This window comes from Ruditapes philippinarum, unplaced genomic scaffold (genome assembly GCF_026571515.1).
Source record: "Ruditapes philippinarum isolate M1 unplaced genomic scaffold, ASM2657151v2 ctg1920_1_1_1_1, whole genome shotgun sequence".
NCBI lineage: Eukaryota > Metazoa > Mollusca > Bivalvia > Venerida > Veneridae > Ruditapes > Ruditapes philippinarum.
The window spans coordinates 95,250-220,550 of NW_026853468.1; the positions used below are offsets into that span (position 1 = coordinate 95,250).

Sequence of the window (125,301 nt, forward strand, 5' to 3'; positions counted from 1 at the left end):
TGCGCTTTCGGTACTAATTTTGATATTAATTTTAAAATTGTTTGATTTTCAATATCTAAGAGCCAATTTTTAATGATGTTGGAAATGTCTTATTTTTTCTCGTATATATTCAGAACCTGTGGCACATCACATAACACTATCTCTAAAACGTTTGTGCAGATAACTGTTGTAACATTCTTATATTTATGTCTGAAATGCAAGCAACTACGTTAAAACGCATCCTGTTTAAACATTGTTGTCTAAAATTCCTCTGAAGCATGTTTTGAAAGTTAAAAATTACAAGAGCAACGGTTGTTCTTGCATGTTTTATTTTGAAAAACACGTTAAGATAATTTTATTTATTTTATTGAAACGATTTTAGGAATAATATACCTCATCATTTGCAAAAACTAGCGTATATGATTTAAGATATGGAATATTCGATTGAATGTGTGTTATCAGCATAAAGGGTTAAAATGTTACTAAATTAAAAGCCGATGAAAGACCAAACGACGTAATGCAGTTTCCCAAAGAAACAAGTTGCACCAAAAAGGTCAAAATAGTTCAACGATAATACATTCCAAGAACATCTAAATAGAGAGAACGTTTGTCTCGCTAATTTTTTACAGTGTATGTATTAGATATATAAGAAAATCTGGAGAAACACTTATCCCTAGGAAGCATTAATCAAAACAAAATTTCATCATGAAAATTGTAGACTCGGTTTGAATGAGTTTGTGAGGGATAATGAAAAAGTGCAACATCCCTTACGCCCCCACACTGTTTCGCAGCTGAAAAAATGTTTGCCTGTATTTCATCTTGTTTTTTCGTTGTTGTAGTTTTATTTTACCTTATATGATGATCGATACACATACGGTTAGTATTGAAGATTGCCTTCATTTTGTGATTTTAAGGATTTTGCTCTACGTTACCTGTTACGGACAGACCCGTCCAAACCGTTCTATATGCGTTCTGAGATATCGTATTTTTCAGACTTATTGAATCCAAAAAGTTGGATTACCACTACATGATTGTCATTGTCGACGCATGTAGAGACTGTTATAATATTTGCTATAAAGCGATTTCAATATTTTCTTTTTATACTACACCCTGTGTCTTTATCACAATTATTTATTTTGTAATTTATCAAAGAGTTTTGGGGTAAAACTAACCATAATTATCCATTATTAATCCTTAAGACGGTTTGCCCAATTGTTTGAATTGCCAAATTCACTTTGGCTATGTAAAATGGTTGATGGATTGCTAAAGATAAACATGTATATAATATAACTGATTGAATTCAGTGGGCGGTTATAATGACTTTTTCTTTCAGACAAAAAACACACTTACGCTATTTTGCTTTATTACTGTTATATCATAAATCTAAATAAATTGAAATTGCTGGAAAGCATGATATTAACCTGTTTACACTGGCGAATGATTTATTCATCACTAATCTGTTAATTAAAAGTAACATATAATGCAAATGTTACATCACTATAAATAAGTAAATACGTTGCAACTTAAAATTTCATTTTAAAATATCGTTTCTGTTGCCATACTCTAGTTGATAATAATACTCTCAAAATCTGGGTTTGTTTTAGTAACATGTATACATATTTTTAACTCTTACCCGATTTATCAGTTACTAATTATTTATTCTTTTGTATGATTTTAGTAGTTAGCCTGCCCGTGCTCTGCCTTGTGCCGTGTCCTGTTTTTGTTTGGGGTCCTCCCCTGGGCTCCTTGCCACTGGCTCTTGTTACTGGGTCGGGTGGGGGCAGCGTTCATTGAACGCCGCCTTTCCTTGTTGATCTTGTTTATCATATTTTTACTTGGAATGGCAATGAATGTTGCGTTTGAAACTCTCGGTAGTTCAAACAATTTTAAAGTTTCATGAACAGCTTTTCACTTCATGATTAGTTCGAAAAAGTTAGATAACACATAAAACAAGTTTAAACACTTTTGTACGGAATGACATCTTTGTCGGAAATCCAGAGCAAAATTGTTATAGATTTAAAAGCTTTATTTCAAAACTGAATTTAAATTCTGGGAAGTTTCAGTAATTAAAGAACCCATTAACCACAATTAACCACATTTGCAAACTTATAAATATATTCGTTTCCGTCATCACTTAGGAATATACGTGCACTTTTAGCATTCAATTATATAAAAGCAACTCAAGAATTTAACAATTGCTTTAAACTCTGTCTAACTTTAGAATAAAACGAAACGTCATCGCTAAGTCGACAAGATGATTTCGTCAGTATCACATATTAAAAGGAAACAAAGGTTAAACCACTTCTTCAGGTTTCAGGCATTGCTGTTGCTAACTTGAATCAAAATAACATTCCAAATAAGCTGCTGTGCATAGAAACATTTGCATATAAAGTTATGAAATGTTCTTTTTTATAACAGCGGCCAAACTTTTACAGGATCAACCTTTTGTTTATTGACAGCTGCTTTTAATATTAAGTAAGAACATAACTACGAAGGTAGTCAAACCTTTAAGTGGAATAAGGGATCAGCGAATCCAAGGTTACTTGTTTATACGTCCTTTAGGTTTTGATACATTGTCTTTCATATTTGTTAGGGACATACTTTAGGCTATCATCTAATTTTGGGTTCAAAGTCAAGGGCTTGCATTTACATATGATTGATTTTCTTTTATTGATAGGATGAATAGTTTTTACTTCATATCCTAGAAATTTTGTTGCACCTGCCTTAAATTCCCCCTTTTTAGGCTAAGAGCGAAGAAGTTCACTGTCTGTTTTGGCACTGAATTTATGATGGAAACAAAAACATGCAAACAATACAAAATGAATCACTTGAAATGAAGGCATACATTACAATTACTTAAATTATCATTGTCGAATTCAAATTAACATTAAAGAGAGCAACACCTGCTTTTCGAAGCGAAAAGTAGACAGTGTTGAAAGAAATGTAGATATTTGAAACAATCGTAAAATATTTAAGGAGCAGATTGTGGTAATGCTTCACTTAGACAATGTACTGGAAATACAGTATCGGTGAGATGATATCTTAAAGAAATGTCTGCGTTCATGTGAAATTATTTAAGTTTTTCATCAAGATATTTTTTTAATAAAATAGTAAAAAAACATTCAATGTAAGTATCTGTAATATACTGCGAAATAGCATTATATTTATATAACAAGCTAGACCAACTTTATTCAAGTAAGTTACATCAGCATTTTGAGTCTAAATTACTTTAAATCTACACGCATGCACGTTTATCATGTACACATTTTAGGGGAATCAAACTTATGGTTTTAATTATTTTCTTTTATGTAATATGAAAGTAATCACCCCGTCCGAGCTGTGCCTTGTACCCCGTCCTGATTTTGTTTGGTGTCATGCTGGCCTCATTGCCGGTGGTCCTGTGTTTGCCGCCCTTCCTTGTTGATCTTGTTTTTCATATTTCCCGAACATTACATCGATAAGCATGGACCTGACTTTTAATCCTACTAATACATTGTGAAAATTTTCTTATTCATACAATATGTTTTACTCATTTCATGACGTCAAGCGCGTTTTATATGCTTAATTCTGACACTTTTTGATCATAAACAAGATAACATTTCTGTAATAAATTAACTTTACGATTGGGATGTTAAAGTGTCAAAAACCATCGATTTCTCTAATGTACAAACCATATTCTAAAATTAAAAAGTTTTTTATTTAAGCATTGATGTAGTTATTGCTTCATAAAACTTTCTATACAAATAAAAAGTATGGAAAAGTATGCTTAATTATTCAAAAGCAAGTTACCCTGAAAATCCTAGTTACTAAATAAAAAAATAAATAAAGTGTGATTCAGACTTCAAAAGTAAAAATTAACAAATTGTTAGGAAAGTAATGAATTAGATATATCTTTATCGGATTTATAAGGACAAAAATTTAGCAGATGGTTCTGCTTTCATTCTGATTACGAAATTTTCTGTTACATAATCGTATTGAAAAAGGTGAATAACGAATACTTGCTTGTCTTTTATGCGTCAATTATCTGTTTCAGTTTATTTAGATACTTTTCAATCTATTCGGACATTTTCTAATTGTGTAATATGGTTTATCAATTCATCTTCATTCTTTATAACTTGCATAACAGGAATCATGTAGTGATGAAGAAATAATAATATTTATTTTAATGTCAAGGTCCTGTTTTTCTGAAAACAAACGACACACGTCTTTTCCAAAAAAACTACTGGAATAAACCTCTTTCCAATATTCTTCTTTGGCCTCGACCTAAAACAAAACCATTGTCTCACTACATACCTATCAAAATAGATTGAAGCGTTAATTATTATGCCACTGTCATTAATGGGATGAACCAAAACAAAATAATGAGATTGAAAGGTGTATTCCAGTAATCATTAACCTGTGCCTTGTTTTCAGATATTTACAAGTGACGACTAATGCCTCCAAATTTTATTTGTTTCTCGTGAAAGGATATACTTTGGCAATATCGATACATGTAAGAAAGTGAAGCGCTCAAATTGTTGGCCATGTCATTGCTCCACAGTAAGAGTCTCTACCACCTTATCAGCAAACCTTGTATTATCTTTGAATATAAACCAAAAGTGGCGCTTATCTATTTTCATGTAAACCACCACTTCTTATTCGTTTATTGAATTTCTATACTTACAAAAGTGCTCAGAAAAGCACAGTTAAGTGAAATCGTTTGCAAACAATTAACAGTAAAAAAAGATATACTCAGACATATTTTACATCATTCCGGAAAAATTTGAGAATTATATCTAATGCATTATATCAAATTTATCATAGAATAATTTTGGGTTCTTTATGTAGAACCCCTTCTAGTTTGTCTTTTCTGTCTGGACTAAAAATATAACATTTCTTGAATTTTAAGAGCTTTTTAACATTTTCTTGGATATCTAAATTAACGGATTCAACATTCTTTTTATCACAAGACTAAACTCATTGAAATTAATGAAAAGAAATTTGTTTTAAGTTTAATGCGTGCTTTTATATGCAGTTGGTATAATTACGAATATGTAATATAAACATAGGAAACTAAAAGTTTATGTGATAAATCATTCCAATGCATTGAATTTGTGGGGGCTAAGCATTTAGATATTATAAATACTCATTGTCTCTCAATGTGGAACTCAGTGTACGTGTTGGATAAAATACGGCAGAGTAAATATATGTTTGTTTATTTATTGAAGACATGAAGTTATATTTCATGAAGAAAAAGAAATCCAATTGGACCATATAAAATCGTAACAAAGAGAGGATGCGTCTTTTTCTTTAAAAAAAAAAATAGAACTATCAGGAAGACACATATCTTTCATTCTATATATTGCAAATTTATGTTGGCACAGTATCTGGACTAATAACTAGATTTACACCTGGGGAAATTGCTGAATAATTGATGTTTCAAATTGAGCGTTAAGATGTTTACTTTGTGCTGATGAGAAGGTATGGAAGGTATTTCGGAAGTCCTTCCAAGTTATCATAATATTTATGATAAACTTTTAAGCTCTTTAAATTTATTTGTTACTATGAATCAATCAGATGCTGCCTTTGAGAGATCTATCTATGTAAGTTAATAGTTCAGATGCATCTCTAGGTGTCTTCGAGGCCGAGTGGTTGACGTTTCCGATTCAAATCACTTACGTCTCACCGCTTTGGGTTTAATCCCTTAAGGTATTTAGGATTAATCCAAAGGGGAAGCTATCTGGCTTTTTATCAGAAGGTCTGTTGATCTATTCAGGTGTCTGCTATTGCCTGAAGCAATACACGAAGAAGCTCCACCAGTGAAGCTTGAAAGTGTCCTTTAGTGTCGATGTTACTTAAAACACACAAACAGACAAAGAACCATGTGATATTCAGTAGAACAAGTCGTTTGGATATCTAAAAGCAATATTAAAGAGGTTTATTCAGTAAGAAAAATCAAATGTCTTATGCAACTTCTGCTAAATGTATCCTGGTATAATCGTTTGTTTTGCATGCATGCCTGCAATAGAAATAACTAGGTTAAAGGTGTACGTGGCGTAACTCTTTTTGGAACAAATGATGAAGTCTAATTTTGTTATCTTGAATATTTCTAAAAATAATGGAAAATGTCTTTGATCCATTTTTTATGTTTGCCGTATTTTTCCATTTCACTTTGGCAAACGATCTGGATCAAATTTGTTTGTTTTACGTTTTATGTAAAGAATTTCAAATATTCACCACATGCACATTGTAATAACCATTTTAATTTTAGGTAAAGGTTACTTCAATTGTCTATGTACATTAACTTTGCATACGAAAAATCTATCGTAATATATAAGTACAAATATCTTCTTTGATCCTGCATGATAATTCCAATTTCATCGTTAATTTTTTTTATAGTAGAACAAAAAGACATAAATGATGACCAGTTATCTTTGTAATTGTATGCAATATAATTTAAATGAGTTTAAGTTATATATAACATTTTACACGTTTACCAGTGGCGCTGTTTCGTTACTTTTGTTATAAAACTTTCAATACATCGTTATTTTCATACAAATTTAATCTTAGTTCTCCTTTCAATGTATGATTATAATAGCAAAATTTCATTGGTAGTAATTCAGTTTCTTAAGCGATAATTGTTCCGATCCTCAAGGTGCAAATGCCAAAGTAATGCACGGTGCCAAACGTCACCTTACATTAATTGTAATGTTTTTTAATTTTCCAAAAAATATATATTTTGGTGACTCTATACATTGATAATCTTAATATACTTGTTGTTTTGTTCCTAGAAACAAAAACAAATTTTCCATATTTTTTTTTTCACAACTAACCTTAAATATAATATTTGATGATATTCGCAAAAAATTTAGATCACCTGATAAAATTTATCTCTACATTCTGGAACTTTAATTTACCCCGCTAATGATATTAATAATGAACTCATTTGGTTGTACACTTCCACGATTATGTAGCTAGTTAGTCTACTCAGAGTAACGTTCTAAATTAATACATAGTAAACATAAAAACGTTTCGTAGTTTGAACATTTTCTAATGAGATTTTTAAAGGAAAAGGTATTTATTTTCAGTGGTATTCAAAAACGTTTTCAGGTTTCTGTTTTAAGTAATATATTAAACACATTTTTTAACTCTTACAAAATTAAAGTGTTGTGAGGTAAAACAATAAACTAGCCATAATTGTTCGTCATTAATCTTAAAGGTGTTTTGCTCATTTGTTCAGAACATTAGAAATGTCTAAAGGTAAAAGCATGGCATTGAAATATTTCCAAATTGGAATGATTTATAGATACTTAATAGTTATGTTATATAGGATTATTTACAGTCAGTCAGTTAACGTATTGCAACCAAATTTTCGTAGAACTAATGTCTTCAAATGCCATGATGTTTTCCAACATTTAGAAACATACATTTGTATTTTTGACTGCCTGACTGGGCAATTCCCATATTTCCTAAGAATCATTTAGCCATGTTTAGGAACAATTGTCAAAAAGTGACATTATGCCTTGGTATTAGTTTTCGTATCTAATTTAAATCAGAAATATTCTTCTATGTGCCACACTACCTACATTTCTAAGGGGATTTCAACTAAATTTCCTGCGCCCCGTTGCGGATAATGTCCGGATTTGTGAATTTAACATTCTGGGGGAAATTATGGTTTTTGGATTTTGCTTTTTCTGTAAGTAATATAGGGAAAGATGCTGTGGCATTTTTGACAATATTTCAATCTTGTATTATTGGCGGAGAATTTGGTTTTGATACAATTGATGTCGCTTGTGCTGAATAAAAAGCGAAATCAAAATGTAAATTATGTAAATGAATGTAAAGAATGGCTTTTAAGTATTAAAATTCTTTATTTCTTATTCATCTGGCTGACGTTTCCGTTTTCATTAGCAATTGGGAATGCCAAGAAGTTTATTTCGCAGTTTTGGCTTAGATTTTGTGTTTTGCTGAAAACTTAAATATACTTGAAAATAAATTGAGCTACAGATAATGGAATGGGGTCATTAAATTACAACAATTAACTACTTTCAATTAAAATTGGAATTAAAGAGAGCAACACCTGGTTTTCAATAAGAAATCTAGACACATATTGAAGCAACGTGTGATTATTTTGAACAATCGCATTTACTTGTTGTGCAAGTATGATGCGCAGACAAAAACATAAAAATATCCTCGTCCGTTAGCAAAGAAAAAAAGCGAATTTTGTAAGTATGCAACACTTAAATTGATTGAAAATGACAATGACTTCTTTAATGTTCATAGATTAAATCTCCTTTTTATCTTGTTTAATAAGCCAAAACATTTTATGCCGAGCAAGCATCCATATTACAGATTTTAACAAATGCCGAATGTTTAAGTCTCATTGCCGATTTGTGTCAAAAATACTGACATCACGTGTTAAATGTCATTTTGAAAGTTAAAATGAAAGCTCCCTGGCCTTTTATTTAGTTAAGCACAGTTTTATTTCTTTATTTATTTCTATATGTTCTAACATACATGTATATGTTTTTCTGTCTTTCATAAGCACTTTATTATAGACTGACTGAACAAATCAAAGTAGTCCGATTGAACATTTATCTGAAATTGAAAAATGTCGGGTTTATTATTCTAACAATAGAAATTGAGAACATGCCGGATATTTTTCTTAGAATGAAATGCTTTTTTTAAAGTTTTTTTTCTGACAATAAAAATTAAACACCTGTAGGGGTTTTTACCTAACAATACTGGTCTTAAAAATTATTATATTTTATTTGATCTACAGAGAAGATCTGCTGCTGCAGTCTGACTTTCAAATTTGTAGTGTTTTTTTTTCAATAAAGATATTGAAATTGTATTTTGACAGCTTTCTTTCACTTAACAATTTGGCACATGACATAGATTAATCATTTGTCTTAAAGAAATATTTAAAATATTTACTACGATTTGATAATACTTTTGCTGGATACATGTACCTATCACCTTCCGACTCCCTGCTAATTAGGCATTCCTGAATTTGTCTGCAAGTGAGATTATCAAACTTATAAACTACAACAAACTAGAATCAGATATACCTCTAAATTCCTAAATTCGTAAAGTAATGATTCACTGTTATTATTTAACGGAAAGTAGGTTGACGTGATTTTCAGCAAACGCATACCTTTGCAGTGTTGGTAAGAAGTAAAACCCAACAAAAATCTTATTTTGTCAATAATAGGTACAATGTATGTGTATCTAGAATTTATCAAGCATGAATTATTTCAACATATTTTTGAATTCTACATCTAAGTCGAATATGTTAAAGTCATTTTAATTTACCAAATTTTATATTAAATCTGTTTTTAATATGAGAAATATTTTTTGTTGTATATTAAAACAAATTATGTATTTCATATAATAGAATAAAAGGAATCTAAGGATTGCTGGCCGCATGGGTTCAAACCCAGTCAGGGGCAAGCCGTTGTTTCCTTGAGCAAGAAACTTTACATTCATTGCTTAGTACTAGTTGGTTCAAGGAACGGATTCGATGGTGTTTCATAAGATTAAAGCTTCGAACACAATCGGACTAAAATAAATTCGAATAAACTATAAAATAATTTCAAGCGCAATTTACATGTTTATCTCGTTAGATTTGAGTTGGTAAAGTTATAGTTATGATAAATACAATTACATTTATCTTGTTGATATTGGTCAATCAAACGGGATGAGCAATATATTTAACTTTTATTGAACTTTTCAGTCGGATTACAAAAGACACGTACTGCAAAGAATGATACACAGCAATGTTTTATTCATATTATACACAGAATAATATTTCAATTGTGATTGTAATACTTTTCAGTTGGCAAAAGCCGAAAACAACTTTGCACCATTTTGGCATTGGTTTCGTGTTGTGTTTAAATGAATGTTTTAACATGTTTGAAATCGTAATTGAGTTTCAAGTAATAGGGCCATTATATCAAAACAAACTGTGAATTTTAATTAATATCTTAATTTAAGAGAATAACATCTGATGTAAAGAGATATCAATATACAAAGTATCGAGAATTGTAGAAATTTAAAACAATATAAAATGCTAAAATGCGGCTATTAAACTAAACGTTTTTTCTCCCCAAATATTTATGAACTTATTGACCTTGTATGTAAACGTCATTCTTGGGATGTTTTTTTAAGATGAAAACTGATAAATAAATAAATAAATAAATAAATGAATAAATATTTACGGATAAACAAGTTATTTATTTTATATATGTTATACATGGCCAACATTCCCAACAAATATATGTTTAAACATTCATTGTGGAAAAATATACCTTTTCAATAAAAACAGGTATACAAATTATTGCCCCAACAGCAAGGAAGTTGCTGCTGGGGAGAGGGGGGGGGGGGAGAGATGTTGTACTTCTAACATTTCCTCTCATGAACCAACTCAACAAACCACCGAGTCTGCAAATTTCACAAAATATTGTTGTTGTCATTGCTTCCAATGCATCACCCCTTTTAAACACGCTATGTATTTGAATTGCAAAATAACACAAAAAGCCAGATTTTGAACTTATACTAATATAACATTTTATCTATTTCTATTATGACAAGCATGTTTTATATCATTAACATCAACGCTATATGATCATACACTGATAACACCACGGTAATAAATCACTCATCTCGGGATTGGGATATTCCAGTGCCAATATTCATTGACATATGTAATGCTCCTCATAAACGAGCAAAACATATTTTAAGATTAATAAAGTTTTATTTAAGGTTGCTGTGCGAAAGTTGTTTTTCTCATTTATCACCCAGCAATCAGTAGTTTTGACTTTCTAAAGAATTGCACACAGAAAACCTATGTACAAAAAATTATGTTGCTATGTAACTTTAAAACTGTCGATTTTTTTAAATAATATTATTAAACTTTGAGTGATATACATTGTCGTTGAACTAAGGAATCTGGGAGATAGTTGATCCCACGGAAGCATTAATCACAACAAAATAACATGAAAATTGCAGACTCGGTTTGATCGAGTCTGCACATGACGGGTAATGAATGATGAAAAAGTGCAACATTGCTCACCCCCCTAGCACCGGATTGAGAGGTTTTTATTATTCAAAAATTATAAGTGCTAGAATCATTGATCCCAAAGGACTAGAAAAACATAATAACACTGATCATGTTATTTACTTAAAACTAGATTACAGGGATATTTCTTACACAACCGTTAACATAATTTCTATTAAAACATCTTACAACTTCTTATAACATTGTTTTGAAGCCCGATTTAATAAAACGACGAGGAATAAAAAGAAGAAACGTTCTAAGCATATTATAAACAAAAAGACAATATTTTTAATCAGCTTATTAAACTGAATGCAATTCCCTTCGCAGTTTCGTTTGGAAGGAACTATATTAACGGACAAGTAAAGAGAATCGTCTGTCTAGAAAAGTATTTACATTCAATGATAAATTTGTAACAAATCTGGTTAACTCGTCAAAGCTTGTAACTGGTTATGCCTTCCGTTCTTTTTTGATGAAATTACTTGATAAATGTATTTGATGTATAAGTTATATATATATTTCGACAGCGAAGAAGATGCGTTTACGTACTTATTGAGTTACTGAGTCATTTAAGTGTTAATTTGTAACTTGTAGGACCTATCCCACAAAACTTAACTTAAACAATTTAACATTCTATATCAAATCTTATATTTCGATAAGCTTTAAAACAGGGAAAATGGCCTTAAAATTTCCATGTGGCATGGTCGTTTTGTTGATCGGTGATTTGTTCTTTCTGTATTTCAGTGTAAATATCTTTTTTAAAGGTTTTCTCGTGCCAACCGTCCAAACACCATTTGTCTGATTCCTTTGCGGATTAGCAATTGAATTTGTTTTGAGATATTCTTCTGTACAGGAATTTAAGGCGAGAAATAAAAACTCGAACCCAAAAGGAATATAACCGAGATGGCCCGCATGGCATTGTCGTTTTTTTTACTGGTAATGTGTTTTTCTGTTTATAAAGTGTATGAATATTCCGTAAAAACATACCACTATATAAAGGGGCCAATCGTTTAAACAACATCTGTCTGATACCGTGGCAGATTACCCCTTGCATTAGTTTTGAGGTTCTGCTTAACCTCAATACAAGGTACTAAGCCCTCACCTTATGGCTTATATCACACAACTATATGTATGCCTATAGTTTTATTCAAATAATATGTCTTACTTTCTTATCTTAGACTATGGTTTCGAATTGCTTGAATTCTTTGGGAAAAAATCCAACAATATTTGGCTAAAATGATAAATGCACCCGGACAGTCTGCCAACTTTGGTGTGAAGAATATTGTATTTAAGCTGTCGTGAAAAGGTCATTATTTAAATACATTTAAAAAAAACGAGACTATAACATCATTTTATAGTAGACGTGCTTGAAACTATTATTAAGTTATGCTTATGTTTAAGTGAATTAGTAAAGTCAGCAATACCCAAATATTCAAATTATTATCTTCCTAAATAGAAATTTATTATAATTATAACTATACATTATGGCATTTGTGCAATAGACTATTTGCTTAAGTTTAAAATTATTGCACGGAGTTAAATATTTGTAAAATTTTTCAAGCATATTAACGACGCATTGAATAAATCACCATATGACATTTACATTTACATAGTGTTTAATATTTTAATGACATTATATCCCAAAAGAATGTAATTTACTTTGAGAGCTAGTTGAAAATGTTCCTTTTAAAAAGCTATGCAATTACGAAATTCATTTTCCTTTCCAATTATCTTATACTTATATGGCGTGTGAAATCAATGCAATTACCCTGCTTGTTAACTATGCCTCAAAGTATTTAAATAAATTGTACAAGGTGTAATCGAGTATGAAATCAATCTCATTTTATAAGAGCTTAATAGGTATGCAGTAACATTTTTCAACAGTTCGGCTTTAACCTTATCTCTTACATTAACTTTATCTTTAACAGTGTATGAGCTAGGCAAAGAGACTATTTTTTTCCACCATAGCAATTACAATTTGTCATAACATCGAGAAAGCTTATTGCTTTAACATCTTAACAGAAAACAAATTATTACTATCATTTTCATTTAAAGATATACTATACTTAAATTTAATATTAAAAAACATTGATAATTGATACACAATCGCTTTGTAAGTATAAAATAAATATGTTTTGACTTGCTATGTTTGAATTCCTACACACACTGGATATGTAAGGGTAACCTTTACTGGACCCGTAATTAGGAACGCAGAATCCCATACATAGCTTGTACGTTCCTTTATTAAAATAAGACATATTTAGTGAGAATTTTATAGATTTCAATAAATTTCTGCAATAAAAATATTTTACTCAAAGATAGTATTCTTATTTAATTTCACAATACGGATCAGCGTCCTCGACAGACACACCTGGTAAAGAATTTAATAATGCATCCCACAGTTGGCACATACTCTTAATCTCATAACAATCTCGTAAAAGTGTGCCAAATGTCGTAGAATAATTCATTCGTATCTCAACAGACTGCCGAACAATATGTTTTCTAACTTATTAACCAGGTACTCTGTAAAACTGAATATTGTATATATAAATTGATTTCGGTATATGACACATTGCAGGTAGAATGGCCCCTTTTACTTTTTTTTCAGACAAAGTGTACTACAAAATAAAGTAACTTTTAATTTGTTTCCTATATAACATGTTGAAGAAGCGATTGCACATTTACTCTAAATTACACATAGCCATAAAGAATAAAGCCAGTGATTAACATCTTGATCTATTTGCTATGTTTATAGATTACGCTACGTAAATAAACATTTGTTCGGATCACCATAGTGTCCTCGGGGTGTAGTAGCAGCAGCAGCTACTGTAAAAACATCTAATAGACTAAAAAAAGTATTTTCAAAAGTGATATTTTTTATTTCATGACATTGGATCTCTTACAGAAAGCCTAGTGGTCATTTATCTCTCATGTTGATTCACACATCATGTGGTTTAGTAGTCGGTCACTTGCGGAGAATTAATTGAATACTGGTCAGTTGTCAATGAAAACAGTTTAGGTGGATTAACCGCATAGATGTTCCCATCTATGTATTTAATTGGCGTAAATAACAAAACAAACTTCAGAAAAATGTAATTCAATAACGAAATATTGTAAACCACGATTATTTATTTATTTATTTATTTACATAATTCTTTTGAAAAGCTTTATCAGTTATGAAAACTGACGGGTTGTATGATGTTAATATAATAAACGTTCCGATAGACCCCCTTGCTGGGAGATTTTGATTATGTATTTTTCATACCGGGATATACTTATATTAACGGATAGAACATATGGTATAAACTACAATCAAATAAAGATATCAAAGAAAACTTTAAATGTTGACAAAACAGTCAGCTTAATTGTCAGGTAAATCATTTGTTTGCTTTAAAGCTTATTGGTTGTTGGAATGGATGAAACAATTATCAGGTCAAATTACTTGAATTATTTCGTACTTTGTATATTTTTAAAGTAAGTGTTATGATTAGATAAATCTTGATGAGGGTCGGATGATCTTGATGTTTGTTCATTTCTTAATGAAACTATCATAAGTTAGGCTGAAATTGATTGTTACATAAACAAAATGAAAAATATTGTTTTTCTTTGCTTATAAACAACATTGGGGAAAAATAAATACAAAAAAGTTAAATAAATTAAAAAGTAAAATAAGGATCAAATTTAAGATCATGATTGATATTTGGATCAGCTGTAAAATGTCTATATCTTGTCAAGTAATTTAGAAGTTATTTTAAAACTTCAGAAACATGGTATTTCTAATTCTTTGAAATTAATATTGGTAATTAAATCTAGAGAATAAACAATTGACAATTTTTGAGTTTAAAATTTTGATCCTAATCTTGATCCTTAAATTCATGTTACACAAGATTCAAATGTTGTCGACGAAGGTGTACGAGTATATAGTTGGCACATCCTACATTTAAAAAAACCCCAAAACATGCCAGTGGTTCAAACGAATTTATTTGATATTTAATTTTCTTTTCATCGCATTTTTTTCTTGAGTAGAAACGAATCCTTAAAGTTTAACCCTGATAACGTTTGCAAAAAAAGTTTCTTCTGATCTGAGAAAATGTACGCGCAACGTGTGTAAATTATAAGGTTAATGTGGGACTAATTGGTTAATGTGGGTCTAATTAAAGATTTCTATTTTATGAAAATTATAAGAAATTGCGACTGATGATGATGGTGATTTTTGAACGCACAAAATAATTATTTACATTAGAAAGTCGAAAGGTATTAACATTTTGGGAATACCTCTTACTTTGGTGGCCCCATTAACACATTTCCCTACATTTTAGTACACAATTATCTTATTAACAGCACATATGAAAAAATAAAACAAGAACCTGAAAAATTATATAATTTATACTGGAAGCTATACTTAGAAATCTTAGTCGGCTGCGTTTCACAGAAAGTCCTAGGTGTATCCTTAAGATTTTTTCAATAAACTTTTTTATCTTTAGTTAAATACTGTATATTATAAATAAAAACATTTTCCTGAGAAAAATGAAGAAATACATTGACAGACCCTTTTATTCGCACTGTGTATAAAATAAGGCCAAGATCCAATACCAAGTCACAAATATCGTCTATTTTTTGTCATTTACAGCAAAAAAAATTCCTCACATGCAAATGCTCTGGTGACATTGTGCATATTTAAGTATCTCGAGCATAACTGCCTAATTGCATTATGAAAATTGCAATGGCAGCATCAACGAAGAAAAGTAAAAAACTAGCGTTCGTAAGCAGCTTCAACAATTAAACATCTGTAGTTCAGTGGATTACTGATTTATCCGTGAAAATTATGTTTGATAATTTCACAGTGAAAATTATCAAAATATAATTTCACACTTTTCAATGACGAAACTACTTTTTAAAGATTTTTCCCATGTGGTACCTCAATTTTGTTTTTGCTGATAATTCTGACATTGTCAGGGCTGTTCAGAGAAACGAGAAACGCAAAGCTAAACTTGATAAATAACTTGAATTTGAAAAGAAGAAAACTTATTTCAATTCATTCAAATTACCAATCAACAAATATCGTCTCTAATTTTTTTGTTTCATTTTTACAGTCTGAAAAATACAATTCCTTCCACATGCAAAACTGCTCTTGGTGACATTTGTGCATATTTAAGTATCCTACGAGCAATAACTGCCTAATGCAATATGAAAACTTGCAATGGCAGCCATCAGCCCGAAGAAAAAGTAAACAACCTAGCGTTCGTAATGCAGCCTTTCAACAATTACACATCTGTCAACACTACTCATTTATTGTCTGTAACAATTCTCAAATAATTTTTTCTTTCTTCTAAAAAGATGTGTGACTAACAGATCCAAATGATATCTCTCTGAATCAAACACAATTATTTTCCTCTCGTAAAATACACAACTTTTAAAAATAGCGACCGCTTACATTTCACAAAGCGAGATCTAATATAAATTCGCAGTAAGTTACGGAAATAAGGTCGTATGGTTTTATTATTAAAATAAGCGATCATTCATTTTTTATGAATATAATGAATAATATCACCTCCATTTAACGTTGAGTGTCTAACTTATTTTTTCAGCCCAAGATTAATTGTCGAACTTATTTTTCAGCCCAAGACTTCTGTATTTTATGAGAAATTCGACTGATAGAGGCCACCAGTGGGGGAAACATATTTTAATATTAAAGTTAATATTAAGGAAATTTCGTTTTAACTTGTTTTTACGCATAAAATAAAAAAAATGGTTTGTTGTGTAAGATGTAATTTTATATCATCTCGTGAACTTTAAAAACAGTATTCTCACTCGTGGCTTCGCCATTCGTTAGAATACTGTTTTTAAGGCTCACCCGAAGAAATAAAATTTCATCTTACACACAAACAAACAAATATGCTCTAAATAAAAACGTTTCTCTTATTATGGTCTGAACAATACAATATTTATTACAAGTGAAACAAATGACGTTTACAGCTGAAACTGATCGAATAAATACATCTAACAAATTTAGATGTCCAGTAAACTTTGGTGAAAATGTTTCCTAAAAGCTTCAGTCATGCTTAAATAAATAAACATTAATCAACTGTACAAAAACTTTCCATACCAATCAAAATTATTAAAAAAAAAGAAACTTGCGCAAAGTATATCCCTGTTAATTGAACGCACATAAATACGATTACAAAGCACATGTTTCGTAATTCCCTAGCAAATTATTCTAAAGTTCATTTAGTATGTTTAGCAACTATGTCACGTATAAACCACTCATTACACATAACCTTTATCATAAAATCCAAAATTACTTCTCAATAGACAACTAATAAGAGTATTGAACATGCAGCAAAAAATAATAATAATAGTTAAATCGTTTTTCTACCTGATAATTATAGTTGTATTATATAATTCGGAAAAGTAAGGGTACGGAACTCTTGACATGCCTCTTTGTACTGAGCTGTAATAGTTGTGTCCCTTAGTCGATTATAATGAAGACTGACAAGTTTATCATGCTGTAATGTATTGGGAAAAAAATCAAATAGTTGATGAATAAAACTTTCTTTTCCAACGTTTTGTATTTTCACATCATGTATACATATATTATTTTATAGTTAAGCAAAATATGTAGCAGTTAACCATTTGATCGATATATTTTAGTAACATAAGATACAAATTAAAAATAAATTTAAAAAAGAAAGTCTTACCACGGCGATGTCCTCCGGTGTTCTGATATCTGTGGTATTGACTTGATGCTCTTGAGCTTCATTTTGATGTGTTTTCTTCCTTACGTAATTTTTATTTTCATTATTTAAAATGTTTCACTATCAACATATTTAATCAAACAGAGGTTTTGATTTTCACCATAGTTAATTTGTTTTTCTTTAGTCTTTACTCACATTGAAGACTTTTAATATCAAATAATAAGACATGTTCCAAAAATGTTTTTTTTTTCCAGATGACCTAAGACTGATCATAAAAACAAAAGAAGAAAAGAATGTTCTCCTTGAAGAAGAAGTTGAGGAACTAGAAAATTATGTGAAGAAAGTTCAGGACGACTCCCGTCGCCGAGAGATGGAACTACTTTCTGAGATGGACTTAATACACGGCAAAAACGAGGTAAGCTAATTGCATTATAATTTTGCCGCTGAACTGTATCACTGTTAGTCTTGTTTAGTCTAATTTTCTATGAATGTATCCTCAAGGAATTTCAATTATCTCCTTTGAATAAAAATATTTCAGTAATTCAATAATACTTATTGATCAATAAATATAAAAAAAAATGTTTACGAGTTAGAAAATGAAAGTGAAGTGTTTTATTGCCTTACACTATTTATGAACCAAAAGTACAACGTTATGTTAGAATAAAAAACTAAATAAATACACAAATACACAGAAACCAAAAAACAACTTTACTTGACACGTAAAAGGCAATGTAGCTTCATATGGATACATTATTAATTATTTTATTCAAATTAGACACATTCAGTAAAAATTTTATAAATTTCAATAAATTTCTGTGATTAAAATAATTTACTCAAGGTTGAGCATAGCACATCTTTAAATTTAATATAGTATGTATCAATATAGGTATGCTAAAGAAATCACGAACAGTTCAATGTTATAAAGTGAGCGCTTGTGCAGAAATGTATTTTGTCTGTATTATATAATTATTAACGACTTTCTTGAATATCTCAATTCTAAACGTTTCAAGATGTAAAGATTCTATATCAGCATGTTTTGGCTTTTGAGCTATTATCTCGTAAAATTCTCATTAATTGTAGAGAATTCAACAAAAACCAAAAGCCCTTTAGGCAACGGAACAATCGCATAAAACTGTTTATAATTGATTTTGTCTGATACAAAGTCCTATAAAGCCGTAATATTTGTTATAAGTACGTATAAATAACTTATAAAACAACAACAACAACAGCAACGAAAGCAACAGCAGCATCATCAACAACACATCAAAACAGGTCGAGTAAATTTAAAAAAAAACTGCCAGTTTTTTATGACACTATATATTCATATTGTGACGACCTAGTCAAAACATGTTTATTTTATATTTTAAAGAGACTTTGTAGCAATGTTTAATATTTTCTAATATAAAATTTGAGCATAATATATCTTTAATATAAGTATAAAGGAACATTGTCTTTGTTACGAAATAACAGTAAATGCATGTATAAACAAGGTAGTAGCATAGAGAATGCATGACAAGAATTTTCTGCCAATAAGAATATAACTTCAATGCTGAGAGTGAAAAAAAAAGTAAAAAACAAATTCTTCAATTTTCACACGCATAAATAATTTGTTACAAATCTCGGCACATAGTTTATGATGAATCTTAAAACTTGAATATTAGAGCATTGCAAACAAAAACATTAATTTATTCAAGGCTACCCTTGATACCATTGTTCTGAGATATATCAAAAAGATGTATTCTTGTTCCATTGGCAATTCAAAACGGTTAATTTTAAGCTCAGACAAACCTTACCCATATGTGTTGTTTTATTACAATTCTTAATTTGTTTACCTCGTAATGTGTGCATGCTAATTGCATCATATTGTGTGATAGAAACATCATGATGTATCTATATGTAATTAAGTATCGTAAACAATGGTAAGAATGCAGGCGTGAAATGATAAGGAAGGATAAACAAGTACCGTTTTGTATGTTTTGTTATGTAATTTTCGATTTTGACATCGTTCGTTCAGATGTCATTCAAAAACTTTCAGTTTTGAAAAATTCTTAATCACAAAACAACTTTACTGATCACTACCTTCTATAAATGACCGTGGTATTGCATCATAAAATATTTTTAAAAAAAGTATATTGTTGGACAAGTTTAGTCTTGTATTGACCGGTTATAACACAAATGCTTACAATGATGAAACTTAGTATGGTGAAAATGCTTCAGGTAACTTCATGTGCTAGGTTAAGGTCAAAGGTAATTGATTATTAATTGATCACAAAAATACCCAATAAGATTGATTTTTATTTTAATTCTAATGGATTTTTTTTTTAATTTTGTATTTGGTTTTTCATTTAAAAACGTGTTTAGTAAATATACTCCCAGTTATGATATATCCTGTCTCATTATGTTAACATATTTGATTATACTTAACCAATTTTCCGGCAGAAGATTGCAAGAAAACAACAACAACAACAACAACAACAACAACAAAAAACAACAACAAAAACAAACAAACAAAAAACAAAAAACTTCATGACATAAAAAACACACAACAAGCAATTGGTATCATTTAAAAGATACACTATGCTTAAATTTGATGTTACAAAATATTGACAATTGCTTCACGGTCTCTTTTTTTTTTTGTTAAAAAATTAACATGATTTTAATTAATACAAAGTAAATCTGTTATGTTTAAAATTCTACACTATAGGTAGTCACATTATCAATATATAACGTTATTAAAATGGCTGATTTTTTTTAAAGAATATACCAAATTTCCATACTTTTTTTTATTAAATCTGTTTTCAAATTAGAAATTTTCAGTTAGAATGTCAAAGATTTTTGTGTTTAAAATAATTTACTGCGTGACAAGCATAGTATATCTTTAATAGGTACACCGGAAATATTTAGGTTATAATTAATCAATACGTTCATACTAATATATTTCAATGTTGCCTTTCCTTTGTATAAAGCGTTTTGCATTTATATCATAGTTGTTTCATCATGAATGAAAATGTGTAGGCCATTGTTATAAATGTCTCTTGGAAGTTCGTATACTTAGGTTATGGTCTGGCTTACATTATATACATTCAGGAATATTAAAAAAAATATTAATGTTGTTGTAGTAACTATCGCTGCTTCCGAAGCAGAGCAATGACAAATTACTCAAAAAAGGTATGAAAAATTGCATTTTAAGATTTTCCGCTGCTTCCGAAGCAGAGCAATGACAAATTACTCAAAAAAGGTATGAAAAATTGCATTTTAAGATTTTCTGAAGACCAACTGCAAATTCTGTTTTTTGCATTATACTACAAATATGTATTTTGTGTTTCCTTATTAAAAAAGTTTATACCACACTATGACATCTCAAGGAGACTTACGATAAAGCTTTTTTTTACATTTTACTTCAAGCTCGTGTTCGTGTGCCTTGTTTGTTTATAACAAGACATAAAACTTTTCTTTTTGATCAGAAACAGTGTGTGCAATTTCGTTTTTCAAATTATCCGACTTGATAACGATTACAAGAGCTTTGTTTGAAAATGCCATTTTTTATCAACTACACTTATGTATGCTCTTTTGATAAAACAGAGTTTCAAGTTTTCTTTTGTTGGCATACTAAAAAGACATGTTCATTGTGACATGCTAATTATTGCAGATGGTTGATAACTTAGTTGTAAACATGACGTGAATGAATTGCTTTCTAAATATTTGGTTGTGCAGATGTAAACAGACTTTATGCGTTTTATATGTGAAAATAACTGACTTGGTTTTTCTTTTCATGTGTAATTTTGTGAAATAAAGATGTAGGATGTTAGAACAATTTCTTTTAAAAAATACGTGCTCAATTCTATATATTCAGTTTATTTAAAAACTTTTTAATCTCAATGTACATGCAACAAAAGCCATTCACCTATAAGTCATATTAATTTCATTCGACATTGAGCTTTAAGCCTACATTGCAATTGCTTTTTCCCCCAAAGAAAAATATTTGTTACAGTGTGCTCAAAGTTTCTGTAGGTAAAGAAGTCATTATAATAAGTGAGTGCCTATTTCTGTTTCCTTTATATCATGGCCTAGAGCGGTATTTCTTGGTTTGTTCTTTTTCCACTTTTAACAAGGAAGCGATGATTACTTTTGAAGTAAATACAGACACAAATTATCGTTGTATGGTTTATATTTGGCCCCTAGGCTTATTATAATAGTTGTATTTTCATATTTCCGTTTGCATTTTAATAAATATTGATTCGCAAAATAATCAATGGCATCAGTTTATTCCAATGGTGTACGTTTTTTATCCCTATTTTAGCAAGTAATTAACAATGTGCTTTATTTTATACTTTACAAGACAGAAACTTCAAAGAAACACCTATTTTCCTAAGTAGCGTCTTAATCGATTTATTTCGCAAACAATCGAAAACCCACAACATCACAACTTACTGAGGTGTACTAATAATAGCTCTCTTGATGCATGTAAGCAATAGAAAATGATCATCTATCCCGTAATAAGCTATAAAATAATTATATAAAAATGGATTTTAAATTTATAAAGGATGCATTAAACCGCATCGTTCTTTGTAAAAGAAATGTGTCTTTGCATGGAACTGACTATAATTATGTCCACTATCCTTTAGCGAAAGGCAATTACATGAACTCAGTCATTGTAAATGTTTATAAATTTATATATATAATGTACTGTATTCATTTGACAGTCTGGGCTTTTAAAAAGATAACTGAAAGATTTATTTGATATAATTAGAATATATTATTCGTATTGAATTTAAAATTTTAACAGAACAGAGCAACACTTTATGAACTCTAGTTACATATAGCAACACAAGAGTATACAATGTATAATATATTAATATATGATAAGTGACATGGCAGCCAACACCAAGTCACATGATCTACAAATGGTTTACTGCCTGTTTCATTTTTCATACCATTCTGTACGTCAATTAAAATAAATGAAAATGGCTATATATCAAAGATGGTGATGCAAAGTATGTACAAGTTTATAAATACATTCCAAAGATATGTCAGATAGTGACAAATGTTTTGATCTTAACTCTTTGAATTATTTGATGTTGCACGTGTTTGACACGATTCTGGCTTTTCTAGACATTTAATTTAAATGGCAGACTTACTACTTTGTAGTTGACAACGTCCTTAAATACAACTGATTTCGTAATAAGTTACGTTGCTATCTGTTCATAGCAGTAACACATCCAGATAGATGAATGGTAGAATTATATATTTGCTTCATTTTATATAAAAACATCATCGTTGCTTCTAACATAAAAAAAATCAAAATCAAAATGTGTCAATAAGGTACAAAAGATTTTCCACCGTTGTAAGTTGCCAATTGAAATAAATAAAAAAACAAAGTTTTTATAACATGTCTCTGTTACCAATTCATCAATCAGACAGCAATGATCATGTTAAGATTTAGCTTTAGTTTATGTTTGATTTTATTATACGTACATTATGAATATAAGTGTTTGCAAATTAATTGGTAATCGGTTAATAATTCTATTGTTTCGTATAAAATTTCTTAGTTAATAATCGTTGTGGTTGTTAGTAACTTCATGTGTGTGACAACAGGAACATGAATATGTCTATCCACAGTTTTACGATAACATTGACATGTATTTTCATAGTTTCATCATTTATGCTTGATGTATATTTTCTTTGTCTGAGTATGCACACATTTTGTTATCATTTTACTGTAGTATTTGCAGCTTCATCTTTATATTAGTAGCATGTGCCATTTCAGATTATTACCGTGCTTTGATTCCAATTAAGGGTATAATGATAGATGTTTTATTTGATGTCATGCTCATAATATCATCTATATGATATCTTCTTAACTTGAAGTGATTCTCAAACTTACATCTTCTTTCAGATTGCATCATTGTATAAGAAGCGATTTTGTAGTCATAAATTTTCAGAAAAGTTTGAAAAAGCTAGAAAATTATTTGTAATAAATGATCTTAATTCACAATAACAAAAAAAAACACATTTTTTACATAAAATCGATTTATTGAATAAGTAAACATAGGTAACCTACCTCCCCAATCTTTTCAGCACACATGTATGATTGAAACGGAAATATATCCCGAAGAACCTATTATTTTATTAGATATCATTGGCTAATTTTAGAAAACTTCATGGGGAGTGTTTGATGTTTTTATTGGAAAATTTCTTGAATGTTAAGTGTTATAACCCTATTCCGAAGAACATTATATGATAACAGTTTTATGCGTGCCTTTATGATGAGCGTTTTTTGTGTTCTCTTTTCTGAGCTTACATACATATATACTTTAATTTTAGAGCAGCTAAAATGTTTCAAACCTTTTCATAGAGACCCCCATTTCCGAGTATTGTCTGTCATTCAAAATAAGGGTGTTTCAACTTGTGGCAGAGGGGTTGCCTTTAGGGATTTAAGCGTTAGGATTACAGCCACCGATTTTCTCTGCGAGAACGTAAGAGGCGACTAAATGGGTTCGAATTACTGGAGTCTAAGCATACTAAGCTCGTCCTTGAGTAAAATATTTTAATCGCAGGAATTTATGGAAATCTATAAAATTCTTACTGAATGTGTCGTATTTGAATAAAAAATGAGTAAACTCTGTATGGGAAGCTGCGATTCCTATAACAGGTCAAGGAAAGTTGGATTTTTAAAAAAAGCAAAAAAAAAACCCAAACAACTGCTAGTTTTTTTATGACACTATGTATTCATATTGAGACGACCTATAGTGTGAAGAATTGCGTGAAGTCAAGATATGTTTATTTTATACTTAACAAAGAGACTGTGTAGAAATTATCAATACTTTCTTACATCAGATTTGAGCATAGAATACCTTTACGAAAAGGAACATTGCCGTTGTACATAATAAAGGAAATTGTATGTTATGAAGTAACACAATGTTATAACATAAACATATGCATGACAGGAATTTTCTGTCATTAAATATAGAACTTCAATGCTGGGAATAAAAACAGTATTAATAATTCCTCAATTTTCACACGAATATATTTATGTAACATGTAAGAAACCTTAACGATTTAAACAAAGTAATCTTGATTCATTAGATATGAATCTCGGGGCATAGTTTTTGGTGGATCTCAAAACTTGAATATTAAGAGCAATGCAAACAAAATTAATTTATTTATTTAAGGCTACCCTTGATACCATTGTTTTGAGATATTACATAAAGATGTTTTCTTGTTCCAATGGCAATTAAAACGGTTAATTTGAAACCCAGACAAATTTAACCATAGTTGTTGTTTTTTTGCAATTCTTAATTTGTTTACCTCGTAATGTGTGCATGCTTGTTGTATCATGGTGTGTGTTAGATACATCATAGTGTATCTATATGTAATTAAGTATCGTAAACAATGGTTAGAATGCAGAAGGGAAATGATAACCGAATAAACATGTAATATTATGTACTTAACGATTTTGACATTGTTCCTCCAGATGACATTCAAAAACTTTTAATTGTTTGTCTTTTAAAATTGAAATATTCTTTTTTATGAGGGTTGAGGGGATCACCCTCCAAACCTAACAAAAATCCATTTATTAGGAATATGCATGTTCAAATATTTGTTAATTAGATTGATTAATTGAGCATGGCGTAATTCACACAAAAATTCACATTCAACAAATTGATTACATTTTAATAAACACAAATGTTCACAGTGATGAAACTTAGTATGGTAAAAATAGTTTCAGGTTACTACTTATGTTAGACCAAGTGATGAGAAAATGTAACGATTTTGTCCGGAGTATATTTTCAACATGTATGTAGAAACCTTAGTATTACTTGACACAGTTATTCAACATTATAAAACGAAGTGAAGAATGTCTTATGAAAGTTGGGACACTTAGGTTATGGTCTGGCTTATATTGTATTCATTAGATACATTCAGGAAGATAAGAAGAAAAAAATCTTGCTTTGGTTGCGTTTGCACTAATAGTCAATGTATCTGCTTTTAAAGCAGAGCAATAACAAAATTAATCAAATAAAGTATAATAAACGGCATTTCACGAAGACCAACTGCAATTTATATTTCTGCATTTTATTACATGTTCGTTTTTGTGTGACTTGTTTGTTCATAGTATACGTTTATACCACACTGTGACATCTTAAAAAGATTTAAGGTAAAAAGTGTGTTGTTTTGTTTCATTTTAATCCAAGTTCGTGTAAATGTTGCTTGTTTGTTTATTATAGGACATTACTTTCCTTATTGATCTGATAAGATGTGTGCAATTTTATTTTTCAAATCACCCGACTTGATAACGATAACAAGGGCTTTGTTTAAAGATGCCATTTTTTATCAACCACACTTTTGTCTGCTCTTTGAGAGTTTTAAGTTATTTGTTGGCATACAAAAAAGACATGTTCATTGTGCCATGCTAATTATTGCAGATGGTTGATAACTAAGTTGTAAACATGACGTGAATGAATTGCTTTCTAAATATTTGGTTGTGCAGATGTAAACAGACTTTATGCGTTCCTGATGTGAAAATAACTGACTTGGCTTTTCTTTTCAGTTTCAATTTTGTAAAATAAGATGCAGAAGAACAATTTCTTTAAAAAATGTTTACATGCTTATTAATTTTACATTCAGTTCCAAACTTTTTAAATCCAAATGTACATGCATCAAAAGCCATTCTCTTATAGGTCATATTAATTTCATTCAATAGTGAGCTTTTGGCTTTCATTGCAATTGCTTATCTCCTAAGAAATTTATATGTTACCAATATTCTCAATATTTTGTATAGGAAAATCGCTAGGTTAAGAAGTCATTATGGTAAGCGAGTGCCTATTTCTGTTTCCCTTATATCATGGCCTAGGGCGGCATTTCTTTGTATTGTTCTTTTCCAAAGAAGCGATGATTACTTTTGAAGTAATCACAGACACAATTTATCGTTGTGCGGTTTATATTTGGCCCCCTAGGCTTATCATAATAGTTGTATTTTCATATTTCCGTTTGCATTTTAATAAATATTGATTCCCAAAATAACCGATAGCATCAGTTTATTCCAATGATGTACGTTTTTTTTATCCCTGTGTTAGCAACTAATTAACAATGTGCTTTATTTTGCTCATTACAAGACAGAAACTTCAAAGAAACACCTATTATACTAAAGTAGTGTCTTAATCGATTTATTTCGCAAACAATCTAAAAACCACAACATCACAACTTATTGAGGTCTACTTATAATGGCTCTCTTGATGCATGTAAGTAATAGAAAGTGATCACCTATATTAATATGTTTTCTTTTCAAATTATCCCGAAATAAACTAAAAAATAATTGTCATTAATTAACCGTTCATTGTTTGTAAAAGAAATGTCCAGTGTCCTTTAGCAAAAAAAAAAATATGAATTTTGTTATTGTGAATGGTTATAAATTTATATAAATAATGTACTGCATTTATTTGACAATCTGGGCATTTAAATAGATAATTGAAAAAAAGTATAATTTATAATCCGTAATTAAAAATTTGCTGCTTTTTTGGTTTTTCGTAACATATGAATGTGTTCAATTAAAATCAATGAATTAGACTATAAATCAAAGATTGTGATTCACAATATGTACTAGTTTTAAATATATTCCAAAGATATGTCAGATAGTCACATCCGTTTTGATTTCTTTGAATTATTTGATGTTGCACGTGTTTGACACGTTTCTGGCTTTTCTAGACATTTAATTGAAATGGCAGACTTACTAATTTGTAGTTGACAACATCCTTAATAACAACTGTTTTCGTAATTTGTTTACCTTGCAGAATCGTTATCTGTTCATAGCAGTAACACATCCAGATAGATGTATGGTAGAATTACATATTTGTTTCATTTAATTTAAAACAAACAAAAAACATCGTCTGTGCTTTTAATATTTCGCTTTCAGCTTTATTAAATCAAAAAATGTCAATAAGACTTCCCTCCCGTTGTAAGATAACATTTGAAAAATAACAAACAAAATATTTTATCTGTTGCTTTCAAAATGTTTATCTGATATCAGTTGGACAGCAATGATAATGAAAAGCTTTAGTTTTATTATTTTATTACCTAAATGACGAATATAAGTGCAAGCAAATCATTTAGTTATAGATTTATTTTATTTTCGTCTTAAATGATTTTTTTCTTCCTTGCAAGACTGTTTTTCTTAGTTTACAAACGTTCATGTGTGTGACAGGTAGATGTCAACAATTTTACGATAACGAAGCCATGTAGAGTACAATGTAATAATTTTCAGCGGCATGTGCCATTTTAGATAACGAGGGATGTTTGGAAAATACGTAGACTTTTGTTATACTTTTTTGTTTTTTAAGTTAGTTTTACAAAAACAACACTGTTAGATTTTCTAGTTTTTCTACATAAGATATGTGTGTTTTCGTAGAAAACAAATAAAAAGAAATATATGTAAATAAAGAATCATAACAGCCGGCGCACGGTGAATGTCAATTTAATGCGACGCCACAATTAAGTCCACGCTTTTCAATATACTTTTTTTACACTTGGTGCTACATTGGTGGCGATAGATCCACTGGTATTTGCGCGCGTTAATCATTTGAACAATATATTAGTTTTGTTTCATGTCATGCTCATAATTTCATTGGACAAATATCTTCTTGAAAGGATATCTTCTTTACTTGTATTTGAAGTGATTATTACTTTTCAAACTTTCGTCTTCTTTCAGATTGTACTTTTGCATAAAAAGCGACTTAACAGTCATAATTAAAAGCGAGCCATTATTTAACAAGAACATTAAAACCAAACAATATTTGAAATAAATGATCCCAATTCACAATAACATAAAATCGACTTATTGAATATGTAAACATAGGTAACCTACCTCCCCAATCTTATCAGCACACATCACATGTATGATTGAAACGGAAATATATCCCGAAGAACTTATTATTTTATTAGATATCATTGGCTAATTTTAGAAAACTTCATGGGGAGTGTTTGATGTTTTTATTGGAAAATTTGTTGAATGTTAAGTGTTATGACCCTATTCCGAAAAACATTATATGATAACAGTTTTATACGTGCTTTTTTGTTCTCTTTTCTTTTCTGAGCTTGTATAACATATCCTTAGAGCAGTTAACAATTTTTATAGTGGCCGCAACCTCCGAGTGTTGTCGACAGTATAAATGAGGGTATTTCTACTTTTGAATAAGGAGTTGCCTCTTTTGGTTGAGACATTAGAATTGCAAGTACCGTTTATCTCTGAGTGGTCGTAAGAGGCGACTAAATGGGTTAGATTAACAAGTCTATGCATCACTAAGTTCCAACAGATGAGGTGGTTGCTTGAAATTTATAGCACCTAGGGTTTACCAAAACCATCTGTCTTGTTTCGGCGCCATATGACCTAAACTGTGTTGGTAAAAACAAACCAAACAAAACAGAAACTACATGAAAATGTGATTTAGTGGTGTGCAAAGGAAGAAGTAGACCAGTGAACCTTTACAGGTGTCTCCTGCATGCAAATTTGTGTCCCTTTTTCCATACCTTGAATACAGTTGTTTAGAAATATAAACAGTTTTGCACGTAATATGCACCGGCTAATAAAGATGTGTTCGCGGTAGAACCAAATGTTTTTTTAATTTATCGCATTCACACGGTGACACGTAGTGTGATATCTAAAAGGCGCGTGGTTAAATAATATTACTGCAGTCTTCAGCTGGTTTTGGCGTTAATGTGCGCCGTTTTGATAGCAGATATGATGCACCTCATACATGTAGCAGATTTCAATCTTTGTCTATTTAGATGTCATGGCTTTTTTAACGTTAATATAAACTTATTTTAGTACTTTCTCGAATGGTAATAATTACAAATATATTTCATAAGCAGTTGTATGATTAATTTCAGTATTATTTAAATCATGTTTTTTTTCCATTTCATAAGCTCATTATCTGATGCAATTTATACAAATTGAAACTTGTTTTGATAATTCTGTTTTACATGTAACATTGAGATTGTACCACGCGATTGTGTTGTACGAGACACGCCATTTTTTCTGTCGGTTTTAGCACAAAACTTCAATTGCTTCAGCACAAACTTCGATTAATGGGTTAATACTTATATTGATGAAAAGCTTTCTCCGCATTTAAATTTTGTGAAAATGAAAATCTGCATTGCAAAAAGCATAAATAATAAGATTGATTCTGCAAGAGCCTTTTCACATATCCTCATTTTCGAATATAATTGAAGCATTGCAAATGCTATGTAGGCATTCTAAAATTAAGAATAAATTGCCTTTGTGTAAACATTATTGTTTGATTCATGATTTGCTTGCTTGTGTTCACATGTTTGGTTGCTAAGTTGAAATATAAAGGTGCACTTTTGTTCTATCACGACAACAGATGTTTGATAACATGCAATTTGTTACAAATGACTTGCTTTATAAATATTCGGCAGATATTTCAATAATATTTACAATGCAAGTATAAACAAGCATTTTCAAACACACGTCTGTACACAGTGATGCATTAATTGCTGTTTCTTCCTGAGAATGTATCGTGTAATGCAAACTTTGTTTTAATGTAAAGTATTTATTTGTAGGCAATGTATATCGGGCGTCATTGGCAGAGTTGTTGACTGTAACTGTTAGTATATAATTTCTTCTGCATTTTTAGGGGAAATCATCCTTTAAAATGTCGTTCAAGCATTTGATTACTACTGGCATTCGTTGTAATTTTCAAAGAATAAAACGTTATAGGTACATGCAATTGGTTTTCGATAAGAATAATAAACATACGATTTTTTTTTCATTACGCATGCTTTAAATTTCCATATATTTCTTGAATTTCCATATATTTCTTGATTATAAATTGCCATTAAAACAATATGATTATCTTCAATATTTTGTTCACACATGTCTACAAATAGTGGAGAAAAATGTTTATTTTTATTTGAAAAGTGTGAACAATTTAATAGGAAATCATTTTAGGTGTACTTTATGTTTAAAACAATGTGCCGAAGATTTGAGAACGTAATGATAATGTACCATCTTTATATATTTCACTTTTCAAAAGCAACCCCCTATCCATACATCAAATGGTATATTAGCAACACCGTTATCATGATATTTAAAGCATTCCTCATTGCTTTTTAAGCTGCAACGATATTAAATTGTTTCTTGTATCTACGGTAACGAATCTTTATTTCTTCACGTAACATTGATAAAAAGTTATATCATGTTTTATATCTTGTAACTGTTAAAAGCAGTTGTGAAGGTTTCGCCCTAGAAAATGTAGCTTTATTACCAGAGTGAGTTGTTCAGTAAAGTTACTTGTTTCGAATGTTTGGAATAATGTTGCTCGATCTGTTTCGGTATGTAGAAAAGCTTTTTTATTTAATTACATACAATACAGTTTACAGTTTGACAATAAAGTTTTACAGTTGCCGTTTAAAATAAAGAATTTGTATAATGATAGATGCATCAAACATCTGTGGACATCAAGTTCCATTTCATAATTTGCAACATATTACTATCATATACATATTTAGAACTTACCGCAAACATTTGGTGCATTCTTTTTAATGATGCATATTTGCATTTTAGAGGAAAGAAGGAAAATGATAGACCCTAATATTTATTGTTTTCATAAATAACTTATACTTGAATACATCTCGAATTGTGAACTGTAAGGTGTAACGTGGTAATCATATTCTTCAAACTTGACTTATAATACATCAACAAGGTGTTATGTTGCCGTGTCCGCTGGAGGACATGGTCACCATTGAAGGTCAAATGTCAAACAGTTTTGTGTGGCACTATAAATTCTATATTACCCGAGCGACTGTCGCTATATTTTGCTCGAATGTTCATCTTTAAAAATAATTATAAAAGGATCTACATGAAAGAGTATAAAGCTTTATTTTACGAAATATATCTATTAAATTTATCAACAGTACAGTAATATTGTATCCACTGTCTTAGGGACGATTCTTTTTAGATTTGTAGTATAGTATGCGTCTTTTATTTATGAATATTTTAAGTATTTAGACTAAGGATAGGACTTAAATACTATATCCTTTTTTATGAGTGTATTAATAATATTCTTTTGTATATCTTTGTTTTAAGTACCTAAGTTGATAAATATATAGAACTAACATTCATGTTTAAACCTCATTGAAGTTTATTTAACAATTAACGTTATGTGTTATTTAAAAGAAGCTAGTATTTCCTGAGATGATAATTGATTTTGATCTTAAAGCCATTTTAATGTAACATAAATTATCTTTTGGAAAGTTTGATATACAAAATGTATTTATAACTTACTGACTATATGCCATGATCTGCGTAAGTATACGCCTAAATTAAACCGCCTATTGTTTCACATAATCCAAAGCAAACATGCTATCTATCGCATGCATATCAATTTCAATCTCATGATGTGGCAGGTATACGATATTTCTATCAATTATATTATGACAAAACACTTCACTGCCTGCATTATCGCAGAGAAAACTTGGAAAAAATCGTCTTCAATAGTTTACTTTGTTAATTTTGCTATTGATAAGCCAAGCGGAAAGAAAGCATGCTGCTCTTTTATTAGCTGAAAACATATATGTAACAATTTTAACAATTTGAAAGGAGTATGTCCAAATATAATGCAAATCGACCAAAATATTTCGTGTGATAATACTTAAGTATGTCCAAGTAGTTGTTTGTGTTGATTTCTGTATCATATATGTTTCCAATTTATAAATGCATTTTTGTTTAGACATTCCTTTCTATTATCAATCAGAAATTCGATTTCAACTCATAATTGTGTGCCAGGTTTGTCATACTAAAACCTAACGATTATGATATTACATTTATTATACTGAATCAAAGCACGCCTGAAACATCTAATGATCAAATGGCATAATTTTAAACAAACTCTTTATTTCCTATCTGAAATAGCTATCACATTAAATAGATATACATAGGAAACATACCTGTTGGAAGTAATCATAAAATCTCTTATTTAAGTGGATCTATCTCTCAAAAAATGAAGAACGTATTTCTTTTATTAGATACCTCTGGCCAATTTATTAAAATATTTCATTCATGTTTTATTGGCAAATATAATGATAAACAAGGGTTTTACCTACTTCTCTGACTAACAGCAAAATAAATGAACAAGTTTTGTATGTGATAGTTCTTGAACTGTTTTCCTGTGTTTTCCGTGGCTGTCATTCTACTTGCCAGAATTTGACAAAATATACTCGATTGTATCATTGATATGCTATGTTAAAGTATATGAAAACTATACTGTCTGATAACTTTTAACATTTTTATTTTGTGATTTTTGTTGACACACAGAAAATGTTTAATCATATTGCAATGGAAATGTCACGAATAAATATAAAAGTAAAGAATTGTAGTCTACAAAATAAATAATATATTTTGGTACTCATGCCACCGGGATTAATTGAACCAAGCATATACACCCATGAAGTTTTATTTTATATTTTCCAATTGTTCTCTACCTTATCAATTGCCATGAAAGAAAAATCTTTAAAAGAAAGCCTTTTAGAATCAAAAGTTTAAATACATTGGTAATAGTATCAGAAAAGTTTTTAATAGGTAAACACCTTTACAGCTAAATACACGAATGCCAATTGTTCATGTACAAATTGATATCCCTTTATGAAATGATTTATTTAGTATTCGCTTCGTATGTAATAAAACTGCTTTTAAAGCAAAAACATTGATCGGTATATTTACGTTTGTCTTAGTTATATTTACTTTCACGCCCGTTTAACTCACAACGAGTGAAAAATGTCCATCGGTAAAAATGTTGTGAGCAACTTCCGTTCCTCGTTGTGAGCACCCATCTTTGACGTGTGACACGATAAACAAGGTGAGTTTTTCATAATTTTTGAAGATTACGGACATTTATGTAAAAATATCGAAATGCAGTTAGCTTGCGATGTGTTTTCCGAGTATGCACATGTAAAGATATTGCCTGTTGGTAGACTATTTGATAGAAATACCGTGCGACGCAGTCACTCGGAGTAGCTGGAAAACTGGAGACAACTTCTCTTTGGACCTAATTTAACATTGAAAACGTTGATTCTGGTGACGTTTTGTGCATTCTAACCTAAAACAGATGCCCACAAGTCTTCAGCGTAAATTATTATCTGAAAGTCTTCATAGAAACGAAGATATACCCTTTTTTGCTTTAATCCTCGTTGTGAGCACCATAACTTCGTTGTGAGCAAGACAAGCGCAGTGCGTGTATGGTTTTAATATGTAATTCAGATGGTGAAAATATCATTTTCAATCTACCACAGCAATTAAAACGTTTTTGCACAGCAGCATTCCTTTGCAAGACGTTGTGCATACCCCAAAGGGAGGCATATTAGTTTTGAACTGTCCGTCTGTCAGTCCGTCAATCTGTCCGAACACTTTATCATTGGCCATAACTTCCTTATTAGTAAACGGATTTGATTCGTATTTGAACACAACATCCCTTAGCACCTTCCTACGGACCTGTATTTTTTTACCTTGACCCCTGAATGGCCTTTACCTTGAAGGTCAAATTGTCCAAAAACATTTAATGTTTAAGCACAACACATCTTTGGACAAGGCCTTTCAACTATCCTATATTCTTTTGACCTTGACCCCTGAATGACCTTCACCTTGAAGGTCAAATTGTCCAAAAAGTTAAAAATTGGTCATAACTTCCTTATTAGTATACGGATTCTACTCATATTTTGAAACATCACCCCTTTAGGCAAGACCTTCAAACTGATCTGTACTTTTTTTACCCTGTACCGTGAATGACCTTCTAGAACATCCAAAAACTTTAACATTGGTCATAACTTCTTTATAAGTAAGTGGAATTAATTCATATTTGGACACAATGCCCCTTTGGACAAGACCTTCCAGCTGACCTATATTTATTTCACCTTGACCTTGAATTACCTTCACCTTGAAGATCTAATTGTCCAAAAACAAATAATCTATCTGGTCCATAAATCAAAGGACAAAGCACCACTTCAGGGGCATTGTCAACTTACCGTGATAGTTCTTGTTTTACATAACTTGGTCAGTCTTCAGCTCAGGATAAACACATGTATGTGTGTATCACACAGATTGTGAAATTGTTGAAATATTCATAAACACCCCGTGATGTTCACTCGTGCCACACTAGAGTATACGAAATAAAATACCTGATTTACCTCAAATGATTAGTTCTTCTGTTAATCTGATGACTTGTGAATATGGAGAATAATTTTCAAAAAAAGAAAAAGAAGAACTATTGCAAAGAAAAACTATTGTACAAAAACGTTTTTGATTGCTTTTGGTAGATTGAAAATTGTATTCTTGCCATTTGAATTGCATATTAAAACCAGACAAGCACTGCGCTTGTCTTGCTCACAACGAGGTTATGGTGCTCACAACGAGGATTAAAGCAAAAAAGAGTATATCTTCGTTTCTACGAAGAGTTTCAGATAATAATTTACGCGGAAGACTTGTGGTCATCTGTTTTAGGTTAGAATGCACAAAACGTCACCAGAATCGACGTTTTCAATGTTAAATTAGGTCCAAAGAGAAGTTGTCTCCAGTTTCCAGCTACCCCGAGTGACTGCGTCGCACGGTATTTCCATCAAATTGTCCACCAACAGGCAATATCTTTACATGTGCATACTCGGAAAACACATCGCTAGCTAACTGCATTCCGATATTTTTACATAAATGTCTGTAATCTTCAAAAATTATGAAAAACTCACCTTGTTTATCGTGTCACTCGTCATAGATGGGTGCTCACAACGAGGAACGGAAGTTGCTCACAACATTTTTACCGATGGACATTTTTCACTCGTTGTGAGTTAAACGGGCGTGACTTTGCTGCATCAAACGTGTACTTATGTCGCCGGATATTCCATTAAAAAAAAAAAATATATACAAAGTCATGTCATATCATTTTCACCTTTTTTCAGATTTATCACTCTTGTTCTTTGTTATCTCAATTTAATAAAAAAATAATCTTTTTTAAAAAAAGAAATGGAAATTAGAATACAATTGAAATTAATTTGACTGTTCCCACATTTTATCAATCTCCTTCATGCGTGCGAAAGCTACAAGTAATTGATTAAACAATAGTTTTATTATGTTATGTTTACCTTGCTAAAAAGCAGCAGCCAAAAAGGCAGATTTTTAAGTTTCAAGCAAATCCTTTTTGTATACTACTTTAAATATAAGAGGCAGTCTATCTTATATTGATGCCACAGGCAAAATGAATTAATTTATCATTATCTACTCAAAGTGTTCACATAGCCTGTTTATTGTTCTGTTTTCTGCTTTTTCTTTTGAAGTCCTTGATATATTTTATACACTTTTATCCCATAACTTATAATGTATTATGTTTAATGCCATCTAATTAAAACTTATTTTTACATTTCATTTCCGTTTCTTTGCTAAGCCAACGTTGTGTATGACGGCTGTTTTGCTAATAATATTACAACTGTTTACATTTTATTCCAACTTTTAAGCTAAAGGCATGACTCACACAGCGGCGTCAGCATTGACGTTGGTGACGTCGGTTAACCTTTCAGGTAATGGTGCCGCTTATAGTCATCATTTTCATTATTAACAACGCTTTTGCAATGAAATTCAACATTTAGTTGCATCTTAAGAAGGGAAAACTATCACATCAGTTTTCAAGTCAAACCAATCAATACAACGCTCAAAACCACTCACAAAACATTTTTAACACGATGAACTTCTTTTATTATAATTCAATTAGTTATGCACCTATATATAACACTTTGTGTGCGTTTTAAAGTGAAAGCATAATGTAAATCATATGCAAACATTCGTTATTTTACTTTTAAGCATAAACTTTTAACATAAAACAAATGGCAGAGAAATAGCCGCAATATAAATCAAAGTTTCTATTGTGCAATAAGAAACCCAACAGCCGTTAATGCATTTTGAATTATACTCTATGCTGATTTATTGATTAGAAACCAAATATTTTATCTAAGAACTTATCTGGATTCACAGTTTTCAGGGCAAAAAGTATGGAAAATGGCAATTATGATCAGTTAAATGTTTTCCTATATTGTACATGTTGTAACGGGATTTTACTGTAGGGCAATGAAACATAAAACAGAGCACAAACCATCATATGTTTTTTTACGTCTGTATATTCATATATACTCCTACAAGCCTTCCCAAGAAATGCTTATCATGTACTTGATAAGATATGGCAATACTAGAATTAAAAAAGTTTTATAACGAATACTTCCGTATCATTAAAATGATACAATTATGTTAACCGGAGCAAAGCAAGATATCTAAGTAAAAATGGGATATATAATGTTGCAAAATACAATTTGACGATTGTCCTTCAACGTGATATAGTGGCCGGTTTTAAGGTGAGTATTGTTCACATTTTCTGAGAAAAAAGACCTATTATATTTTTTCTTAATATTCTTTTTGTTTTAAGTATCTCAGTTGATAAATGGACAGAATTCAACTTTCATGTTGGTACGCTTTTAAACCTCATTGTAGTTCCTTAACCAATTGAAGTTTTGTGAAAAAAACTAAAATTTTCGGAGATGATAATTGATTTTGATCTTAAAACCATTTCAATGTAACATAAATTATCTTTTGGCAAGTTTGATATATTTATAACTTACTGACTATTTGACATGTTCTGCGTAAGTATACGCCTAAAATAAGCCGCCTATTGTTTCACATATATCCAAAGCAAAAATTCTATCCATCGCATGCATGTCAATTTTTATTTCATGCTGCTGCAGGTTAACGATATTTCTATCAATTATATTATGACAAACTACTTCAATGCCTGCACTATCGCAGAGAAAACTTGGAAAAATCGTCTTCAATAGTTGACTTAAATTCATAAGTTTTGATTAGACAAACAGAAACAAAGGATGCGGCTCTTTATATTAAGCTGATCGAAAACATATATGTAAATAGTATGCCCAAATATGGTGCAAATCAGCCCAAATTTTGCTTGTGATAGAAATTATAGTGCAAATCGGCCATAATTTTGCTTCTGATAAAACTTAAGTATGTAAAACAATTATATTTCCCAAGTAGTTTTTTGTTAATTTCTGTATCATTTTTTTTCTAATTTATTGATGCATTTTTTAGACATTCCTTTGTTTTATCGATCAGAAATTTAATTTCAATTGATGATTGTGTGCCAAGTTTATATTAAATGAATTGTCATATTAATACCTAACGATCGTTATATTACATTTATTATGCTGAATCAAAACACGCCTGAAACATCTAATGATCACGTGGTATAAAATAAAATGTTGTTTTTTTTTAAACAAATTCTTTATTTCCTATCTGAAATAGCTATCACATTAAAGAGGTATACTTAAAAAACATACCTGTTGGAAGTAATCATAACATCTCTTATTAAAAATGGATCTATCTGTCGAAAAGAGGAAGTACGTATTTCTTTTATTTGATACCTCTGGCCAATTTATCGAAATATTTCATTCATGTTTTATTGGCAAATGTAATGAAAAAGTTTTACCTACTTCTCTGATAAGCAACAAAATAAATGAACAAGTTTTGTATGTGATAGTTCTGGAAGTGTTTTCCTCTGTTTTCCGTGACTGTCATTCCACGTGCCAAAGTTTGACAAAATATACCTGATTCATATGCTATGTTTAAGTATAGTCTGATAATTTTTAACAATTTTATTGTGATTTTTGTTGACAAACACAAAATATGAAATTATATGGCAAAGGAAGAGTTACGAATAAAAATAAAGATAAATGATTGTAGTCAAAAAATTAAAATAATATCTTTGTATTTATGCCATCGGGATTTATTGTTCCAAGCTTAATCATCCATGAAGTTGTTTTTATAAGCCTTTCCATTTGTTCTCCACCTTATCATTTGCTACGAAAAAAAGGCCTTTAATATAATGCCCTTCAGAATCCAAAGGTTTGGAAAATGTTTAATATGTCAACACCTTTACAAGTAAACATACAAATAACTTGATACCTATGTTTTTTACATGTAAAAATTTATATATTGTAACTGATTAGGAATTCAAAGAAACAAATAAATGATTGAATAATAGGCCCACAAAGTCAAAGGGCACAGGGTAAAGGACTGGAGACCGGGGGAAGGGGGGGGGGGGGGTTAATCAAAGAAATAAAAACTAGGGGTAAAGGGGGAAGATACTTACCGTAGACGAGAAAACAACAAGGGACACAAACAAAAGTGCCACCAAAACAGTATGAAACAACATAGACATACATCTGAGGAAGGGGCGCCGCCTTGGAACGGTCAGCAGCATAATAATGACTGATGGGGAGTTTAAACCGGTTATAATTAATTGTGCACCAAACCTCGCTCTTAGCCCCACCATGATACTATAAACGAGACAGTGTAAATAAAATGAATCCCCGCCAAGTGAAATTCTAACAGTTGTTATGGTTACAAAAGGTTAAATAAGTTAAACACCAAAATGATCATGTAGAAACATATAAAAGTAAACCCAATGACCATAACCCACATTTTATCAATCTCTTTCAAGTTTCTTTCTGTATACTACTTAAAATACAAGAAGAAGATATTTTAAATTGATGCCACCGGCTTAATGACTTAGTTCATCATTATCTTCTCAAAGTGTTCATATAGCCTGTTTATTGTTCTGCTTTCTGCTTTTTCTTTTGAAGTCCTCGATATATTTTATACATTTTTATCCCACAACTTATAATGTATTATGTTTTATGCCATCCAATAAAAACTTATTTTCACTTTATTACTCGTTTGGCTATTCGTAGCTGTCTTGCTGATAATATTATTACTGTCGACATTTATCCCCACTTTTCGAAAAAATAAGCGAAGCTAAAGGCATGACTCACACAGCGGCGTCAGCATTGGCGTTGGTGACGTCGGTTAACCTTTCAGGTTATGGTTCCGCTTATAGTCATCATTTTCATTATTTACAACGCTTTTGCAATGAAATTCAACATTTAGTTTCATCTTAAAAAGGGAAACCTATCACATCAGTTTTCAAGTCAAACAAATCAATACAACGCTCAATACCACTCATCAAAGTAATTGTTTTCAACATGATGAACTTCTTCTATTGTTTTTTCACAAAGTTATGCACCCATATATAACAATTTTGTGCATTTTTGATGATAAACATAATGCAAATCATATGCAAACATTCGTTACTGTTAGAATAAACTGTTGACGTAGAACGAATGGTAGAGTAGCAGCCGGACTATAAATTAAAGAATATATGATAGAAAAAGAAACCCAACTGCCGTTAATGCATTTAGAATTATACTCTATGCTGATTTATTGATTAGAAACCAAACAGCTTATCTTAGAACTTATCTGGATTCACAGTTTTCAGGGCAAATGGTATGGGAAAATGGCAGTTATGATCAGCTTAATGTTTTCTAACATTGTAAAGGGAATTTTACTGTAGGCCAATGAAACATAAAACAGAACACAAACCATCAGATGTTTTTACGTCTATATATTCATATATACTCCTACAGTGCCTGCCCAAGAAATGCTTATCGTGTACTTGATAAGATATGGCAATACTAGAATTAAAATTTTTTTTATAACAATGAACAAGAGCAATGCAAAATATCTGGCTATTACATGTACTAGTGACTTTGACATGTGATAAGTCCGTTTTCATTGCGTAGACAAAGGCGAAAAGCATCAGAAGTAGCTTAAATACAAAACGTTAGATATAGACATAAAACGCCATGAGCCGAAGATAAGCATGAGTTAATAGCAATAGATAAAGTTGAAGAAAAAAAACAACACAAAAAACAAACAAATAAAAAAACAAACAAAGACAAAAACAAAAAAGGACGAATTTTATGAAGGAAATTTGTTGCAGGCATACATAAAGCGAAATAAGTCAAAAGTATGCATGAAGCAAAATGGGTCGGACTCAAGATATACACAATGCAAAACCAATCAAAGATAATCAAAATCAAATAATTCGGAGATTGTCATGAAGATAAATGTCAATAAAAGATAGGCATACAGAGAAGTTCGCCAAAGATATACATAAACAGAATGAGACGCAAATAGAAAGCAAATTGAATTGTTTAAAATATGTCTCAATTTTCCAGGCCAACTTTAGGCTATTTTTAATTTTTTGACGAAAGAAAATGCAAAGCATTAATCTTAATCTATAGTTTTTCCTACAACAGGTGTTTCATTGTTTTGTAACCTCCTCCCATGGAATCCAGACAAAAGGCAACATCTTTGTACAGCAGGAAGCACGTCTGTCAAATAGTTTCTTTTTCATTTTAAAAATGAATGTAAATAAACTCATTACATTAGACAGCATGCCTTTCCTGTCGTATGAAAATTCATTGTTGAAGATTAAACTATTATATTCTAACTTATGTTTGCTTATCTTTCTATCTAACCGTGAAGTTTCACCCTTAGATTTGTACAAGTTGTGCATTTGTTAAATCTAAGGTAGGTGCCACATATCAATAGCTCCTCAGCCATGCATTTTAATATATCAAATGTAATCTTTCTGTCGCTACTTCTCTCACTAAATTGTCATTGGGACACCTAAGTTCTTTATCCAACAACTATCCTTGAAATATGATAAAACAAGATCAACAAGGAAAGGCCACGTTCACTGAAGGCAACCCCCACACGACCCAGCAAGAACCTAGCACGACCAGTGACAAGGAGCCCAGGAGAAATCCAAACAAAAGCAGGACAGGGCGCAAGGCAGAGCACGGACAGGCTTATCTCTAAAATGATACATAAGAAATAATTGTAACCGTCAAGTAAATAAAAGGAAACAAATAAATGTTTGAATAATAGGCACACTAAGTAAAAGGGCACATGGGAAGGTGATAGGAGATTCGGGGAAGAGAGATGGGGGGATCAAAGAAATAAAAATAGGGGCTAAAGGAAAGAAAAGTACTGTAGACGCGAAAACAACAAGGGACACAAACATAAGTGTCACCAAAACAGTATGAAACAACCGGGATATATCTGAAAGTCACCATATCATTTTCAGAGGGCTGATGAGACTTAAAATCAAACAACGTCATTTTTTTTTGTTTAGCAAAAGAACATTTTATCTTCAAAATAAAAAAAGATAATAATACTACTGTGTTTAAATCTGACTAGCCTGATAAATTTGTTCATTTGTTTAACGTTTCAACTAGTGTTTGGAAATTCAGACGAAGAATCTGTTGAAATTATCAGTTTTTCTTAACACATTATTGAAAGACGTAGATAATACAAATTGGTTTGTCATTTCATCATATATAATATTTACAGTCTCTCGTTGATAAGACATCAAGTGTTTAAAATGATTTGTTTTCTCTATTAGATAAGAGATATTTTTTACATGTCATATGTGGATTTAATCATACAATCTATGATGGTTATTTGGAATGATGTGAGCTTACCTTTACGCATTCACTGTTTGCTGTGCCCCATGTGGCTGAGGGTTTTCTGTTTTTCTCTATTCTACTGCCTTTAATTGTTTAGGCATAAGAATTGGTGTTACCGTTTATCCCTGCGTGATCGTACGAGGCGACTAAATGGCATTCGAATTACTGGAGTCAATACATCTCTTAGCTGAAGCACGCGAGGTGGTTTTGACCCCTGTTGCCTTGAAGTTTGTTACACCAGAGGTTAGCCAAAATTAGTTTTCATTTTTCGGCACCATGTGGCATATACTGTGTTGGTGAAACCAAACAAAAAACATCTATATATATTTGATGAATATAACGGTTTTTTCAATAATTTCCTTGCAATAATTATGTAATTAATAATAAATAAACATGCTTTGTTTGTTAATATCTATATATTAGCTAAAACACTTTCATTTCACATTCACAATAAAATAAAATTGTCAATGTTATCAAACGTTGCTTTGTTATTAAAATTGATTTTTTTTTTAAAAATATTTTGTACCTTTTGCTAATTACAAATTTATGTAACGGTGCGAAGCTCTAGCAACCTTAATCAAAGTTATTTTGGATGAAAGTAATTGTGTGTTTTTTTTCTTTATATTATTTGCATAAAATGCCTTTGTGTAAAAGTAAAAGAAAATTTGAAAGAAATAATCTCTATCCATTCAAAAATATAAAGCTTTAAATACAACTTTTTGGCAACCTCTGTAGATTCACCGATAGTTGTTTTACGCCTACTAGATACACCTACCTATTATTTTACTCCTGTGAAATTCTAAAATGTCATGTTTAACAATCATGTCAGGTTTTATCTCGTATTGTGGCAGGCAAATGATTTTTATATCAGTAACACAATGATAAGACATGAGCAGCTAACTGCACGTGCTATCGTGTCAAGTTTGGTTAATTAACTGATTGTTGTTAACATCTTGTAAACGAACACGACTCATATACAACCCACTATTCAGTATTTGTTTTATTTCTATCCAGAACGGAACGTTATTTCCTTATAGTCCAGTCAATTTGTGAAAAAATACTTCAGAAAATGGGAAAAGCACCAAACTTGGTACAAATGAACTTTGATATATATTAGAAAAATTGAGCATGGGACCCATTTTTTAAAATCCAATATGGCGGGAAAAATCCAAAATGGCCGCCATATGTGTTAAAAATTTCAAAAACGCTTGTGTTTACTAAGAGAACTTGAAATATAGCTGCATATTAGGGTATTGTAATCAGAAAAATAGTTGTTATTTGTATTTAAAAATTGCTTTGTCTTTTTAAAGCTATTACACTTAACATATTTTATTATTTCTGTTTGTCATTAGTTTTCACGACCCTGGAAATCAGATGAAATAAAATATTGAAGAGGTCTGTCATTGCTGTCTCCTAAAGATGTTAAGACATCATTTTTTACAACATTCCTTTTTGTTTACAATGTTAATTTATCACAAGGAAATACTTATCAAACAGATTAAACAGAACTATTTAAAAATTCTAGCATAACTCAAGCAAATGAAAATTAAATATCTGCCAGTCAAGTCAGGTGTACGCCTTGCAATTTTATCTTGATGATTGCTGTGAAAGGAATTAAGCAAAGAATGTGTGAATAACAGAATTATAAGCTAACATGTGTTAAATTTTAACAGTCATTTGGTATTTGAATTGTCATATCATAAAAATATGAAACTTTATAAAAGTGCATTTTTTAGAATATGTGAAAGAAAAAAACGAAAAGCTGGCAGACATAATTATATAATGACAATGTACATTTTGTCAAAGCAGAGATGTAGATGTTATCTATGTCTCTTGTCAAAGTATGCGTTACAGAAAAAAAACTCATTCTAAACTATCCCTTTTCTTTATATGAAAAAACATGACTGTCCATTTGTTGTATAAAAATGGAATGATAATTTTGTAGAACTTTACAGTTTACGGGCTCAGATTTTGACACACCTTTGATGAAATAACTGCTTTTAAACACTACACATTGGTTTTCGATTTATTAACAGCTAACTTGACACCAACTTTCAAGACTAATCTAGTTAGAAGTTAAACTAACTCGTTATTGTAAATAACATCAACCTTTCTTTACCTTCGAGATGTATTAAAATTTATATAATATCCCTCTTCCTTCTTTAATGCCACCACCACCCTTAATTATATGTCAAATTCCATTTTGGTGTCCCTAAGGGTGCCCTGTGCCACAAAATTTTATATTTAGTTGATGGGCTTCATGACTTTTGGCCTCCGTTTGCAATCATGTTTCCACATATTTTTAAACAAAATTCCATAAGGCATGTTCTTACAAGTTTTTATTTTTAGACATTACAAATTCAACAGCCCTTTATATGAAGACTCGGCATTTCCGCGCTATTATCAGATCAAGGAAAGCAATAGAATAACATGCTAGATAATTTGCCATATCTTGGCACTGTTTTTCTTCTGAGGGCCTTAAATGTTTGTAAGATTCACGATACATCACCACGTCTAAGGTTTAGAACGAATGGGACATTGAAAATAATATAAGTACGCCTTGCTGCCCATAAAACATCAGATACCTAGGGTATTTCTCTCTTAATTCTGACAGCTCTTGTTCATGCTAATGAGAACAGACTTTGTGATGAATGTGTTGTTTGTTATTATTGAGAGTCTCTGTCAGTATTTTGTGCTGGGTTTTGTTGTTAGAGCTCAGCAGTTTCCAGACTTGACAAAAATAGTACCATTGACATTGCTCCCAGATATCTAAATAGCAATCCAAAGCTGCATCTTAATATAAGCTACCCACACAGCAAGTTTAGAGTCAATAGGTGAAAGCAAACTCAAATTATTATGTGAAAACTGAGTTTATTTTTTAAGCAACAGTGATCTTTACCTTGTGCACACATACCTTGGTAGCAATACAAAGTTGCATCTTGATATAAGCTACCCACATACTAAATTTGATGTCAATAGGCCGAAGCAAACTCAAGTGATTGAGCCGAACCTGAATTTCTATTTTTGTGCAAGAGTGACCTTGACCTTAATCACAGACACCAAGGTAGCAACCCCAAGATGCCTCTTGATAAAGTTACCCATACACCAAGTTTGTTGTCAATAGACCAAAGCAAACTCGAACTATTGAGCGAAAACTGAATTTCTATTTTTAGCAGCAGTGACCTTGATCACAAACGCCTGGGCAGCAATCCCAAGCTGCCTCTTGATATAAGCTACCCAAACATACAAAGTTTGATGTCTTAAGGCAAATGCAAACTCAAATTAAGCGGAAACCAAAAGATGACGTCCGCACACCTGCCCGCCTGCCGACTTCGTTGAAACCTGATTAACAAATTTATATGACTTAACATTTTCAGGACTGTATTCCATGAACATTGGTCTCTGTTGTATTCATATTTTGAGATTCCTGTGATTGCTTAAGCATGTTAAGTCACGGTTGATATTGTTATCAAGTCTAAGGCTGTCAATCCTTTCAGGACTATGTTTAACATAAATTTCAGATAAAGTCTTACCTCAGATAGACTTCCGTCAACTAGAGAGATACTTGATATCATTATAATACATGAAATAGGACACTCAGCATCACCAATAGACGTTTAATATGCATAGAGCTTGCAAAGCGCAAAAACTAAGATTTAATATTGAATGTAAGTGAAGAAATTTTTAAAAAAACCTTTAAGGAATACGCAGGCAAATTAATGACAATACCAAAATTATCTTATGTACTCAAAACCACGCTAAAACGACATTTGTAAAAGTCCAATCATAAATTTTGGTATCAATTCTATTTATTTTGAGTTTGAAGCGTAAATATAAACAAAATTTAACCGTCTGCAAAATCCTCGGTGACTGTCAAGTGTATATATTTTGAGGATTAAGAAAAATTCAAAACGAAGAAATGAAAATGTTGCCTGTGTCTCCCTTTAAAAACATGAAAATAAATATTTGGGTTATATCTTTAAGGTTGTAATCACTGTCAAATTGAATTATGAATAATCCAACATGAAAGTGGTTTTACACTTAATAGATCTGAGAGCTCAATGCCTACAGGACCATGTGTGTATTCTATGCCTAATGAGGGTCAATCCAGCCTTTCAGGCACTATATAGTAACTTGGATACATACATGTACGCTTTTGTTCTTTCATTTTCATAGTATCATAAGATTTGTTTAACATGGAATTTAGGTAATATTTGGTGCTAGCAAAATATTGTTGATTAAACTGAAGGAAATATAAAATAATAATGGAATATGTTAAACCATCCTATTCTGTTTGTAAATTATGTAACTTCAGACATTACAATTTGAATGCTTTTTATATGGTAAATTGCTCACAATCTACACAAAGCATTTTAAGGCATTATATCTCATAGTTATTTGACACGATCGTCTACTTAGGATTACAACAAATAAATTGAATATGAGAAAATAATCAAAAAATATTTCAAAGTACTGAAATAGACTGTTTTGTAATTTCAGTAACTTGTTACCATAGAAACAGAAACAATTAATAGCATTATTATTGTAAACTAGTATCTTTGATTATTAGTAATGCAAATATCTCATGTTAAGTGTAAACTTTGGTAATTTCCAGTATAATTGTAACTATAAATAGCCTCTATTGGAATAGAAAGGTGATAATTCCATGTAATGGTGGCCATTTTGAAAAATGGCTGCCATGGCAACCATCTTGGCATATATAAAATGGGTCCAATGCCCAAAATGTTTCTTTTGCCTTTATTAACATCTGTACCAAGTTTCATGCTTTTCCCATTTTCTGAAGTATTTTAGCATATTTTGTTACAAATTGACTGGACTACTATAGTAAAATGTCATTTTTTACAAGAACGTCAATTTTTATCTTCCGTTTTGGCAGATTAAATATATTTTTATCACTGAGTATGATAAAATGGATCGCTGTCTGTATTATCATTTAGAAAATCTGCTAAACATCTTTACTTACATTGCTTTGTAGTAAACAATGCATCAGCTTCTGTGTTTTGTTTACCATGATGAAAGTATTTCAAAGTTAGGCTATTTTATAACAAATCACATATATTGTTCGTTGGTAGTTTCTCCAATAATAGTTTTTATCATAATAATTTCTCTGTATAAATCAAAGAATTGCCGTAGAGGTATGAAGCAAATACGAACACCTAAAGATAAAATTATTTCGAAAGAAACCATTTGTAAACGTTAACGCCATGCTTATAGACCAATTATGCCATAGAAATGTTTTTGATTTTATTTCTTAAAATCTGTTTCATTTTGGTTTCATGTTATATATTTTACCCATTTGCAATTTAACTGAAAACATCGATTGCTTCTGCTGCTTTTCGGCAAATAGAATATTAATAGTGATTAAGTATTTTGTATAGGAATGAAAATACTTTTTTGTTTTCAATTTGCTACTTAAATGACAATAATGTTCACATTAAACGCTACTGTCTTCAGAAGATTGGCATAAAACATGATATAAAACTATTATTTACATGTAATAAAATTCATTTTAGAGAAACACTTTTCTTTATTGAGGCATGATATGTCCTTACATAATCAGAACATCACTGAATTAATGGAAACATATAAAAAGCAGCGTATCATTCAGTAAGATTGTTTCACTTAATTTAGAAAATTTACTTGCTAATGCTTTTGATGTTTATTAGAAAATAATTGAATAGTAAGTGTTATGCTCTTACCCTGGGCAATGCCACTTTGGCTGGTATTGAAATTCCTCCTTGACTGAAACCTAAGTACTGCTCAATCCAGAAGAAGCTCGAATTAGAAAATTACTGAATAGCAAACTTAACCCGGAACTTGTTATTTACTAGATCCTAAATACATAATATATTCATATTGTACATTATGTGTAAGTATGCCAGTTCGTGCACGGATGGGTACCTAAGGTCTTCTCAACCAGTTAAGCTGGACAGTCGTCGCCATATGACCTACACTGTGTTGGTGCTACATAAAAACAAATCAAAAACAAATCAAAAACAAAACAAATATGTATAAGTGTACATTTAATCTCTAGTTATAATATGTCTGTATTTCTAGATGTCAGTATTGATAACGTACCCATCTTATTATAATCATATCGTATCTGTAATAGCATATATATGATATATAGATGTAATACTATGAAATAAGCGTGCAACAACACTCAAAATGTCTGAGGTAATTAACACGAACAATTCAAGTTATTTATAAAGGGGGAGGTAATCAAAAAAAATTGTTTTTTCATGACGAAAAGTTTTTAACATTTTTATAAACAGTTCTTTATTATTTTCAAAATATTGAGTTATCTTTAACTACAATTATTTACAAATATTTCTATAATCAATACTTGTTAAATGTGTGGGGAAAATGGCACAGCATGGTGGAATTATGGGAACGTTAGGTCCCAATTTCTATAGGATTTAGCTCAATACAGGATTGGAGCAGTACCTCTAGACGCTTGCAGAAATCATGATCACAAAATAGACAAATATCGTTTTTTTCGCCGAATTTTACATTTTTCCTTGATTATCGTACTTGATTCGGTGTGAAAAGATGAATTAGACCTGTTAAAGTTCATTCCGTTGGGTAAAAAGACAAGATTTTAGCATTTTATCATTCAAGCGCCTTGTCCGGTATATACCGGAATACGGTATTTAGTGTGGTGCTCCAATCCTTTTTTTAGTCACAGCCATTTCTATATCTTATCTATCGATGGTTATAAAAAGTTGTTTTTTTTTAAATTTAAAAATAGTTTAGCTTATCTCAGTTTATTGTAAAGAACAACCAACACTTTATATAATGTCTTAGACTAAATATCACAGCGTAAGACACATTTGGCGGTGATAGATAAATATACCAGAGTTTGCTTTTTACCATTTGATCTAAGAAAGTTTTCGATGGTGAAGCAGATCAATGACTCATAGAAAATAGTTCGCCCTTGTAATAAATGTGTGAAAATCATCGCATAAGTTTTACTCATCATTTTGGCAACACTTTTCTCTCTCAAACTTTATGCTAAAAATCTCTACATCTAGCGAATAATGCATTTATTCTGGCAAAAAGGAACAGTTATACCTTTTGCAGCGAAATAAGATAATCTAGAATACTGAAACTTAATTATCGATAACTGTGGACTTGTTTCGGTAACAATCGTAAAAATCCCGAAGTCGCCCTAACCTTCCTCAAGTTTTATATTACCGATTTTTAGGATCGTTTGTGTTTGAAAAAGTAAATATATTATCGGCAGATACAGTTAAAAGTATATCATCCATTTTATAAACCTCTATTTTAAAAAAATCAGACAAGGAGTCATAATAATTTATCTTAAGTTCGATTTTTGAAAATAAAATAAAAATAAGTACGTACACAACTATATTAAAAAAAGTCAGGAATGCAAACAATAGCTTTTACGCATTCATTGTCATGTTTTCAGGCACGAAAAATATGCATTTCATATTTGATCATTGTTAATGATTTAACATCTGGAGTGATTAAGTCTAGGTACGGAATGGCGGAATGTAAGGGTAGCTAACCTCACGTGGAGCAGCCAGCTGTGGCAGAAAAGTATCTGCAGTAAATTAAACGATGCGTCAAGGTTTATAATTTACTTCCTGCATTCTCGAACGTCATCAAGGTGTTCCGAATATAACATACAGTAGGTATGAAATAGGAAGGATAAATTGTTTATATATATAAAAGTGCAATCGTTGTTCAAACTCGGCATGAAATATCTGACGAAACAAATGATTACAATAAACAGTTTGTTATCAAAGTTTGAAGACTGAAAAAAATATTTTTCATCAAAGATGCATCGCTGCAGAACAAATAATGATATGTCTCTCTATAAGAATGGAAATTAAAAAATAAATTATGTAAAATGGTGTGTGGCGCCGCTTCAGCTCTGAGTAGTGATTTTTCGTTTGACCCTTCGGCATCAATGATTTTGATACATCTAGTGTTGCAATACGACTGACCGACTCGATAAACTGAATCAGCAATTTCCTTATTTTGACTATTGTTCTCATTTCCTTTTCCAAGATTTGTAATAGAAACCTTAAAATAAAAGAATCTTATCATCAGTATAAACATTACAAATAATTTGAAGGACTATGGAAGAAAACGTTGATCTCTATAATGGCCTTGTAAATATTTTTAGTAAAAAATAAGTTATTTATTCTGCGCGGGTAAGTATAAAACCATCTGCCGGTAATATTTTCTTCAAGTGTAATGATATGATAAATCGATTACAAACCAATCATACTATCTTTGAAACCCAAATTTAATGTGTTGCTCCGGGGTGAATGGTAAATGGATTTTCAAATTTGTAAATGAACTTTGTAAAAAACGATCACTGTACTGTAAATTATTGTTTAGAAAACTTGTTTGACTATTCAGGAAACAAAGATTTACAATGCTAGTATGTTAACATTTGCATATCAGAATTATAATAATAATAAGTGAATTAAAACACTAAAATATATTACTTAACAAGCCTTATTTTCATTTATTTTCGTTTGTTCTTTATTGGAAGAACAGAAATGTTATTATTAATCTGACGTTCTGTCGTCGATGATTGACGTTGTAAGTAGACGTCAAGTTGGGCTATGTGCGATTAATAAAGAGCAAACAGATTTGATAATCGTGAACTTAGTACAAGGGAAACGTGCCATATTTTACCTACTATTGGTACTTGACCGTTTTATGTGCTTGGTTTCTTGTTATGTATTTGTGGGTCATTGAATAGGATAAATGAAAAATGTATTTGTAACTTCAATATTGGTTTGATTTATAATATTTTAACTGTGCTAAGACTTTACATATTGACAGATAATATAATATTTATTCGTAACGTTTCCTGAAAGTGGTTTATATCACTCTACGTATGATACCAGACACACTGAGTCTATTTGGACATTTTTGTCATGTTTTCTTACCTCATTGCATGTTTTCTTCATATTTACAGAAACAGCGTGGTAGTAATTTACAGGGAATATTCATGCTCATTGGAAAAAGTATAGAACCGGAAAAATACGAATGATATTTTGGGAAATATATGAAACCATATGTTTTCTATTCCAACCGTAGTAGTTATGGAATTGTCAAGAAATTTGGTTTGGTCTGTTTGCATTCATATTGGATCCTTTATTGCACAATCTCATTGACAGCTTAAAATTTACAAAAAATAGAAAGTTAATACGGAAAAAATAATTCAACATTTTACCGTTTTTTTGTTTTTATATGGAATTGATTGGAATGTTTTAAAAAGTGTTTTCAAGAAAACACGTCAAGATCGAAATATATGAACTTGTCAGACCACCCTTCCTCTGAACTATTGATATTTATAGAAAATTTCAAAATACAATTGGCTCTTTCGCTGATACTTAAAATTCTTTCTAATAGAGTAATTATGGGACTTAAGGAGTTGAATAGAGATTTATGTTAAGACTAAATTTTCTACATTTATTACGTGTAAGAACTAAATTACATTACTGTATTTTACCTGTCAGTGATTGATATACAGTTTGCAGTGTTCCTTCATGACCAGTAATGGTACACATCACTGGAATATTTATACATGCCATAAGAGAATGCGAACATTAACTTTTGCCGTCTCTACACATTTGTTAAAAAATCAAAGTAAAATAAACTGGGTTTCCGTTTAAGGGTCTAAAAAAGTGATTGAAAACAAAGCATATGTCTTTCCCATGTCATCATTTAATCGTTTCGTAATTGAAATTTAAAGCATGATATCGCTATATCTAATAACACTATGACTATAAATATTTAAACAAAGCTTGGTTATATCTGAGATGAAATATTTTAAAGAATATATATGAGTTTATGTGCACTAAAGTAATGACATTGTAGTACTGGACATTTTTAATAAAAAAGAAATGGAATACAGTCATACGGTTAAGAATGGTTCTGACAGGTACTTTTGTAAAAAAAATTGCATTTTTGAAAAAAATATTTTTAGACAAATGACAATGAATTGACCCCTGTCCTGTACAATATACAATACCATCTTTTCTACGTTTTATATGTTAAAACGCGATCACGAGTTTCATATTTTACGGTTTGATCATTATATTAATTCAAGTTTGCTTATTGTATCTGACACCAGGCACCACATGCTTCTTGACCAAGTCCATACATTTACATTCTTTATCAGAAACCGTATCTATTTTACATTTGCATTCTTCAATACAAACCGTATCTATTTTACCTATTCTAAATTCTATTGTCTCGATACGCGCCAATGAGCCCAGGATGTTTCATGAATTCAAATTTATCATTTAATTTGTTTTAGTTCTTCATATGTGATTAATTATCAAAATATATCTATGTTGATATTTGTATTATACATAAAAAACATGTGTATGTTGTTTTATATATTGGGTAATGTGTATACTACCAATCAGTCATTCGGGTATCGTCATACGGATCATTGCTTAAAGATGAAAAGAAACTTGTCAAGCATCATTTATCTTAGTAATAAGAATCTTTTTTATCATTTTCACAAAAAAAGAAACATCATTTTACCATAAGCTGTGAGATATTAATGTGTATTGGTAATTGTTTGTTTTTATCCCTTTGGAATTCATGCTTTAAGTAATAGTCGTTGATTTCAAACCACTTCCCACCTCGAATTTCACCAGGAACTTTGGATTCTTTCGTGTGATGAAGCTATTCAGGTCGCTTATGGAACGTGTGAGTTACTCAGCTAACCGTTAATGCATAAACTAAGATAAGTCGCTGGTGTCTTTCTCCACCAGTATAGCCTGAAAGACTCCATATGACTTTTACAGTATCGGCGTACCTTAAAACACAACTCAAAAAAGCTGATTCCCCATGTTTTTATGATTTATGAATAGAACACAGACAATATACATTTCATGCCTTCTTTTTTCTTGATACATGTCTTTAATCATTCGTCTAAGATATTTTTATTGGCTAAGATGTCTGATGTAAACTACAAACCAGTTAATTTACCTGTCGGCAGGTCTGTGGCTTTGCTTATCATCTCCTACCTAATCGTTACAATCACTGGCTAATATATCTATCACACTGATCGAATCTTCTAACGCTCCTACATTTTTACTGTTTAAACGACCCAAGTATGAACTCTACGAGGATGTTTTGTTGCATAGACGGAACTATCCGCCAAAAAATACAAAAAAGCAACAACAAAAACAACTAAATATATTTTTTTGTGTTGTACATAAGTGATGTTTGTATGCCGTTGACACAAAGGTATTTCTTCCGTGTGTTCTCTTTTATTGCTAGTTAGTTTTGTTAGCAGATATTTTTTTATCTCAGTAAATCAAAGAAAAGTTATCAAACCATTGCTTTTCAAATCATATGAGGTCATGCGTATTCTGAGTAGACAAAAGCTTTGTACGGGAAGGTTCTGCCAAGACACCGACACAAATGTCGCATTTTTTCAGTTCAGTACTTACTTGCACTTTGATTTGACATGTTTTAATTTGACACCTCAACTATAGATTAATGGATTTTGATACATTCACAGTCTTAGTGTCATTTTACGGTGTTGCGGATATACATAATTTGCTCTTACCTATGTTTGTGATAAACAGTTTGACAGGTCTGAAAATTGCATCATTATTTTATTAATTGCACTGTTATGTAACTTTTTACCTTTGCCCTGGATAATTTACGAAGCCATTTTTGCCATGAGGAAAATTATAAAACATATCTGATATTACCCGATAAATCTCATAGAAAATGGTTACATCATAAACATTCAGTTCTGTTTAACGTTGTATTTCACTTAGATGTTTCCATTTAATATATTGGGGATACATAAGCAGACAGCGTCTGTCGATAGATAATCTTGGATTGCCGTTATTCCATGTTTTTAGAGGGAAATCCCGTTATAATGTATTTAAAAGAGAAATAAAGCAAGGCATTATGATGAATTCCACAGTGTCCCGTTAATTCAGCATCTGTAAATACGATCACTTGAAGCATTATTCATATTGTTAATGTAAAGGATTTGACAACGATTACAACATGAACGATAAATCATTTGAAATGAAGTATTACAACGTACAATGTTTTATATTCAAAGAGATGAAGGGATACGCATACGGAAAATGAGATCATATTCTTGACGTCTGTGTTTGTAAATAAAACAAATGGCTCATGATCAAAATAAATTTTAATTCAACGTATCATATTAGCAAATCATTGATATATTTCTCCAAACTGAAAATTATAAGAAAAATAAAACTTTTCACGATTTGAAAGTCTTAATTATAAAAATTGAACAATGTTACATGCCAGACTTGTTATCACTTTTGAAACTGTTCATGAATATTGGTACCCTGCTTTATGTATCTTTCTTTGTATAAAAGTAAAAAGAGACTTTTAACCGATATTATTGTGATTTGAATGCTATATCATTTGTATGATAATACTGAAAACAATTCTTTGTCCAAACAGATTTGCTCCACATTTAAAGAGATGTTCAATTATTTAGTCGTATGCTTTTGTAATTTTTATGCTTTCTTTTCATATGATTTTAAAATGTCTTATGGAGCTCTATTTTCTGATTAACAGTTGACTTAGTACTGCTTTATACCATTTGTCATACACAAATTTTCGTAAGATTTTAATATGTTTTAACAAATAAGAAAGCTGCCTATCTTTTTACAGTGTATTGGCATATATATCACCTTTTCCTGTGCATTGTCCCGCTTGGTTTTGTTCTTGTATGTGTCGGTATTTTATTGTCTATATGTGTTTGAATAGTCACACCATACATTTTGCGTTTCTGGCTCATCGTATTAATCTTTATTGAAGCATTTTGCTCAACTGCATTTAGCCTCAATTGCGACCATTCACTCAAAAGCAATGCAACATAATTTCTTAACGAATATTCTGTATACGTTTATGTTGTATTTACGTATTCTCCTATCGTTTACCTGCTAAATTTTCCAGAAGCATCTGGCTATCAACATTTTGGCAATCTCTGAAAATGAAAATGTACCAAATGCTAAAATGCTTGTTTGTTACGTCTGGAACTCGCATTTCTTTATATAGTGTATACTAAGCATACAAAGTTAACGGTTATGATGTGCCAATGAAAAAATATGATAAGAGTGAAAAGCCCTTTAATGGCACTTCGCTTACACTGTCCGTGTGTTGTCACTGTTTGTGAAAGTCTTACAATCTTAATCGCCAAGTGTGTTTTATGAAGTAAATTTACAAATGAAAATATTTTAGTTTTGCGATCTACCAGACTTGATTAATTATCAACCCGTTCAATTTGTAAAACGTTTATAAGAAACGACTAGTGGAATCGATGTTACAGTAACTAAAACAATCAGAATGCCAAATATATCATAAATCATGCAAATTTTCTTTCATTCTACGTTCGAAGGCACATATGAATTATTTTGAAACGGATCGTTGCATGAAGATGAAAACAAAATCTTCAAGCTTCATTAACTACAATTATAGCGTAGAAGGCGTTTAATCACTTTTGCAAAAACTTGTGAAAGAATATTATAATACTATCTAAAATGGCGGATAATTTCCTGATGAGAAGTGTCTCTATTTGTTTCTTTCATGTCATGAGGCAATTAAAGACAGCTTTTCAGTGATGATTCGTATATTGCTAAAAATAAACCTGATTTTGTATACAATGTTTTCTTAATTTGAAAAAAAACTTAACTTAAGATTATCTGTTGAAATTTTGTTTCTTAATTAAGTTTGGTTACCATTATTGATAATGGGAAATGTTATGACAACAAGTTTCGCGTGTCTTAATGTAATCGCTTAATGTTTGCTTCTTGTTAACAAGCGTTTAATACTTAATGATCTGGTTATAAGATAGAAATATATTGGTCATTAAAATTAATGTTTTTGACAATAATAAAATGCTCATTCCTATTTTCACTTTTCTATTGTATCTTTGAAATATTCTATATATTTCTATCCTTTATATACCCACACAAAAAATTCTAATAGGAATATTTTATTTCGCTATAACCCTTCACTTGTTTTATTACCTTCCATTTTGTGAATTTTTTGGCTCAGGTGAGTAGCATATAAACAAACCAGCTCTTATTTCATTTAAGGTATTTCGTACGTTTTACTTATCATATCTCCAATCAAGTATATGTATTATCAGTTTGGCGGATCTCTTTATCAGATTGTTAAGTTGTACTAAATAAACTTACATATCCTGAAACTGGCCCGTATATGAACTCTCTGAGAGAGGGTGTGTTCCGTAGTACAGGTAGAGTACTAAAAAATTACCGCATGTAATTAGTTTTAATTTCTACATGAATGGATGCCCACATACCGCTGACCTTCTTACTTCTCTTTAACAGTTTTATTATAATTACAGAACAGTTTTCCAAAACAACTGACTATAATTAGTTTTTATTTTCTAAATGAATGAATGCTTACATACCGTCGACCTTCTTTATGTCTCATTTACATTCGCATATTCATTTCAGTTTTATTCTTATTATTTTTGTTTGCCTTTATTCCAACTTACTGACTGTTTATTTTCTTTCTTCACTGTTTTGAAGTATAGTTTGATTTAAGAGTTTGACTCTATCGTAAAAGGTTAGCTCTGCCAAAGTTATTTATCTTACACGATCTGAGGGAATATCAAATTGAATACTTTTAAACATTTGTTTGACGGCATTTCTGTTTTGTTGTATTTTATGAAAAGCTTGTTGATATTATCATCCGTAACAACAGATGACTTTTTATGACATTGACAGAGCGTTAAGTGTAATATTACAGGCCTGTAACGGCTAAATATTATCGTGACCAAGCAAATTAAAATGAGATTGATATCGCCCATGATATAAACTATTATTATATATTACTTTTGTCAATCATTCATTTTTAATATACTAAATCAAGACTTTATGAGTCTTTGATTGTTAATTAAATGATATCATATATGAATCAGATCTGGATATTACTTATGAAAACAAGACACCATTCAAGATTATGTAAACGTAATTGAAATTGATTGTCCTGAAAGAAAATAACAGCAAATAAAAAAACAACACAAAAAGACAAAAACAACACCACTACATTTAAATGATAATAAATGAATTGTCAAGTGTCAGTTTCTTTTCTTTCTTTATCTTAATCTAAACACCCCCATACATTATGTTATCGATATCCTGTTAAATCTCGTACTCTATTTGTTATAACAAGCTATGACATGACTAATGTGATATCAGTATTGATATAAAACTGTTCATTTGTATTTTAAGTATAGGATATATATCAAAAGCAATTTAAAAAAAATGTTATGTATACACTTTTGAAGATATCTTAATCTGTGATAGCTTGCAATAAATTTTATCTTTAACTGGTGATTATCTTTTTTCTGAGATTATTTTCTACATTTTGAACACCTTTTACGCTTACTGTCGGTTAAGTGCATTGAACACACAATCAATTGGCTTGTTGTTAACTTAATTTTGTGCCATTTCTAAATCTATTGTTTATATATTTTGTAAATTCAATCCTTATATTATATGAAAATGTTATATATAGTATGTTACACCGGCAATGATAAAAGATAGTTTACCGCTGCCAAACTTGTCAAGCATCATTTATCTTTGTAATAAGAATAGTTTTTATCATTTTCACAAATAAAAGAAAAACCTATCAGTTTACCATTAGCTATGAGGTTATTTTGTGTATTGATAATTGTTTGTTCTTATCGAATTTGGAATTCATGCTTTAAGTATAGTCGTCGACTTCAAACCACTTCCCACATCGAATTTCACCAGGGACTTTGAATTCTTTCGTGTGATGAATCTATCCAGGTAGCTTATGGAACATGTGTGTTACTCAGATAACCGTTAATGCATAAACCTATGGACAGATAAGTACCTGGTGTCATCCACCACCAGTATAGCCTGGAAGACTCCATATGACTTTTACAGTGTCGGCGTACCTTAAAACCCAACTCAAAAAAGCTGATTCCCCATGTTTTCATGATTTATGAATAGAACACAGACAATTTACATTCCATGTCTTCTTTTTCTTGATTAATGTCTATAATCATTCGTGTAAGATATTTTTATTGGCTAAGATGCCTGATGTAAACTACAAACCAGCTAACTTACTTGTCGGTAGGTCTGTGGCTTTTCTTAATATCATCTCCTACCTAATCGTTACAATTACATATTTCGAATTGATCGAATCTTCTAACGTTCCTACATTTTTACTGTTTAACCAACCCGAGTATGAACTCAACGAGGATGTTCTGTTGCATAGATGGAACTATCTGCCAAAAAAAGCAACAACAAAAAAAAAACAAAAAAAAACTAAATATAATTCTCTTTTTGTTTTACATGAGTGATATTTGTATGCAGTTGAACCACAGGCACCGCTTCTGTTATTGCTTTCCAACTCATATGAGGTCAAACATATTCCGAGTAAACAACGAGATGGTTCTACCAAGACACCACCACAATGTGGTATTGTATCAGTACTGCCTTGTACTTTGAATTGACTTGTATTAATTGGACACCTGCAACAATGAAGTAAATAATGCATTTTATGAATTTGGATACATTAAAAGTCTTAGTGTCATTTTACGGTGCTGCGGATATACATGATTTGCTATTACCTATGTTTGTTATTAACAGATTAACATATCTGAAATTGTACTGTTACATAACTTTTTCCTCTGTCCTGGATAATCTACCAAGCTATTTTTGCCATGAGGACAATTTTTAAACACATACGATTTCCTGATAAATCTCATAGAACATGGTTACATCATAAACATTCAGTTCTGTTTAACGTTGTATTTCACTTAGATGTTTCCATTTGATATATTTGGGATACATAATCAGACAACGTCTGTCGATAGATAATCTTGGATTGCCGTTATTTCATGTTTTTAGAGGGAAATCCCGTTATAATGCATTTAAGAAGAGAAATAAAGCAAAGCATTATAATGGATTCCACAGTGTCCCGTTTATTCGGCATCTTTAAAAACGATCACTTGAAGCATTATTCATATTGTTAATGTAAAGGATTTGACAAAGATTTCAACATGAACGATAAATCATTTGAAATGAAGTATTACAACGTACAATGTTTTACATTCAATGAGATGAAGGCATACAGAAAATGAGATCATATTCTTGTCGTCTCTGTTAATAAATAAAACAAATGGCTCATGATCAAGATAAATATTATTTAATTCATCGTATCATTTTTGAAAAATCATTGATATATTTCTCGAAACTAAAAATGATTGAAAAATAAAACTTTTCACCAACCAACATGTCTAAATAATAAATGAACAATTTTACATGCCAGATTGGTTATCACTTTTGAAATTGTTCAAGAATATAAGCTACTGGTATCATGTTTACTTAATCTTTCTCCCACGATAGTAAAAGACGGCTTGACAGATATTATTGATTGGAATGCTATATCATTTGTATGATAAAACTGAAAACACTTCTTTGTCCAAACAGATTTGCTCTACATTTAAAGAGATGTTCAATTATTTATTCGTATGTTTTTGCTTTTATTTGTTTGATGCTTTCTTTGTCATATGACCTTAAAATGTCTGGAATGGAATTTTATTTTCTGATAAACAGTTGACTTAGTACTGTCATATACCATTTGACATACACAAATTTTCTTAAGATTTTAATAATTTTTCCAAATAAAAAAGTTGCCTATTTATTTTTATAGTGTATTGGTATATATATCACCCTTTCCTGACAATTGTCCCGCTTGGTTTTGTTCATGTATGTGTCGGTATTTTGATGTGTGTATGTGTTGGATAGTCGGACCGTACATTTGGAGAATCGTTTTTTCTGTGTCTCATTTTGCTTAACAACATTTAGCTTCAGTTGTTGCCATCCACTCAAAAGCAATGTAACATTATTTCTTTACGAATAAACTGTATACGTGTATATTGTGTTTACGCATTCTACTATCGTGTACCTGCTTAATTTTTTCAGAAACATCTGGCATATCAACATTTTGGTAATCTTTGAAAATGTACCAGTTGCTAAAATGCTAGTTTGTTTCGTCTGGAACTCGCATTTCGTTATATAGTTTATACTAAACGTACACAGTTAACGGTTATGATGTGTCAATGAAAGAATATGATTATATTGAAAAGCTCTTAAATGACAATTGAGTTACACTGTCCGTGTGTTGTCACTGTCTGTGGAAGTCTTAATCGCCAAGTGTATTTTATCATGTCAATTTACAAATAATCGAATTTCCGCTTTATGATCTACCAGATTTGATTTATTAGTTACCCGTTCACGTTGTAAAAACTGATTATACTGTAAAATATTAGAAATGCCTTGTAACTGGAATCAATATATCAGTAACTAACACAATCAGAATTCAATACATATCATAAAAACTACAAATACCATAGATATTGTAACATTCTACGTTCCAAGTAATATATGAATCATTTTGAAACGGATCGTTGCATGAAGGTGAAAACAAAATCTTCAAGCTTCATTAACTACAATGATAACGTAGAAAGCGTTTGATCACATTTGCAAAAACTTGTGAAAGAATATTATAATACTATCTAAAATGGTGGATAATTTCCTGATGAGAAGTGTCTCTATTTGTTTCTTTCATGTCATGAGGCAATTAAAGACAGCTTTTAGGTGATGATTCGGATATTGCTTAGAAAACGCTGTTTCAACTGAATTTTTCTTCAAGGCCTTTCTAAATTTGTAAAAAAAACTAAAGATTATCTGTTGAAGTTCTGTTCCCTACTCACGTTTATATCTGTTATTGATAATGGCAGAACGTTTCGTGTGTCTCAAAATAATCGCTTAATGTTTGCTCCTTAATTGTTGATAAGCGTTTAATACGTAGTAAATTGTGTTTTAATAAGATAGAAATATATGTTTTTCATCAATATAAATGTTTTATCATAGTATCAAAATGCTCATTCCTATTTCAGCTATTCTTTAACATGAATAAGTCTAACAATTTTGTCATGCTTAATACACACAATAGTTTCTAATAGGACTATTTCATTTCGCTATAACTCTTTACGTGTTTTATTACCTTCCATTTTTTGGATTGTTTGGCTCAGGTGAGTGGCGTAATGTACAATCCAGCTCTTATTATTATGTCTCCCCCACCTCGGGGGGAGACATATTGTTTTTGCCCTGTCCGTCCGTCAGTCCGTCCGTCCGTCCGTCCGTCCGTCAGTCCGTCCGTCCATTCTTCGTTTCCGGACGATAACTAGAGTTCCTTTTGACCTACAGCTCTCAAACTTCATAGGATGAATGGTCTTATTGAGCAGATGATCCCTATTGTTTTTGGGGTCAGTAGGTCAAAGGTCAAGGTCACAGCGACCGTTGGTTAATTTCTCCTTTCCGGATGATAACTAGAGTTCCTTTAGACCTACAACCCTCAAACTTCATAGGATGATTGGTCTTATTGAGCAGATGATCCCTCTTGTTTATGGGGTCAGTAGGTCAAAGGTCAAGGTCACACTGACCGTTGGTCAATTTCTCGTTTCCGGATGATAACTAGAGTTCCTTTAGACCTACAGACCTCAAACTTCATAGGTGATTGGTCTTATTGAGCAGATGATCCCTATTGTTTTTGGGGTCAGTAGTTCAAAGGTCAAGGTCACAGTGACCGTTGGTCAATTTCTCGTTTCCGGATGATAACTAGAGTTCCTTTTGACCTACAGCCTCAACTTCATAGGATGATTGTCTTATAGAGCAGATGATCCCTATTGTTTTTGGGGTCAGTAGGTCAAAGGTCAAGGTCACAGTGACCGTTGGTCAATTTCTCATTTCCGGATGATAACTAGAGTTCCTTTTGACCTACAACCCTCAAACTTCATAGGATGATTGGTCTTATTAATCAAATGATCCCTATTGTTTTAATGGTCAGTAGGTCAAGGTCAAGGTCACAGCGACCGTTGGTTAATTTCTCCTTTCCGGATGATAACTAGAGTTCCTTTAGACCTACAACCCTCAAACTTCATAGGATGATTGGTCTTATTGAGCAGATGATCCCTCTTGTTTATGGGGTCAGTAGGTCAAAGGTTAAGGTCACAGTGACCATTGGTCATTTTCTCATTTCCGGATGATAACTAGAGTTCTTATCAGTGAGGACATTTAACTATTATTGATATATCAGTTGTCTGGTTTTATATACTCTGTTCTTTTATCTCCATTTCCATTCCTGTTTCCATTCACAGTTATTCTCAGCAGTTGGGGAGACATGCGCTTTTTTACAAAAGCATCCTCTAGTTTATAAGGTATTTCGAACGTTTTACTTATCATCTTTCCAATTTAGTATACATAATCAGTTTGTTGAATCTCTTTATCGGATTGTTCAGCTGTACTAAAAAAACTTACATATCCTGAAACTGGCCCGTGTATGAACTCTCTGAGAGAGGGTGTGTTCCGTAGTACAGGTAGAGTACTAAAAAAAACGTATGAAATTAGTGTTATTTTCTACATGAATGGATGCCCACATAGAGCTGACCTTCTTACTTCTCTTTAACAATTTTATTATAATTGCAGAACTGTTTTCCAAAACAACTGTGTATAATTAGTTTTTATTTTCTAAATGAATGAATGCTTACATACCGTCGACCTTCTTTATGTATCATTTACATTCTCATAATCATTTCAAATTTAATCTTATTATTTTCGTTTATATATGACTTTTTCCTCAGTTCGCGTTCATCCCCGAAGCCATTTTATGCCATGAGGGAAATTTTAATACATATCTGATATTACCTGATAAATATCATAGAAAATGTTTACATCATAAACATTCAGTTCTGTTTAACGTTGTATTTCACTTAGATGTTTCCATTTGATATATTTGGGATACATAAGCAGACAGCGTCTGTCGATAGATAATCTTGGATTGCCTTTACACCATGTTTTTAGAGGGAATCCCGTTATAATGTATTCAAGAAGAGAAATAAAAGAAGGCTTTTTGATGGATTCTACAGTTTCCCGTTTATTCAGCATCTGTAAATACAATGACTCGAAGCATTATTCATATTGTTAATGTAAAGGATTTGACAACAATTGCAACATGAACGATAAATCATTTTAAATGAATTGTTACAACGTACAATGTTGAACATTCAATGAGATAAAGACATACAGAAAATGTGGTCATATTCTTGACATCACTATAAATAAATCAAATGGCACATGATCAAAATAAATATTGATTCATCGTATCTTATTTATAAAATCATTGATATATTTATTTAAACTGAAAATGATTGAAAATAAAAACTTGTCAAGAATCGACACGTCTAAATGATAATAAATGAACTATGTCACATGCCAAGTTTGTTATCACTTTTAAAAATGTCCATGAATATCGCCTACTGGTACCCTGCTTTTTATATCTTTCTTCGTATGATAGTAATAAACGACTTGACACAGATATTATTGTTATTGGAATGATATTATATCATTTGTATGCAAAAACTGAAAACACTTCTTTGTCCAAACATAACATATCTGTTCTGCATTTACAGAGATTTTCAATTATTTTGTCGTATGATGAATATATTATTTGATGCATGTGCCTTTAAAATGTCTGATGGAATTTCAGTTCTAATGAACAGTTGGCTTAGTACTGTCTTATACCATTTGGTATACACTCGTTTTCTTATTTTGATTTTGATATTTTGTAACAAATAATTATTTTTACATTGTATTTGCATATCTAACATCATTTCCTTCAAACCGCCTCCGTGGTCGAGGGGTTAGAGTCGATGACTTCTAATCCAGTTACCTCTCTGGCGTGGGTTCGATCCCCGGGAGATGCTTTGGTAGTTTAGCGCGGAGGAAGGTAGTCTAGTACTGGTGTAACTCTGCAGGAACGATGGTTAGAAAACTACCCGCCTATATGACTGAAATACTGTTGGAAAAAGGCGTAAAATGAAACAAACAAATCATTTCCTGCGCAGTGTCCCGTTTGGTTTTGTTCTTGTTTGTGTCTATATTTTGATGTGTATATGTGGTTGGATAGCCGGACCGTACATTTTGCGAATCTGCTCTCGGTGTTGATTTTTATTGATACATTTTGTTCAATATTATTTAGCTTCAATTGTTGCCATTCACTCAAATGCAATGTAACAGAATTTCTGTATACGTTTATGTTATAGTCTCTTATCGTGTACCTGCTCAATTTGCCAGAAGCATCTGGCTATCAACATTTTGGCAATCTCTGAAAATGTACCAGTTGCTAAAATGCTAGTTTGTTTCGTCTGGAACTCGCATTTCTTTATATAGATTATTCTTTAGGTACAAAGCTAACGGTTATGATGTGCCAATGAAAAAATATGATTAGATTGAAAAGATTTTTAATGGCAATTCGGTTACACTGTTCGTGTGTTGTCACTGTCTGTGGAAGTCTTAATCGCAAGTGTATTTTATGTAGTCAATATACAAATAATAGCATTTCTGCTTTAAGATCTACCATAGTTGATTAATTTTTAACCCGTTCTCTTGGTAAAACGTTTATAAGAAACGACAAGTGGAATCGATATAAAAGTAACTAACACATTCAGAATGCAATACATATCATAATCAAAGCACAGAAGGCGCTGAATTTGTTTGGGTCTCAGAATGTAAGAAAGGTGCAGGTTGTGAGATTATATGTTTAGTGCCACCAATGCTTTCCAGCGTTTTAATTGTAGTAAATTGGCTATAAGACTAATTGCAACACTGATATTCAATACAATGTTTATTTGACTTTAACAATTTAAAAAAAATGAGTTACCTTTACTGGGATTTGAACTCCAGACCTCTCGCTTCCTAAGCGAGCCCGAAAGCCCTTAAGCCACGGTGAATTTATATGTGAACGGCCTGAAGAAAACCATATTATTCTAAATTAGGGCTTGTAACGACTTTAACTGTTGTTTAACACAGATGTAAATAATCCTGGAGCTTACTATAAGCATGTATATTTATAAAGAATCAAAGGGCTGCAAGTTCTGTGGTATTTTCTGATCTTTGCAATCTAAATCGTACTGTATATCTGTATGCATTTTCTTGTATAAGTTTATTTTTATGTATTATAATTCCTTTTGTAAGGCACCAGAGTTTGATACATACAGAATTCTGCATAACTAGAGTTGCATCAAAAAATCATTTATGTTATTTTTTTACGACAGCCACACTTTATCCTTGTATATCATGGCTACTTCCTTAACAAAAACACTTAAAAAAAAGAATTTAACAAAAAAAAAGATACCTCGACTGGGATTCGAACTCGAGACCTCTCACTCACGAGGCGAGGGCGTTACCACTGTACCACGGAGAAATTATACACTAATCGTCTGAATAATATCTAGTCATTCTAAATTTAGAACTTCCATTGCAGTTCGGGTTTGTAATCCTTATTAATTTCGAGGTATTTTGTTCAGGGTAAACCTGTTGTTTAAAATTGAAGTAAATATCTTAGCGAAAATCCTCTCGCCCAAACAGTCCGACATGTAAAATCTATATATTCCACTACTCGGTTTGTGTAGTATTCGGTAATCGATCGACATGGCTAAAAATAGTATTTTCATTGATAAAATCATATTCATCCGCGTAATTTGTGATTGTGCATTTATTAACAATTCTATAAGACAACGCTATTGTTTAACTTTAAATGCGTTGTAATTTGTTGGATACTTGTAACAAAATAAAATATTTCTTTCTTTTAAATCGCTAGTTTTAAGCTGTTTTGAGAACTACTTGTTGTAAGGTTTGTCGTAAACTTATGTGTCAGAGATTGAATGTCCGCTTTGTATTTAGTTATTTTCGATCAGAAAATACAATAAAACAGTATTAGAAATCTTCGACCATTCGGGAATTACTTTGCTTGAAAATTGATGCGCCTGTCTTTGACCATCTTTACGCAGTGATCTCCCCTGAATTTTTCGGCTTTAGTGTACATACAAAAGGGAAGTAACCGCTTCAAAAAAGTGGACTACTTTCGGCATTTGCAATTAACAACATTAGACTCTGAAATTTCGCTACCATTATTTGTTTGGTCTGACGACCCAAACAAATAAAAACTGCAAATACCATAGATATTGTAACATTCTACGTTCCAAGTAATATATGAATCATTTTGAAACGGATCTTTGCATGAAGATGAAAACAAAATCTTCAAGCTTCATTAACTACAATGATAACGTAGAAAGTGTTTTATCACATTTGCAAAAACTTGTGAAAGAATATTATAATACCGTTTAAAATGGCGGATAATTTCCTGATGAGAAGTCTCTCTATTTTTTTCTTTCATGTCATGAGGCAATTAAAGATAGCTTTTCGGTTATGATTCGGATATTCTTAGAAAACCCTGATTTTGTCTTCAATGCTTTTCTTAATTTGTAAACAAATTTAACTTAAGATTATCAGTTGAAATTTGGTTTCCTACATAAGTTTGGTTACCATTATTGATAATGGAAAATGTCACGACAGCAAGTTTCACGTGTCTTAATATAATCGCTTAATGTTTGCTTCTTGTTGACAAGTATTTAATACGTAGTAAATGATCTGGTTATAAGATGAAATATATTGGTCATGAAAATTAATGTTTTTGACAATAATAATTTGCTCATTCCTATTTTCACTTTTCTATCGTATTTTTGAAAGATTCTATATATTTCTATGATTTATATACTGTACCCGCACATAAAATTATAATAGGAATATTTTATTTCGCTAAAACTCTTCACTTGTTTTATTACCTTCCATTTTGTGAATTGTTTGGCTCAGATGAGTGGTATAAAATACAAACAAGCTCTTATAATTTAAGGTATTTCGTACGTTTTACTTATCATCTTTCCAATCTAGTATATATTATCAGTTTGGCGGATCTCTTTATCAGATTGTTAAGCTGTACTAAAAAAACTTACAAATCCTGAAACTGGCCCGTGTATGAACTCTCTGAGGGTGGGTGTGTTTCGTAGTACAGGTAGAGTACTAAAAAACTACCGTATGTAATTAGTGTTATTTTCTAAATGAATGGATGCCCACATACCGCTGACCTTCTTACTTCTCTTTAACAGTTTCATATTCATCGCAGTACAGTTTCCAAAACAACTGTGCATAATTAGTTCTATTTTCTAAGTGAATGAATGCTCACATACCATCGACCTTCTTTATGTCTTATTTACTCTCAGCTTTATTCTTATAATTTTTGTTTGCTTTTATTCCTTCTTACTTACTGTTTTAATTATGTAAATATAATTTGATTTAAGAGTTTGACTCTCTCGTAAAAGAATAGCTCTTCCAAAGAAGTGTATCTTACACACTAAATCCGAAGGACTATGAATACTTTCAACTCAAATGCTTTCAACGTCGGTTTGACGGCATTTCTGTTTGGTTGTATTTTATGAAAGGTTTGTTGATATTTTCAACCGTCTGGTAACAAAAGATGATTTTTTTATGACATTGACAAAGCGTTAAGTGTAATATTACAGGCCTGTCACGGCTAAAAATTATCGTGACCAAGCAAATTAAAAATGAGATTGATATCGCCCATGATATAAACTATTATTATATATTACTTTTCTCATTCATTTATACTTAATATCCTGAAATATCAAGACTATATGAGTCTATTATTTTTCATTAAATGGTATCATATTTTGATATTATATATTTATCATATATGACATTGATATGAATCATATCTTGATATTACATATAAAAACATGACATCACTTTAAGATTATGTAAACGTAATAGAAATTGATTGTTCTGAAAGAAAACAACACAAAAAACAACACCAAAAAAGTTAAAAAAAAAACAAATAAAAACATTACATTTAAATGATAATAAATCAGGTGTCAGTTTCTTTTCTGCCTTTATCTTAATCTAAACTTCACATAAATTAAATTATCGATATCCTATTATATCTCGTTCTCTATTTGTTATAACAAGCTATGACATGACTGATGTGATATCATTATTGATATAAACATCAAAATAAATTTTACACAGAAAATGACGAAATGCTCTTTATTTTGTAAATCAATATCAAATTAGATTTTTTCTTTAAATAAAGCTTTTTTATATATAAAAAACTTTCTCAATCCGTGCAATTATTTATTTGTTATTAATCATGCAAATATATTTTTTATAAAAACATTGTTGAATTAAGTAAAGATAGTTACTTGTTTGTGTACCTAAGCGTTTGGTATATACCTATCAATATCCCGAGAAATTATAAAATATACAGTTTAATGATGTCAAAAAATTAAGTTTGTTTTTATTTACTCTTTGGTTTGGAGCTGACTTGAGTCATGACATGTTTCCTTGTATGACACCAGTTCTGCTGTAATTCCAAAAGAACACACCAAGCGTTCTAATATTCAAATATTACAATCGGGCTATTAAACTAAATAAAACTTAAACTGTAAAAATCAATTTAACATCTCTGCTTTTAACCTCATGGAAGTTTTGTTAAAAATGGATTTCGTGTAGTCAAATTATTATAAGTTTAGCCTTGTTGTCTCTGGAAATACGATTATATGATATAATTCTTTCACACTTGTAGACGATCAGAAGCAAATTATTGCTAAAGTAAAATTGTTGGGCCATATGGTTGTGTTTCCAGTATTGTTTGTTATCGTCTTGAATGAGGGCCACCTTTAAAAGAGTAGTGAACAATCCGCAATTGTTCAAATACAATGCACTCCAGATACTCTTTGAAGTCAATAAACTCTGCAAACATCTAAGATAAAATCAAGGTTCATTTCAAGTCAAGGCTACACATTTTTTTGTATAGCATTGGCAATTGAATATTGAAATGATATGTTTAATATACAGTTGTCAGAAACACTGAAATTCTGGAAACTATTTGTTCTTTGACCTTATCATAATAAATCAAATATATTATCGGAAAATATATTGAATACTATTCATTTACGAGATGTTTTATGCCTTACACAATTAAATCTGAAATATTTGATTGTTTCCCTTATTGTGCTCTTTTATTATATTGATGTTCATGTAATATTACTATAATGTATTTCTTTATATTACATACTTACTATAACATCGCCGTTAAGAAGCCAGTGTTAAATGTCAAAACAAGTTGTTTTTTATGTTATTAATTTTAATCTGTTTAGTCATTGAATAAAATAAATCTCACATTCTTTGTCATACACTGTATTTTTTTAATAATCAGTACAAGAAAATGCATGATCCGAATGATTTTACAATTACAGATAAATTAAAATTTGGCGTTATTCAATGCAAGGATTTTTCTTGACATATATTTTATAATTATAAATGATGCAGTTTGAAAACCAAAGTCTTTTTTATTAAGAATGGTTTTGGTGAGTCAGTCACAAAAATGTGTGTTCTAAACAAGTTTTGTTTTTCAAATTCAAATATGTGCTGCTTTTATCAGGTGATTCAATGATGCATAAAAAACATGAATTTCACGTGCACCAGATCTAAGACGAATATATCTTTCTAATAACTTAACCATTACAATTGTTTTCATTTTAAATATGTTCTGATTTATCAGGTTATCCAGTTGTTGACAAAAAGCACGAATTGCACGTGCGTCAGAACTATGATGGATGTTTAAACCATTATAACTGGCATCTGTTCCAATTGTTAAAACACTGTAAAATTATTTTGCTTTTACTAAATTGCTGTTATTCTTACTCAATGTTCACATGTACTCCGACAAATTTCTAGTATAGTTTGTCAAAAATTATGTTATCAAATTATCTCAATAATTAAATGTTTTGAAGAAATTTGTCTGTAATGAGACGTAATATTTCTTAATTGTGGAACATGAACCACCTTTAGAATGAATGCAATAAGTTACATGAAATTTTACAGAGGAAGGTATAAAATAATAAAACAAAATAGTGCTATAGAAAATCCTTTAATTTTATTTCTAAACTAGGACTTAAGATCGTTTTCTCACTGTCATTGTAACAGTAAAAGAAACTCTTGTCTTGAAGTGATCGTATGCTTGCTTTCTCATCTTTTAGTGTGCCACATCTATATCATTGATGTCAACATTTCAATATTGTAAAACACAATGACATTTTAAACACCACCTTGAAACACCATGCATCATTTATATCGGAACTGGTATAGCATATTTTATAGCGTAACAGAAATGTGCTTAATTAAACTAAATTAATCTACAATGGCCACATAGTTTATTCAAAGTATTCCGAAAATTATTAATAACAACAACAGAAAAATGTATAGTTTTGATATCCTTGTGAAATATATCTTTAAATAGGATTTAGAATACGTAATTTAGTACACTAATTGTCACGATGAAAAAATTAAAATACATGTGTATCTTGTTCTTGAATAATTCATTATTCATATTATATATATATATAAATATACAATATTGGATCATAGATGTTACTCTCTTACCAACTTCATTCATACATTTTTTGTTTTGTTTTTACGTATGATATTAAATACTATCAAAATAATGATTTATGGTATTACAGACCTTCCCATTTGGATCAATTCTCATTTATTTAAATATGAACATATACTTTTGAGTCAAAACTGTATTATCGGATATATACAGAAATGTTTCGATGGTACAAGCTTTTCTTCTTGAAATATGAATAAATCTGTAATAAGTCCCGTATCTTATATACATAAGATTTGCCTTGCTTTTTGAATCGGTATTTGTATTTACATTAATTTCCTGATTCAGCAAACATTACGAGTACCTGTAAACGCAGTATGTGCATATATAAAATATTCAATTATTTTTTATCTTTGATATAATCGAAACCAGAAAATGCACACTTAATACCTGCAATGTAATGCTTATAATGTAAACTTGGCGCATCAAAAGTGTTTAGGGAGCGATTCGTTGTAGGTCTCAGAACATAACATGATAATCTTGTTTATGAGAACTATGAAGTAGTTAGTGCAAAGAACGTTATCGTAAGACACATTATGTTGTGGGAAATTTATGAGTGTTAATTATACAAAAAAAAACAAATGAAATAACTCAGGAAGTTTGGAAAAGAAACAACATAATGAAATGATGTATAAAAACACAAACAACGATGATAATGAGTGTAGTTGTCCACATAGCACATAACTCTATTTTATTAAAATTTGGTTAAAAAATGTAACAGGCGTTTTGAAACATTGAATATCCAAAAACAAACAAACAACAAAAATCCTTTGAGCTACACACGAAAAGCCAATAAATTTCAATTTGTATTGAAGTGTATGGGTATCAATTGGGTTAATGTAAAAACGAAATCTTGAATTTGGGGCGTGGGGGGCATGATGATATCATCAAAATATTGGCTCATCAGCAATTTTATTAATCCTCTGTAAACTTTGATCTGGCTTAATCCGTTTACCGATGTAAAAAATTCAGTTATAAAACTCACATTTTTCGGATACACATATCCTCGTCTGTAAGCTTGTACCTGTATATTCTATCTCTCCACTTTTATGTTGCCTATATTGCCCCCATATCGTTATCATATCTCTGTTGATTCTAAATTCTCTCATAATACACGTGATAAAGATCTGTTTTAGTTTTGGCCTGTAGATGTTTACCTAGAAAAGTTTAGGAATCTTACGAAATATGGATAGTAGTGTTGGATAGAATGCTCACCATTGAAGGTATTGACATATTATTTTATTTTTATTTTATAGAAATTGCATATTTTTATATTGTGCATTTTATATTTTAAACAGTCTAAATGTGATTTAAATATGCAGATTTCGATTATTCGTAAAATTCGATTTTGCGATATATTTCCTTTTACTGTTGTTTGCTACATGCAAACATATGTTGGACAACGTATTTTATTTCATTTAATGGTGTTTTCGTACGTCAATATCTTTTTTACTGACATCAATTTTTATATCTTCGATATGATTTTATTTAAATCTAGAATATGTACTGTTAATTAATTTTCGTTACAATTTGAAAAGAAAGAAAGAAAAGAGATTCTCGATGAGTTATTGTATTATGAAAAAGTACGTGCAAGTTATAAATTTGAATTGCAACCAAAATAAATAGTTAAAAAATAGATATGAAAAGTTAAATAAAATGACACTGCTTAGTTCATTAAAAATTTTGCGTTCATCAACAAATATAATATCAAAACAACGCAAAGGTAGTTTTCAACCAACGTTTTTGTTTTAATTCTTATACTAGTATGACAAACCCATCATATTTCTATTTACGTGGTCCTTAATTGTAATGGTTATTAATTTGTTTTGCACCTGCACCTTCTTTCGACATTTTAAGCTCCCGTTTCCGTTTGGTGTCCCATTTGATGTCGTTTCTTTGGCTCTATATAGTGAAATATTTTAGGTGGCTGCATTTCGTTAACGTTGTCCTTGGCTTTCATATGATGAGAAGAATTAAATTTCAATTTTGGAAAATTGGAGTGAAAATAACGAATGAAACTAAAGAAATGATTTACCTAAAACTAAAACATTAAACTTATTAATAAATTAAAACAAGACGATAACTTTCATATTTCAAATAATGTAAATTGCTAAGAAAACTATAAAAAAAAAGTTCGAATATTCATTCTAGCATATACTAGCCAAGTGATTTATTTAACATTTATCCTCGCTCATCAATTGACTCTTTTCATACATCATACACATGTATCAAAGATTTCCTATGCGCTCGCTGGCCCGTATGTGAACTCAGTATGATGCCTCATAACACAGGTGAAAATGGTTGTGATAATATGTTATATTTCCAAAATAAACAACCATATGCCGACCTAACGACTCCTCATTATCTTCTCTTATTTGTATTAACCTATTCGTGTAGATATCCCAATGCTGCATTTTTCTTAACTAGTCTCGCTCGATCATGCTATTTTCCGATGGTTTTCACATATATATAGTTTAAAGGACAGTATTATTTAAGATAATAGTTTGAATATACTTTAAGTATAAGTAGACAATAATGCACACAAATGTATAATAATAACATATTAATTTTTGAATAATAAACAGTTTTATATATTAGTTTCAATACGGATTAATACGTTAAGTAAATGGAAAAGCGATAGATGACTTATATAAGAAGCGATAAACGATGAAATTCAGTAAACTATTTTGGAGGCAATGGTGAATTGCATGAATATCTGATATTAATTAATTTTCACTGAAAAGTGAATTTCATCGGCACAAGAATAGATTTAAAATAATTCCGGATACTATTGATTTTAATGCAATACTTGATTAAGGTAAGGAGAAAAGAAAAGCACGAATTTAAAAGGGAAAAGGAATGTTTTCAACAATATTATTTATGTGTTCTGAATGACTAATTTCTAAAGAAGTTACTTTGGAGACTATTCATTTTTTTGCTTATATTAATCACAGTTTGTTGACAACGCAGCTGACTTTAACTCTGATAGCGAGAAAAGATAACACATTCAACAATATCAAAATTCAAGCACTGATCTTTTTCCAAGGGAATTCGTGCGTACGAGAAAAAAAAATCAAATAATTTTACATCTTCTTCGTCTGTTTCCATCAAAGATAGTTCTAAGTAAAAGTATGTTAGGCAAATCTCTTTCTTGTTTTTTATCTTTGAAGGAAATGAGCGGTAACAAAATAATAGTTATCTATTCTTCTAACAAATTATTAAGGTGTAAGTTTAAACAATTTTTGTTAGTTGTAGTAAAATGGCTTAAAGGCCAATTAACCAAGATTCTGTCTGAATAGTTTTCCAGAAAATCGTAATGACATAACCGTGGGTATTTGTAAATATTCGGTACTTACGCACCTAGACTTAAACAATATGGATAAAGTGTGATCCCCTCGAAAGCATTTATCGAAATTAACAATTTTAAAATTACATGAAAATTGCAGACTCTGTTTAATCGAGTCTGTACATGAGGGGTAAGTGCAACATCCCACAAGCCCCCGCTGTAAGACTGCTGATGTTCTGAATTCAAAATTTCACCATTATTATAAATATTCAGTTGAATCAAACCTTTACAATTCTGATAATGTCCTACCATATAACGCTAAGTTCACAGTGCATTTCCTGTTGCCTTAATTTGATTTGTAATTATCCTTTCTATTCGTGTGCTGCAAAGCACAAATCAGCGTCCCGATTCTACTTTCATTATTAAGACTGAAACCAGTTATAACAAAAAACTATTTTTTCCTACTCAGCCTTTAACAATTTTCACGGATTTGGACCCTCATCATTCTGTCTACGATTAAATGCCTTTGAATATCCTTTTCCCACTTCGCTGGAAGATTACTTTAACAAGTTTAAGCAACTGTACACAAAAAAATGCAGATAAGATTGTTACAAGCTAAAGAAAATTTATCTTACGTCAATTTCTTAACATAACATTCTTGCGCCTGTTCAATGTTCCAAGTGCAATTTTACAAGAATTTTGCCGCCTCTTGTTTTGTTGTTACGCTAACTGATTCCAGAATATCAAGTTTTTTGTTCGGTGATCATTAATTTCTTTGCCTCTGTGGATGGGCTGTGTTGGGGGCTTCGTTCCGTGAATGTCGTTGTCGCATTGCCTTGTTGATCTTAGTTCTCGTTGTCTTCATTTCTCAATTGTAGAGATAAAATACTGTTAAAGGTCATCTTTATGATGCTTACATTTTGTTCGACATTATTTGCTTCTATTTCTTCAAAAAAGTCTTGTATATTTAAACATCAGTTAAAGTTTCTTTACCTTAAGTGTTTTATTGTTTTATAAAGTATTGTTTTTTTATTTTTAAAACCGTTTAATTTTATAAATTCATTTACAATATTGTATGTATCCATCATTTATCATTTTCATCTTGTGGTAATAAATTGATTGTTAAAATAATGTTAAAATCTTCTGTATGAAGTTGTAATGCTTCAATTTAAATCGCAGCATTGATTTTAGTTTTAATAGAATTAGTTCTTCTGTCTTCATATTTCATAGCAAAATAGTTACATTAAGGCTTCAAATGATGCATGATCACTGCCGAATAAACACATCTCTGGATGTATTAAAATTCCAAATTTAACCATTTTGATGTTTTAATGTTGAATTCTGTTTAAGCCGGTGCTAGGGGCGTGGACGGTTATCGGTACTTTCCGGTTACGTCCATGAACTGGCGCAATCAAAACGAGCATGCAGCATTTTCAATTTTGCCTTAGGGATTCTGTTTTTATCTATTTTATTGAGCATGTTTCAATTCAATATCAGAATGATAAACATTTTAGGTATTTGAATTTTTACATCTTTATATCAATTTTGATCCACTTTTAGAAATGTTTTCTGCAAAAAAATATAGTGAATTGTGAACGTATCTTGAACCGGAAATGATGATGTACTATATAACATACAATTTTTGTCTGGCATTTTTTCAAGCATAAGAAATTCCGAGTTATTGCGATACACGTGTATATCGTGTATTTCGTCATTAATTAGTTGTTTGACGTTTTTGTTAAGTACTTTGTGTCAGTAAGTAACAAATAGAGCAACAGAGGAAAGCACTTGTCAGTCACCAAAAGGTAGGTCAGTTTAGGTAATAACTAGATCACTTTACTCGGTATGTGTTGTTAATCATTCAAACTGGCAAAAGTTGGTGTAGAAGTCTAAAACAAGACCAGTTGCGTTCAAAAATAGATCACAAATTAAAGAAAGTATGAACTTTATAGCGTATAATGTTCATTTCTTCTTTCTGGCTAACAGTGAAAATTGAACAAAACTCTTCAAGCAAACAAACATGAATCTATCAAAACTAAATTATAATCCGATTGATTTCAAAACTTGCAGAAAATACACTATCTCATAAACGCTTTGCAGAAGAATAAAATACTATTGAAATGTTGAATTCTGCGTATTTCGTTGCTAGGAGTCGTTGCCAGTATCACGTCTTTCCCGCTACCGTCAATCAAACCGAGCCGGCAACATTTTGTTCAATGTTATTTAGGGGTTCCATTTCCTTTTCCTCTATTTTACGTAAAAGTACTTTTAGTCAGTTTGTTAGATTTAAATGTAAGTAATGAAATTCCCAAAAGTCTGAAAATTAGAAATACCGAACAAGGTTTATAAATCTTCGTTTTAATTTTCATATCATCATTAGATATAACTAGTTACTTTGACAAAATATAGCCGAGTAAACTTTTGCTTATTAGAAATAAGTATGAAAAAGTTATTGAGTATTAAGAAGTGCAGTGCAAAGAGCAGTAACTCTGCCATTGTCATTCTTTAGGTATTCTGATTTTTTTTCTATTTTAGAAAATATACTTTGGAAATAAAACTACATGTTATGAATTTCCCCAAGAAATAAAAAAAACAAGTCGTACCACTTATCAAGAATTAAATTTATTGTTTATGATGGTGTAGAATATATGTCTTGTTTGAGTGAAAAATATCTTTATTATAACCTTATCATTAATCAACTTGTTACTAAACATAAGTAAACCTTTTAAGCAAATAATTCAATTTGGAACCTTCCTTACAAACGTTGTTCATTTTAATTATGACATATTCGCACAGAGCTATTGTTGTTGACATATATTGTAATTGTGTTTCTTTCTGAAAAGTAAAAATGGTATTTCAATAATTAAATGTATTTGTACTAAAGTGTTCCTTGACACAAATGTAATGTGAATGTGCCTAGCTTTGCAAAATTGCATTTTTGGCTTAGCAAATTCCAAGCACTTAGGTGCAAGTATGTGATATGTCTAAGTTATAGAGAACATCATTTGTAAACAATATAGGGAGAAAATTATTTTACACATGTATAACCCAGCATGCTGGCATTACATCAAAAGAATTAAAATTTCTAGAATATTTACATACTAAGTGAGGCTCGAAATAATTTTAAGATGATAATTGATAATTACTATGATATCAGTTAAAATAACTTAAATTCGTTGCTAGCTTTTTATAATAATTTCTGACCTAGTTTTGCAGGCTGGACGAAAATTAATGTGATGCTATATGATTGATATCAAAATAAGACAAAATGGCACTATATAGTGTTTAAATTGAATAACGCTCAAGCCGGTGCTATGGGGCGTGAGGAATATTGCACTTATTTCGTTATTCTTCATAAACAGACTCTATCAAACCCATTCTGCAATTTTCATGTAATTTTGTTTTGATTTATGCTTCCAAGTCAGATCTTTAAGTAACAGAAGCTATACTTGCGTATTTAAAAAAACAACATCAACAACAAACAAACTGTATATAAAAGTATAACATATTATTTTGCTTTGTAAACTACGCATTTTAAACATTTTACACATCAGTATGGTTGTATATCATTAATTAACAAAATATTACAAAAAGTAACTTGGTTATGTAACTCACCCATGTTTTGTAAGTAATTTTACTTAACTATTTACCTTAACAAGAAAAAAAAGATTATTGCTTTAGCACCAATGATATGATTATGATTACTAGTATGCATGCGCCACTTCCTTCTGTAGAAACTAAAAAAATAGTTATTCTTTCATTTTATGAAAACTGTCAATATTCCTACTTCCAGTTGCAAACATCCAATATACCCCTTTTCACAGCATATTGACAATAACGTGACCTTGAATTCTAATCACTTTTATATCACACTTTAAACAGTATGTATTGCATATTTATGATACAAGCATAATATGTTAAAGTCTTTATGAGAACATAGACATAACACTAAAATATTCGGGCATAAATAAATGATAAAGCATCGATTTCATAAACATTCTTGACAAGTATTCAAAAATCATTTATATGACGTTTTAAGCTTAAATTTTTGTAACCATAAAAATGAGTTTCTTCCATCAGACAAATAATTATGTTCGTATTAAGGAATGAATTTTACCGTTGCTTTTTTCTTTGGATTTTTTTCTCTGGTAGATTCTTTGAAATTCTAATTTGCAGATTACTATTTCAGCCTATCTCTCGTGAATCATACTTGAGGAAATAAGATGTGAATATGAAAAGTCAAAGAAAGATTTAGTTCGTAAACGAATATTTTTTACAGAAAACAAATACAGTCATAGATGATGAACTTCAAAATTTCCCCACCTAATATTTCACAATTGACAATATGTGGAACATCACTCCTCCAAAGTCATGTTTCTCTAATAAAAAATCTAAATGATGAAAATGTCCTCATGCACTCAAATGAAGTAATCTAATCTAGTTTCTTTCAGCATATATATTCCCATAATCACAGTTATGTCTGAATTTAAAGAAATGTCACTTTGCAAGAGTAGGGATATAAATATGATGATGTACAAAACAAAAACAAAAAATCAAAACCTCTCAGATTCTGAACAAAAAAATGGACCATTTCAAGTGAACTGTGAATATTTTACACATTTCTTAACATCTAACAACTATTTTCTTTGACATTGATTGATTTTAATTTGTTTACTTACTTAAGCCTTTGCATGTTAAGAACAGATATTCTGCTTTGGTATGTAATGTGCTTTTAATTGCTCTAAATGCGCATCTCTTTGATAAAAGTATTACAGTATCGTTCTTCAGGCTACAGATTGTACTTGATTTGTTTTGATTTTTCTCCTGAGTGTTTTAAGAAGATTTTGTAATCTTTAACTTGCATCTTCTTACGATTTATCGTTTTAAAATACAATTTGTTTTTGTTTCTGTAACGTAACTCTTACATTGCTGCTTACGTTAAATGGAACGGTTTTGTTAGAAAAAAGATACTTTTTGAGATGTTCGACTGTTAAATCTATTTACTTAGAACATAGGAACTATTCATCGTTATTAGAACCTGTTATTACCATTAGAGCAGCATTTTGATTTTTAATTTTGATTTTTTTATATTCTTTCCTTTATACATCTCTAAAGATGTCTGTTATGCTTCATTAAAAATAAACTAATTATTTCTATTAAAGAAAGCTATAATAAAGATTTTCCCGATGATATGAGTACAGCTTTGATATAATGATTCTCTAATGGCCTATATAAAGCTTGGCTTGTATGGACATCCGTAAAATTTGTCCAGAGAAAACCATCGATTAATTCCCTCATCATTGTATAAAAACAATCTGTGTATTACAGTAGTAAAAGCATTTAGTGTTACTAACGGACACTTATATTTTAGTTGCTCTAAAATAGCTATCAATAAATATCAGTAAAAAGTCATAAGGGGTAGGATCTACGAAGATGGATGCTGCCAGGATTGCGATCCGTGAACGTCACTTTCCCTTGTTGATTTTTTGAACTCTGTAACACAAAAACATAGATTTAACTCCTTAACATTCTAGGGCCTTGGAGTCGTATGTCATGAACTCATCATGTTCTTTCATTATAGTCCTATTGTTTTCCACATACCTGATACTAATTAATTTAAATTTGTTTTTATTTTTCCTACAGAATAATACCTTGTGTCGAATAAGTTCAATCCTCGGAATTTTAAATGTGTACAGAGCTATTTAAACTGATAATGATTGTCTTTGAAAATATAAAGAATACCTGGTATGTTTTTAGAATACTGGAGATGCATTTGCTCTCAAAATAGAATACATTTATCTGATAGAACACCTGTTTAGATAAATAAAGTAGCCTTTTGTTAAAATGCTTTTTTATTTCTCGCACTGCTGAAATAAATGTTACTCTTTTACCAAAGTAATATGTTGTTTATTCATACGAACAGGTGTGTTCTAATTATTCTTATATATTGAACGTGTAGACCATTAGCGTAAAGCACTCATACGAAGGGTAAACGTGGAGAACTGATATCATGTGTTATCGCAGATATTTGTTTTTGATCATTTAGCGGGGCTTCCTTATCTTCAAACTTTGTATCAAAGAATTGTTTGTACAATCAATACATACGTTGGACATATTTTGATTCGTATTCTCCTAAATCTGGGCTATACTTCATTCATTTGGCTTTTATTACCAAAACAGCCGCTTATGATAAAAAATGAACATATCAACTTTAATATCCACCCAGTTAGGGAATAAGTTAATAAGTTATTAATAGTTTGAGGACAGTCAGTGAGAAGATGTAATTGAATAAGTATTACCCTGTTTCAAGCATTAAATTGATAACCGTTGTTTTCCAGTTCTCATTTTCTTAATAAGAAGGTATTTTATTTCACTTGGTTTGGAACCTTTAATCTTATTGAAACAATTTCGAAATTGCCCTCATTTGATTGTCTAAGAACACCGTTTATTCTATCAATAAATTAGCTAGACATCTGATGAAAGGTATTTACAAGGATGTAATAAATGGCATTTTTCAATACTGTTGAAAGAAACGAGTACTCTATGGTAACACGTCAAGTCAGATTTCAATCTAATACAGTTTTAGTCTAAGAGACTTACATTACAATTTACAGGCCAACAAGAACTTCAATCGACTTTTAGTCTGGCTGTTGTTCAAGCTTTTTGGCTTAAGAAGAATCAAAGAGACTCAAGAAACACGTGTTATTCATCATCAATTAGATATTTGTTTTAGAATGATAACTATTTGTGTCAGTTATTCGCCAATATTGTTGTTATAGAATGAAGTAACGATTACAGAAAAGTTGTACATATAAACAAGAACAGGCACTGAGATGTTTTATGAGACTGTTTTGCATTTGATAGGCAAGTTTAACCTCTCAATTAAGGCATTACTTTAGGAGTTGTAGGTAAATAAAGGACTGTCATCGTGCGGTGTTGAGCTGTCACTGGTTAAAGGTGCATTATATCTCAGAAATTAATAGTTTCTTATTACTTTAGTCGATCATGTGTTAATTAATGCTTTGAAAATTGTTTAAGACCGTATTAGATGTTAATTAAATGAAGAAATGTGCACTGAACATGCAGTAATGCGTATTAAAGTATAAAAGTGAAAACAAAGTAGTATTTTGTTGACTTTCATACAGAATACCTTATCACTTTATATAATATACATGTATGTATTGCAAAACGGCAAAAGAACCTAAAAAACAGTCTATATGACCAAAGAGTAGTTTTTGTAACTGTGAGAATATACCAAAAATTAAGAATTTTTTGAGAAAGAGAAATGATTCCATTCGGAGCTTAGGAGCCTCCAACTTAATATAACGCTGTCCGACTCAAGCTTTCAATTTTGGCCAACTACAAGTATTACAAAATTCTTCCCTTTCTCAGCGTCAAGAAACTAAATTTATTTATTACATAATAAGAGGTATAGAACGCTGAACTTCATGTATTCATCCTAATATAAATCATTATTTGCCTCGTTTTCATTTTCCGAAGTGTTGAATTTGAGTGTTTTTTATTTAAATATGTTTTCGTCTTAAGACTACGTGATGTAACATATACAGCTCATTATAAATTGATGAGTACAGTTTTTCGTTTAATGCAAACAAGTAAGAAAGGGTTGCAGATGATATACTTTGATATACATATACTTCCGATACTCTATGAACCCATTTTGTCGCGGAAGCAAAGGGATTTCTGATGGTTAAATAATTGTCCGACTTGTTTGCTTATTCTGTGTATTGAATAACTATCTCATGACATGCTACAAAATACACACTGACTGTAAGTTCAAGATACTTATGTTTCTTTATTCCCACAATTATATCAAAATCATATGTTGTAAATATTTAACACCAATACAAAATGTAATATAAGAAATAAAATTAATACTCGTATATGTTATTAAGAGGTATTTTATTAAACATTTAAACGATCATTTGTTTAAAAAAATCCATTTACCCTCCAAGGAATATCAGAAGTTTCAGAAATGTTCACCTGCTGTTCATTTAAGTTAAAAAATAACTAGTTTAAACTTTTTTGCAATATCCTCGTAGAAAATGCTATTTCTTATCTGCCAAGTCGAATCTTTTTCACTGAACAGGTGGTACGAATAAACCCGTTTTATTTCGAGATCGAGAGGTGATGTTTACAATTTATACTGTGGATCTCTCAAAGACCTACAGAATTTTGTTTGATTACATTGAGATCTTCTTTTGTGTTAATTATTTGCATATTTTTCTGTGAAATATTCCTTTAGATATGTACAAGAACGTAATTAAACACTTATGACTGTCTTTGAGTCTGTTGAAATAAGAATGATAAATGGTAGCTTTTTTTCAAAAGAATTACTTTTGATTTTTAAAACATTGTCTTTTAACTGTAGCTTGGATACCTAAAAGTGAAAAATGGAAGGAACTGTGAACTGTATAAGAGTAAATATAAAATTGTGATAAAAATTGATAGAAATGTTAGGTAGTACGGATATTATATTTAGCAGTTTATAATAGATCATATGATGTAACTGTTATTTTAAAGATTGTTTTGATGCGTCCTTATATTGGAACATATGATACCTTCGTATGTTTAGGAATAAAGGTATGTTAGGTATGTTCCTTCGTATTGTCCAATAAGTTTTAAAGGTAGGAATTATTTTCCAAATTATGCTTAGTTTTCTTCATATTGACTTGTCACGAACTCAGATAGTAGAGATCAGCTGGTAGAGATTTTAAAATTCTATGAATTAATTATTTCAACTTCACGAGTTTACGATTTTATCTGAAAACATTCACGATTTCAACTTCAAGTAGCCACACTTTTAGAAGTTCAATACATGTGTTAGGATTTTCCGATTTCATCTTTATGAATTCGTGAAAATGAAATCGTGATCATGAACCAGTATAATTGAAAATGTTGAATAAATTGGGTTAAACTCAAACTTGAATGGGGTGAATAATAAAGCTGATATAGTGATCTTTTGAAGTTGTGTAGAATAAATAAACTATCGGTTTGCCGGTCTTACATATTTATTTCCTTATTTTTATTGTAATATTCTCTTTATACTTATTTTAGAAAAAAAAACCCAGCAAAGTGTGTTTTTCCCAGGATCGTAAAATTGTTAACCTTTGTATATAACTTATTCTCTTTGAGAATACATGATTTCTCATCTAAAACAGTTGATAGTTCAGTCAAATAAATTAGTAAGATTTTATTAGATGTATAGTATTTTGAAAAAGGAATAATAAAACATCATTCCAAAGCCTTCAAAGGAACAAGTACTCTTTGCTAGCTTCTTAATTCAGATTTGAAGTCTTTTTGCGTAAATGTTCTTTGGACAAAGAAACTTAAAATACTTCTGACAGGCCAACAAGAACTTTGAGCCTCTTTTAGTCTGGCTGTTGTTCAAGCAATTTTGGCTTAAGAAGAATCACAGAGACTCACAGGAAACACTTGTTTTTCATCAGCAATTAGGTAGTTGTTTTTAAAATGATAACTAAATGTGTCAGTTACACGCCAATATTGTTGTAGTTAAGAAATAATTTAAAAAGTCAAGACAGTAAGCATGTGCTATGTTTTCCATGATACTATTTTGCGTTTTATAAAAATATTGAAATTCCGTGGCCGTGGCAAATTGCTGACTAGATACATTACTTTCAGCATGACGAAGCAAAATGGATCTGTCCCAATTCAGGGCATATTCATTCATTTCTAATTAAAGTATAAGTATGACAGGACTGACATATTTACTAATTACTTTTCCATTCCTACAAAAGATATTGTGTTTCTTGATTTCAATGATTTCAACTTTTGAAAAAAAAAGATAAACTTAACTGAGACTTTGTTTGCATTGTATGTAGTGTAAAGCTCGTTTTGAGCTGCGGAAGTTTTATCTGCATTTCTAATTTAATGTAATTCAATGTCAAAAAGGGAAATAATAGAGTTAGAAGAAATAGCGTGAATATAATAAAGCATTGAATATTGAAAACAGAAAAAGCTTTCTTGTCAGATAAAATAGTTTTATCAGTGACTGAGTGATATATTAGACGTTTTTTCGTTTTGAACAGTGAACTTGCTATGTTCAGCAACAAGTACATCCCTTTATATCTATTTTACTTCCCAAAAAGCAATGAATATCACTATATTCAGCAAATCGGAACATTGTATTTGATGTACGGAAATGGGTATTTGATGTTTTCCTGGCATTAAACAAGTGCAGGTGGTCATAGTCTTTAGGAATATATGTCAAGTGACACCTTTCAATGTCATCAAAATAGATAACATTTACACTTAATATTCTCTTAAAATCCATCTTATTTTGTGTCCGATGCCGTATGCAAATGGTTTTGCAGCACTTGATTTTTTATGACCTTTTCCTGCATATTCTCCTCATCAAAACAATCATCAAATGCTACAAAAATACACACTAGCTATAAATTCAAGTTCAAATACTTCTGTTTTCCAATTTCACAATGATATTACAATCATTGGATGCTACAAAGTTACACACTAACTATAAACTCAACTTAAAATACTTCAGCTTCACAATTTCCACAATGGTATTATAATCAAATCTTTTAAATATTTCACGTAAATATATAAAAAAACATTATTTAAAAAAATAAGTGGATTTGCAGATTTTTATAACAAACGATTTAGATATTTTTATTTCACTCAAGAAAATCATTATTCTTAATTTAAAAAAAAAGTACACCTGCTGTTCCTTTTAGTTTAAATTAGCTAGTAACCATTTTTAATTTATTTGCAATGCCCTCGTAGAAAATGGTATTTGCTATATGCCAATTCGAATGTTGTTCTCTGAACAGGTGGTTCGAATAAAATTGTTTTATTTCGAGAGGTGATGTGTGTAGTTTATAATTTGGATCTCACTAAGACCATCGGAATTCTGTTTGATTATATTGGGGTCTTTTGCTGTGTTAATTATTGAAATATTTTCTTTAAGGTGTTTCTTTGTTGTTTTTAACAGGACATATTTAAGCGCTTAAATGTGGCATAAAACGTCTGTTTGAAAAGTTTTTATTTTATAGTGTTTAAGTGGAATGGTTAAATAAAATGTTCTCTCTGAAAACTAAATTGTGCATAACTTGACTGAATTCTTTTTGGATACGCATTAGGAAAATACTCCTGAAAGAATAATCAATTAATTTACATCGAGAGAAAGGGAAATTGTGACAGAGAGATATTAGGCAATAAGAATCTTTGTACAATGTATTATATGTGAATGGTATATTGAAATGTTTTGAAAAGGAAATGACCATATTGTGCTTGCGGTGCTACCTCTGTGTGTATCGGTTGTAGATCAGAATATTCGAATGGTTCGGTAAGTTAAGTTTAGTTTTTTATTTTTCGTATTGATTCTTAACTTAGATATCACAAATTCATTTTATTATATACATGTACTTGTTAAATATTGTATTTTAATACTTTTTGTTTGTTTTCTAATTTGCTGTATTATCTAACGGTTAAGATTAAAGCAAGGAACTGGTGATCGATTTCATTGCAAAATTGAAACAAAGTGTGTTTGATATATTTTTTATCAGCGTAAATAACGAGTTAATTTTTGTGTGTATGATTTTTCGCCTTTAATTCCTTAAATAATGAACCATTTAAATTAAAGTGATACAGTGAAATGTTATGATGTGATTAAGAATTTCAAAGAAAACTTTTTATCGCTTCTTTTTCATGGCATATGTTCAAATTTTAAGTGTTTACACCAAATAAATATCCATTATGTTTATACGTATTTTATTACTGTTTAAAAATATTCAAGAATAATAAAATTCAATAAAAGAGGGCTGTAGGAAATTTATATTACACTATAAAATCAATCGAAATCGAACTATAAAACGTTCTGTTTTTTCTTTTTTTTGTCGTTTTTATTTGTTGCTTTTTTCAATTATTTTTGTTTATCTCAATTTCAATTCTTTGTTAAAATTAAAATCAGTTTTAGAAATATAGAAAGAAAAATGCATGTACAGAGTAATTGGTTATCTATAAAATCAGCAGGGAAAGAAATTTCGTGAGTGCATTGCTCTATTGCTCATCCAATTTTTAAGATTTTGATTTTTGATCTCAAAACAATTAGACCTTTAGCAAATTGTCTCGTACACTTTTTTATAAAGAAAAACTCTTTCTCTTTCGTTAATTTAATACAGTGCCTGTTTATTAAGATTATTAATTAACATTATTATCTGAAAACAAATTTTGCCTTATTTATCAATACAGTTATATTACAAACATCATACCATGTCGGACTGTGCTAAGTTGCCGTATACATACTTACTGTTGAACAAGGTACAATCTTATTAGTCGCCGGTAGAAACCGGCGACTATATTTGTAATAGTTTAATATTATACCTATGGTAGGAAAAGCCCTTAAAATCTGAAAATAAAAGCATATCAGTCATTGAACAATTAAAGACAACAATTATTTTTCAGTAATCACAAAAAATCAAACATAAAAATTATGATAACTTTGCTCAGTGGAATGAAATATGCACATATTGACGTCTTAAAAAGCAACATTACAATTTTCATAAAATGAATCAATAACGTATCCCCAAGGATCAGTCATTGAATATTAGAGATACTATTACTTTTTTCTATGAGTCAAGCATTGCTATTTTATAATTAATAAATCATGAATGCTGTTTGAAATGACTCTTTAGAATTATTTGGTTGTTTATTTTTATGAGACCTTTTATATTACATTATTTTATCTAATTATAAACAAATGCTCCCTGGTCTTTCGTAAGAATCACGTGACTACATGTTTATATATGTTGTATATCGTTATAAAATCTATTAATAGTAACAGATTGCTGATAAGACAGGTAATTTGTTAATGGTGGTAACTGATAAGATGTAAATCATTGTAATTTTGTACAGATAATTACATAAGTTATTTTTCATGAATCAGGTTCATACTTTATATCATAAGAGAAACCTGTTTACTTTAAAAATACATTTTCAAAACCTTTTCCTTTCTTCTTGGTAAAGGGTTTAACTTGGCCCTTTCTGTAATTATAATGGTAATCGTTGATTTCGGTATATTCCGTCGGTTTCCGTCACGCAGGTTTCCAAAACGGTATGACGTCAAGGGTCCGGAATCGTATTAGATACATAGAAAAAAATAATAAACTATCTTTGTGTTGATAGTTTATCGCACTGAAAGGCAATTAAACGTTAATTTTATATATCGTATGTAACGATTGGAATACGTGTATTGATTTCAACTAAATTATATATTTTTTTCTATAGCACATAATAATGATGTACAACACTTTTACAGTAAAATTGTATTGTTTCATGTAATAATTAAACATATATATTTTCATAGTCACTTTGCAAATATTCGATGATCGGTAATTATTTGTCGGTAATTATCTGAATCTGAACTAGTAACCTATACGGATTTCAATGTATGGTACAACAGTATATGTATAAAGTATAATTACAAGAAGAATTACCAGCATAGCACTTGCCTTACAAGCCTCAGTGTCAAACATTACTCAACTCATTGTTCCTCTTATTTTTATACTTGAACCATTAAACTTATATTTTCTTATATTTATGATAATACAATCATTTTTCTATCCGGCGACTTGATGCTTTAGCATCAAAATCTCTACTTGTTATACAAATGTACTAACTATCTCACTTGAATACTCTACTATACTGTTACTTCTTGTCTAATTTAAATGTTAAAGGACTGATTTTGTTCAGTAACTGCAGAAAATTTATTCTACACCGATGAATTCGAATATGTATGTCCTCTTTGTAACTAGGCTAGGCATTTTAGCCAAAAATAAGACCCAACCTCAAACAAATTCCTTCAGAAAAGATATTTGCATATTTGTTATCTACTATATATGTGTTGCTACAGGAAAAAAGTCCTCAAAAAAATTCGAAGTATAAAATGCTAAAAATGTCATGTTTTGAAATCATGTGTTTTCAATTAGAAAAATCTGTGAAATTAAATAACCCAGATATTCTACGCAAATATGGTCATTAACAAAGTAACACATTAATACACAAACATGCTTTATTTAATCAAAAACACTTCAACCAATGTTGATTACATTCAAAAAGTCGCAACACTGCATAATCTATACATCATCATTTAGACTGGTATAAAACATTACCCCACCCACTAATGATAACTATTTTTTTTTACTTTAAGTCAGATTCCATTAAATATTCTTACAAGTTAGCTCTACCAAGAATAGAGTTGTATGAATCTATCTTAATTGATATTATAATTCAAAATTGCAATACATTTTACACGAATAATTATTATTTATATACATTGTATTCGCATTAATTTCTGTTCTGAAAATCAATCCTTCAAGTAAATATCTTACCAATGCTAAATTGCACTTACTTTGCCATGGAAAGTTTGTAAAAAAAAATATTATAAAAAGACATTTTAAAATGAAATGAATCTTCTGAATGTTAAGACACTGAAAAAAAAACAATGTTATTTCATCATTTTTGTCACCGAGGCCCGACTATCCATATAGTCTGACAACGCTACACATATGTATATACACATATTGCCCTGTCCTTGTTCAATGCTGAAATTATATCTCCACTTTTTCGGCCGGTGCTGTTGAAACCTTTAGCCTGCCCTTTTCACAGAGACACATTGTTTCGCATCTGTAAAATTGTTACAACATAATATGATAAATAAAAATGCGAACTTTGCATTCTGCTTTTAAAATGAAACAATTTTATGTCAAACTGAAAATGTAGGTACTATGAAAAGCAAGATAGAATTGTGCTTTTAGATTTATATTTTTATATTGAATTATCTACAAATAATTCATACATTAATGAGGCACGTTTAGTCTCAGCAAAAACGTGCCTCAGAATATGTTTCATGTTATATTGTTATAACAAATTTAAAGGGTGTAAATTGCCTATCGCCTGATATAAGTGTGACTGTGAAACATTGTAATGTGCCATATAAGTAGGAAATACTAGAGCTGTCATCGATATCGACAATATTGATGTATCGTTGATATTTTTTTGCCGATCAATAATCGATACACATTTTAAAAAATCGATACTTTTGACTAATAAATTAAATGTCTAGAAATTATAAAATTCACCCAAAATATATACAGAAGCAGTAATTTATATCTAATGTTATGCTTTTGTTATATAGTGGAATTATTTCATAGCAATGGTGACAAAAATATTGTCTGGAAAAAATCATGCAGTGGACAAGACACTGTACAGAACATGTTTTTGACTGAAATCATTGAAACAGGTATGAAAGTGAATGACAGACAAATGAGTATAGGATATTATCGATATATTGGTGTATCGTTGATTTTAGTCACTTGATATCGATATATCGTTGATATGCTTTGCACTAAATCAATGACAGCTCTAGGAAATACTGAACAAAACGGCACCTTTACTTTCATACAGATAACTAAATTGGAAGTTTTGGTCGAGTGTTTAAGGTCACTGACTTCAAAACACTTGCTTCTTACGGTGTTAACGGTGTAGGTTCGAGTCCTGCCTGGGTTTTGGAATCTATTATCTGACATAGCTATCCCAAACTAGCTTATAGAACATTGGTGGTTCTACGCGCTAAAAATAATACCTATGTCACACTTTTTCCTTCACCAGTAAAGCTTGAAGTTATTATATGACCTGTAAAGTGTTGATGTGACATAAAAACCAACAAACAAATCCCTGATCTTAGTAATTCCGAGAATGTAAGAAAACTGCAGTTTTGGACACTAAAATTGAAAACTGCAGTTTTGGACACTAAAAATAAAACCCTTTTAAAAGAAAACCATTTAACTTTTACAAATGTGAATTCCCTTTAGAAAAGTTATATATGCAGTAGCACACAAACTTGAATCTGGTACACCAACTGTGTATTAAAAATATAGAGGGTTTTTCTTTGATTTACCTGTTAATTGCTTTTCAAAAATGCTGGATCTTTTCAAACAGAACCCATTTAGCCTCTCCTAACTTGGAAATATGGAAAATTCTTGCCACATCCAATCAACGGATTGATTTATGTTCGCCAAACTATAAAAGGCTGGACTCTCGCTAAATATTGTCTTCTGCAATTAACCATCTTATACTATGTTTAGCCCTTCCTCTGAAAATAAGATATATAAAGTCCATAAAACATTATCAAAAAGATATTAAAAAGAAATAGTATTGAAATGATATAGTAGGGAAACGCCTGAGAAAATGTTGGTATGAGCAAAATCTTTTGTATGTGCATGCATTTATTATAATCATGCTGTAAAACAATGATGTAAATTTGTGTTGATATATCAATTTCTGTTGTATTAACAAACCTGAAAGACACCTATTTGTTTTGTTTTTTTTCATTCATTCAATAAGATATATCTACGTAAAAAGCCATTTTTCTCTCACATACCATTACTCCTCGTGTAGAAGTCACGTGTCTATCCATCTTCTAACTAATTATACAACAACTGTTCTAAAAATGCTGACAACAACATGGAAAACATTACTTAAAATATACATGCAACTGGCACTGGTATCATGAGGGTAGATTTTCAAGCTACACAACATTTAGAAAGAAAACAATTGAAGCAAATTTAATATGTTATAATAAGAATAAAATGGTTTAGGATCGGAAAAGATATGATTAAAATCTATATCAAATGCAATTTTGAAGTCTGGTCTGTTTACACCTGAATATGTCATCTTAGTATTTAAGTAAATTTTGTGTTTTAAAACCATTTTGATAAGTGAAATCTATTGCATTTTGACATTAGATTATTAGACTTATCCAAATTGTCTAGAATGATAGAATAAAAATAGTTAAAACATAAAACTTTGTAAAGAACAGAACAGAACAGAATTTTATTTTGGATTTGTACATAGTGCATCATCACTACAATATAAATACACAAATTGTGAAGATGTCACGTTTCTATTTAACAAATAATATAGGATTTAATATATAGTATTGAATTTCATGTAAAGCTGGAGGATGAAAAATAATGGATTACCATTTATAAAACAATTTGTTACGAAGAGTATACAACAAATCAATTGAATTTTTAGTATAAATTTGTAACAAAATATCAAAATTCAGTTGTTAGTACTAACAATAATGTTCCTGGTTTTAATCGATTCTCTCAAATATTTAGCTAGATTAGTGAGTATAATTCTAGAAATCAGTCCAATATTTACACATTGATTGACATTTGTAATAATATAGTTTCACATAATTTTCAACATAGCATGGGCATATCAAAACAAAATGGTATTTGTCTTCTAAATCCATAGTATTACAACATAAACAATATCTTTCACTCCTTGGGATTCTATTTTGCCCATATCTACCCGTTTGTACTCTAAGTGTACTCTTAGTGTATGTGCAGACATTCTAATTCTCGTGATATAAAATCTTAGATCCTTTGGTAATATGTAAAGATAGTTTTCGTATGAATATAATTCTTTACAATTTTTATAAAGTTCTAAAACAGAATTATTTTCTACTGATGAATGCCATATTTGTATATAATTATCAATATATAACTCTTTGTTTAAATATTTTTGGAAATAATTTACTATCTACAATATTATTTTCAAAAAAGTATTTGGCTAAACCATATATATCTAGCATTTCTTTAACATTTGATACCCAGTTTTTTAACCTTTATAACAATCAGATAAACTTAATTCATATATTTTCCGTAAAATTATATTGTCAGTATTTATCAATTTGCACCAAAACTTAATTATTCTTAGGTATCGAATTATATAGTAATACAATGGGTAACGGCCGAGTTCGCCGTATATACGAACATTGCTTGTATTGGCTCTAACATTTAAAATTCTTTTACAATATTTCAAGTGAATACGCTCAATTATCTTTTGCTATAAGCCCATACTCTCATGATTGAACCTACAAAAGAATCAATAATTGGCATAATAATTTTGGTTTTAAATCCATGTCTTCTGTTAAGAAGTAAAAGTAATGTATAAAGTTCCAGTAACAACTTCCTCATTAATAGGTAACAGTTTTAGCTTGATTACACCCTATTGGATACGCTGTCTATTTTTCATATAACATGCTGGAATATTATCATTTCGCTTAGAAATGCATTATGTATTACAAAATACATTTGTTTACATCAAGTTAACATATTATTTGATTTAATTATGATTTCCACAATTCATAAAACATGCCAACTCTTTGAAATAAGTCAAATTTAACATTTTAGAAATATCCCTAGATTTTCGTGATTTTGGTCACAACACGCTTCCGTAGAGAAGAAAAATTTACATAACTTGTGCATACACATTTTTTTAAATACTCAGTAAGATGTGTGGTTAATTCTGTGTCATTTTAGATAATTGTACAATAGAAAACAATATAGAACAGTGAGTAAAATATAAACTCACTTTTAATGATTACTTCATTCAAAATTGTGTTTAAAATCGCGAAATTATATGACACATTTTGTCATCTGCATAATCGATTGATTGGTGGTCAATTAAATCTATCTACTGACATATTTTGCCCTAAAATTTATACAGAAGAATATAAAAGTGACTAAAATTACTCACCTTTGCACTAGGAATGCTGTATTTGAAGTAACTTCAGATCTTTCAACGAAAATATAATAAACGTGACGTCACCGAACGTGCATAAAATTAAAGTATGGTGTAATTTAAGAGACACATTTAAATATCGATTTTTACTAAATCTTTATGATCGATTTTTAAGGATTCCGCAAGGAGATTTTTTGAGGACTTTTTTCTCAAAATGTAAATAATGTTTATCTTTTATTTAATCGTGAAAACATTTGTGAAGTAATTAGTTTTACCATAATTTCTATTATGACTGGCCTAAACGGAGAGTACAAAGAGTTGAAGCAAATATGGGACATGTAACTGTAAAGTTTTATACCGATTATGTCTGCATGAGTATTTCACATCTGTTTTATCATTCTTAGTCATAAAATTAAGAAACAGGACGATGTAACTGCTATTAATGAGCGGAAATAAACAATTAATTGGGAGAATATGAATATTAAAGGTCCATGGCACATAATGCTCTTATTTTGTTTATGTTTCTAGATATAGGTTATTGTAATAAAAGTATACCATTCTGTTTACATGATGTATGACATACAATAGTACATATGCACTAATGTATCGTTTGAATTAAAAATATTTTTTTCTAAAAAAAAAATTTACGCATTTTTATACTAATTCTTTTTTTATCTCGAAACTGCATTGCAATATTTAAGATTTTGATCTGTCAATTGGTCTGTATAAGATGTATTTGACTTAAATTTATCAAGTTATACATCAAGAGTAGAACAAAACGGAATCCCTAAAGAACACACTAAGCAAAACAAAATGGAAATGTTGCAAGCATTGACAAAAAATATAACTTCCACATTTTGCTCGATTTCCTTATCATTTGCCAGGAAATAAAAATACACAAAAAGTATTTTTTAAACGTACTGGTTTAAGTTAAGTAAATTTCTTCTAGGGACTGCCTTTTACTTTGGGGATGAAACTTTTGTTTGTACTGTATCAAGAATGAAGGCCAATTGTCAAATGCTGCCAGATTTAACATATATCTGGGTTTTAAAGGTGTTATACCTGTTAATCATCCACTTTTATTGCGACTGTTTTCAATGCAATTGTTTGTGATACAAAACAAATAAAGAAATATATATTGACCATAATACAACTGAGACAAAGGTAGAAATACCTGTTATGCGAAACATATGAATTTATGTAGTGGATGTTGTTATGCTCAAAACTACTGAAGTATTCTTGCAATATTTTGATAAAAGGAGCTGCAATTAAAAATGGGTTTTTAATTTGGGCGCCTTTTAATTCTTGGGCCGTGGATTTGAGCTCTACTCGGGTCACAATTTTTCCATAATTGACACCAATATTGGGTAGTTCCTGGAATTGGACTCTCGAGTGATTAATATGGTGTCGTAAAACTAATTTGTTCGAAATGAATGTATCGAAATATTTATCTTTTTATTTTTTATTATTTATGCCAGAAAAATATCCAGTTATTACATTTGTATAAATTTAGCGACTAGTTCTTTTGTGCAAACCAGGTCAACCAGTGACTATGTATTATCTCAGTGTAGCGATTGGATAACAAGTTAGCCAATTTACAGAAAACTGTAAACACCGGAAAGGTCCATACCTTTAAGAGCCCATAATGCTCCAGAAATGCTTTTATACATTCATTTCTCAAAAGTTTTTTTTTATTTTTTTGTGTTCTGCTATAGTTTCCAAGAAGGAACTCATTGGCCATTTGCCTTAACCATATTTTGATTATGTTGCTTTCTGAAATTAGTAAAGTAATAGTGATTAAGTATTTTCTACGGAAGCCAAAATACTACTTTGTTTATATTTTTCGAACTTTATGACAAATAATTTCACATCCAGTATCACATTCATTTGGAAATCAGCATCTAACATGCTCTTAAACCATATAATACTCCTGTTTTAAATTACCTTTTCTTAAATAGGAAAAACTATTTATTTTTTAAGGCATAATGTGACGAAAGGAAATGAAATGACGAGGTAAATATGAATTGACTTTTGAGATTGTCATCTCAAAAAAATATGATATAATAATGAGTATTTTCATATCTTAATGTCGGGTATACCATTGCAGCGAAAGGTTTTATACAAAAACACAATTGCCCTTCATAAAGAATCTAAACTTTTTATATAAAAAGAAAAAAACAAACAAACAAAAAACAAAAACAAAACAAAAAACAAACAACTTAAACGTTCAGGTTTTAAATTCTTTAGAACCAATTTATTGCTTGAAAAACTTATAGCATATCTAAATGGTTTATGATCTAATTAAGTTAAACGTTTAATTAGATAAGCACTGGATTATTTTGATTTGTAAGTAAAGAGGCAAACATCTGAACATTATTAGAAAACCCCCAGAACAGGTTCTTTATCGATTGTTATTTGTTTTGTAAGGTTATTTTAGGGTGCTTGTAATTCGGTTAATTTGTTGTTCAAGCTGTTGGACAATATTACTTTAGTTTAATGCGAATCAGGCGCTTAGTTTTTTGTGAAGTAGGACTTTTCAAGATATTTTCATCATTTAAAGTGGAATATTATCATGTTCTTTTATTTAAATATAATGAGATGTCTTTTTACGCAATATGACAAACCGCTTGTTTTTGACATTTTCAGCTCGTCGGAAAAAGTCGAGCTTTAATGATAGCTGTGACGTCGTCGTCGTCGTAAAGAATTTAAAGGATATCAATATAAAACTTTGAATGCTTACTTCTCATAACAAGATGCAGTTATGAAAAAAGGGGCGTTATTCTTAAAGTTATATTTTTGGAGTTATATATATAGTTATAATATATATATATAATATATAAGGACATTCAAATCCTAAACCAATTCATTTATGTACTTTTAACTATCAAATACGAGTACCTTAAATCGAAAATAAAAAGGAGCCTACTTTTGCAACAATTATTTATTGAAATATACCATAGTGCCAATTGCATGTTTTACAAAGACAGAAAGAGCCCAAGGCAAAGAAAAAAAAATATATTAATGACGGCTGCTTGCAGGGCATAAACAACATAATAATCGCTTTGTTTTATTTGCAAATAACTTATTTAAAGGCACACCAAGCCTCCAAAATGAATAAAATTTCAGAATTTAAAAAGTCAAACATGAATTTTATAACGTTTGAATAATGGTTTTAGAACATGTTTTAGACGAAAAAGGTGCTGGATGTGAAATTTTCTGTCATAAAAGTAGCAAAATGTAAACAAAGTAGTATTTTGACTTTCATTTAATATACCAAATCGCTATGTTATTTTTAATAACTGCCGAAATGCAATACATGCAAAAGATGGTACGAGTATTTAGCCAATGAGTAACATTTTGAAAACTTTAACAGGACACAAAAATAAGAAAGCTTTTGAGAAATGAAATTAAAAGCATTTCTGGGGCATAATGAGCCTTTAAGAAAGAACAAAATCAATAAACATACATTCACAATAAAATATTTCATAATTTCATAATTACACCCGTCTGTTTAAATTCTCAATCCCCCCCTTCACCTGTTATTACGATGTATTAAATTACCAGGTAATATTTCCACGGAACCATTATTCTTAAAGAAATCTCATGAAATTTTACAGATGTAATGAAAATTAGGCCTTAAAATTTATTAAAACAGGTATCGCCTTGGGATGTGATTTCTTGAATGGTTTACAAATGGTTAATATGATGTTGTTATAGGGAAACACTAGTGGATTACACTTATTTCTGAAGATGTTTATATTTTGGTCTTCTTGTTATGCCGCCTGTGCCTTAGTGAAAACGCAGTAAATCATAAATTTAGAGATGTAACAAAATATCAAAATGAGAATATTGTATTGATTTATTGACGAATAAACGTCCAGTAATGCATAGAATGGAATTTTAGTGACGCAAGGTATCAGACATTGTCCGTACATTGCGCTTTTTTATAAACAGCATATTTGGTGTGACGATTTTTGTGATGTCATAGGATTTACTGGACAAAATTACGGAAGCATTCGTGAAACATTTTGGTTGGTTTAAAGGTAGAAACTGACGATATGTGTTGCACATATAATATTTCAGTACAGTGGACACGGTCCAAGTAAAATATATCATCTTTTGACGTGTTCACAGAGGGTACGCATTCTCATTGGCGGCTAAATATTTAATACGTGACGACAGAGAACACCAGAACTCAATGACAATTATACATAAAGTTTAATTTTACAAATCAATAAATTTGGATCATATTTATTTTTTCTTCAGATCCTAAACAATCTTTTGGAAATCGTCAAAGATCGTGCGGAAGCGGCTGAAGACGAACTTGAACGACTGATTACGGAAATTAACGATAATCAAGACGGTTCGTCTGTTTCGTCAGAGAAAAGTGCCGAAAGCTCTGCTCCAAGCCCAGTCTCCACCGGAAGTGACGATGTTTTCGATGGATCTCCTGCCGAGAAAACGCAAATTGCAGCATTTTGGGAGGTAGGTCTATTATTATTGCAACTTATTTTTTTTAAACAAATATAAATTATTGTCATTCTCAATATACACAACCTGGACTGCGTTTCATAGAAAGTCTTAAATGTATCCTAAGTCTTAGGACATAAAACAAACTGTTAGACTAACTAAAGACCGTTTCAATAAACATTTTTATGTTCAGTCAAATACTGTAGACTATAAATGAAAGCATTTTCCTAAGAAAAGTTAAGAATTACAATCACAGAACCTTATATTCTCAATGTTAAAATGCCCATCAGCATTGCTATTCAGAAATTAAGAGTCATAACGCCAGGAAATTTTCTTTGAAACGCAAAATTGTCACAGTTTTGGTCTTAATACTGATTTCAGACTTTCTTTGAAACACAGCCCTGAGATTTAAATTGCTTTCCTCTTGATTAAAGTAAAATCGCAACATAACACATTTGCAAAATATTTGTAAAGAAACTTTGCTTTAAATTTTATGTTTTTTTTCTTTCAATTCAGGAACAATTTAAGAAACGTATTCGATCATTAGAAACCCTCCTAGCTGAAGAGCGTAAAAAGTCCTCTTCCTTAGAAAAGAAACTGGAATTCACAGGAAGTGACGTAATCTCGTCCGCCATGTCCGATGACGCCAAGTTACACATGCGCGAGAAGGAACTGCTTCAGTCAGAGGTTTGAATAACTTAGTTAAATAGTCTCACATTGTTATTGAACATGCATTTCTATATATTTATGTCGTCTGTTTTAAGGGTGTCAAAGCAATTCCAGATTATATACATGTCATGTATTAATGGTGCAATTTTGATACAGAACTTCAACATCCAGTATGACCTTAGAAATAATAATGCGTTTGTCATATGATATATTCATGTTGTAAAAAGAGTTTAATATAAAATCACCATTTATATAAAATCACCATTTAAGTTTGTGCAAGAAGAAATAAAAAGGTCGGATCTCCTTTCATGAAAGAAAGACCGTGAATTTACACATGAAAAACGTCATTAATCTGTAAATATATTTGGGGTTCACCTTCAACTCAAAGACTTGTGATTCTCATTTTACAGATGAAATAAGAAATCTTGTGAAGGAAATTTATGTACGGACACCTCCATGCACTTAATGTCTTAATAATGTCCCTCGATATATTCTTTTAGTACTTGTATGTGACTTTTTACAGCATTGAACACGTTTTTTCCAAAATAAAAAATGTCGATCACAGAGGCCGTATGAAATAATCTATGCTAATAATTTAACAGTAAAACTAGATGTAAGTTCCCTGCTTGAGGCGAAGTTAAATGTAGTAAATATGAATCCTAAGTTACATAAAATATGAATTTCAGCTTCAAGAAAGTCAGAAACATGCCGTTATAGCAAACGATCAGATCCGAAGCCTGACGGAGAAGCTGAAGAAAGTAGAAACAGAGAAATGGAGGTCTCCGAAACTTTCCCGGAAACCCCAAGACTCGTCTTCGTCCGAAGACAGCTCATCTGATGGCAAACAGGTATTGTATTTACTTAACGCAAACAAATTTCCGCTTTCGTATGATGGCGTTGTTAAAAGCTTTTATGATAACTTCCGCTTATGTCGTTGTAAAAATATAGTTTTATGGGATAGTTTCCGCTTATGTCGTTGACAATTTTTAGCAAAAAAATTTAGGAGATATATAAAATCTTCTTTGTTGACAGATGAATGTTTAAAATATTAATCTTATTACATTTAAATCAATTCGATAGATTTTTTAAAGACAAGTAATATTGATATCCATATAAACAAATTTAAAAGAAAAAAAAAACAAATACAATGTGACAACATTTTCCTAGAGAAACAAATTACCCTTTAGTCGTCATTGATAGCACATTTTGAAATTATGATCAGAAACTTCCAGTTTTCAGTTCATTCAATTGAAAATGGTCTTGATGATGATGTTCATGTAAAAAACCCATCCCACACGCTTACGTTACAAGAAAAAATTAAGCTGGTTGTCTCGTTCATTGAACGCCGCCTTACCGTGTTGATATTGTTGACCATATGTTTTACTCATTAACAAAGCTTTATATTTTTCTTCTCAATATACGTAAATTATATGAACAATCTATCATAGATAATGATGATATTGACTTATTGGCCTACCTCTTGAAGCATCTTTCCCTCTGGCGCAAGCTATAATAAGCCTTCAATCAAGCTTTGGCTGTTTTCTTTATTCTATATTTAGCCAGTTCTATTTTTAGAATATTTTTGTCCGTTCCAACTTCCGGATGTTATCTGACGTGTTTATCAAAACGAGGCTGTATCAGAATCTTCAATCACTCAAATAACCTTGGTGTTTACTTTATCGTTCCAATCATATAAGTTATTTAATCCACCAATAATCAAATTCATGAATGATTTTTTTTCCTTCTTGGCGAAGAACTTTTTTTCTATTTCCGGTGGAGTCGGTGATTGATAACATAGCATCCATATTTCAGGATTTTACTAACTTTTAACGGTCTGTTTGCCAAAAAGTATCGAAAATAATTTATTTTTAGGCTCTAAGAAAAGTTGAAAGTACATTAATACATTGTATTCTAGATGTTAATAGTTTTTAGAGTATTTTCAAAAGTCCGACTAGCATTGTATTTATTTGATAAGAAACACCAAGAAATTTTGAAAATGTAAAATGTAACTTTGAATTGAAGTATTGGTTGATAAATAACCGTGCAATATTCACAAATCGTTGCGGGTCAGCTTCTTTCAATCGTATAAATTAGACTATCGTATATCTAAGTAGGAAATCAACTTCACCCCTAACCTGATTGATCTGAAAGTGTTCAGTGTGTACCTGACGAGAAAATGAAAATGAATCTGGAGCCATTCTGCTTTAAGATATCGGAGTGTTTTTTAGACGAAATATGAAATGTTTGACATGCGAAATGTGTGTTCCACAGCAACCGCTCATCTAAAAATCTAAATCTACTAATAAACTATAATAAAATGAAAATAACGCACTTACTCTAATGGTGTTTTACGACCGACTATGATATACAAATAGTAAAACAGTCTACAACAGTCTTGTATCATAAGTTCGGGAAATTCAATGAGATAATAATGATAATGGCTTTCCGTTTTTTCTTGATTGATAAAGATTTATCTGTTTTTTGTGAAAGGTAACACGTTCCAACTTTTGTTACTAAATGAAAGATATGTTGAATAAGTTAAGATAACCGATTTTTGTTTGGAAGTTGTTCACTACCGTACAAAAAGTGAAATGTGATAAATTTTGATATTTTTCAAAACCTCGTTATGACCTACCTGTTTAAGCGGCATTCAACTTTTATTTTTTTGTTGGAAAAAACATTTTTTGTTGATTCAAACTTAGTATTTCAGTAATTTTATCTTGGCAACGTACACTTTGGGACCAACACTGCCTGAAAGCCAGTTTGATCATATTTTTTTTGTCACATCACTTTAAATCACTATATGTTTCTTGTTAAAAACATACACAGTTAATAAACTGTTTCATTTAAATAATTTCAGGGTTCATTTTGCCGCACGTGTTCAGAACTCCAGTCTGTGAAGGACCAACTTTGTGAGGAACTTATTAAATTTAAATCCAAGGCTGAGGAGTTAGAGGTCAAAATAGAAGATGTACGTATTTTTATGTTACCGGGTGATAAACATATGCATGCAGCCTGACCGAGACTCGAACCTGGGACCCTTGGAATACCATACATATGAACACAAATATAACAAAAACATACGTCTTTTGGCATTACGGGCAATGTATACTTGACCTCGTGGCATTAAGGACACTTTTACGAAATATCTAAAGATTCTATGTACGAGTACACATGTATGTACGATAAAAAAAATTAATGACGTCACTTCCGGCAATTGGTTTTGAAACTTTGTATACTAAGAAAACTTGTCAAATTGTTACATACATAATGATCTACTAGTATTTGTCGTAAAATTATTTGGGAATATATAAGTTTATCATTTTGTAAAATAACTGAATTTTGGCATGAAATACTGGTGTAAACACATTGCCTTGGAAAAAAAACAACAAGAACAAAAACACTTAATATTCCTGTGTATGCTGTAGGGACTGTACGTCATTTGATTTTTCTAGCATATAAAATCATGTTTCTTCTTTGATTAATTCTCAAAGGTCACGTCGCCTTTTTTGAACCAGGATTTAATTACGTATGATAGGCATTATTATTATGTCTACTTCTTACGGATGCAGACGTACCCCTACAGAGTTATCTAATAGGTTTAATATAGAGAGCTGAGCTTCAATTAAGAGTTTGGCTTTTATAACATTAACTGCGGTGAAACCGTGTTCGTAAAGTGAAACACGTGCTTTTGTTATTCATAAAACGCCAGTTGGTCTGAGTTCACTGTTCGAATGAGATTGGGAGTAATTTAAATACCCACTTGATCGTGACTAGAGATTTGACTAATAAGAATAATTGTAAACGAAGTTAATGTTTGTGAAACAATAGCAAATGTCTGTGAAACAATAATTATTACCTATTTATAAGCAACTAAACAGAAAATGGTGGCTTCCGCTAAGTATATTATATATTTTTACCTGGAACAAATACAAGTACGGCGTCCGTACTCTAAGTGCCTGAAAGGGCAGATGGACTTTTATGAAACTTAGAAGACATAAACAAATACAAATTCTACATGAAATGAAAAAATAATCAATTTGATATTGTTTTATTATAAATTTTTGTTTTAGATATTGCATCTAACGTAAGTTTTTTTTCTAAAGGCCTTGTATAAAATCGAATTATAGTCTTTGTCTTGGTGAAATCAACGTTTCATTCTATTACTGCATACATTACAATGTAGGCCAATAACTGATTTACAAGAAAGTAAGACTTTATGATAACGGTAATCTGCTTAGAGCAACACCTCTGAGCAGTGTTAGTCCTTCAGAGAGTGTATATGGGGCTCTGTTGATTTATATAGCATTTGTTTTAGTTCGAGTGTGTAGCAAGATAAAAGCTTATAGACGCACTTTCGAATGCGCTCCTGGAACCAACCGGTACTGAGCAATAAGTGAAAAGTTTCTTGTTCAAGGAAACAACGACTTTCCCCTGACGGGGTTTGAACCCATGCAGCTAGCGCTCGTTAGATTACTAGTCCGACGCGTTAACCACTCGGCCATGCCGCCACTGGTGCCTCTGTTAAGGTTGAACTATCACTTATGCTGTTTTTGATTTATTCCTACATATCTCACTTTCTTCTTTTCATGTTTTCAAGGTCAACGAGATTTGGATATCCAAGAGTGCGGCATCGGAACGGGAGAAACAGTCCCTGGAACAGAAATTAGCTCAGCGAACACAGGATTGTAAGCGTTTAGATGAACAAATAAACAAACTTCGAGAAGAGGACCGGATGAAGGACATCTTCATGAAGGAAAGAGATAACGCTCTGAAGGATAAATCAGGTCCGACCTTGATCTACATATTGTAAAATCAAACATTTACGGAAGGTCAAAAAAACAATCGCGAAAACATATTTCAGACTTCTTTGCTTGGTTAAACATTCGCTAATTACAACTTTTATCTTAGCCGTTTAAATAACTAGATAAAAATAGTATAAAAGAATTTCAATCTGAAAACACAGACGACGTCATCATTATTGATAAATTTCAAATGCCCCTTCTTGGGAAATTAATGTTTAAGAGATAATTACTTACATACACTCATTCATGATAGTAGGTGGGTTGTGTTGTTTGGACCTTGCAATGACCTATAAACTATATATTTTGTCAATAGCATAAGAATTGATAGAAAAAAACTGAAACAGTATGTGTTGGTTTACTATATCAATGATGTTTTTCATTAATTTCCCCCCTAAAATTGGTTTTGAAGTTGCTCTCAATTAGTAACAATTCAACTGACTTTATAACTTTTTTGCTTCTTATGCATCAGCTCCGTTCAATGTTAACGTCTGTCACAAATTAATGATAAATATTTTTGAACCCTTACAGAGAACTAGATGTTCCATATTTCAAATGTATTGATTGTAAGATTTTCATTTACAGCTCAGATAACAAGAAAAGATGAAATAATAACTGAACAGGAAGAGATCATTCGTCAACGAGAGGAGGACTTGCAATCATTATTTGATCAAATATCTCAGAGAGAAAAGGTCATCAAAGACCTCACGGAATCCACGCGCTTCCGCGAAGAACAGCTGAAGGAGAAAGATGAACTATTGAGACAACTCAGTTCAAACATTGAAGAAAAAAGTGAAGAGTTACATTACTTGGAAGAAGAGGTACATGAAGCTGTACTGAAAAGGAAGCAAAGTGAAACAAGAATTGCCGAACTGCAAAATAAAATTGATGAAACATTAAAGGGAGAGAAGTCCGAACTGGAGACTGAAAATGAACGACTACAGTCGGATATAGAAAATTTAATGGGCAATATTACGGAGCTTCATACTGATAAAGTGACGTTACAGAATGAGTTAGATAAAGCTAAACATGCTTTAAGTGAAGCCATGCTTATGTGGGAAAGAGATAGATCGTCTTTAGGGAAAGAACTGAACATTGCAAGGGAGAAAATGAGTCTAATGCTAGAAACGTCCGAAAAGAAAGAGTCCCAAGCGCTTCAGATTCTGAGAAAGGAAGTCCATGCGATATTAGAGACTCGAGAAAAACTTGCTCATGAACTGCGATTGAATAAAATGGAACACGAAAATACAGTGCGGATTTTGAAAACGGAGAAATATAAGCTAACAGATGAGTTAACTTCTAAGATAAGGATGTTAACACATGAGATGAATAATAATGATAAAATGTCAGATGAACTAGCCAAACTGAGAGGGCAGGTGAGTAAAATATGTTCTATCTAATTAGGCTTCATTATTTCCCTTTACAATGCAGAAGTCATACAAATGCTCTACCTTTCTTTTCAGAATTTTTTTTTACCGGGTATTTAACCTGCTTTCATGATTTCAACTTCACGAATTCAAGATTTCATTTTCACAAAGTTGAAATCGTGAATTCACGAAGTTGAAGTTTTGAAGTTCATGAAGTTGAATTTTTGTATTCATGAAGTTGAAATCGTGAATTTGTAAATTCTGTATGTTGAAATCTTAAATCTGTGAATTTGAAATTGTGAATTCATGAAGATGAACCCGGGAATTAAAAAGTAAAAATGTCTTTCGTACTTATGCACTAGGACTTGTTTATATACGATGTTATTTTCAATTTTTTCCAGAAATGTGTATACCAAGTCGTAACATCACCTTAAAAAGGTTTTTGTACTCATGGATGTAGGAATGTAAATTGAGCTACTCTTAAAAGATTAAATATGATGTTATTTTGCCATAAATTTGTTCGTATAAGGTGTTACTGCTTGATCGGTTGGCGTAGAAAAAACTTAAAAATAAAGTGCTTTCTACTCACAAGCATCTTTAAATATACTCATAACTATGAATTTGTAAATAAACTCCACGTGACTAGACACAACCAATAGAAATATAACAATGTTGTTTTTGTTTTTAATTTAATAAAGGATGATATAAATTACCAACTTCACCATCATGAGAAGATTCTCCGTGCGGAGTACATGGCCATGAAGGTCAGGTACGAGACCCAGCTAGACCGGCTACAGAAGGAGCACTTACAGCTGCTCAGGTTGTGGAGAGGCTCCAAAGGGCCAAAAACTTGGACCAAGAAATTATTGTGGGCATTCAGAAAGGCATGGCAAATATTCGAGAGAATTATTCTCATGATTTATCACGGTGGAAAGATGAACGAACGGTGCTTGAGAGTCATATAACACAGGTTGGTTCCTGGTCCATGTTGACCTAACTGAATACTGTATAACATATAACACAGGTTGGTTCCTGGTCCATGTTGACCTAACTGAATACTGTATAACATATAACACAGGTTGGTTCCTGGTCCATGTTGACCTAACTGAATACTGTATAACATATAACACAGGTTGGTTTCTGGACCATGTTGACCTAACTGAATACTGTATAACATATAACACAGGTTGGTTCCTGGTCCATGTTGACCTAACTGAATACTGTATAACATATAACACAGGTTGGTTTCTGGTCCATGTTGACCTAACTGAATACTGTATAACATATAACACAGGTTGGTTCCTGGTCCATGTTGACCTAACTGAATACTGTATAACATATAACACAGGTTGGTTCCTGGTCCATGTTGACCTAACTGAATACTGTATAACATATAACACAGGTTGGTTCCTGGTCCATGTTGACCTAACTGAATACTGTATAACATATAACACAGGTTGGTTCCTGGTCCATGTTGACCTAACTGAATACTGTATAACATATAACACAGGTTGGTTCCTGGTCCATGTTGACCTAACTGAATACTGTATAACATATAACACAGGTTGTTCCTGGTCCATGTTGACCTAACTGAATACTGTATAACATAATAACACAGGTTGGTTCCTGGTCCATGTTGACCTAACTGAATACTGTATAACATATAACACAGGTTGGTTCCTGGTCCATGTTGACCTAACTGAATACTGTATAACATATAACACAGGTTGGTTCCTGTTCCATGTTGACCTAACAAAATACTGTATAACATATAACACAGGTTGGTTGCTGGTCCATGTTAACCTAACTGAATACTGTATAACATATAACACAGGTTGGTTGCTGGTCCATGTTGACCTAACTGAATACTGTATAACATATAACACAGGTTGGTTTCTGGACCATGTTAACCTAACTGAATACTGTATAACATATAACACAGGTTGGTTTCAGGACCATATTGACCTAACTGAATACTGTATAACATATAACACAGGTTGGTTCCTGGTCCATGTTGACCTAACTGAATACTGTATAACATATAACACAGGTTGGTTCCTGGTCCATGTTGACCTAACTGAATACTGTATAACATATAACTCAGGTTGGTTCCTGGTCCATGTTGACCTAACTGAATACTGTATAACATATAACACAGGTTGGTTTCCTGGTCCATGTTGACCTAACTGAATACTGTATAACATATAACACAGGTTGGTTCCTGGACCATGTTGACCTAACTGAATACTGTATAACATATAACACAGGTTGGTTCCTGGTCCATGTTGACCTAACTGAATACTGTATAACATATAACACAGGTTGGTTCCTGGACCATGTTGACCTAACTGAATACTGTATAACATATAACACAGGTTGGTTCCTGGTCCATGTTGACCTAACTGAATACTGTATAATATATAACTCAGGTTGGTTTCTGGACCATATTAACCTAACTGAATACTGTATAACATATAACTCAGGTTGGTTTCTGGTCCATGTTGACCTAACTGAATACTGTATAACATATAACACAGGTTGGTTCCTGGACCATGTTGACCTAACTGAATACTGTATAACATATAACACAGGTTGGTTCCTGGTCCATGTTGACCTAACTGAATACTGTATAATATATAACACAGGTTGGTTCCTGCTCCATGTTGACCTAACTGAATACTGTATAACATATAACACAGGTTGGTTCCTGGTCCATGTTGACCTAACTAAATACTGTGTAACATATAACACAGGTTGGTTCCTGGTCCATGTTGACTCAACAAACTACTGTATACTTGAAGGCCCATTATGCTAAAAAGTTCTAAGAAATTCATATTTTTTAAAATTTGTTTGAAATGTCAAAAGTGTGTTTAATAATGTTTTAGTCATGAAGCATTTTAGATATAAAACACTTGGAGGAAGTAGCCTTACAGGTGCAGTTTTGTGTCGTAATGTAGCAAAATATAAAAGAAGTAAATTGATTTACATACAAAATACTCATTAACAAAGATTATCCCAATTCGCAAACTACCAAAAGAAGCAAAAAAAAAATATTCAGTTGATGTTACTGAAACTGCTCATTTACATACTATTTAAGTGTATAATTTGAGCTGCGTCATGACAAAACCATCCGCATCCGCGCAGTCTGATCAGGATCCATGCTGTTCGCTATCAGTTTCTCTACTTGTTATAGAGTTGGTAAGCGAACAGCATGGATCCTGATCAGACTGCGCGGATGCGCATGCTGGTCTGGATCCATGCTGGTCGCAAACCCATTACGTTGGTTTTGTCATGACGCGGCTCATTTATTTGTACCGTGTTTTACAAGAATTACTAAAGAACTCATTCACAAACAACTGCTTTCTTATTTATTTTCTTGGATTCTAGCCTAATTATTCTATTTAAAGAGTGTTTTATTAAATACAAGCTATAAAAATGAAAATTCTGCAAATATTTTGTATTGACTGCATCATAAAATTATCATTAATCTGTTATTGTTGTTATTGAAATATATCAGACATGTGATAAGATGAAAAATCTAGGAATCTTATATTTTACGTATGGTGGCTGATTTCTGCCATTTCGTGTCTAAGAAATTAATGAAAATTCTGCAAATATTTTATAGTGACTGCATCATAAAGTTATCATTAATCTGTTATTGTTGTTGAAATATTGCAATCACATATTTATGCACACATCTAAGATTCTTATCTTTTACGTACGGTTGCTGATTTCTGCCATTTCGTGTCTTCGCACCTCAAAAGTCGAAGGAGAAGATACGATAACTGCGGCCCCTCAAAAGTCGAAGTCGAAGACACACGATAATATGCTCAGTTATCGTGTCTTCGCCTTCGATTTTTGAGATTCTCTACCCGCCGACACGATAATTCTACAAAAGAAGATTTCGTGTCGTTATTTCTCCTAAAATGTATGGTGTCTTCGTGTATATAAGCATGTGTTATAACACTGCATGCGGTAATCTTGTTTACTTATATAATTTATTTATTATTTTGTTTTTGACAGATCGAGGAAGGAAAGGAAATCGCTCAACATCTTCGCGCCCAGATCGAGGCTCTCAAACGTCAGCTGACAGAGCAGGAGGTGGAGCGATCTGACCTAGTTAACAAAATGACGTCAGAACGTAGAAACTGGGACATAGAAAATGCACAGCATATCAGCAAACAAAACCAGGTATTGGTTTGTAAATTTAGCATAACCTGTCAAAACAGCATTAAAAAAATATTTTAAAAAAGATAAAGTTTTCTTAAGTCTCATTAATTTAAATAATTATAAACTGTGATGTAGAAGTGGAAATTTCGGTAAATATCCTTTAGAATGTATCTATAACATTAAAATAATAAAACGTGTGGGCAGTCTTTTTTATACTTTAGACGGTCACATATTATAGGTCTATTTATATTTAATCCTAATCATTTTTAATACAACTGTCGGCCAATCAACTTTATAAGAGTCAATCTTTTGAAATATGTAGTCAATTTAGCTGAAGTTGACAATGAAAAAATGAGCATATGTCACTAAAATCAAAACCAAATATCTATTCCCATTCTCCAGTTATACAATATGTATTACACAACGTATGATATTTTTGGACATTTGTCTTTTTTGTTTCACATAGCTGGAAGAGCAGCTAGCTGTGTTTATTCAAGCCCAGTCGAAGAGTAAAGATGTCCAATATAACATGGAAGTTGCATGGGAGAAGGAACGCAAAGAACAGAAACGCCTTTTGAATGAGGCGCACGCATTGGCCATGGACCTTCAGGTAATTATCGTATCTCAGACACCAATCGGAATACCTCGGCTATTATCTATAATAACTTATTCGGAGACTGACGGAAAGGGCCGAAAAATTGCGAATGCCTCAAACACGAGAATATAATTAATTGGAATTTTCGGTTCTTACAGTTTTATGCAAATCGGCTGTCTGAATATACTAAAAATAGAAATAAAAACGCTACACTGGAATGATACATTGTCACCAGTTGATCTGTTTAAAGATTAAAAAGATACTGGGACGAAGTAAAACTGCTTTTACTTGCATGCTGTCTTTTGTTATGCGCATGTTTTCTTTTCGGGATCGTTGGCGTTACTGGTTGCCATTATTTATGTCTCGGTAAATTGTTATGTTGAATAAGATATCCACTAGAGAATTGATGAAATTTTAAAGCATTGTAGAATATTTACTTGGAGGAAGTTCACATATCTCAAATATCCTAGACATTTAACTAGTGTGTTTCCGATTATTTTATAATTTTGACTTGTACACATTTCAGAAAAATCTTTTAAATTATTATACTAATTTTAGAATGCAAGATTCCCGGATTTCAATTTGCAATTTTAAAATGACCAATGAAAATCCTTCTAGTATTCAGTTCTTCCTTGCAAATTTTACAAGAAGTCAAACCGATCTCAGGCGGACTTGGTTTTGTTTGTGACACATGGTTCTGTTTGTGATACTGTTTAATTCGTAGCAACTGACCTTTCATTAAAAAGAAGTAGCATTGCGAAATATTTTACTGCTAAAACCTGGCTAATGAATAACGTTTTGGATACTGTCAGCAATAAATGAAAAGAATTGCTTAATTGTACATTCATAGCCGTTGTATTTCATAATTGTCATTAAAAAAAAAAGAAATAATAAAATTCTAAAAACAGGATGTTCCAACAAAGACATTGTTGCAAATCATCTTTCATTACTTTGGCACGTTTTATTTCTATTTTAGGAACAACTTTCACGGCGTGACGAAGAAAACGCCAGAGAGAAGAAGAATCTTCTTGAACAGTTGGAGAAACAAAGAAAGGATTATGAAAATCAAAAGATCAACTCCGATAAAATGACCCTAGAGGTAATATATCAAAATTTGAAAATAAGCCATTTTTAAAGGCTCATTATGCCTCGGAAATTTATCGTTATTTTTTTTAAATGAAAGGACCCTAGAGGTATGAAAATTAGCCATTTTAAAGGTCTATTATACAATTATGCTTTTATATTTTATTTCTTAAAAGTTTTTGATTTGGTGCACTTTTATGGTATCCAAAAGTTATTCATTGGCCAGTTATATGAACCATCTTTTTCTTTTGTTTTGGGTTTTTGGCAATCAGTACGGTTTTAATGAATTACATTCTCTAAAACCATTATTAAAACATTATGAAATTCGTGTTTGCCCTTTCTAAAAAATATATATTAATTTGTTTCTGAGGCACAACGTGCCTTCAAAGTAACATGAATAAATTGTCTGATAAAATGCTATAATGCTATGGTGAATATGTTGACAAGGTATAATACTTTTAAAGCAGCATTCCTCCAGATTTATGCTACTTTTCATGAAAATATTTAAAATTGTATTAAAATGTAGAATATTGTCAACTGAACAAAGAAAGTAATTTACACATTACAAACTGCACTTAAAAATTATCAAATATATCAAATATAGGACAGGTTGTGCAAACAAAACTTATTGTTATTGAACAAGTTCATACTTTAAATGCTTCCACAAAGTTTAAGGGTGAAAATCACTCACCTTGTAATCTTTGTTCCATATACAATGTATATTACGTAATGATTTTTTCATAGGTAAACACTGGGGAAACTAAGTTAAAACACGCAGAGAAGCAAGTAGAAGAATTGAAAGAGAAACACAAAAAGGAACAAGATTTTTGGATGAAGGAGAAAGGAGACCTCCTGCGACGATTGGCGGAGATGAGGAAGCTTCATTTACGTGACGTTCATCGTATAGATGACGTCCTTGCTGCGGTAAATCAAAAAACAAATATATATAGAGGATATACAAGGTTTTTCTATAAATACATGATTTATTTTCATCGAGTGGTATGAAAGTAAATATTTCATGAGTGGCGTTAGCCACGAGTGAAATATGATAATTTTCATATCACAAGATGAAAATAAATCATGTATTTATAGAAAAAACTTGAATTTTCTGTTTATTATATACATTTCTCTTTTTTGACATTAAAATTTTAAAGAATTTCCCCTAAATTTTGCGTATTGGCAGAATTTAATAGAAAGTAGTCCGGCAAGACACCATTGAAAATACGGAAAATATGTTTCACTGCAGGGAAAAATAAATTTTTACAGTGAAAATACGGAAAATGAAAATACGCATTTTATTTAATTAATATTTCTCAATATTTCATTTATAAGTATATAATAAACGTTCTTCTTTGGTCATTTATTCTGTTTGTTAAGTTATTTCTTTAGCTCACCTGTCACAAAGTGACCTGATCGCATTTCGTCCGTCGTCCGTAAACTTTAAATTTAAACGACATCTTCTCATAAACCGATATTCTTCTTTGATCATTTAGGGGGGGGGTGTAATAATTTTTTTTTTTTTTTTTTTTTTAAGTTTTTTTTTTTTTTTTTTTTTTTTTTTTTTTTTTTTTTGTCTTTTAATTACAATAAATGGATGTAATAGTTCTAAATATATATAGTTTATTTCTGCAAAATTCTATTTCATTGCAAGTAAGTGTTTTTACTCATGAGCAAACGCGTGTGTCACAAATAGAGAGGTATGAGCGAAGCATATTTTTGTTACAAATAAATTTTCTCCAAAATTTTATTTTAATCTTTGTAATTCCTTTTTTTCAGCTTAAACGTCTTCGTGAGCTTGCTGCCATTGTTATTGAATCTGATAACTCAGCCATGTTACCGAGTAACGGAAATGACGTCAGTGGTACTTCTGGTGATGCATCAGCTGCGTCTGCATCCATACATGCAGGCGAGAATGAGGGGGAAATGGCGGATCTAAAACAAAATATAGATCAGGTTAGTCTGTATTTATTTTTGATTTTGTGATTTCTCTTTAATTTAATGTTCGGTGCATCTGTACAACACAAAAACAATAAAACGATATAAGCTGATAGATTTTATGTTAAATATCAAACTGGAATTTCAATAAGAATGATAGAAATTAAAACACAATGAATTAAATTCCCAACAAGGAAAATGCCTGTTCATTTCCATAATGAAACTAAAATATTCCAACCATATCTCTCATATGATTTGATTTACTCAGACACTTCGCTTTTCATGGAATGACACGTTAACGCGTCACATTGACGGACTCGTGGTTATCACCGTATGTATATTAATATGATTTCTAAGTGAACACCATTTTCATGTTGGGTCCCCGTTATCACGTACAATTCAACCGGGAGTGGACAGTGGCTTAGATTTTCCACTATCAAGCATATCAATAGGCTCAGTCAAACTGAATCTGCAACATTTTCGGTTTTGCCATGTTAAGCGACCTTGTATGTTTTGATTATTATTTTTTTTGTTATTTATTTATTGAGTAATAATGATATATCTTTTTCCAGGTCATTCTCAAATATGTAAAGGAGGTAAGTAAATGTAACTTCAATCCCAAATCACTTTTACATTTTCTAATGTTCTGTGATTATTGTTGCGCATGCGCATTATTAGTACGACATAGTTGAGTTTATCTGGTCATAGCATATGATTATTCTAACATTCTGTAGAAATGTATATATTAAAGTTTAATGTAAAAATCCACTTGGAATTGTACATCTTAAAGTAGTCTGTTAAAGCTTTCAATTCTAATCAGTTTGTCCTTGGCGTTTAAATTGATGATACAGATATACGCACAACGGCTTTACAATTGCTAAAGATATAGAAATGTCTAAATGATAATAAATTTTGAACAAATAACGTATGCACGTATTTAATGGCAAAATATTCCTCTAGTATTATTTTAAAGATTTTTGCGTTCACATGTTCATCTTTTATATGCTATTAATTTTAGTCCCTCCGACAAATTCATTTCCTTGCTGAAGAGCTTGCAAGACCTTCTACTGATCTATCACGGGAAGATAAACAAAAACTGAGAAGGTAATATTTTCTCTCTATTGACACAAGTAAATTTCTATAATTAAGACATTGGATAATAAATTTTTTTTTTAATCTAGTGCTTACTTAGTGAAATTCAAAATTTTCAGTAAGTGATGAGCATTTATTGAATTGTATAACCATTGCACGTGTCAATTGATGTAGTTTAGAGCTGGGACATTGCAGAAACAAACTAAAAGAATGAAGAAAATCAGAACACAATTTAAAGCATTAATTTCCGTTAAAGGAGATTTCTGTTTTCTAAAGTTTTAGTAGAAGATTAATTTAAAAAGAAGCCTTTTTGTAATTTGTAAAATTGTAGTAGCTATGGTCAAAGGAAGACTTCATAATATTTGGTGACGGCGGGCATTTTTTTTGAATTTGTGTTAAAGTAAGTAGTAACAAATTCTTGCATTATTATTCCTTTTTTATAATTGTATTGTCTTTGTTTTCATTTTTCTAGAAGCTTGTCAAGCTCTGAAATAGAACTTTTGAAGGACGAATTCTTGCTCGGACCACAGGATTCTGGTCCACGAATTATCAGTCACCACGAGACTATACCGGAAGTGAAATCACAGGACATCAGCCAGGAACTTCCGGTGGTTCATCGTCAGCAAACGCATGACGGTACAATGAAATCTGAATACGGTAAACCAGACTTTATTGAAAATGTGCTCATGGAACAATCTTCATTTTACAATGATGATAAAGATTCAAGAATAGAAGTACACCGAATCAAAACAACAAGGGACGTAACTCGCGTTGAAACAAAAGTAACTTCCCTTCCTAAACCGCCTCCTAGCTTTATCATTCCGCGTTCACGAAGCACAAGCCCTGCCCCAACGTCGTTGTCGAAATCAAAACACACCACCAAGCCTGTGTTGAAAAGCATGAGTTTAGAGTCCTCCCATTCTCACAGACTGTCTGCGCCGGTAACCGGTGCAAGTTCAAGAAGTTCCTCGTCTGATTCATCCCCAGTTGGCACTTATAGTTTCATTCCGTCACAAAATGGTTACGGTTTGTACGGAAATGGAGGACTTCAATCCGGGAGTTTAGACAGACTTTCTCCTAACACCGCAAGGAAAAGGTTCTTTGAATCCCAACAACCTAGTACATCGGAATGTTTCATGTCATGGCCGGAGAGAAGAAAGCGGGAATTAAACCCAAATAGAAATAGTAGAAGCTTAACGGGATCAACCGAATTGTTCATATCCGAAAGTGGGGACGAAATCAGTGGTAATGGACGATTGCGAAATTCAGTGTCCATGGACGATGGCGCCATTACTGTTGAAACTTCTCATGATTCTGTGGCAAATTCAAAACGCTCTCGAAGTGCCGAAAACACGTCAAAACACTCAGGTTTCAGAGACTTATTCAACGCTATGAAAAAGCGTTTGAAACCGAAAATAAAACGCTCACAAAGTGCTCGCGAGCACGACAAAGTTCATAGACTACAAGCAGTTAAAGAAAATGAGAAAGTTGAAAATTGTGAAAGTTCAAATTCAAGCGCGCAAAAGTCAAGTGAAAATAAAGAAGCAGACGACCATGAAATAAATGTAGGTCAAGACGTTGAACACGTGACCCAGGATCAGCTGACGCCAATTTTGATACCAGACGATAATGAAGGTACAAGCAAGAAAAGTAAAGAAGACTTGAGTGCAGGGGCCGAAAGGAAAAGCAGGACGGATAGTAAAGGCAAAAAGGTACTGTCTTTAATAATATTTTAGGCTATGTAAGCTATATATAAATCCATGTTTATTCGGGTAGGTAAATGATGCAGTGGATAAAATTAAGCAAATGCTCTGCTTATGGACAAGTTCAGCTTAACAACATATAAGAAACTGTATTGTCATTTTCTCAATAGTTAGAAGATCCCTATCATATAAATTTTAAAACATGTTTGCATACGAAATTGATCATCTTGATTATCCTCTGATAGTAATGTTCTCGTCTTATCGTCCTGTTTGCACAATTTTTTTAAACATAACCAACTGAAATTTGAATATTCATCGCAATGACGTCATCGTGATGACATGATGCGGATTTTGATGCCAATTATTTCGATACACTATGAAGTTTATTTTATTATTATTGTTGTTGTTATTATTTTACTGAATTTTATTTTTAGTCACGATCGCGATCTCCGGGGGAGAAGGACGATGCTCACGGGTCACAGTCGACGCTTCAACGAATCAAAAATCGTTTCCGGTCCAAGTCAGCTGACAGAGCACGTGACCACCACGAAACTCACGTGACACCTATTCTCGTTGGTCATTCGACAAGCGGGCAAGATGATGACCCCTCATTGCAACAATACAGCGAGACTTGTGTCTGACAGATGTGTTGATATTTGTACTATGGCGTATGTTTGTATATATGCAATATGCTAAACATTTGTGTAAACACAAAATGATTATGTGCAAGTCATGTTTTTCCAGAGTTGTGCATGAATATGCTCTAGATTGTGTATCCGACTGTTTTATATCAGATTTGTGCATGAATATGGTCTAAATCGTGTACACGACTAAACGCTGTATTCCCTGATTATTGTAAATGCAAAATTAAAGATACAAAAGAAAGTAATATCATTTATATAAAGAAGATATTAATTTAGAGACACAAGTAAGAAGAGTTACTGCGGTAACACACATTTAGGATTTTTCAAAATTATTTCCCTTGCAAATCTAAAATTGGCGCCGATTCACAGTTACTGTGTCAGAGGTTGTCATAAAAAAGCGGCATTTTCAAAAACACTGAAGCACATTATGTATCGTTTAAGCTCTTTTGTGCTTATATAAGTTAATAAATGTTAGATGTTCTTAACAGTTAGAATTTCTTCAACAAAATAACTGACCTTCACTTCTAATCTAAAGTATCTAGCTTTTTGAACAGCCTTTTTGACCATCAGGAAAAGGGCCGCGGTTTCGAGAAATTACAGTTCTTAGACTCACTTGACACCTGTATTTTTAAGCTATTTTTAAGCACTTTTTCGCGAGCTTTATAGCAATATTGTTAAAACATAATGTCTAAACATGTCAAAACATGATGTTTAAACATGATGTCAAAGTCAAAAAACTTTCCAAAAACTACTATACAAATAATTGAACAAACGCGAGTGCCTTCAATATTTATTAGTCAATTCGCTTTTTATTTATCATAGATCATGTAATTTCTATTTTTCTCTCTACTTTATGATCTCTTCTTTTTTATATTTTCTTTGACGGTATCAAGTCATTTTTAAAGATTTTAAAATGCTTTATGTACGTTGTTTTATATATAAAAAAGTATTCAGCCCTCTTTTGGCAGTTTATTAACATATTATTGTAAATATACAGTTTTATTTTGTGCAATACGTTAATTTTATTTTAATGACTTGTTGTTTGTTAAGATTATTGTTCTCTTATTTTTTAAACTAGTATTTAAAATATGATTTAAATTTATTTTTAAAACCTTTGTGATTCTTCATGTTTTAAATGAAATATAAGTGATATTTCTAACACATTAATTATGATTAATTATGTTGACGCGTATTTCTCTATATTATACTAAGTCGCTTCTGAAACACTGTTAACTTAAAAATCTACGTATATTAATAATGAACTATGAAGACTATTCAGAGATATACCATGCTCACCCTTGAGTGAAATATTTTAATCACAGAAATTTACGGAAATCTATGACATTCTTACTTTTTTTTCTAATTCGAATGAAAGATTGAATAAACTATGTATGGGAAGCTGCAAGTAAAGTTGGTCCTGTCTTAAAAAACCCTGCTAGTTTTTTTTTCATATCATGACCACCTATAGTGTGTAGAGTTTTTAACATAACATATCTACTTTATGTGAAGTCAAAACATGTTTATTTTATATTTACAAAGGTACTATGTAGCAATTATCAAAATATAATAGTTGAGCATAGTATATCTTTACTAATATGATTATATTGTTATGTCTTTAATAATGACATAATTATGTTTTATATATTATTTTGAACCAGAAAACGTTTTTATCTTCCAAACAACATAATGATTTCAAATATAGACTTATCCCATTCATTTAATGATAGAAATTTTAAACTATTCGCATGCAGTCCGCACTATATCAAAAATGATTTACCCCTTACATTGTATTTACAGGAAATAATGGTGTAGAGTGGGGGAAGGGGCACAACTAACGTTCATTTTTTGACGTATATATTCAAGTGTTCAAGTAGAAATAAAACTTTCATTGAAAAAATACGATTATCTTCATCATGACCATTTCTTTTAATAATATTTTCAATATTCAAATCATGTTCACGTGTTTTATTTCTAAGAATGTACGCATTTATGTACTTTGTTAACTACTTTTTGTTATTTTTCCTGGTTTATAAAAAGCCAAAACAAATTTGTGTAAATAACTGGCACATTTTTTTCTTCTTTAATTCTTTGTAATTATTTTTAAAGAAGTCGCTTCGGTTGAAGTGTTTCGCGAAAGTTCATTTTTTAAAGGCATGCCTCAGAAACGACTTTTTTTTGCTTTGGCAAATTCATCCTCTTAAAAACTAGTAATTGATCTTCAATAATCGAATATACCTTTTGTACATATTTTTTACGGGCAATGCCTTTTGTTTTTACAAACTTGTGGTACTATTCACTACTTTTACTATAGAACAGAACAGAATGGAACTTGTCCTGATGAGTTTTTGTTGGTACAATTATATCAGGGTAGATTTTGTTAGAAATGTTGCATTTTCTAAGGATATTTCCATTTTTTTTCAACATGGTATAAAGCATTTGGAATAATAATGGAAGTAAATATGATACAGTTTAAAAATATGAATATTTCTGACAGAAGAATAATGTATAGATGACATTTTACATAATGAATACGAGCTGCATATTCAAACAGTTTTATAGGTGAATGTAACTAGCGCGAATTTATTTTATAGTGCCCTTTATATAAAGTGACTTTGATAATTCAGGGCATTTAAAGACTTTTTTGCAGTAAATATAGTTCACATCAAACATATTATACATGTAGGTTCAGGTAGTTAGAAACATTTATTTACACAGTGTTCAAACATTAGCCGAATCGGTTTAGTTATTTATTTTCTTGTTATAGAATTTTTGTTCTTCTGATATCTTGTAAAATATTTCGACCATATGTATTATAAAAAAAACTCATGTCTCTCAACGTAATAATGCATATTAGCAACCCGAGGACTGAAATAAAACCCGAGGAAGGAGTTCAAGGGTTGATAATATGCACTATTACCCCGAGAGACAAATGTTATTATTTTATTACACCGAACCAACATTTTTATCTTTTATGAGGGGAGAGAACTAGAATATTTTCGTTTTCCTAAGCCTATATAGATTACTCGCCCATGGGGAATATTGTGATATTCATTTCTAGGATCGAAATATAACACCATGTGACGTCAAGCAAGCTATATAGTAAAACGTTTACGTGAGGTATAATAATTATCAATACCATACCGTTGCCCTTTGTTGTTCATAATGTTAATAATACGAAATTTAGTCCAAACATGAAAACTATGTCTTTTCTTTGCCAATATTTTCAACACGAATTGAGTACCAGCAAAAAAAGAACATAACTAAATGTAGTCCTACGATTTTTACTATAATATTATTTTAATGTTCTAAAAGAACGACAGTGTTTTCATAAGGATATTGATTTAGTTTAACTGTTTCCGTTAATTGAAACGGAGCGATGTTTCGGACAACTATATTGATATTCGGATATATTTTGTTGTTTATAATTGGGAGTTATCTTCTCTTGGCTTAAAACAGCTATCTTTATACATGTATAGGAATCAAATGAAATATTTAGTGTCCTGGCTCAAAAATGAGAGGTATCAAAAAGTTATCTTCATATAAAGAAAACGAATGAAATATTTAGTGTTTATAATATCAAAATTTTTGGCAAATTATAGACATATTATTTTTATTTTGGACTATTTTAGTATATAAACATGCATATTCTTAGGTGTTTTGTAAACTTTATTTTCTACTATATTACATCTATGCCATTTAAAGTATTTCTCTTTTTTTATTTCAAAATATAGTTTCTTGTTGATATTATTCATTTTTTGTTATGTAATAAAGGCCTAAAATAATTAAAGTTTGATTGTTTCTTTTAAATAAAAAATAATATTCATAAATAAAGATAATATCCATAAATAAAAATAATGTCCATAAATAAAAATAATGTCCATAAAGAACGACACTCAGCGTCGAGGAAATTTAACACAATCATTTTCGTAGCTGTGTAATTCAGGCACTATATACACCGCTCATACTAAGATCACATTCAATTTTTCTGTTAACCAGTTCTTTCCGTTATGCAATCATTGTGAAACAATCCAAGCTCACAATCAGACGACATGGGGACACATGATTTCAAAGTGTCCGGGACTACTTTCAATTTAAAAATACTTAATAAATTTTGAGTTTAAATAAGCAAATGAGTTTTTTATGCTCTACATTGTTGATGATGGAACATATTTTTATTATTTTTTTTATTTTTATGGGAGGGGTTTGGGCAGTGTTAGGAGGACCAGTTATCGTCAAAATTTATACTAAGTCAACACTTTTCTATCGAGTAACGTGACATATACAGATTATACATGTTATAGGCCTTTTAATATGGTGATGGAATAAAATAAAATCCTTGTGCAATACGAGCAAATCGAGCTGCCTTGCGCCGTTATGTCATTTCGAGCGTAAAAAACACACGCAGAGTAAACTTTGCAGTCAAGTGCTATATATGGTTTTGAGTAGACAAAGTCTGGTCTATAAAAAAATGATAGATGAAACTTAAATCGTAAACAGAAGTAAGTGAAACAGAACGTTGACACGTAAGTTTTCCTTTTGCAAATGTTTCACTACAACGTATAGATCAAGTTTATGGTTTATTTTAGTAGAGAATTTTAAGGTGGCTCCGCATCGCTACTTTCACTTTGGACCCAGTTAGCGAAAACAAACATGGCTGACAATGTGGAATCACCGTAATGTTCAATCATTCGAACGTATGACTGTTTGTCGGGTTCTTGTTAGGTAGAAGAATATAGTGTCTATATATAAATGCAACTCAGCCGTGCGAAGGCATCGATGTCGGCGTTCACTTTTGATAAAATTCTGCGAGCAACTTCATGTTAAACTTACAGTCTCATCACTCTCTTGAGATATTTGCTTGAAACCTCACACTTGATTTTGACATCATAATTGAAAGTTACTGTCGGCAGGGATTTTTACCGAGTTATTGTTCTTTGTCAGAAACTTCCGGAGTCGGTGGTTAGAGACAATTATTTTTTCTAAGCTCAAACTCCGATCTCAGATATCTGATTGGTCAGAATCTGGCACGGAATATATTCTGACCAATGAAAATCCTGAGATAGAACTAAGAAAAAAAAGCGTTCTAGCCAAGCTTTATGTGCAAAATCAATTGCCAAAACTGCTGAAGATACTCACTGGAAACTTCACCACTTGCCTTCAGGATCAAAATTGCAGATAACATCTCAAGACCTATACTACTCTTGCGTGGTGTTTGCTTAAATTATACGTCTTTGTGAAAATCTTTTTTTTTTATTTAAAGGTTTGTTTCCAAGATTAGTTTTCATCCCAACAGCATCTTTCCAAATGAAACTTGGGGCATCCGTGGCCGAGTGGTTAAAATATTTGTCTTCAAACCACTTGCCCTCACCGCTGTGTAGGAAGCTATAAGCATATCGACTCACTTTCGAACCCGTTCCTGGAATGAACCAGTAATTAGCAATGAATGTAATTGCCCCTGACGGGGTTTGAATTTGTGTGGCTAGCGATAGCTATATTTTCAAAATATTTATTCGTCCATATGATATAAATTTGTGGTGAGTGTTGCCTAATGGTTGTTAATATGTCTGCATCCAAGCCCCGTGATCATGGGTTCGCGCCTTAATGGGGTGCACGATCATTAGTTCTTATATGACACCGGTACATGTTAGTTCCGGGAGGCTGACTCGAACGTGATTACAATCGTGGTAAGATAAATATGTTTAAAGGCACATTATGCCTCAGACACGAATAATATTTTCCTTCTGTAGAAAGGGAAAACATGACTTTTATAACATGATGGAATTAGAGATTGTTAAATGTTTATGAATTTGTGTGGCTAGCGATAGCTATATTTTCAAAATATTTATTCGTCCATATGATATAAATTTGTGGTGAGTGTTGCCTAATGGTTGTTAATATGTCTGCATCCAAGCCCCGTGATCATGGGTTCGCGCCTTAATGGGGTGAACGATCATTAGTTCTTATATGACACCGGTACATGTAAGTTCCGGGAGGCTGACTCGAACGTGATTACAATCGTGGTAAGATAAATATGTTTAAAGGCACATTATGCCTCAGACACGAATAATATTTTCCTTCTGTAGAAAGGGAAAACATGACTTTTATAACATGATGGAATTAGAGATTGTTAAATGTTTATTATTTGAGTAAAGTGGCTCAGAACATGAAATTATTTGCCATAAAAGCAGCAAAATGTAAACAAAGTAGTATTTCGACTTCCATACAAATTACTAAATCAGTATAACTGTACTTATTGCCAAACAAAAAATAGCTCAGGTAGTTGGCCAGTGAATAACTTCTCGAAAACTATAACAAGACCCCCAAAATAAAAAGATTTTGAGAATTGAAAATAAAATCATTGCTTAGGCAAAATTGGCCTTTTAACAAAATTAATGTAATATATATGATGATCGACCGCCGTTTTATTTACCCCTATTGATCAGAAATGATAGAATATTGCGCATAAATGTTGCCAGCGTTTATTATACACTATCTTTATTCATACGGTTACAATTAAACTTATACAAATGTAATAACGAAACAAAAGCAGAATATCCATAACATATGTGTATTATGTCCGTCTCACACAAAACACGGTTGGACACACGATTCCCATACGGTATACTCGGTTATACACGGGTTGACTGGTACGAGTTTTGAGCTCCAACCGTGCTTGTGGTTTAGTTGGCACGAATTAGACTCGAATATAGCACGAGTATGTACGAATTGAGCACGGATATACTCGGTCAAGCAAGATTTGAACACGATTTGCATACGAATACATACGACTGTTGTACGGTTCCAATTACGGTCTTGTACGGTCTGGTACGATTAAACACGACTTTTACTCGATTTACTCGACTTTCACAGGGTTTACATAGGGTCCCGCCGACTTATATTCGAGTTAGGCTCGAAATATCACACATTTGTGTATGTTTTGATATAAATTAACCCATTTTGATGACTTGGCTTCATTAATTTTCGAAATTTCAACGATATAGATCATTATAAAACTGCACGTTTGTAACGTCGCTTTTCATTGGATAATCGTGACGTTTATATATTTTTATAAACACGGCTGTTGTCGATTTATAAAGAAATCTCGCTTTATTCCTCTAAAAATGATGCTTGCTGTATTATAAATTCGTTATAAAGATTGTTGACAGATTATATGGCCTTATATAAACGGCTGTTTGCAATATAACCCTCGCCTAGCGGCTCGGGTTATATTTACAAACAGCCGTTTATATAAGGCCATATAACATGTCAACAATCTTAATAACTAATATTAACATCAATAAATGAATAAAAAGTGAAGCAATGTAAAATAAATGTGTCTTTTTGTCTGTTGTGTAGCGGTTGCTGGAGGGTCCACCGAGCTGGCATTGGAGTCTGAATCCCTAGGAGACACGGTTATTGCCGGTTGGTCCTTTAGCTTATCAGGGTCAATAAGTTGGAGTGGTCGGTGGGCCTGGATGGCTCTTCTTGTATTCCTTCTATGCGTCCAAAACTTCTTCTTTGGATACATTCTAGTGTGATGCAGCAAGCACTCTTGGTAGGGTGGCAGCAGCTAGTTGTGTTTTTTGTACAGTTCTTGCTGACGTAGAGGCCGTGTTAGACCGTACGAGGCCGTGTGAGACCCTGTATACCTGTCCTTTACCGTGTCGGCCATGAATGTTTCGTATATGAACCGTATTGGTCGTATGGCGATCGTATGAAACCGTGTGTGCACTCGTTTGAATCGTACAGTGATCTTGTGACATTCGGGTGTTAATCGGGTGTTGCATGTAGGACTTGGGGACGGTCTCGAACGATTCCATACGATTTATATACGACCTTGATACGGTTGGGCTCACTCGTGGAGTGAACTTCACATACGGCTGTATATACGGTCTCATACGGTCTCACACGGTCTCTTACGGTCTTGTACGGTCGCTTATACGGTCATACACGGACATGGCATCCGTACCAGTTTTTTAAAAGTTTTAAAAATCATACACGGCTTACACGGATACAATCGAATGGCCCGAGTGTAACTCGGATAACGCTACGGTTAGTTCGGTTGTATGTACGGTTTACACGGGTGGCCAACCGTGTAAGCCGTGTGTCCTGTGTGAGATGGGCTTAACAATAAAACGAATACATTTGCAGGAAATAATAAGTTTAAATACGTGAGCAATTGTTTAGAAATTATACACAATATTAGCAGAGACCTCAATGGAAAACTCATAATTGCTTTCAATTTAATTATAAAAATAAAATTCGTTATTTGATAAACACACTATGTAACTGATCTACACCAAAAAGCTAGATGTCTTTATTTGTCTGTCTCCCACGTGTAAAATTCAAGTGCAAATCGGAGGAACTAAGGTATAGTCTGATAAATTTTTTGTTCACCGCATCCTGTTTTGATCTAAAATTCACGCCCCACACACAAAATATGTTTATTTCACTTACATCATACATATATAATACATTATAAACTTTGCAAGCATTACGGTAACGCAATGGTTTTCAAAACTTTTCCCGTACAGCAAAATTATAGGTAATAAGTTTGTTTGCTCGTCGTCGTAGGTTATTGGTTCCCAGTCATATTGTATTTAGAGCACGCCAGGAATCAGTATCAGCAGGTTACCTGCACTGTTATTTATCGAAGCACGCCGGAAAGCAGTCACTTTCTGGATTCCTGTCTTATTATGGTTCCCACTCAAATTGACATCCGGAAAACCTTGCCGATTACAGTCAATCCTTATAATCAAGTTCTTCGAAAGTACATTTACCAAACTGTAAGAAAATTTTAATCAAATTTATGCTCTCCGACGGGTGGGCTCAATATAAATATCATATAAACAAGAGCTGTCACATGAGACAGCAAAGCTCGACTAATAAAATACTGGACAGTAAGGAAGACAAAACTATGAATGAAAAAATCAATTATGTATAATTGTGTATTAAGTTATAATATAAAAGTAACATTTGTTAACATAAAATTCAAGTTCAAGGGGGAATAATTCTGGAAATAGTCATGCTAGAGTAATGAACCTTGTCAAACAACATGTGTGTAATGATAAGAAATATATATTTGACGTTTTGTATAAACGGCTATTTGTAAATATAACCCGAGCCGTTAGGCGAGGGTTATATTGCAAACAGCCGTTTATATACGGCCATATAACCTGTCAACAATCTTTATATCGAATTTATAATACAGCAAGCATCATTTTGAGGGGAAAAAGTCAGATTTCTTCATGAATCGACAGCAGCCGTGTATATATTATTAGTTATAAAGATTGTTGACAGGTTATATGGCTCTATATAAACGGCTTTTTGTAAATATAACCCGAGCCGTTAGGCGAGGGTTATATTGCAAACAGCCGTTTATATACGGTCATATAACATGTCAACGATCTTTATAACGAATTTATAATACAGCAAACATCATTTTGTTTGGAAAAAGTAAGATATTTTCATAAATCGACAGCAGCCGTGTATATAAAACTTTATAATACTGCACGTTTGTAACGCCGCTTTTCATTGCATAATCGTGACGTGTATATAGATTTTTATAATACTGCACGTTTGTAACGTCGCCTTTGATTGGATAATCGTGACGTTTATATAGTTTTATATACACGGTTGTTGTCGAATCATGAACAAATCTTACTTTTTTCTCTAAAAAATGATGCTTGCTGTATTATAAATTCGTTATAAAGATTGTTGACAGGTTATATGGCCGTATATAATATATGTACAAATAGCCGTTTATATAGGGCCATATAACCTGTCAACGATCTTTATAACTAATAATATAAACGTCACGATTATCCAATGAAAAATGACGTTACAAACGTGCAGTATTATAAGTAGCATATTCACGAACTTTGGGGTCAATTTCTCGATTTTGACACCAAAGTGCGTTGGACCAAAAAGTGCGGTGTTACAGGGCGGTGTAAGGAGAGCCAGTTATCGTCAACATTTCTACTATGTTTATCGACTAACATGAGTGTCCATTGTTAGATGATAGGCCTTTAAATATCATGATGGAATAAAAAAATCCTTGCGCAAAACGAGCAAATCGAGCTGCTTTGAGCCGTTATGTCATTTCGAGCATAAAACACACGCACAAACTTTGCAGTCAAGTACTACATATAGTTTTGATTAGACAAAGTCTTGTTTATTGCTGAAAATTTGTAGATGAAACTTAAATCGTAAACAGAAATAAGTGAAACAACGTTGACACGTAAGTTTTCTCTTATTCAAATCTTTCGCATTTCATGGTGCGTGTAGCTATGGTTAAGTTTAGTAGA

General features: G+C 31.2%; 1 protein-coding gene and 1 long non-coding RNA gene across 2 annotated transcripts; one reads left to right on the forward strand and one right to left on the reverse strand.

Moving 5' to 3' along the window:
- Window positions 1-17,968: 17,968 nt before the first annotated feature.
- LOC132736949 (myosin-11-like) lies at window positions 17,969-115,085 on the forward strand. Its single transcript, XM_060724164.1, is given in 18 exon segments — window positions 17,969-18,124; window positions 96,731-96,949; window positions 97,451-97,621; window positions 98,290-98,451; window positions 100,464-100,574; window positions 102,204-102,390; window positions 102,991-103,781; window positions 104,471-104,588; window positions 104,591-104,742; window positions 107,796-107,963; window positions 108,409-108,552; window positions 109,514-109,636; window positions 110,365-110,544; window positions 111,397-111,573; window positions 112,128-112,151; window positions 112,574-112,659; window positions 113,120-114,359; window positions 114,785-115,085. Coding segments are annotated over 18 exon segments (4,305 nt in total). The 5' UTR covers window positions 17,969-18,079; the 3' UTR covers window positions 114,992-115,085.
- Window positions 87,686-92,759, reverse strand: LOC132736950 (uncharacterized). Its single transcript, XR_009626652.1, has 3 exons — window positions 92,480-92,759; window positions 89,829-90,023; window positions 87,686-88,555 (listed from the first exon to the last, which is right to left on the reverse strand). It is a non-coding gene; the product is annotated as an uncharacterized LOC132736950 (long non-coding RNA).
- Window positions 115,086-125,301: the final 10,216 nt, after the last annotated feature.